The 144,179-nt window shown below is 46.8% G+C and overlaps 1 protein-coding gene and 1 long non-coding RNA gene across 5 annotated transcripts; one reads left to right on the top strand and one right to left on the bottom strand.

Annotated features, from left to right (window-relative positions):
- Positions 1-45,860: 45,860 nt before the first annotated feature.
- Positions 45,861-68,399, bottom strand: LOC144158263 (uncharacterized). 2 transcript variants are annotated; one of them, XR_013320002.1, is made up of 4 exons: positions 68,258-68,399; positions 65,908-66,163; positions 53,347-53,616; positions 45,861-46,213 (listed from the first exon to the last, which is right to left on the bottom strand). It is a non-coding gene; the product is annotated as an uncharacterized LOC144158263 (long non-coding RNA). The 2 variants fall into 2 exon arrangements; XR_013320001.1 differs by lacking the exon at positions 65,908-66,163.
- Positions 68,400-71,831: 3,432 nt separating this feature from the next.
- LOC144158262 (zinc finger and BTB domain-containing protein 8A.1-B-like) lies at positions 71,832-111,467 on the top strand. Of its 3 annotated transcripts, none has more exons than XM_077689023.1 (4): positions 71,832-72,063; positions 73,338-73,384; positions 75,829-75,951; positions 106,517-111,467. In XM_077689023.1, the coding sequence occupies exons 3-4, from the start codon at positions 75,915-75,917 to the stop codon at positions 106,906-106,908; spliced, it is 429 nt and encodes a 142-aa protein (XP_077545149.1). In that variant the 5' UTR covers positions 71,832-72,063; positions 73,338-73,384; positions 75,829-75,914; the 3' UTR covers positions 106,909-111,467. The 3 variants fall into 3 exon arrangements, with proteins under 3 accessions (XP_077545149.1, XP_077545151.1, XP_077545150.1); XM_077689025.1 differs by lacking the exon at positions 106,517-111,467 and adding an exon at positions 76,357-76,562; XM_077689024.1 differs by lacking the exons at positions 71,832-72,063; positions 73,338-73,384; positions 75,829-75,951 and adding an exon at positions 99,073-100,349.
- The last annotated feature ends 32,712 nt before the right edge of the window (positions 111,468-144,179 follow it).

The following is a 144,179-nucleotide window of genomic DNA, read 5'->3' as shown; positions in this document are numbered from 1 at the left end:
AAGTGCTCTTCGAAAGTTTCAGAAAACACCACCACGTCGTCTAGATAGACAAGGCACGTCTGCCATTTGAGGCCGGATAAAACAGCGTCCATCATTCTCTGGAACGTGGCAGGAGCGGTACACAAGCCGAATGGGAGCACTTTAAATTCGTAGAGCCCGTCTGGAGTAATGAATGCGGTTTTCTCGCGGTCTCGTTCGTCAACCTCGATTTGCCAATATCCACTGCGTAAGGCAATCGATGAGAAGAACGTAGCATGGCGGAGGCGATCTAAAGAGTCGTCGATACGCGGGAGAGGGTACACATCCTTTTTTGTCACCTTGTTCAGTTTCCTGTAATCTACACAGAAACGGAGCGTACCGTCTTTCTTTTCTACGAGGACCACAGGTGATGCCCACGGACTCGTTCATGGTTGTATGACGTCGTCGGCGAGCATTTCTTTCACCTGCCGGCGAATAGCATCCTGTTGTTTTGCCGAAACTCGGTAAGGCCGCTGGTGTATGGGTCGCTCGTTTTCGTCGGTTATGATACGATGTTTTGTTATGCTGGTCTGTCGTACTTTTGATGACGTAGCAAAGCAATCGCTAAAAGAGTCTACAATCTCGAGAAGCTGCCGCTGTTGTTGTGCTGTCAGGTTGGGGTTCACGTCAATCTTTGTAGTTCTTGAGACATGAGTTGAGGTGGATGACTCCGCTAAACTGTGCAGCTTGGGACCGTCGCTGCCTTCTTCGAAGTAGGCGACGGCTGTAAGGAATGGCAGATGCTGGTGTTCTGCGCTGAAATTCGTCAAGAGAATTTCGGTTCGCCCGTTAATAAGGTCAGCCAGGCCACGGGCGGCGCAAACTTGCCGAGCGAGGAGAAGCGAAACGTTTTGCTCCACGATGCCACAATTTGCCGGTGCTCGCTGGCATTCAACGGTGACAAACATGCTGGCTTGAGGTGACAGCGTCACGTTGTCTTCGCAGATGCAGAGTGCCGATCTTGACTGAGCCTTCTCGTCGTACCGTGTTTGTGGGACGGAAAATGTGACGACCAGCTCCCGTAGGTTTATTATTGCGCCGTACTCGCGAAGGAAGTCCAGGCCGAGTATAAGCTGCTTTGAGCATTCATGCAGCACAACACACAACCGTTAAAGGTCACACCGCGAATTTCGATCCTCGCAGTACACATGCCAATGGGCACCACGAGGTGACCGCCCGCTGTACGGATTGGCGAGCCATTTCAGGGTGTTGTAACCTTCCGAAGCTTTGCTGCGAGGGAGCCATTTATGACGGAATATTCGGCACCAGTATCGACTAGAGTGGTTACTGGGTGATTATCGACGAGTACTGGAATGTCGGCGGAAATTATTTCGTTTTCATCAAAGTTCGTTATCTGGGTCGGGTGAGCTAAAGGAGTTCGTCGCGTCGATGGAGGCTCTGGACCTTGATACGCAGCGGCCTTGCCCCCGGAGGTCTCAGGCTTCAGTTTCCCCGACGTGGGCTCGGGGACCTGTTCCGAGTCTGGTCAGAACTGAGGGGACGGCCAGGAGAGGAGTAGCGTCGGGGTGAGGGAGACCTGGATTGGTGCACTACTCGAGGTGTTGAGGGTGGCTCGTTCGCGGCCAGGTATCCTGAATTTCCCGTGGTCGTTCCCCATAGCGCGGTCGCGCCGCATCCGGCGAAAACGCACGGAGCCCCATTCGGTGATAAGGGCAGTGGCGGATTACATGACCGTCTTCTCCACAATGGTAGCACAGGGGCCGGTTGTCAGAAGTGCGCCGCAAGGCCGCTTTACGTTCCAGGTGTCTTAGTTCGTAGCGGGTCGCAGGGTTCAAGACGCACTCAAATGGCTGTGGGGCAGCAGGCCGAAACACAGGCGCTACAGGAGCAGGAGTGCGGACCACATCAGTATAAGCTGACACTGGACGTGTCACGGGAGCTGCGGTGCGCAGCACATCCGTGTAAGTTGAAACCGACCGTTCGACTTCAGATGTTGGTGGTTCCACCGCTCGGCGCATTTCTTCACGGATAACATCGGCAATGGTAGCGACGGTTGGCTGGTTGCCTCCTCCCTGTAGCAGCTGCAGTTCTTCACGCAGAACGCTACGCACAAGTTACCGGAGGGATGTCATGTCGTCAAATGGTGATCCGCAAGCGGCAATATTCACTTGACATCCATACTGCGTGGCGCGTTGCCGCAGCGAGCGTTCCATTGTGGACGCCTCTCGTACGAATTCGGCTACTGTCGGCTTCGAGCAAGTCCAGCGAAGAGCTGTTCCTTGACACCACGCATGAGGTGGCGCACCTTCACTGCTTCACTCATTTCGGGGTCGGCGCGCCTAAATAAAAACGACATGTCTTCCACAATAATGGCCACGCTCTCATTTGGCTTCTGAGCCCGGGACTGAAGAGCCTGCTCTGCCTTCTCTTTCCGCTCCTCGCTGCCGTAGGTCTTCAGCAACCTACGCCGAAACTCTGGCCAGCTGGTCATCTTGCGCTCATTATTTACGAACCATATTCGAGCGGACTCTTCCAGCGAAAAGTAAACGTGGCGGAGCTTGCGATTGTCGTCACAGTCGTTAAACTCGGCTACACGATTGAAATCGTCCAGCCAGTCCTCCACGTCCTCATAGGGTTCTCCGTGAAATGGCCGTGGTGTGCAAAAAAACACCGGCGAGGTGGAACCGCTGCACTGGGTGGTTTGGCTGGCAGTGCTGGTCATGACGGCCCTTGTTCGAGTTGTAAGACAGCCGAACTCGGGTTCAAGGCCTCGCAGGCGGCGGCTCACCTTGTGGACGGGTGTTGTGTCCACTCCGCTTGGTTTGAAGGCGACGGTTTCTTCGGGGTCGAAGTGCATGGGTTGGTACCCCGCACCTCCACCAAAAATGTCACGGGAAAAATAAAACAGGAGAGTTTAATGGTGTAGACACACCGGGAGAAAACACACTAGGCCGCGATGCAGTAGCACTGGCAAAACAGGTAGAACGCGTCTCGATCCTCTTCCTCGTCTTCCTTTCAGTCCTTTCATACAGGCGCTATGACGCATACCCCGATGGGGGGATTGCACTGCGGCAATATGAATCCCTAATGCTGCTACTACAGTTGACTCACTAGAAAGTTTAACTGTTCTTGTGTTTTGGCTCTAGTGCTACTAGTAGCCACGCATGCGGAAGCGTTATGCGCAACGCACATTCTGCCTTTTTATGGCTTGCAGTCATTGGCTGTCATTAGGCAGCATGATGTCGTGTTCGTAGTGTCCCAGTTACCTGTAATAACAATTGTCATTGTGCTTGGGCCCTGTCTAATGCATTTGTATACCTTTTCTTTCTTTGCCGTTGCAAGGAAGGCCAGTACTTCTGCTTAGTGAAACAGGAAGCTGGGGTACCTCAAGCATTGCCGGCGGTAGGTCACCAGCATATAGCTGCCACAGGTAAAAAGTGGCTCAACCATGCCAGATGATGCAAGGAAGCGCGTTTTATAAGTGGGAACCTGTAAGACTGACAAGACCTTTCTTTCTCTGGCCTCCATAATCTTTACTGGGTGCATTATTTACACTTCCAGGGCTTCTTTTAAGCATCGCATCCAAAGCACCATTATGGGCTCAATACAGGTAAGACTCCTTGTCACCGTCTCCTTAATAGGGTGCACTGTTAGAAGATATGGGGAGTCGACTCAAGAGAGCCAACAAACCCCACCGAATCCACAGGGCACAGGTGACAAAGGGGGTGGCCATCTGATGTGCGGCTTTCGCCGACCAGAGCGGCAAGAATGAGCAAGAGCCTTGAACGAAAACAGCGCAGACTTATATTTAGACAGGCAAAATACTGCACAAACACGGGGCAACGAAACGATAATGACAGACAACTTAGATCGAATTCAAATGCAAGAAACAGTTCAAAATTAAACAAAATGATACCAACAGGAGCGTTAACAAATGGATATTACGAAGTGGAGTAGTTAACAAAAAAAACGAACAGTTCGATGCATATGAGAGACAGAGTCCCACAATATTCACCGACCGGGCCGGAGGATGCACCGCTGTCGGAGGCGATTCGGCTACCTGGGAAGCGTGGCTTCGTTGTAGGCCAGGCCGTCCGAGACGATCACGGTGATTCGAGGCCCGGAAGTACGTTGGAGTCCTCCAGAGCGCGGGTCGCCGATGGTGTGATGCACAAACTGGCAGGTGCCGTTGTCATATCCCGACTTCCAAACGTAGCTGGTTTGCTTGGGCGCGGCTTCTCTTTTTATAACCGCAAAGGCGCGGAGAGAGAGAGGGCACAACACACAACGCGCCCGCCGCCATCAGTGAATAACTTCCCTCTTTCTCCTTTCTAGAATCATCGGAGCGCTTTAGCACTGGCAAGGCAACGCGTGCCTCCTCGAGAGTGCTCGAAGCTTCGGTGTAAGCTGAGCGGGGGAGCTTTTATTTTGGTATTTTCTTGCCCGCGAGCCGGCGAGTGGTCGTGTTACTGCCTCTTCGTTCGAGGAAGTTCCAGCATTATCTCGGGGTGAATAGAAGCGAACTGAATGAATCGGATGACTTTACCACGAATTAGGCGCTGTGCAAAGAAAATGAAAAAAATTATACGGTATTTTTAGACGTCGTACGCTCGAGTTTGTGACACTCCTGCTGAAAGAGCAAGGAATTGCAAAGAAGCTTGAGAAAGGTGTGCCTATCAGCACTCCTACAGAATACAGAGCACAGCTTGTCGCACAGCATTAGGCGCGACTTCAACCATTTCTTTCCGAACGGTACCATCCTAATGGCGCAACTAGTGTGCCCATATGGGTGAAAACTATGAAGATGAAAGATTAGCCAGTTGTATGAGCAGCAGGGAAAGCAATAGAAAACGTTTCAACGAGGAACATTTTGAAGAAACTGTAAAATAAATGGGTCTGGTATTCTGTGCATGACTCTACGCATAGTACTGAGAACATTTAGCTTACTAATTTCTTGCTTTACAAAACTCTGCCTGTAGCTCAGTGCAGGGTTGTGAATTAATTTAGACCACCTAAGAATAATTACCTTGCACAAAAATCTGTATGTACGGGCATTTTAGGGGGGTTCTCGGCCTTCAATAGAGAGACTGCCACTGCTGATGGGATATCGTGTTTTTTATTGTAAAGAACCCCTTATATTTACTTGCTTCCTCAGGCAAATGCATGCGGGCTCGGCTGCGAGTTCCTGTGCTGTTCACACGATTGTTTCTTCCCTGCAGTTGCATGCTAGATGTCTCCAATTATCTGTCCTATACTCTTCTGAGTGCAAGTCGGCATTCAGTATTTACGTTGTCTGAAGGGACTGGTCAATAAACGACGCATGCTTGCATGGGAAATTCATGCCTTACAGTAGGCAAGCGAGTTTTCTATAAACTCCAGTGTTGTGGTCCCAACCTGACATTTAGGTTTCCCTTATGTCGAACCGAGTCGTAGAGGCTAATGCACTCAGTAGAGTGAGAGAATGTGTGATTGTGGAGAGCTTGTTGGAATCGCCACGCGGAAGTTTACTGCTTTTTAACTTGTACATATTTCTTTCCTATTGGCATCGACCGAATGGCACAAATTTCATAATTAGTTCCATACCACAGTCCATTTTATGATGACAATAACAGTGTTAATATTTGTTTTAAGTGAACAATTTCCGATGTGCCCTTCTCGAGTATAATCGTTCTAGCTATACTTACGCTTTTGTGCCCTGTTCACTGACTCTTGGTTATTTTCAGCATGTTCCCAGGTTGGTGAATGGAAAGCCATGCAGCACCCTCACCACTTTCATTCTAAAGAAAGTTGGACCACACGGAACTTTGGTAATGGGCCCCACTCTGTGTATTTCTGCTACTCCAAATAAACAAGTTTTACCTGTATGTCTTACCTCAGGCTGTCTCTGCTACCTTTGTGAAATGTTAGGCAGGTTGGGAAACAAGAACAGCAAGCACAGCCAGCAAGCAGTATCACCTGTCGGTACCCCACTTGTTAATTCTACCGGTAGTGTTTTGTGCAGCACTGCAAGGAGAAGCCAACCGAACGAAAGGCTTAAGGGGAACAATGCGGGTTTGGCAAATACAACTTCCATGCCCCAATTCAGGCTATTTTTTGTGGTGCTTTAAATTGTACGCTGCACTGTATTTCAACAGCAAACTATACTCGATTAAAGGTGCTTATGAACTGGAATTAGTGCTCAGCAAATTGTATTGGTGCATGTGGCTTGTCATTCATTTTCAGTTACAATGACTAATATTTGTGCATCATCAGACTTTGTTCTAGTATTGTATTAGGTAGCTATGCTTTGAACCTCGAGTAGTGTGTCCGGGGTACAATATGCTTCGCCCGTACTACCTGCCAAGTGATTTCATGAGCCGTCCACAGCTAACAGAGGGACCGTTCAATTCGCTTGCAGCACGTGAACTAGTTAAGGTAGTGCAGCACTTAGCCATTTGTTTTATTGCAGATTGTGGCACCCTAACAGCACCATTAAATTCACTGGCTGTGCAGAAGAATGAAAGCCAAGTTAATAGCTGTGTCTGCACTCCCAGACAAGGATGTGCAGAAACTTACCAAGAGTGCGAGTCTAGTTCCACTCCTTATGGAGGATTTTTTGCAATGAACTGATTCAGGTGCAGGCTGAATCAAACGAAATAAGAGTGCTTCAGAGTGCTTTAGTTCCACTCTTACGGAGGATTTTTTTGCAATGAACTGATTCAGGTGAAGGCTGAATCAAACAAACGAAGAGTGCTTCAAGTGGTGTTCGTGCAAATTCAGGAACAAATTTAACAGTCTGGGAGCAAATATATGCACAAATGAACAAAGAGCGATTCAGAGTTCAGGTCGCCAATGACAGTAACTGATAAGATTAGTTGGAAAGACCAGCCATGCAGGAAAGAAACAATATCAAGGACAGACTCACAACAACGTTTTGATTAATATATGCACAGATCTATAGCGGTATCCTAATTGCCAGGGTCAAATATTTTTCTCATGATAGACTTGTAGACAGAAAACTAATAAATAAAAACCTATCACGATATTGCTTGCTTTACAGGTCAAATTTCACACAACGCAGAACATGCTTTCATTCAGTTTTTTTTCTGCCTGCATTCACATTTCCTATATTTCGTGGCAGTACACAAAAAAAACATTGGCACAACTTCTGTCATTTTCTGCTCCTTCCAGGCGCAGTGAAAAAAAGTTACGAGCCGTTACTAGTATTCTACTATACACATACGAGCGCGTCCTTTGTTACCTCCGCGTTCAGTGTGCGAAGGTCTACGCTTCAGAACGGCGCTTCAAACACGCATCCGCAGAGTCGAGGTAGCGGGCAGTACCTTGAACCTAAGAACCACGCCGCGCTAAAGCTACATCATCAGGGAAAGATATTCCGCGGACACGCAAACGTTGCGGGCACATATCATCGTCTGCCAGCCCTGATACGTCCTCGAAAGCAAACTGTGCCCGTGCTAGAAATCACAACAAGCGGAATCGAAACTCACACAATTTCAGCAGGACATCACCGAATAAAACACCGTACAATGAAAATTTTCCAGACAAAGTCGACACGTGCGCCCGAACGTTCGCCAACACAACTCCGCCATAATGGATCTGAACTTTAAAAAAATAAAAATGTCATTTAACGTCACATCCTGTTTTTTGCTCTGTGACGTCCTTTTAGCCCGCCAATCAGAGTGCCGCTCCTTCTTGCCCGATATGCTTGTGTTTTTTGAGGCGGAGTTTCGCAACTGCCTACATCAAAGAGCCCTGTAATAAGTGACGCCAGCGCACCTTTTTGCGTAATATTGTTGTAAAAAACTAACTTACAAAACAGCGCAAATGACGAGGACTAAGAAAGAAGGCACATGCAAGCGCTGACAAACAACTGAGCGTAAAGTTATTGCAGCTTGCTTATAAATACGCTTGTCACACACAAAATACAATACAACAAAAACAGAAGATTTACACAACCATAAGAAGACGTAATCACATCTTGTCGTATCTACACTCCCCCGTTTACCCATTCAGGTAATTTATCTCTTTTAGTGTTAAAGCCACCGACGGCTTACTGACGCATTTTTTTTTTCTTTATCGCAATTTCGAACGCTTCATGTATCTCCCTTGTAAGGTCCACTTATGAGATTCGCAAACAGTCAAGTCGGAAAGTGAGCTCAGCTTGTGCGCTTTCTTTTCGGCGAAGACCCATTAATACGGATGTCCTCTTCGGTTGATTGTATCGGAAAAGCGGTCGTGGGAACATGAAATGGGCAGGTACCTGCAAAAAGGCTTGTCCCTCATCCCAATAGAAGACCCCTTTCTAGTAAAAAAATTACTCCCACCTCCCCTCGCGGGAACCCCTGCGTAGATGCGACGCATAGGGGGTTCCGTTGTTTCCGTTAGGTTGATTCTCCCATTGCGTGAAACGTGCCGTAAACCCCCTGCCGTGGCTATGACGGAACGTGGCGCGGCTATGACGCAACACAATCCAACACAGTCCACTTTAATCCAATCCAAGCCAAGCCAATCCAATCGAATTTAATCTAATGCCCCTCGCGAGAGAGTGTTCGCTATCGGAGAGGAGAGGGGGTGAGCGGCGGAGAACGCAGCTCGCGCGGCGAGAATGGGGGAGGGGTGTGGACGGACAACGACAACGCCGTATGGAGGGACAAGGCAAGTGAATGAGATGCCGTCGCATCTAAAAGAGCGCCGGCGGTATCTGAATTTTTCGAACAAGAAAATCGGGAAGGCCTAAGCGCCTTTTCGGTGGACGTAAAGGATCTTTATTATTCTATGCCGCAAGCTCTGCTTCTCGCTGTGGTCAAGGAGGGATTTGACGAGGGCGGAACCATTGGGTTCCAGAATTCTGTCGGCATCATCGCGAATGACTTCGTCAGCATGCTGTCATTTTACCTGCAGTCCACGATAGTGAAGTATGAGGGTGAAGTGTTCATTCAAAAGGATGGGGTGTGCATCGGGTCATGCCTGGCACCAGCACTCAGCAACCTCCTGTTGGCCCGCTTTGATAGAAGACTGGAGGAGGCCCCAAGGGAATCTGACGTCGTCAGAGTGTTCCATTTCGTGGATGAATTTTTGGTCGTGTACAACCAGGGTTACGACAGAGCGGCGCAAGGGGAGCGGATATTTGGGATATTTGCTTCAGTTTTGGATGTGTTCACCCTCACGAAGGAACTTGCTGAAGAAGGGCGCCTCAGGTTTTTGGATGTGAGTCTCCTGTTCGCAAAGGACCACGTACGCTGGAGATGCGAACCGTGCTCCCAAAAATGCCTTCTCCCGTTTTCGTCGGCGCACTCAAAACTGGTGAGTGCGCCACGACTGCACTAAGGGGCGCCCTGCTTCGGCCGTGCCCCCACCAAGCTCCAACAAGTTTTTATACCCAGGTGAGGCGTTTGGGGGCGGCAGGTTTTCCGAGTGAATTCCTGACGGCGGTAGCGGAAAGGCTCCTATAGCCGAGTTAACGGGACGAAGGACTCGAAGGCAGGAGGAGCCGGAGCTAGACGAGAAGAAAGTCGCGGTTATACTGTATATTCATGACGTATCCCATCGGCTCAAGAAAGTACGAAACCGGGCGGGCGTAAAGGTTGTGTTCTCAGTAAAAAACAAGTTGAGTAACTTGTGCGGCAAAGTGAATGCTGAGTCGCACAATAAAAAACGAAGAACGTGCACCAGGAATCATGCCACACGCTCCACGGAATGCACCAAAGAAGTTGTTTACGACATTCCACTTCGTTGTGGTCGTTCGTACATCGGGCAAACTGGAAGATGCGTGAATGATCGGCTGCGTGAACACGCCAGCTCGCTGAAGACACGCACGGGAATCAGCCTCGCACTTCGTTGCACATCATGCGGCTGCGTGCCCCGTCTGGATGACTGCGCCATTTTGAAGAGGTACAGAGAGACAGACACGAGGGAAGTAAAAATGGATGTGGTTCGTTTCCCCGAAGTCCGGTGTCGATCAGGAACCCAATTGCCCGGGCTCCGGTTGATTTGGCAGGAGGCTGGCAGGGCGATGGTGTTGAAGTTCTTGGAGACGGCGGTCGAATTGACGAACTCGAGGCGTTGGGGTTGATTAAGTGAAACGAAGAATTTATATACAGCTATTTACATTAGGAAGAGAGAGAGAATCAACTTTTACTGAGCCCTTTAAAAAGGTGTGTGCGCGCAGGCAGCAGATGGGGTGGTTCCCTAGTCACGGGACCCATATGTGTCCAGCAACTCCTGGCCCCTGGCCACCAGTCCGTACTGAGTAGCGAGGTCGGGGCTTGACAGCAAGGTCTCCCATCGCTCGAGGGGGTTGGGGATAGAGGTGGGGGGAAGGGAAGGTGGGGGGGTCTTGAGTTTCGTGCACTCCCCTATGATGTGCGCGAGAGTGCCTCTCTTCTCCTTGCAGAACGGGAAACTGGGTACATGAGTAGAAAAAGGAAAAACTTCAAACTTCAGCTAGACGCTAGCTCCGAGTGCGCACAAATCACTCGAGCTCCTCAACTTCGTCTAGCATCTCTTATCTTCGGAGCGTACACAAACCCCTCAAGAAACGACGGCCGAGACTCCGTCTCGCCGCAAGATCCGTCTAGTTGCCCGGTACGGCGCTGCACCCTAAACCTCCGACGCGATCTTAACCTCTGCCTAGGGGCTCACAAATCCCAACCTAGCTTCAACGGTCGAGACTCCTTGTCCCGCCGGGAACTGCCCAGCTCGGCGCTCAGACAAGAACGATTTCCAACGGCCAAGTTCGGCCTTATAAAACATCGAGATCACCCTTTCTCGGGAACGCCCCTGCAGCGTTCGTACACGCGTAAGGGAGTGCCCAAATTCACGTAGACAGCTGTCACTCAGCATGCCACGGAATATTCAATGAGGCGCCGCCATCTTTGTGTCAACGGCACGCTCGCAAACGAGCAGGTGCGCACGACCCCGCGGGGTGAGAGCGAACGGCGGCGACAGTGCACTTTGCCGGCCGGGGCGCGTTAACAATGGTGTCTTGCGCGGCGCGCGCTTCGACGCCGGTAATCCCACCACCTCCGCGCGTCACGCGGACCGTTCCCGATCCGACGGCGCCGTCTGCTTTCTCAATGGGGGATTATCCCTGTGGTATGCGGTGGGCCAGATAATCTGTCTCCCGTGCGCGCCGTGACGAATTGGCGACGGCTGCAGCGTAGAGTCTACAGTGCTGGGCCACCCGACGGAGTGGCGTGTTCTCACGCGCAGCCCGGGCGCCTGGCCGCTAATCTCATAAGTGGACCTTACAAGGGAGATACATGAAGCGTTCGAAATTGCGATAAAGAAAGAAAAATGCGTCAGTAAGCCGTCGGTGGCTTAAACACTAAAAGAGATAAATTACCTGAATGGGTAAACGGGGGAGTGTAGATACGACAAGATGTGATTACGTCTTCTCATGGTTGTGTAAATCTTCTGTTTTTGTTGTATTGTATTTTGTGTGTGACAAGCGTATTTATAAGCAAGCTGCAATAACTTTACGCTGAGTTGTTTGTCAGCGCTTGTCTGTGCCTTTGTTCTTAGTCCTCGTCATTTGCGCTGTTTTGTGAGTTCAGAATGAACCAACTGGCCCCACTCGAAACGCTAATTCAGTTGTAAAAAAGCACGTTCTTTTATTGAAATGTTTAGTATAGTCTACTAGTGGTAAAGATGATTGTTTATTTTTGAAATCACGTTATGTTTGTAATAATAGTGGTAATATTATTTACGAAACTTGCGGCTTGCGTTTCTCAACATTTCCGCTTTTAAGTTGTCATCTGTGTAGGTTAGCCCTGCGCCGTACCAATTCTGCTTCCTTTAGAAGTCCAATTAGACTGCTTCGTGACCTGTCTATCAAGTTGTCCGCGAATTGGAGCGCAGCCTATGTTGCGTTCGGGACCGCTGCGCCGTTCCAGTTCTTGTTCCTTTAGAAGTCTAGTTAGACTGCTTCGTAGGCTGTCTACCAAGCTGTCCGCGAACTGTAACGCAGCCTCAGATTCTTCTAGTACACTAGTCCCGCCGACGCGCCCGCCGTGGTGAGCACGGGGAACGCTGGGTAATAGCGCCCTATCGTCGCGCCACCTACACTGTGCTCCGTGAGTGAAAAGCGCCCTCCGCCTCCCCCGCCGCGTTGGGAGTTTCTTGTGCCGCACGCCGCGAAAGAACCGTTGGCTGGTAGAGGTAGAAAGCTTTGCTTTAAAATGTGGTTGAACCCTCTCTCATGGGCATCGGTAAAGCACGAAAGTGAAATCTGCCTTCACAGGAGCAGTTCAATGTTTATTGTTTGCGTTGCGTTGCGACATTCGCGTTGCGACGAGCTCAACTTGTGCAACGCGAGAGGCAGACTTCATAGCTTTGACCGTGAACGCGTGAACACGTTCCGCTTCCCGCTGGCGTGCTCTCGTCGCACTGAAGTAGTCAGGAGAGCGGAATTTGCCAGTCGGCATCGCTGCCTTTCTGCCTTAAGCGTGGAAGTGGCTTTCAATGCAAACTTTTTTTGTTTTTTGGGGGGTTAGAGCAATAAAATTTGGTAGGCGCAGTGGAAATGGCACTAATTAGATAAATATGAAGTTTCACCAAGATATATTGAGTTTTTTTTTTATTTCTACAAAGGTTTACATGTTGCTTGCTTATGACAAGCCTAGCATGGCAAAGCGACATGGTAGAAAGCTGCGATTACTTTACATGTTTACCTCAAGATATGGTTTATGTTGTGACAGTCCCAAAATTATTTTTGATAGCTTCGTTTATTTTTTACGCAGCATCATATATTCACTGTTCCAGATTTCACTACAACTGCTGCCGGACCATTTGCCTTGGCAATAAATATTATGAGCATAAATGAACAATCTAAGACTGTCACGACACCAGGCACACTCCAAGGATCGAAGTAACACAAACGGGGTAAAAATGTGCCAGGTCATTCCCGCGCTACCTTTGTCAAGAACACAGCAGGTGGCTCAAAATATGCTTTCGAGAAAACGGCTCCTAAAGTTGGTTGAGCCGTTTACGTTTCTCAAAGTGGATGAGCAATATTGTATTAGCTGCCCTTGACTGCAGGTGACCTTTGCGGTATTTGCCCTTTGATGTGGTGCACATGGGATGCGGTATTGGTTTTCTGAAGATCCCTTTGGGCAGGCTTCTAGACAACAGGGGCCCCAGGTTATGCCCAATGCAAAACGATTTTTACTGTAGGATAGCTGGTCACCCGCACTGCTATTGGCAACTATGCAGACTTTTAAGAAGGGCAAGGAGTGAAGCATTTCTTTTTCTTTATTATAAAGACTAAAACTTCCTTTTCTTTTCTTTTATAACCTTGAATGCAGCAGCGACTTGTACTCGTACATGCACGTGTTCAGCGGTTTATATTCAAGGCATCATAAGGATACAAATAAGCTACTTGAAAGCTTGGTATACTATTCAGCATACCTCCAACTTCAATGCGTGCACATTTTTTAAAACACTCTTCCAATTCAAGCCAGCCAATTTATTGCCCAGCGCAGCCAATATGCACATACGTATGAATTGACATTATTGTTTTTTTAATCTGCAAAGTGCTGCGGGTACGGCACATTTTTCAGGCCGACAACAGCTACTCATTTGCAATTTTGACTAATTCGCATTATCGCAAAAAGACCTATGGCAAACATCCAACTCTCGTGCTTCGCGCACAGCCCTATATTCGCGGCGCACATGTATCACAACGTATTGTGATTTGAAATACCGTAGTATACATCGCGAAGTCGGTATTAACATCAGATCTGAAGTCGCGGGTATCAATTATAACTACTCGCGCTCAATCGTAACCGGTACCACAATCAGCCCATGCCCCACGCGCCGCGGCGATGCCGTGCGCGCCGCAGAATTTGACGCATCGAACGTTTCTTTCTAACGGCTACCAAGCCTACTGTCAAACATAGCAATAACAAAGCCTGTACGCATCGCAAATAAAACTAAAAGTTCAGTTTGCGAACCGCTGTCACAACCGCGTACACCGCGTTTCACCCTCCGGGGTAAAGTCACGAGCACCACGAAGCGTTCGATGACTTCCGCCTTTCGAGCAACGCAACTTCCCGAAATCTGGCTCATAATCTGAAGCATTCCCATCGCGATAACGTCCGTTTTGAATAACACAGCAGATACAATGATTGAACAGAAACTTGGCTGAGCGAAACAGCGAAAATGAACTCAGACACGCGTACTCCGCAGTTCAGGCGGCCGCTATCTTGCGCTGCCGCATTTCTGTCTTCGTTTGTGTGTCTTTTTTTTCTTGCATTCGTGCATTTGCGAATGAACAGAGATAAAAGAGACAACTGGAACCAGAAAGAGGGACGCTTGGCCGATCTAACGATGCCAAAATGGCCATGCCCGGTGGCACCAATGCAGAAATACAGCGCTCCGAAAATTGCCGTTTTTTCGCCCTTTTACGCTGATATTTTGTTACCTCGGCTGGCAAAAACATTTGTTTATTCCACTTCGCGATGGTTTTCGGCGTAAAAACTTAAAAACTTTGCAATCGCACAGAATGGAAAACATAAAAGCCGAATATGTGGCTTTTAAAAACGATGTTTTGGCGATTTTACCGAAGTTTAACGCCGCGTCCCCCCTTAACGGCACACTTTTCTTACACGGGGCCCCGCTGGAATAAGTTGTCCCTCCACCGTGCACGGGTTCATCACACCCGCTGCATAGGCGGCGGATGAACGCCGCAGCTTACGCAGGCCGATGTCACTGTTTCTAGTTTCCGTTGGTACAGTCAAATACGATTATAGCGAACCCGGATAGAGCGAATTACGCTATATATCGAACAAACCCAAAGCTGTTACGAAAATGCATGCGAAGCATATTTGTTCTAACCAAGTTCACATCGGATATATCGAACTCGGCGCGCCTACAATTGCCACCAAAATGCGTTGTCTCGGAGTGGCGATTGAGTTGCTGATTGCAATGATTGAGATGCTGTGCCTAGCATAGGACGACGTGACGCCCGACACCTTCTGTGACTGTTTCCGACGCACGGTATTCACGACGGAGCACATCCAATCAGCGAGTCCGTACGAAGACGGCATCATCGGCGAACTGCGCGAAGAGCTCGCCAACGTTCCAGATGCTGTGCCGAAAGGAGTGTCCCCAGATGATTTCCTGAGTGTTGAAGATGATATTGCCGTCACTGCGAACCCCTCGAGCGCACACACCGTCGCCGATGTCATGGCAGCTGGTGCTGCTGAAAGCACTGAAGAGAGTGAGGATGTCACAACGTAAAGCCGTCCGACGCTTTATGAAGCGCTTTTTTCAGCCGATGTTCTCCGCCAATTTTGCTTCGATATTGAAAAACACGGACTGGTGCAAACGATTTCTCCTGTAGAGAATGCGGTGCTAGTTGGTGCCACCAAAACGGAAGTGAAAACAAATATCACCCCTTTCTGGCGAAGTGGGCAGTTAATGCGGAAAGTAGCTTTATTGCATGCAATAAATGGATGTTTTGCGTAAGGTAATGTCATACTTTATGTGTGCGTTTAGTTATGTTGGATGTCAGGGAGGGGGGGGGGGGTTCCGCGTATTAAGAACTCGTAACAAAAAAGTTCGTTATAGACGGGTTCGGCTATATCGAATTATTGGATATATCGAACTAATCGCGCCGCATATTACAGTTCGCTATTACTGTATTACTGCGCTCCTAAAGTAGCAGGCCTGGGGAAACACTCCTCCTCTCTTGTTTTTCCCCTCCACTTCTCCCCGGCCTTACAGGTGGCACGCATGCGCGAAAACGGTCACCGCTGCTGCCGCTGCCGCACGGCGAGACCGACGCGCATCTCCTGGTTGGGAGATTTCTCGTGTGGGCTCTCTGGGACATTACCGTGCTGAAAAAGGTGCGCCAAAAACACCAGAACGAATCGCAACAAGAAATATTTGTGAGTGCTGTTAGCAAAAGGTGCGCACCTCGTTCGAATGCCGTGAAGCTGAGCTGAGGGATAGGACTTGTGCGTGTGCTGTGCTTGATGACCGACAACCTTGTCTGTGTTGTATTGCGCATCAGTATTTCTCGCCGCACGTCGCGTTCACGCACGCAACGCGAATGAAGTGTTACTTATCGGAAGCCTTATCGGAAGCAGTGTACGAAAGGTTGGCTTGAATGGAAATAGATGAAATAGCAGCCCATAGCTTAGGAAGTGACCATAAACGGATAACTTTGAAATTTGGAAGAATGAAAGATCAAAACCCGAAAGGGCGGTTTACGACTTGGAATTAAAGGTCAGAAAATTGCAAATATTGCAATTACAATATTGCAAGTACAAAAACTTGCACAGCAAAAACTAAAACGAGAAAGTGAGCGATGAGACTGGAATATACGAACAGACCGACAGACAATGAACTTTATTGAAGGTCCTGAGGAGCACCGCCACCGTTCAGGGCGGCACCGCTGCGGGACGCTCCCACGTGGGGACGGGGAGGCCGAGCCTCACCGCCGCGTCGTGGGCCCTCTGGACGGCCCTTAGCTGGTGTGGTAGATCGGGGCTCTCCAAGTCGGAGCGCCACTCTCCTCGGTTATGCGTTGAGGGCCCCGAAGTGGGGGACACCGCCAGAGCATGTGATCCAAATTGCTACGTTCGCCACAATCCGGGCAGTCCGGTTCAAAAGTGTCCGTGTAGAAGCTGAGAGTGGATAGACTAGGATAAGTGCAACATTGGGAGCGCGGCTGCCTGCGGCCTGAAGAGTTTCTCTTGCGGAAGAGGAAACGTTCGCCTGCCCAGCTGAATAATCTCGTTGAACGTGAATAAATGTCTCTGAAGACCTCCCAACCAATCCCCGAGGAACCGCCTCCGCCCGACCCGGCGCGGTGGGTTATCTCGCGCGCCGCGCGCGCGGGTGTGGGCGACCTCGTTGAGGTTAGTTAAACAGGAAAAGTGCGACCCTAGGTGAGCGGGAAACCAGGTGATGGTGTGAGGAAATGACCTTATTTCCCAGGATGCGAGCTACCTCGGCCGAAACGGAACGGAACGAAACGGCGCGCGGGAATCGGTGTAAATTCGATGCCGGCTCTCGTCAAGTAAAGGAAGAGCCACCACGGCCTGCTCGGCTCTAGCCGGTGTGGTGTTCCTGAAAGACGCAGAATTGAGAACTGTGCCACTGTGATCCACCATAACTGCCGAGAAGTTTGCCGATCGGCCGTACTGCGCGGCGTCCACAAAGCACGCGGAGTGCGGGTCGTCGCGAACTTGTTTTAATAGGGCCTCGCCTCTAGCCCTTCGCCTGCCTGCGTTGTGCTGCAGGTGCACGTTGCGGGAAACGGGGAGACAGTTATAGCAGCTCTCTGCTCCTTAGTAAGGCCAAACTTGCGCTCCTCCTCTAGGGATGAATTACAGCCCAGAACCGCCAGAATCTCCCTCCCAGCAGGCGAAGACAACTACCTGGCAGTCTGCTTCGTGTACTGCGCTTCGATGATTTCCTCTAAAGTGTTGTGCACCCTGAGCTGCATAAGCCTCTCTGTGCTGGCATTCATCGGGATACCCAGCACGCGGTTGATGCTTTTACGAATTAGTGAATTGAGCTTAGCCTTTTTGCGATTCTGCCAGCAGTGCATGGCCGCCACGCACGTGATGTGGCTCATCAAGAATGCATGGAAGAGCCTCAAGAGATTGTCTTCCTTGATACCTCTTCGACTATTCGAGACCAGAGTAATTAAGCGTATCATGCTATCCGTCTGAGCGGTGATTTTGGCGATGATTTGCCTGTTACAACCGTTCGACTCGATGAGCATGCCGAGAACCCGGATAACCTTAACTCTGGGAATGGGATGTCCTTCGCTCGTGCGGAGCGCAAGGTTAACCTCTGACAGTGGGACCCAACCGTTGGGCTCAATCCCCCTCCTACTAGGTCTGTACAATAGGAGCTCCGACTTGCTCGAGGAGAGGCGAGGCCCCGTCCCAGCGGGGAAAGCCTCTGTGCGATCTAGCGAGTGCTTCCTATACCCTACCCTCGCAGCCTCCGACGCACCATACGGTAATGTCGTCAGCGTAGAGTGTGTGGTTGATGCGACCTCCGAGAGTCTCTGAGACAATTTACACATGGAAATGTTAAATAGGAGCGGGGATACTACCGAACCCTGCGGCGTCACCCTTGTGCCCAGCTCGATGGGCACGAGGGGTCTCCAATCTGAGGTCCTGAGGTCCCCAATCTTGAGGTCCCCAATCTTTAGCGTGGCCTTTCTATGTATGAGAAACGAGCTGATAAACGCGTGAAAGTTCTGGCCAAGGCCCAGCTCTGAGATGAAATCGAGTATGTGGGCGTGCGAGACGGTATCAAAGGCTTTCTCTAGATCTAAGCCTAGGATGGCTCTAACGTCCCTCGTGTCCCTATCGATGATCTGATACTTGATCAGCTTCATGGCGCCCTGAGTCGAAAAAGACGGTCGAAAGCCGATCATGTTATACGGAAACAGACCGCGGTCTTCGATGTGCTTGGGGATACGGTTGGTAATAGTAACATGTTCCGCCACTTTGCCTATGCAGAATGTGAGCAAGATCGGTCTGAGATTAGTCATGGCTGGAGCGCGCTCCGACTTCGGGATCAGGACGACCGACGCCAGCTTCCACGACTTCGGAACCTCGCCCCGTTCCCAGATGCGATTTATCTCCTCCGTAAGAAATGTGATCGACTCGTCATCAAAGTTGCGAAGAAGTCTGAAAGAAGAAGTCTGAAATTCTGTCCGGACCCGGAGCAGAACGTCCATCGAGGGCCGCGAGGGCCTCCCTTGCCTCGGGGACGCTAAAGGGCTCGTCCAGAGCAGCCATTGGAGGATTTCTGTAAGCGGGGTAGTCCGCATCATCCGAAGTGTCTATAGGTAGGTATATATCTGTTGGATAGCGACTATAGTAGTTCCGAATCGGAATTGGCCTGGCGGGCTGCGTGTAGTATCTTTTCAGTAGCGCGCCTCTGATTAGACCGGGAATTGTATTTGTGGGACAATCTGCTACACCCGCACGTGTAGCATAGTGAAGAGATTAAAGCTCTCACGCCCCGCGCCTCGCGCCATGACCTTGACGTCATGCGCGTGGGGCCGGGCAGGCATTCCTTCCAACATGGTGTCAGAAGTGGGATGTGCTGACCGCTGCTCTCCGCCTGAACGACACGTCAGCACACCCAACCAACCCTCGTTCTGAAGCCGCTTCTGCCTCGTCTACGGGCCTTCCCTCGACTACAGACCTGCGTGCGACCTTCGCGAGCGACTCACCCTCGATGGCCAACAAGAACGGCAGCGCGGCCTCGTTCCAGATCACGGCACCTGACCCGTTCACCTTCTCACCGTCAGACTGGCCTCAATGGAAGAGACGTTTCCTCCGCTACCGGGCTGCTTCAGGGCTCAGCGATCGACCCAAAGAATGCCAGGTGGATGCACTGGTCTACCTCATGGGACCCCAGGCAGAGGACATCTTCAATACCTTCAAGCTGACTACTGACGAACAGAAGAACTTCGACGCAGTGCTTAACTCTTTCGGGACCGCTCCATAGGCCTTCGATCACATATGATCGATGGTTTCGCGAGCCTGCAGAATAGAAATTTTCGCTCGATGGAACACCTAGCGACATCTAGGAGATAGTTTGAAAACTGGAGTTTTCTCTTTTGTGAAGTTTCTTTTTTTATCGCCAGGCGGCAACGCGTCAGATATTTTATTCTGACGGGCAGTGGTTTCAAATGTAAACAAACATGGCGTCTTACTCGCGCGAGCGCGATAAAAAATCCGCCTCGTCTCGTCTCGCATATCTTCGCCTTCTACTGTGAATTTTAACGATAAGTGAGGCAGTGAAGAGTCGGAATGTTGCTTTAGAGATTGGATTTCAGCTCGAGTGAGGATTCGGGTGTCGATCAGCCTGGAACATCAAATCGCGCTCAAAGGTGGGTGTTGGTTTCGGTTTCAATTGGCTCTGGAGTAAATATGTGCGCTCGAAATATGTTCTGGCTGGTTTATATTTGTTCGCTAGGGTGTTAACTACCTATGGTGGTGATCTCGTGCCACCAGTGCAGAAACGGATGAAGTTTTCGCCGAGACGAGAGCCCGGCGTGTACCTGGGCGACGACGTAGCCATGGCCTTAGTGACAAAAAGATCACGCACAAAACAAAAAACCAGTTACACCTAGCCGCATCAACCTTTTGCGATGAAGAAACAAAGCATTGTGTTAGATTTTGTATATCCTGAAATAATTTTATTATGTTTTAATATTTTTATATTTACGCTTTTTTCTATCTTTTTCTGTAGTTTTTTTACGAAGTTCTTACTTTCAGATTTTTTCATGGTTCTATCGTCAGTGTTGAAGTAAAACTTGGTATTGTATGTCAAAGAGCATATAATTAGCTGCATTTTGGTATATGCTAACGCAGGATGGTGCCTTTGCTTTATGTAATAAAAAATTTGTACCGCGACCTCCCTTTTTCATCACTTTTTCCGGCGGTCCCGAAAGAGTTAAGGGCTTCGAGGACTACTTCATACCTCGGCGAAACATCATCTACGAGCGGGCGAAATTCAACACCCGAGTCCAGCTGGATGGTGAGTCAGTCGAAGATTTCGCAACAGCCCTACACGCACTAGCAGATTCTTGTAACTACGGGGAGCTCCGCGAAGAGTTAATTCGAGACAGACTAGTCGTGGGCCTAAGAACCATAAACTGTCGCAAACTCTGCAGCTTGACCCCAGCTTAGACCTAATGAAGGCGCTAACCATCGCTCGTCAGAATGAAGCAGTCCAACAGCAGCAGGCAGAACTCTTATCGGGCACGCCAAAGGAAGCTGTCAACCTCGACGCTCTGAAAGTACGGCGTAGTAGACCCGTTAAAGACCTAGTTGCAACGCCACCCCCAACCACACACCACCCGAGGCGTTTCAAGAAATCATGCGGCTGGTGTGGCAAAGAGCGTCACGTGAGGGCCATCTGTCCTGCCAAAGACTGCGTCTGCCAGAAGTGCGGGAAAAAGGGCCATTTCCAAACCGTCTGCCGCTCAACAAATGCTCTTCGGAACATCGAGCAGGAGCCAGGTTTCCTGGGCCTCATGGCGACGACGGCTTCATCCAGGTGGGAAGTCTCTCCCCTCGTCGAGTCCCAGACCCTGGTATTCAAAATCGACACGGGAGCGGATGAGACTGTTATCCCGGAGCGACAATTCCGACAGCTCTTCAAGCACGTCGTTCTGACTTCCCCCGACCGGGTGCTTCAGGGTCCAGATGGAAAGACTCTGCGCATCTCGGGACTGGCAAGGCTTCGTTTCAAGCTCAATGGCCGAGAAAGCGTAGAAAACGTCTACATCTTACCCGGTCTGCGCACAGCGCTACTTGGCAAACCAGCCATCACCAACCTTGGCTTGTTCCCGTTTGTGAACACTGTTTTGGATTTAAACATAGAAAGAGATTTTCCCGACGTTTTCCAAGGGCTCGGAAAGCTGCAACAGGAGTATGACATCGTGCTCGAACCTGACGCAACTCCGTTTGCCCTGACGTCTCCACGACGGGTACCACTTCCCCTCTACGAAAAAACCAGGGCAGAGCTACAACGAATGAAGGAAGTTGGCGTAATTACTCCTGTCACGCAACCCACAGCATGGTGCACGCCAATGGTCGTCGTACTCAAGCCTTCGGGGGCACTCCGAATTTGTGTAGACTACACGGAACTAAACAAGTCTGTACTCCTCGAGTGGCATCCCATCCCAGCTGTTGAACACACCCTTGGCATGCTTCGAGGAGCCGCATGGTTCTCGAAAATCGACGCAACCTCGGGTTTTTGGCAGATCCCGCTGACTGAGAGAAGCAAATTGATCACGACCTTTATAACGCCCTTTGGTCGTTTTTGCTTCAATCGTCTACCCTTCGGCATTTGCTCTGCTCCTGAACACTTCCAACGACGCATGAGTGACATTCTGCAAGGCCGGGAGACGAGCGAGCCGTGGTACAATTTCGCCAACAGGGATGAATCGCTGCTCGAACCTTCGGTCTCCTGGCTGCCTGACGGTGAGTTCTTTCGAACCACCAGCGCGCTAGAGCGGCCACCCCCGGCGGATACGGAGACGATGCTTGAAAACAGTGAAGAGGCCCGTGCCGCCGTGCGAGGAGCATCCATAGCGCAGCAGCACAGACCATCAGAGCAGCAGCACAGACAATCGCGTATGAGGCAGTTTTCAGACTACACCCCGAGCAACGAGTCGCTGTCCGCATCGACCGAGGTTCTCCTGCCGGACCCCACAGCGACGGTCAAGAAGCAGAAGCGAGGGGACGCTCGCAGAAAAAGCAACGACGACGCGAGCGGAGGCGACAGCTTTCACCAGGGGACGAAAAGCGGAATTGACCACAAGTCCATACCATCGCTGCGGTAGATCCGACCGAGCTGGAACCGTACAGCGGCGAGCCGGTCCAGAGAGGCGGCTCCATCGGACTACAAGCTGTAACCTTCCTTGAAAGGGGAGGATGTGGGACAATCTGCTACACCCGCACGTGTGGCATAGTGAAGAGAATAAAGCTCTCACGCCCCGCGCCTCGCGCCATGACCTTGACGTCATGCGCGTGGGGCCGGGCAGGCATTCCTTCCAACAGTATTTACTTAGCAACTGCTTGAGAAGGTTCCACTTTCCACCTGATCTCATCTGCCCGTCAATCGAGTTACACACCTCGTCCCATTGCTGCTTGGAGAGCGTCTGACAGTGTAGCTCTATTGTGCGATTTAGTTCCGCAATCTTTTTTCGGAGTTTGCGGTTCAGCCGCTGGCCCTTCCATCTATCGACGAGGGCTCTTTTCGCCTCCAAAAGGTTTGCCAATCGGCTGCTCATCCTATCCACATTTAGGTCGGTGACAACGGACTTGGTGGCGGACGCTACATCCTCCTTATGCTGCGCTACACAACTATCTAGGGACGTAGGTGTTTCGGTTTCCCTCTCTTCCCTGATTTTACGAAAAAATATTCCAATCCGTCATCCTAAACTCCTTCGGTGGCCTCTTGCGCACCACTAACGACGTGGCCAGCACACAGTGATCGCTACCCAAGTCATTGAGGTTGCACCATACAGCGGTCAAAACGTTCGCCACGATCGTAAGGTCCAGCGCGGTGTCCCTGGCGCACGAGTTTCCCGTCCTAGTTGAAAAGGACGGGTCCATAATCAGGGTGAGACCGTAGACGGACGCCGCCCGCTAGAGGTACGCCCCCTTTGCCGTGACGCGGTGATATCCCCACGCTTGATGCGGAGAGTTGAAGGCTCCAGCAACTACGGGCGGAGATCCTGCCGCCTTTCTAACCGCCTTGGAAATGAGAGAAGTAAAACACTGCCTCACGTCTCGCGGAGAGCTGTAAATGTGAAGCATGAAAAGGCTATCCTTGAGCTGGCCACTCGGAATGATCTCGATTAGCGAGTGCTCTGTTTCACTGTGATTCATTAAGACATTGTGAACAGTGAAAGTGAACTTTTTCGAGACGAGAGTCCTCTCTTGCCTTCTCCGTATACCGTATAAGATTCAAATACAGAAAGGGAGACAGACTGAGCCAATGTTTCTTGTAGTAAAATGACATGCGTTTTTTAGGATGGGATCTGACGAACTGCTGTAGGACTGCCTTTTTACGTTGGGAGCCGCAGCAGTTTGGCAGTCATTTAAATGACTGCCAAATCTCGCTATCGTGTCCCGCCATGGTTGCGATCCTCGATTATCCTGTCGTGCGAAATGCTGCGCGCAGGCCGCCATGACCCTGATCGTGACCGGCCGCCGTGCAGGGCCGCCATGACTCAAGAGCTATCTGTCAATGGAGATGCGTCTGGCGCGAAGGAACGAGGCAGGTTAGCCGTTATCCTCGCGTTATATTCGACCGAATCGACTCTTGTTCAGGGCAGAGGCCGCTTCGCTGAGGGCTTCGAGCGTGGTCCTCAATTCGGACTGGAATTCTCTTAACTCGGCTCTAAGCTCGTTGAAACCATCGTCTTGTATCGGTTTAGACCTCTTTCTGGCGGGTTACCCGATGACGGGCGCCTCGGGTTCCATTAGCCACCTTCTCGGTTTAGGGTGGTAAAGGCCGTTACCCGGTAGGGCCTTTCCTGCCCTTTTCAACTCGGCTATTTAAGCCTTCAGCTGCTCGAAAGCGTTCCTCAGCGAAGCGTTCTCGCGTTCTAGCTGTACAATCCTAGCCGCGCCATGATCTGGCGGTGTTGACGAAACCGCCATTACCCTTGGTGTAAGTCCCTTGACTCGATCGACCCACGTGGTCTGTTCAGCCTCGGGTGGCTCCTGGATGCGCACGTCTGGTGGCCCCTTGGAGCGAGAACGTCTTCTGGATCGCGAACGTTCCGTGGAACGGGAGTGTCCGGTTTTGGAACAAGAACGTGGCGCCTCCAAGCGTCCCCTCGACGGTGACCTGCTCCGGTCACGTTTTCTGCCTGGCGACACAGGTGACTTGGCTCGCTGGCGCTATCTTCTTCTGCGAAAGACGTACGGTAGTTGAAACCGCTGCTTACACATCTTGTCCGCCGTGGGATGAGGGCCCCCACATAGGGCGCATTTTGGCGTACAAACGTGGTCCTCGGGCGGGATGCAATGCCGCACCCCCTGCAGATCGTCTTTGCGGGCGTCAGGCAAACGTCGGCCCGGTGCCCCAACCTACCGCAGGCGTAGCAAACGTCCGTTTGTCTGCGGTAGAGCGTGCAGCGAAGCATGCTTTGTCCACACATCACGTAATTTGGTACCTTTAGGCCATCAGAAAGAACGACGACCGTAATGGTGTTTTTGATGCGCTTGACTTCCAGGGCACTGGGATTCTTACGCTGCACAATCATGTCTTTGAGCTGTCCTGCGCCGAAGTCAAGGTCGACGCCCCTGGCGACCCCCTTGCATGTGTTGTCCGGCGCGGCCAAGTATAGACCGTTCCATCGGGCGAGGGGGAAACGTACTCTCGAACTCAGCGGCTGCGGCGCGCCGGCCGCCCTTCCCCCTCTCTGAGTGTGCGCGCCGATCACGGCGGGCCTGGCGCGGCTGCTCCTTTGCCTTGACTACGCTCTGTAGGCAACGCGCGTGCGTGTTTACAACTAATTTACGCATTATTTCAATGAAATGTTGGTAATAAATGATCCACACTAGCAGCTTGTGAGTTGCTCACGTTAAAATTTTTGGCAATTTTGCTCTACTGAGCTCTTTTGGTACACCTACTTTGGAGTACTGGCAGAAAATTCTACTTTCTTTCCAAACTAAAATGGGTCACTGAAACTTGCTCGTGCCGCAGATGGTATTGGTTCCATCTCCACCGTTGCTGCGGCCACATTGCGGCATACCCGGCTCCAAGTATTACGTGGGCTGGCGTTAGTGATTTTCAGTGACTACTACCTCCCTAAGTTGTCCCTTTCCACAGCCAATCTGGAGAGGGTGGGGGGATACTGAAGGGGATTCCACCTCTCTTGTTCCCCCATTCCCGACTCGGACAAAATAAAGTTGTTCACTCACTCACTCCAAGAGTTCAGGCTTTTTTTCCCAAATGTGATGTATCTGTCGGCAACATCAAACTAAGCAACGAAAAAGCGAACGCTTGTCTGGTTTCCCAACGGCGGACGCGTAATATGTCCTTACATGACGCTTTCCAGGAGCCGTGTTGTTTATTTTATTGATGTTTACATTAGTTGCACAGCTAATTTGTGCTGCAGAGCCGATTGAAATGCTAGAGAGAGGAAGTTTTGTTAATTGTTGGCGGCAGTGGTGGCTGAGGGTGAGGTGTTGATATATTGATAAGATATATATAAACTATGTAATGGGCCTAATACTAAGTTCACCCAAAACTACCTGTATTAAACCCTGCAGGGATATGAAGCCAGAATTCTGTTACACCGACCCGCGCCTGTTTGTTGCCCATGAGCGCCGAGCGTATCACGTTTAGTCGTTTTAACAAACATCAGTTTTTGCATTAAAACGATCAAAATACCCGCTATACGCTATCCCCGACGCACACACACAAACAAAAAAAATGTGACGAAGTATTGCAAACATGCTCGACACGGCATCGTTTACCTACCGTGGACCACGCTACCTCGAGGCGAATTTCAGCCCCACCGCGGCCCAAAAAGCCGCCAATTTAAGCCAGATCGCTTAAACTCGTCCTATGCAAGAACTTTCCCATTTAAAGTATACTGCGGAAAAGAACGTACAACGCGCTACAACGAAAAACTCACAGAGCTGCCGCAGGCGCCTATGCACCGCGGAGCAAACGCCCAAGCCAGCAAATCAGCCAGCTACGAGAGGGCACTGCGCACGCAAGATGGCGGCGCCCTCGTTGGAATGGTCTTATAGAGCTGACCTCGTAGCTTGCCACTCCAAAAGTGATTGACTCCACTCTTGAGTATGCCCATGCGTTCTTATGCGTCGGCGTACTCACGACAAAAATGTTTTGCATGACGTTGGAACAGACGATATTGTCGGCGATCTCGGCAGGAGCGAGCTGCGCCGCTAACGCGAGAGCTTGGGCCACCTTGCTTTGACTCACGTTATTGAAGTTTAGGCCTCCCCTGGAACCTAACGATGATTCTGTAGTGCTCCATCGGCAGGTGGGGGAGCCTCGACGCTGAGACGATACGCTTCTTGACTTCGGCGGGAGTGCGGGCCCCGCCGGTGCCGCCACCACGTTGTGCTGAACTTCTCTTCCCGCCCGGCGCGGGTGACCCTTGCATTATGCGCTTTGAAAACGCCGTATTCCAACCGGACTCCAGGCACTCTTCGGGGGTGATATCATCCCCCTCCATGATCACTTGCATGGGCATCTTGAGAATAACAGACACACTAGCGCGGGGAGACGCTCCCCCGACGCGCCTTCGACGTAGAAGTACACCTAGCCGGTTAGGCCTGGCGGCCCAGCGGCATGGTCCGGTCGAAAGGTCTTGAAAAATCAACTAAGGAACCACTCACCGACGAATATTTGGTATCGGCGTGATCCTCGTGACCTTACGCATGATATCACAGAAAACAGCAACTGGCAGTACAATATTTGGACCGAAATCATTTAAAGAAGCAGGAGCTAATGTTTGCTCGTTCGTACTAATCGGCGCCCCCTGGCGGCCTCCATATACGAACAAAGGAAAGAAATTGGCTCCAATCCACGCTGTAAAGGTGTTTGGAAAGCAAAGCTTTAAACGACATTGACAGCAATTGCCGATGCGACGTCGCTTGAATTCACACATGTGGCTCTACAAAGAGTGAAACCAGAGATTCTGCCAGCCGTTACCTGGGGTTTACGGGGCGGCGTCCCGAACGCAGCAGCAGCGTCGGCCACGGCAGGGCTAGAGCGGCGGACGCCGCCGCTGTAGCCCGAGCTTGCGTCGACAGAGAGAAAACGGAGACGAGCGTCTTTTGAAGGGTGAGACTGCGGAACCTACCATCCTGATGTGCTATCTCGGGGCTACACCACCGCGCGACACAAGCGAAGATACTGAAACAATTCGGCATGTGAGCTCAGTGATTTCCATTTATGCCGATTAAAACTAGTTAGTTTAGTAAGTTTGAGTATTGCGAGAAAGATGAGGAAACTTTTATAATCGCTATTTATCAGAACCAGTTGCTCCTTTCGCCTTCTGTAATACCTCTTAAAACGCAACCGAATTGGTATGCACCAATTTAGAAAACGGAGTCCTATTCGTGGCAAGCAGTGTGCAAAAGGTAGTGGCGCAGTTGGGCCAAAACAGGCCCAAAACAACCGTTGCGACAAAGCAGACGACAAAGCCGTCCTGCCGACGCGGCCGCCGCTCTAAGCAGGCACCTTCGCGCGGGGAATGCTTGGTGGTTTCGTCGCGCCATCTACAGTGCGCTCCGTGAGTGAAACCCTCCTCCCCATCATCCTTCCCTCCGCGGCCGCCTCCGCCGCGTTGGGATTGTTGTCCCGCACCTCGCGAAAGAACCGTTGGCTGGTAGAGGTAGAAAGCTTTGCTTAAAAAAGAGAGAAAAACACAAGATTTAAAAAAAGTGGGTCCTGTGGATATAATTTTGGAATTTTCCCGTGTCCCCTGAAGCCCCCACCGGCGCCTCAAGAGCGCTGCCTGTCAGACAGAGTGTTGTCAGCTGTGGCGTCACCATTAGTGCGACTAGCAGCCTCGCATGCTAACCAGAGCGCGCTCAACTCCGGCTAGCACTGAAACCGGCCGACAGCGCATTCTTCGTCCAGACATCGCCCGGCCATCGGGAAAGATCCGCGACCCCGACCTGTGGAGCCCCATCCGCGGGCAAGGCCACCTGGGCCCACAGGGACCCACCGGCGAGCGGTCCGACGCGCAGCCCCTCACGGGGACCGAATGCGGACCTGACGCCTAGCATTCCCGAACTGACGTTCCTGTTGCCTGGGACGGGTGCCAGGAGCGTTTTATATGCAACAGGGTTACTGCGGGGGAGAGGCCGTGAGGTCTGTGCACCGGAGCTTGAGTGGGAAGGCAGGCCTGGGGTCAGAGCACCAGAGAATGCGAACCGATTTCATGCTCCGACTGTCGTATTCGTGGCAGCGCGAAATAACAGAGCACTTTTCTCTGTTGATACATACAGCAAACGATGTTCACTGAAACGAGCCATGCGTGCCAAGTACATTGATGATGATGAATAAACAATGTCTTCTGCCTTTCAAAATTCTTCGTCTGTTTCAATGCCGCATTCCCCCGTTTGATTTCCGAGGCATTCATGACTGTCAACCCTCATTTCTCTCTCGAGAACGACGGAGGGGGGCCAACCCCTTCCCCCCCCCCTCCCCGTTGGGAAGATGTAGACTTTCGGCATATGACGTGCGCGTATGAGACGATTTTGTCTTTATTCTGGGCCTCTCCCTCCAAGGCCACTAAGTTAGTTTGTATGAAACACTTTATTATAACAAGTTTCGCAATGCTTTCTCTCCGTTTTCCATCATTCATAGCGACCACGCAACAACACGTTTGGTGAGGATCCTTGCTCACCGCGAAGTGCCTTACAAAAACACTTATTTTCGTTTTGCACGTTTCTAACGTGAGGTGCAACACGGCATGTCTATTTGCGTTGCTTATCACTTTACTTGCTGTGGATAAGAAGCCAGCATAGCGGTCGAGTTCTGATCATCATTATCATACACACAAAAAGAATGCTGAGAGTCTTTTAGGGGGCATTGGCCAAGAAGACGCCAAGGAGAACGGAAGACGCTCTTTGCCGGTGCCATCACGATTCTTCAATTAAGGTCATTGCGTCGCCAATCGAAGCACTGCCCGAAGAAATCTGCCTCAGCCAGAGTGTGCCGCACCCGAGTCTAAGTGCGTATCCCATATGCTCCTGGCAACCACACCAAATGCCAACTGCCCACCCATGCTGCGAGATGTGCCACTTCGGCCGCCACAGAGGCGTCATCGAGTTCTTTAGCCGAGCCGTTTCTCAATTAACCGGAGCCAATGCATCGCTATCTCGCTTCTACGGCCACAGCCTCCTCGGAGAGTGCGGCGGCGCCCTTGAAGACGCCAACATCGCCGCCAGCTCGGAGCCCCGGCAGCCGAAGGGCCGTTTCAGTGACGTCGCGTAAGCCCTGGGGACATTTTACGAAAACGATGGAGTGGGACCCAGCCAACAAGGACGCCTGACGCCATTTGCGGGAAGTACGCGTCTGCCGAATCGTGGACTGGGTTCGCCCGGGATCGTACAACGCGGGCCCTGGAGAGCGAGCACGACGAAAGAGAGCGGCTATTCAAACGCCCCGTGGCCAGTTTTAAAGCAGGCTGTACATAGAAACGGCGAGAAGCAACCTGTGTTGTTTCCAGTCGGTATGGGTGAGGGACATGCGGCTTGCAATGACCAAGAACATTCTTATACGCTTGTTAAAAACATACCAGGAGTGGCCGTCAATAGTATTATCCTTCACGATATTCGCTGCGCCTTCGTGCTTGGGCTCGTAGTCCAAAACGAGATATTTTTTGTGTTCTCAAGCGTGGAAATATGTTCAGGCAAAAATCATAGAAAAATCAATTTTATCTTTATTAGCCCGAATGACGACACGGCCTGACACTCATAAATGAGCCATTATGGTTTGATTTTAACTATTGGGATGGAAATGCACCATTGCCATTTTATAGTTGACCAGATGTGTATGACACTGAGGTGTGCACCGACTGAACGGCTAATGGGCAACACGCCCCTCCTTCCCCCCCGCCTCCACATCCTTCTGTAATCTAGCTTTCTGCTTTAGAATATGGGCCGCAATTGGGACTGTAAACTGAAGACCACTTTTTCCATTGTTGGACAACACTTTGCGTATGGGGCGTCGTGCGCTTTGGCAATAAATGACATGCTGCACAGACATAAGAACCTTTGCCCACTGTTTAGACACCATGTTGGAGCTCACTTATACATTATTAGTGAGTGCAAAAAGGCCCGGAGCTCGAAAAAAGGCCCGCACAGGAAGGGCTCTCGGCACGTGTATACATACAGGCCAGAAGAGGCAATTGACACCAGGATCATCACGCTGACGCGGCACGAGGGACAAAGACTATCTTAACTTTTCTGTCTGACACGGGACTAACCGATGTTCTTTAAACTTTGGATCCTCAGATTTTCTCTCCTAGTGCTGTAAATTTTTTTCTACGTTCCGAACTGATTTTATTTTCTTCTCCCTCTTATTCATTGTTGGTGCGCACTTCCCCTCTTCTTTTTTTCTCACCTCACTATGTTCACCCCCATCTGAAGTAGCAAGCCCCGCTGTGTGTGGGGCTAACCTCTTCAGTATTCATTGAAGTTTTCTCTCTCTCTCTCTCTCTCCTATCATGCCTTTTCTTTCTGCTCCTCTGTGGTTTTTGCACTGCCAAATTGTCGAGGTTCAGTGGCCCAAACAAGTTTTAAATACCGTAATGGAGACGGGGAGATCTACACAAAAAATGAAGGAAGCTCACATTAACGACTATGACTTGAAGGTAGCGAAGCTGTACGCAATCTTCACTACCATCACGAAGGTTTAAGTTCACGATTGCAGCCGATTTGCTTCTTCTTCGCGGCCGCAATGACCTTCACTCTGTCATTGTTGCTATAAGTGTGACCTTCTTTCATTTCATCGGAAGTGATACTCATTGGTCATTACCTTGGAGGGGCGTACGCTATGACGTATTATTCTCGTCCCGAGCAAAGTTCCCACGATTACGACGAATGCTCGAGCAACGCTGGAGCAATGCTGGAGCGAATGCTGGAAGAACGAGCAACACTTGTTCCGAGCAAGTGTTGCCGCGATTACGGCGAACGCTGGAGCTTTTTCTGGCCAATCTTGGTCAATCTCCTTAAGTGGGTAGGCTTGGCTTGACAAACGTGCACCGGGAGGCTGGGCGGTCGCTTCGAGCCACGCACACAGGGGGGCTCGGCATATTATTGTTATTCTAACTGCCGGGATGTCGCCGAAATCTTAACCAACCTCCCTAAGTGGATATGCTAGGCTAGATAAACGTGCGCAGGAGACGCCAGGCGGTCGTCACGAGGCACTCACACACGAGTGGTAGACATTTCTTGGTTTTGCTAACTGGAGGGCAGTCAGCGCGAGACCCGTGCCCACGTGCGCGCGCTGGGTAATTTCTTGTATTTTTAACTGTGGACACCAAAAATTACGACTTTATTGCTAGACAGCTTCGTTGTTAAAAGCCGCTTCACATCGTTCAGACATGTTTCTTTAAACAAAAAACTTCATACATTGCTGCCGGTGGGATTGATCTCATGTAATTCAATCTTCTCTATTTTTTTGCGGCTTGGTTGTCTCACCAATACTTTTCAATATAGCGCTCATGGGACTCCCGACAGTACTTGAACAAATCCCCCATGTGTCGCATGCCTTATATGCAGACGACCTCACCATATGGTCCAACACAGGCTCTCCTGGACAACAAGACAATCTTCAACAGGCAATTGACTCTACGCTCCCAATATCTCCAAACCTGTGGTCTCTTCTGCGCCCCATCAAAATCCACCTTACTCGTCCTCCGAGTACGAACCCGGGGCCGCCCAACAAACCCTACCCCGACCCGTCACTCACTTTCAACGGGCAAGCAATCCCCACCGTCAAGACCCTCCGCATTCTAGGAGTCCACTACCACCACGACGGCTCTGGGGCCACGTACCTCCCCAAACTTATAGTCTCCCAACTTACGCACCTAATTCAACGAATATGCTCTCGCCGACACGGACTCAAGGAAACATAACTGCCGCGTCATACAAGCAATGCTGATCAGCCGCATCACCTACGGGGCACCCTATCTTATTTTAAAACCACAAGAGCACGCCAAGATTGATGTCCTAATACGAAAATCTTATGACAGCCCTCGGCCTGCCTACCTTGACTTCTACTGACTGCTTATTGAAACTGGGTCTACATAGCACCCTCTTGGAGAATATTGAAGCCCATATCCAAAACCAACTACAGCGCCTACAACTCACCCGCCGGTCGTCATCTGCTCAAAACGCTAGGTCGGAAGGTGGTGCAAACTCCAGGCTCGCCACAACGCAAATTTCCATCAATGCGACGCAACATCCATGTCCTCCACATTACACGTCATATGCACCCTACATACAAGCCGGCCGTCGTCAGCATCGTACATGCCTCCTCATCAGAAAATACGACAGCGACCCAACTACCCTCTATACAGACGCCTCTCCCTACCCTCAACGACCCGCTCACATCGTTACTATTGCCCGCTTCGACAATCCCTTCCTCACCTTGGCAACTGTCTGCATAGCCTCTACTACTACGACCGAAGAAGCAGCCATTGCCCTCGCAGTGACCCAAGCTACGGGTCCCAGTATAACAATTCTGTCGAACTCACAAGCTGCCTGCCATCGCTTAGCACTAGGACGAGTCTCGGCTCTTACCCTGGCCATCCTTTCTCAATGCCCCACCCTCCCTCATGCCCGCATAGTGTGGACACCCAGCCACACTGCCCTCCCTGGGAACGAGGTGGCACACGCCACCGCCCGAGCTCTCCTTCACCGGGCATTCGCAGAAGAGGCAAACAACGCAGCCATTGCAAACTCACTTGCGCCCCTCTCCCAAACCTACACTGACATCCTCTACCACTACAGAGCAACTCGACGCACCTATCCCCCTCCCACCCTTCCCTTTCTACCACTGACGCCCGCATGTGGCGCCGACTTCAAACCAACACGTATTACAATCACCTCCATCTCCACCACATATCTCCTTCTAACTACCCACTTAACTGCCCCCAATGCGATGAGCCTAACACCACAGCCAATCTCGTCTGGACGTGCCCCACCAACCCTCCACCACCCAGATCCCTTACTCTTGAGTAGTGGGAGTGCGCGTTGCGGAGCTGCCAGCTCGAAGACCAGGAGGCCCTGATGTCTCGGGTGAGAAATGGCAGCCGCAGCATGCTGCCTACCGGAATAGGATAGGATGGCTGCCCATGCACAGCTCCTAACTCTTTTTCTCCCCTACCCCGTCCCTGTTGTTTTAATAAACGTTTTCTCTTTCTCTCACATTTTAAATTGCCTTTCTTGGTCTAAACTGGCCAGCCCTCACACAAGCATCTCTGGCTCAAGTACGGCACATATTCCAATGTAAACATGCTGGAATAAATGCCTTCAATACAGTAGACTCTCAATAAGACGAATTCGTTTATGAGAAAATTTATGGTTAAGACGAACACTTTTGTGTTATCGTAATGTTCACAGTTAAAAAAACGTCAGCGCACAATCACCTGCAGTGGCAATGGATTTCTTGCAATGTCTGCACCATTCACAGATCTCAGTCTCTGCGGATTACACTGGACTTGCCTAGCAATGAGAGACACGAATATTTAAGTTCGGATAATACGAATTTCCAAGGTCCTTTCGAGTTCATATTAATGGAAGTTTACTGCATCATCTCTAGAATTACCCAAGTGTGAGTGCATTGAAGACTACTTACTGAGATTTGGATGGACATCTTCAGACGCATTAAAAGGTGCTCTGTGGGCCCATATTTCATTTTTGGCATAAAAAAAACACAATCAGAAAACGCTAGGGCAGGTGAGGGAGCACTGTTTTCAGAAGTAAAGAAGAGCCGAAAAACAGGTGAAACGTGGGTGAAGCCACAGTTATGATTAGTTATGGTACAGAAGCCAGTTGTACCCCTATATGTGCAGGTTTGTGTCAAATGCTGGTCTTTAGCTAGTTATATCTCACAGTAAAATTTGCCTTTGATGGTTCCTCTAAACATGGAGGGGAATCATATCAGTTCAAAAGAAAACTGAAAGAAAAAGGTGACTTCCAACATGATGTGCCCTTAATTGTATGCCTGCTGCTTTCTTTAATTTAACGTGTGGGTACGAGTGAGTTGGTAATCCATTATAACTTTGTTGAGCGCAGTAAAGAACAACACATCTGTCGTCCTGTGTTGTTCTTTACTGCGCTCAACAAAGTTATAATGGATTGACAACCCGTTTGTACCCACACGTTGTTAAACTACATTTCCAAGCCAACGAGCACTTTTGCGTGTCCTTCTGTTCAACCTTCTTATAACGCTCATCACCATCGCTGCTTGCAAGTAGCGCTCGTCCTTGTATCCCTCGTCCTGTGTTGTTCTTTACTGTGCTCAACAAAGTTATAATGGATTACCAACTCGCTCGTACCCACACGTTGTTAAACTATATTTCCGAGTCAACGAGCCCTTCTGCGTGTTCTGTTCAACCTACTTTTCTTATAACGCTCATCGCCATCGTTGTTTGCAAGTAGCGCTTGTCCTTGTATCCCTCGTCCTGTTCTTTACTGCGCTCAATAAAGTTATAATGGCTTTCTTTAAGGATCATAATCATACAACTTATTTATTATAAATAATGGAGATGAAGGCTGGCCGTTTTGAACTTGTCTCTGCACTTGGCATGCTACAGCAATAAAATGAAGAAACTGCTGTGCATGGCTGAACCACTTCGGTAAAAATTTGCCAGGCACGACTCAGAACTGTTCCTTAAGCCAATCCTAAGCTATCTCATACATTCTTGAGTTTGTCTGCAATATCTCAAGATAGCCTAAGGAGCTCGTGCTATAGCTTCTGTGCTTGTTAACAGTCGTCAAAGCCTGATCGCCCTCAATGGACATGCAGCAGTCTTCGCTCCATCTCGCTTTGGCCAATGGCATTAACCCCAAACGCTTCCTGCTGTACCATATGATGGGTATGATGAGCAGTGTTGTTAAGCATGAGAGTAAAGCTGATGCATATTCATTCATCCGTAAAGTCTGCTATAGCAGTCGAAAATAAGTGCCAAATATGCGAAACAAACACGAAAATTCAGTTACCGGCATGCCTTCTCAGCTACAGGGCTGCAGGCACATTCATACACAAGGCACACTACTCGCACATGTAAGGAAGAAGCCTAATAGACCCAGATGGCACACTGCTTAAATAACACAAACTTTTGTGTAGTGCTCGATTGTGACAATTGAGCACTACACAAAAGTTTGTGCTATAAATTGCAAGCCCAATTCTTTGTTTCGTTGAACTGTTATTACGCACATCAAATTTCGCCATTTTTACAACACGGGCAACAAAGTGAATGACTATCAGCAAGTTAAATTTCACAAGATTTCATACCACTTTTAATAAATGATTTGGAAAGAAAACTTACGATACTCAAATGCCTTAAGGTTGCCAAGAAAATTACCATGAAAGCTTTCGTCAATACGCAAGGGCAAACCACGATGGCAGTGACAACAAAAGGAACTTTGGAATGCTCGAAACTTTATTTTACAAAAGCACATGTGTGTTTCCATGTCAAGCTATCAAAGAGCAATTAGTGTCCCCCTGTTGGCCTAAGAAACATGAATGGCGAACAGACAACTTCCCAGGAAGGTTTAGGAACCAGCCGGAACTGAACTGGAACTTCACACCTGAGCTCAAACCTGGACAGCATACATAAACTGCTGCTGCAATGACACCCCAATGAACTGTAACCCTGTAACCAGTTTCGGGAAAGCAATGCCTCTTAATCGATAACCCAACAAGTAAATGAGAAATATCGACCTCCAAAGCGATGTAAAAAATAGATGTCAAGCCAAGCTATGTTTTTGCATAAAACTAAAATTCTGTTCTATAAAGAACTTCAGTAGTTGTTGCAGTCATTCAATCATGGCCACAGCTTTTCCGATGCCTGCTGCAACCTATTCAAGTCTTATTTGATGCATTAGAGCACGTCTCTTGTGGTGTCTTTTTTGCTACACAGTCAGTGTGGTATGCCTTTTCATCGATTCATAGTTGGTAAACTGCAGTTGCATGATGAGCAACTTTTCAAACATCGCATTTGTACGTAGTGTACCATCACGAATTGTTTCCAGGTTCTTTTGAGTGTTTCATATTGTTAAGGATGACATAACAAGCTACCATCTCTCCAGCAAGCTACTGCGTTAGTGTGACTAGGATGCTTGTTTAAAATAACTGTCATATTTACAGTGGCACTTGTATAAGAAAGTTCTCAACGTGCAGTGAAACTTCAGTAACTACTTTTATTTGTGAAAACGGTTTATTTGTTAAAAATGTACAGCTAAAAATGATCATTCATCTTATTGCACTGGTTCAGACCTGTTGGCAGATTTGCCACTGATTTCTGCCCGTGCGACCCTTTGAGAACAAAAACATGAACGATATGTTTTTTCACCTTTGAGTGAGGATGCAAATGGCCGATTTTCGAATGTAAAATGTTCAAGTGTAGAGGTTATGCATGCAATCATTTGCCAGTGTGGGTATGCATATGATTTCGCAAATCTGACTTTTGAATAAATTTCCGTAAGCATATGCTACACTGGAAGGGCCGCTCACCTGAATGACAGCGCATGTGACGAACTAAAGTCCCCTTCTGCGAAAATCGAGATAAACAAATATGGCATTTGTATGGCCTCTCGCCTGTGTGGGTGCGGATGTGCACAACAAGTAACGACTCTGAGATAGCAGTGTAGTTACATATAGTACAACGGTGCTGCCGCTTTGAACTCCCGGCGGTGGCAGTGCTCCCGAAATTCTGGCTAGTGTTGTGGCAGGCATCAAAAAAGGAATTTGCAGATGAGCTGTTGTCACTTCCCTGCAGTCCGGTTGAAACAGGTACGGAGTAATTTACTGTGTGATGCGAATCTGAACTCCATGCTTCTTCTATTCTGAAGTTCTCTTCATTTGAGGATGTGACTGAAAGAGAAAGACATAGCAAAGATATTGTTATAGTACAACAGCAGAAAAGACGTACACAGATTTTCTTAAAGGGACACTGAAGTGATATGTAAACATTGCGGGATTACTAGCGCAAATTGTAGCCCGGAGTCCCCAGGCCATGTTTCGACCACTCTGGGCACGTTTACGCGATTTTATTTAGTAGAAAAATTAATTCGAAGATGCTGTCCTCCTCTCTTTACGCTCGCCCATTTTCTGTGGCGTTTTCGTGTGACGTCAGGAGGTGCCGAGCTCGCAATTGGCTGCGCTACTGCACGGCTCCCCGGCCTTCAGACAGTCAGTCGGCCAGCGGCCGACGGGTCGCCGCAATTCGTTCGTTCAGTTGAAACGAAGCCAGGACACGTTTGTGAATGAAAGAATGTGCCTTTCTTTACTTGGTTAGTTTGTACACTGTATCTAGCTCCAAGTCAAGGTCGCTTCACACAAGCGCTGCACAAGCGCACATGCAACGCTTAGCTGACTGGTACGCCAGTAGGAAAATATAAGGCCTCTTGAAGGCGGGAGAAGAGTCAGCGAAGTCAATATAGGTACTAAGGAAATAAAATCAACTGATATTTTTACTGTACAGCGTAAAACTACGGTGCGGGAAGCACTTTTTTGCACTGGGCGAACAACCACAGCGGTCAGCAGCACGACTACGCATCTGCGAACGCTGTTCCGTCTACGAAATGCAATTGCTAGACGTGAGCTATTGTGGAAACTCGGGGTACGATTACTACACGAGCGCAATACAACAAATAGTCACCTAAGCTGCTTGAAATGCCGAAACTAAATAAATGTGTAAACGTGTTGTACAATATATACCTTATATTACCAAGGTCGGCTGAGCCGGTTTTGTGGCCTAGTGGTCTGGGGCGGTAGGTGTGTTGACGCAAGTGGTTTGCAAGCCACGAGTTCGAGTCCCCACGGGTACGTGGTTTTTTTTTGTAAGTTAACTTTTTTGTTTTCTGCCGATGTTTTCTACATAGAGTTCACCTTTTTTTGGAAGCCGCAACGTTCATGGCTCCACGAACTAGTTTACAGAACGCACGCAGGCTGGCACTGGCGCGCTAGCGAGTTCTCGTTGGCGTGCTGTTGCCATAAGCACCGACTGCTTGCGGGCAGTGGGCACAGGCCAGAATGAACAGACCCTTGGCCTGGTGCGAACACGCTTTTTACAGTACAGGCATGAGTGAGGCAAGCTCCAAATATGGGGGAAAAGCGCATGGCATTTGGGCGTCTGCGGGTACGCGGAGGGCGTCCATGCACTGCGTAGGCCTTGGCTAGTGAATGCTTCGATTCCAAGCCATCCTGGGAGGCTTATCTTCATGCATTTTCACAGCTGACAACATGGCAGAAGCGCGGTACGATGATTACTGAGTTATTGAGAATGCCCATCCAACAACGCCACCAGTTGTGTTTTACAGAACCGAAACCGAAACCGAAACTTGTTTGGTTGCTCACCTTGGGCATCGTCCAATCACGGTGCCCGCTCCTCCTAATGTCACAGCTTTAGTTGGTGCGGCCGCCGGAAACCGTGCATGGTAGTTTTTCTTCTTTCGCGCTTTCTAAAATAATTACCGATTTGTCAACCGGATAAACGATGAAAAGTGTGCTAATTTGAGCCAGTCTACGCAGTCCAAGCAAAAACGGGAGCTTGACAAATTCACTTCAGTGTCCCTTTAAAGTGCAAACCTGGACTTAAAACTGACAATGCAGAGCTGCACACTGACAACTTTCTTTTTGTTACGTCACTGATATAGACTTAAAAATTAAAATCTTTTAGCGAAAAGTCCTTTTGCTCTATTTGGCAAAATATTTTTTTGGAGCTGGATATAGAATGAGTGAGTTCTCAAAGAAATTTTCTCCAAAGTAAACCAAGTTGTATCATCTCCATTGCTTGAGATCTCAAAATACTGTTCAAGGTGGCCCAAATTATTATGTATGCAAGTGTGCGTGGACATTCTTGGGTGCAGACCTTGAAAAAGATTTTTTTTCTTGCTGAAACTAGGCTTAAATTCTGACGCCACAGTTTCGGAAGCAGCAATTATATCCAAAGAGATAGGCTTTGTCCCGCCTGGCTTGAACAATCGCCAACAACTCCGCGGCTAAAACAACTGTTCTTTTAAAAGCAGCACTATAATGGCACCACTTGTTTGGTGCCATTGCGCTGTCAAAACCATACGCCACACCGCACGCAGGCCACTATCCGCACAGTTCAAAATGGCGGCATCGCCCCCAGCCATGGCCCCTTAAGTGGCTACTGGCTCATCTAGTAATGGCTACAATACTTTCTTTTCTTGGTGGCGCTAGCTGCACGCCACTTCCTTCAATTTCATTTGGAAATTGGCGCGTTTCAAAATCCACGAATCCAAGCTGACCCTGGAGTTTCATATATCAGTATTTCAAAAAAACTATTAGCTTAGATTCGAATAAATACACTATCGTCAAGATTGTTTAACAGCCCCCTACAATTCCACTGGATAATACTTTCAGCAGCCATAAATACCAAGAGGAGAGAAATACAGATCATGAGATGTTCTTTTCCATTTGAAGATTAGTGAAGGAGTTTTGTTTCTGGGGCCCTTTGAATAGTTTACCTAGGTCGCCGAGTTAGCTCCTAGTGTAGTGATCTTGGACGACTTCGACTTGTTTGATTTACCACGACCAGCAGAACTGCGGCACTCCTGTTGTGTTTCAGGAACACGTGTACTTGGAGAGACATCCATGGCCTCATCCAAGGTTTCTGAAGGAGGTGTCAGTGGATACACTGTTTGTGCTAGAGGCCGCAGCCAGAGCAATGGACATTGCTGCAACATCAGTGATTGCAAGAGCAGCCTTCTGCTGTTTTGCAGATGCCCGGGATGGAGCCAGATCATCACTCATATGGACTGAGCTCGTGCTTGAGGCCTTAGGCACAGCACCAGAGCTGGTGCCGGAAGCCTTAGGCGCAGCACTGGAGCTCGTGCTAGAGGTTTTAGTCACAGCACTGGAGCTCGCGCTGGAGGCCTCACCATACTTATGCCATTCTAACGCGCACTTTTTTTCTGAAAAATTAGGTCAAAAAATCACACGCGCGTTAGAATCGGATACGAAACCGAAACTGCCGAAACAGTGGAAATTTCGTCCCACCCATCGCCATCTCAAGATGGCGCCAAAGCTTTTACCAACAATTTTTCAGACGCAGGAAGCATAGGCGCCTAGACTTTTCTATTGGCGTTCACACAAATTGTCAAATCGTTCCACTTACGCGCTTGATAACAGCAATGGCAGCAGCGGCTCTCTCGCGTTCAAAACGAGCGGTCAGCTGAAGTGTGCGCCTCTGGAGAAGCTTACAGGATGGGCGTGCGAGGCGTGGGCCACGATCCTATCGACCATGGTTCAACATTCGTTCAGAAGTGTGGCATCGCGAATGCGCTTGACGGCACCGAGGACGAGATGTTGTGGTCAGTGGAGAGCGACGAGTGAGATGACTACGGGAAATAAATCGTTCGTTTCTCTCACATTCGTTTTTCTTGCTCACAAAGTTCCGTGCGGGTTGCAATCGGAGGTACAAGTTTTTTCGTTTTTTTTGCCAGGAAAATCGGGGCGTGTCAGAATCGGGTAATTACAGTAGGCACAGCACTGGAGGAGGGTGTAGCAGCAGAAGCCATGGGAGCAACTTTCTGCTGCTGAGCGGGGGGCTGTGGTGGGACCAGGTTGCACTGGGTGCCTGCATCCACCAGATGACGCTCCCCCCCCGGCGAGCTGCGTCTGCATTACTTTTGCCTGAAAGCAGGGCATGCTTCAGGCGTGCTTGTGCAAAGGTGAGGTTTTCAGTGACTTTGAGTTGAATTATTTCTTTTTCCTTTTTGAATGCAGGACATGCACGTGAGTACGCAGTGTGGTTCACCACAGTTTGGACATTTCACTTGTTCTTTTTTGCAGTCATCACTGGTGTAGTCAGCACGTGCGCAGTGTGCACGGTGGGTCGGCCATGACAAGACCAAGTTCCGCAGCCACAGTTCTGGGACTCAAACACCTTCGAGGACTAGGTATGTAAGGGTGTACTGGACAAGATATGAAGGCAGCATGGACGGATTCAGGAAGCGTTGGAGGGTTGAAGGTCAGAACAATATGCTTAGTTCGAATTTCCTCACCTGCCCAACACATGGTGATCCGTTGCACAGCCGTGACGCCCTGGTCCCTCAGTCCTTCAAGCAAATCCTCATGTCTCATGAAGCAGTTCTCTCTCAGTGATCGTGCCTTGCGTTGTATTCAGGCTACGATGCGGTGTGACCGTTACTTTGAGTTCAGTCAGGGTGTCCTGTTTTAGTAGATTCTGACTTTGGTTCTTTTGTTGCCCTTCTACCAACAGATCACCAGAGGCTAGTTTCTTTGCTTGGTAATCCTGGCTGACAACGCTTTCAAGGCACTTTGCAATGAGGAAGACAGATTGTTTAGCAAGTCGTGCATTTTCTTCTTCGGAGCGGATTACAAGGTATTTTGTGAAGGTTTCAGCTTGGGAGACTGGTTTCAGTTGAGTTACCTCGGTGCACCCCTTTTAGAAGGCCGATCAGTTTTTTTTGGGGGGGGGGAGGGATAGAAAAAGCTATATGAACACGGAATCAATTCGGCGGCAGAGCCAGTCGCCTACCACCGAGCCCAACAAAGGAACGTGATGATAAAGTACACACTAACCGTTACCCTGCCGCTATAACCCTATACTTGGTACCAAGGTTGATATCCTTGCACAGGGTTAACCCTCGCGGCCAGGAAAAATGTAGAAATGAGGAAGACAAGAGATGACAGGACAGGGGTAGGGGAGGAGATAAGAAAGTGAAAGAATGGAGAGGAAGAAAGGAAAAGGTGACTGGCTGATTCCCCCTGGGAGGATCAGACCGGGGGTACCGTCTGCGAGAAGCGGGGGCCGAAGTGGTGTGTTGCCACTGCTGGGGGGCCGCAAAGGTCCAAGACAACTCAAACTTTGGCTCAGCCACCAGGTTCCCCTTTTCTCCGGACATAGAAAAGCCGCGCACAGCCGGGACGTGGGTGGGTCCAACCCACATGTGCTCAAGTCCGTGGTGTTGCAAGACACCAAGTGGCTACGGCAGTAGGCACCCCTGCGGAGCTTGGGGCCGTGGTGGCGCTACACACCAAAACACCTTGAGTGCAGAAGGTGCTCCCTGTGGGGACAACAGAATGATGAACTGGCCTTCATTAACATGTGTGGTGCAGTGTTGAAAGTTTTCTTGAGTTGCTGTCGTCAACACTAGTTGTATGGATGATAAGGTTTACACACAGTGATCTGGAATTTGCATTGAGTCCAGGGTGGCCCCTGTGCTAAGCGACATTTTCTTGAGCAGTATGAACAGGGCTTTGAGTGCTGATTTGGATGGAATGGTCCTGAGAGTATTCCGTTACGTAGATGAGCATGTGATTTTGTTGAAAAGAAGTGATTTCATGAGAGAGATGATTGATATCTTGAAATGCCTCAGGAAAACCGGACAGGGGTAGGAATTCCCCTGTGAAGTTTCCGTGAACGAGAAAATTCAATTTCTTTATTTGTCCCTGTCGTTCAAACACGATCACGTGTGCTGGGAGTTTGCTCCCTTATAAAAGAAACTTTTGCTTAGTTTCTCTTCCGGTCATTCCAAAACTGTAAAGTCAGGCACTGCAGTCAACATACTTTTTTCTGCAATATCCAAGTCGTGTGCACAAGATGGCTTCCAGCTTTGAATGTCAAGTCGAATGTCTCAAAAACGCAGGCCTTCCCAATGATGCCCTTGTTCCCGCCTCACAAAAAGTTCTCAACAGGTTGATGCACGAGAAAGAACCCCATAGAGAAAATGATGGGAAGCATATGAGGCTGGTGGTCACTGCACCTCCATGGCATCTCCCATTGCATTAAGAGGATTGCAAATAAATATAATGTTGATGTCATCTTCTCGGCCAAGAATAAGCTGCAAAACCTTTGTGCTAGAATTGACAAGTCAGGAGGGTCAGCCTTGTGTGCACTGTAAAACACCACCACCAGTTTGTTCTGTGTAAACGCAATGTGGTGTACTCCATTCAGCTGTCATGCGGCAAAGTGTATGTGGGGCAAACGGGGCGCTGCCTCAATGTTCGTCAGGGTGAGCACAAAAGCTTATTAAAAAGTAGTGCCTTGTACACATTTGTTGGACCATTGCTCCACGTGTGGCTGCAGTCCACAATTCGGTCGCACGACCGTCAATTTTGTGCACAAGAGAAATTACCGAAGCTTTTGCAATCCGTAAGCATCTTGACGCATGCGTAAATGTGCCGTCTCTTCACTGCTTGCTTGTGAGTTCCAATTTTTTTAGAGAAAATGATAATGCCTACCGTACTTACCCGATTATAACATGCCCCTGATTCTAATGAGGACCCGATTTTCCAGTCAAAAAAAAAACTTGCACCTCCGATTGTAACCCGCACGGAACTTTGTGATCAAGAAAAACAAATGCGAGAGAAACGGGTGACTTATTTCCCAAAGTAATCTCACTCATCTCATTCCTCGTCGCTCTCCGAGAGCTCCTTGTCACCTTCCGCTGACCGCAACACCTCGCCCTCGGTGGCGTTATGGGTGTTTGCGATGCCACACTTCTGAACGAACATTCAACCATGATCAATGGTATCGTGGCTCACGCCTCGCATGTCCATCCCGCCAGCGTCTCCAGAGCCGCACAGTTCAGCCAACCGCTTGTTGTGAACGTGTGGGAGCCGCTTAAAAGCCACTCGTGGAAGCAGCGCACCCTCGTTGCCGCTGCTGCCATTGCTATTAGCAAGCGCACAAGTAGGAACGATTTGACGATTTCAGTGAATGCCTATAGAACAAAGCCTAGGCGCCTAAGCTTCCTGCGTCTGAAAAGTCCTTGTTAAAAGCTTTGGCGCGATCTTGAGATGGCAATGGCAATGGGTGGGACGAAATTACTGCTGCTCCAGCAGTTTCGGTTTCCTACCGCTTCTAATGCACATGCGCTTTTCAGCCAATTTTTCCAGAAAAGAAGTGCGCGTTAGAATTGGTTAAGTATGGTACTTTCCAATTTCTTATTTCCATTTTTCTTTAAATGTGTTTATGGCGCGCGTGCATCTCTGTGCATTTTCTGTTTTTCTGTCCTAATAAACATTCAGTAGCAGTAGCTAGGCAGCGCTCGTCCCGTGTCTTTCTGCTCCTCGTCTCGCTCCCTGCGCTGTAACATATATCAGGCATTGTTTTACTCACTTTCAAGTGGGGCAGCATATGAGTCAGAGCCGGCGGACTCGCAAATCGTCTTGACTGGGCCAGTCATTGACAGTCCGGTAACATCTGGTGCACCTGCGATTGAAAATACATGTTGGAGGTGAACACATGGCCTGATAACCACAACACGAGTTGAAAGAACCGAAAGCACTAGCTCATGTGGTCGGAGCTCAAGTCAAAAACAACCACCCTACTTGGTTACCTACAGCATGTACAATTTTCGAAGCTACAGTACATAATGCTTTGTTACAAGGAGTGTCTACACAACAGTATTATTTTATAAAAAATGCACTTGCACTGATGCGCATTTCGAGTAATATTTTTACTACTGAAAATGTTACAAGTGAAGAACACTGCCAAGTTTTTTTGCAACAATTAGCTTGTCTTCTTCTCAGTCGAGTAAACAGTAATGACTAGTCTGCAATCTGACTATAAACAGCACATCTTTAGAAAAAATTTTGGATTAGTTGATGTGTTAAATGATTGTTTGACGCACGTTTAGGATTTCCAAGGTATCTGATACTGCTCCTGAATACTTCTGATCTGAATACTTCCTTAAGGCAAATCTGAAACTGCTCTCTATTCATTGGGTGGGTGATGGCTAATAAAAAGAGTTTGGCAAATGAGTTGCTTCCGAATAATGGGGAGCCTTTATTGTGATAATGAAAGGATTGAAGTAAAAAAAGACTGCAATATTAAACATCTTCGTGCAGTTTATGAGCCCTCTTTCCACAAGCATAAAGGTGTTCACTTCAGCAAAAAAAAAGTGGCGACTAAGGTTTAGCAGAGAAACAGTTACTCAAAAGTTAAGAAAAAAAAGATTTAAGAAACTGCAAGGTATAGTGCAAGGTTATATTGCCCAAATTTCTCCCTGCAATACATATGTGGTACAGGCTGGGAACCTCTTTCCCTCTCACACTGACTCACTCACTCACCCAAATTTCTTTATGTATACACCCTAAGGTCTTTATTTACACTTAAAATGTGCCCTAAAAATTTAGAACCCTGAAACAGAGACTGTTTTTACGAAAACATTAATGATTAAATATCGGTGATGGTTGGATTTTTTTGGTGCATGCCCAGTTGGGGCAAAGAGCACCAAACAAAACATTGAATATCAGACTACAATGCAAATAATGATGGCTGCTGTCACAGAGACTATTATTTCCCAAATTATTCACCCACATACAAAATAATTTCAGCAAAGGCCAGTTAATCTGCATGGAGACAATAATGGCATGTGTTGGGGGGCTGACATCTACCATGCTTATTGAACCAGTAGAACACGAAGGCACCACTTCATAACATATGAATCAAAGAATGTCATAAAGAATGACTATTCAATTACGAAGGAAAATGTCGATACACTGACTTTTTAAACACGAAACAGTGCAGATTTTACTATAAAAACCACAAGTCTGAGCTGCATCAGAGCAATGACACAATGTGAGCATTGTGCAATGACCTTAGACAACCATTGATAAAATTGAGCTCAAAAAGTTGACTCACTACCAATCAGCACCTCTTTCCCAAATTAGTTCAGTTCGTGTGGGACCCAGGTCGAATTCTTTCTTTAAATAGGCTGAACACACAAAAAACCTGGCAAAACTTTCTTTGGACAAGTACACAACAATGTAAATTACAAAACACAATCTAACGTGAATTACTTTGCAGAAACCTTCATTGCAAATCCCAAAAAAGAAATAAAAAATACAAGGATGCACCAACTTTAAAGTAACTCCGCTCAGAAAAACATTGCAAGCCCCGTTCTTCCGAAAAGAACAAAAGCCATTTCAAGTTTTTCTCTCTTCCCTCATGTGGCAGACACTTTTATCTTCAAGGGGTCGACATAAAGCCTTGCAGTTCCTGGAAGAAAATGAGACACCCATTAGAATGTATTTCTGCAAACACAGCAAACAAAGACCTTTAGTACCTAAGCGATAATTGCCTCAAAGACCCCGAAAAGTGCAAGCATAGCCAGCATGTTTGCAATGAGCCATCTGTAACAATCCTCATCATCTAAAAAAGGCCAGTGTCTCTTAAGAAATGGCACTGCCATTTATTGAGACGCTGACTGCTACTGACAGGCATGTCATTTTCAAGAACCACTAGGATGGGGAGTTTATTCTTTTCGTCATTTGTTCGAGAAGCAAGCATTATTTTAGGAAGTGTACAAGCACTGAATGGTCCATTTCAACTGTAAAGAAATTGCTTTTATTTCCGTGCATTTCCACTTCAAAAACACAGGTCCGAAATTAGAACCACGCACTCGTAGCCCTCTCACCAGGGCATAAAAAAGATGGGGCGAACATCAGTCCACTGAATGGTTGCCATCTTTAAGACTTGGACACACAAAATAGCATATGGCTGCATTCCAAGAGACAGATGAGGAGTCTGGAATGTTTTGAAGTGGAGACAGAAAAATATTGGTACAATATTTGTAGTTCCAGCATTATTGAGTGGACAGTGCATCCGAAACTTGTGCTGTCTACTGAATTAGTGCTGAAGGCCACACAAATTGAGAAAAGGCAAGAACCTTATGATGCAAACAGCACTCTAGTTTCGTGTACCACAGTCACTACAAGCCAACTACACCTCTTTCCACATATGGAAGAAAGGAAAGCAGGTGCTTTTTTAAGCTATACTATAGACAAACGCTTGACGCAGAGGGACACAGATGTGATTGCCTTCACACATGAGCCACATCCAATGGTCACTGCGTCCTCCACCAAGAAATTTAGAGTACACTATACTACAAAGCATTCTTGGGCAGCAACTAGTTACACTGAAACCTCGTTATAACTAAGTTGAAGGGGACCTGCATTTATTTCATTACATCCATAATTTTGTTATATCAATTGAGACAGTTTCCCCCAGTGCATGCTCAGTTGGGTGCATATTGAAAAGCATGCAAAGAAGGAAACCGCCTCGCGGCCCACTGTAGCTGCTAGGTGACCACACATGCTTCGGAAATCGAATAGAAGACAAATATCTTGCTCGCCTAATGCGCCCACTTCCTATTTTATTGTCCGCTACACATAGCTAGAAAAAAGTCTGCGATGCTCCTTTGTTTCAGACATCGCAAGTGAAAGACTTCCTTTTAAGTGGTGGCCACTGCGCTGATGCCATTTTCGCCGTCGCCATGGGCGCCGAAGAAAAGACGTAGAAAGTCAACCATATCGAGTGCCTCCTACGACGTTGGCACGTCGACCGTGTCTGCATGGGAGACCACAGCATCTTCGTCATCGCTTGCATCGGTTTGTCCGGTACCATCAGCGACAATAGCATCGTCGGTTGGCTGTGAGGTCGACGCGGTAATTTTAAAACAACCGTGCCGAACAAGTGTCGAGCTCTGCAGACTACTACACGCACCATGGTCGGGTTCTTTTTTTGGGGAGGGGAGGAGACTAATATTAGTTCGTTATACCCATTGACAGGTCAAGTTACTTCGTTACAATGAAGCTTGAAATGCATGGTTCTCTAAGATTTCTAGAAAAATTTCATTTACTTCGTTAGATCCATTATTTCGTTATATCCCGTTATGTTGTTACGAGGTTCGAGTGTGCTAGTAATGTTACCAGTAACTAGTTACTTTATTCAGCATCTTGCAACTGTAACTAGTGACTTTTAAGTTAGAGGAACTTATAGCTGTAACTGATTTTTTCACGTAGTGACTGTAAAGGCCCAACCACATGCAGCGTATTTTCGGCGTCGCGCCAGCGTCAGCGTCGTTCGGCGTCGACGAGCGTCAGCGCGCGCGCCAAAATGCATGGCGACGCGGGCTGACGCTCGGGTGACGCCGATATCTACGCTGGCCAGATATCGGCGCGAGCGGCAGAAGCGACGCTGGTGCCAGTTTTCGGTTGTGCCAGTCCGACTCGCTGTTTTAATGGTGGCCGGCATGCCGAACATCGACTCTGGGGCATTAATAACTGCAGTCGCAGCCCGTCCCGCTCTATGGCAGGCTAAACACAAAGATAACAAGAACAAACCCCGCAAACAGACGTTGTGGCATTGTGGGATGAAGTGGCAGCAGCCGTGGCGCCTGGTGTTGCGGACGGAGGTAAGGCACTTGTCACTTGCGCTGCAGCCTGTGCGCATAGTTATTGTAACAAGTCGTCATTGTTTTCGTGTGTTTGTGCCGTAGAAACCGTGCAGAAAAAATGGAAGTCCCTGCGCGACAAATACCGGCGACTGTTCTCGTGCTGGACGCCGAAAGAAGCGTTGAGCGCGCACGCCGGCGCGTGATTTCGCCGGTCCCATGCGGTTACTCGCCCTCTCCTGCGGGCCCGCGCGTTGACGCCGAACGACGCTGACGCTCGCGCGACGCCGAAAATACGCTGCATGTGGTTGGGCCTTAACAGAATACACCATTACATAATGTTAGATCCTTTTAATGGAGAACTACTAATAGCAACACTCGTTAAAGGCCAGCATAGAGTTCGCACTTTCGTCTTTCTACTTTTTTAGGGGCGAAGCTCCTAAAGCCATGGGTCTGTCCATCCCTTGTGTCTCGTGGTACGTGACCACCGCATGCTTTCGGAGATGTCGCAAAGTGGGCCGCGTTGCACGCGCAAGAACCGGCTGCAACCGGCAGCGCAAACTCGGCACCGGGAGCGCGAGCTTGTCTGTGTTCGCCAACGGAGGCGCAAGCGCATGTGCACTGCGAGGGGGAGATCATGCAAGAGATCACGCCACGAACGCAGGCAGTCGTTCTCGGAGATCGAATGAGACGCAAGGACCTTTGCTCGTTTCCTCTCGTCTTGTTCTGGCACAAGTTCGCCCTAAATAAAAGTTCTTTCTTTACCGTTGTGTCTCATCCTACGTGACAAATTGTGGTGGAGGTGCGGGGTAGTCCTCGATGGCGCGGGGTCTTTCACGAGGTCTGGGCCTGGGAGCATTGACTCCGAAAATAAAAGTTGATTTGTACAATGTACGCACACAGTCTTATGTCTTTCTTAATGATGTAATGGGCGAACTTTCACGGGAGAGTTACGGTTACTGATGATCTCCCCCTCTCGAGCTTCGCCCCACTTATCATCATTCATTCCGTGGATATGGCGTGATTTTTTTGTCTCCACCTTTTACCTTTCCACAACACGGCTCCCCTCACAGTATAGGAGAGCAGATCAGTAAAAGAATGGATTATCTTTCCTGCAGAAGACCAAGGTTGGAGGTCAGCCTTAGAGGTAATGTATAAAACAATTCCTTTAAATTGAGTGAGCAGAAACAAGAAAAAAAGCAAACTGGAAATTAGACCTCCAAAAAGAGGGAAGCTCTCAGATGCCAACTTTGAGAAAGAACTCACCCTAAGTTACACTGAGTTTTGCAAATAATTTCCCTGAGACCAAGGGTGCATCCACAAAAAAGTTGATGCAACAAATTGAGGCATACACTACGATTGTTGATGTTGAGCTTGAACGTGCCCCCTTATGCACTCCCTTCGTCTAGGGTTTTACCATGTGCAGATTAGACTACCCGCATGACTTTGTAAGTAAATAGTAAATAAACTCTATCACAGCAATGGAAAAATATTGATGTTACATTTTCAGTCACTGCAATAAGTTACTTTTAAAAGTTCTGTAACTGCAACTGTAACAGAGTTACTTTCCTAGCTTCGATAACAGTAACACTGTTACTTTTTACTGGTAATGCGCCCATGACTGCTAGAGAGTGGTCGACTTGCACAACCAAGTTGGAGGAAGAGAGAGCCTGGCGGGCTTGAGCATGAAGGCCACCTAGAGCTGCGTGGAAGGAGGAGGCTCTCAGCCTCCCCTCTATCCGCTTTTCCCCTTCCCTTTCCATCTGAAATAAAGTATGCTGTCCCTCTTCTGAGAGAATAAGGTATGGTAGCAACTCATATGTCCCACAAGTATCACTGCTGGTTGTTACTGGAAAGGAATTACCCCCCGGTCACCAGTTCTCGTGCTGCTCCTAACAGGATGGAAAGACGAGTAGGTACAAATCAAAGTGCACATAAAGTTTTTAAAGACAAGAGTCTTTCTTGGGCTACTTAAAACCAAGAAATTTGCTGTCTGCTTGTCCCTCGATTCAGCTGCTTCACCAATAGTTGAGAAAATACTTGCACGAGAGGTTTAATGGCAAAACGTTTTCAAAACACTAAATCTGCCACCACACTTCATATTTCGCAACACTCTTCTCGAGTCCTTCCGTTATGCCGTTGATGTAACATAAGAACAAAACAGGGCTCAGAACAGTCCTGTGGTACGCCTGAAGTTACAGGCAGTATTTCTGATCTTTCTGATTTGAATTCCAAAAATTGCTTTCTATAGAGTGATAGGCTTTAACCCATATCACCATGTCATTACAAACGCCACACTTGAATAATTTCGTCAGGAGTTGTGAGTGTGAGACGCAGTCGAAAGCTTTTGATAGGTCTAGACATACGGCGTCTATTTTGGATCGTTCGTCTATTGCCACAGCCAGATCGTGAAGTGTTTATGCGAGTTGGGTGACCGTAGACAGACGCTTTCTAAATCCATGCTGAGACGGGGTTAAAATTTTTAAGCTTTCGAAATATTCAAACAAACTCCTAGATAGAATGTGCTCCAGAATTTCACAGCACGTACAGGTGATCGAAACAGGCCTGTAGTTTTCGACCCTATGTTTGTCGCCAGGTTTATGGATAGGTACCACTCTTGCAATTAACCAATCTTGAGGCAGGCTATGCTGCTCTAGCGATGCTATAAATATAATTAGAAAATATTCCGAGTCTCATTCTGCCTAGCGTCTTAAAAATTCATTAGGGATGCCATCCGGACCAGCTGACTTTTTGGTGTCTACATTGAGCACAAGTGACAGTATCTCTTCCTCTGTTATAAATATGTCATTCATTGCACTGGGTGCACTATTGCTCGGGCTCTCGATATCTTCATCCCCTTGTGATGCAGCAAACTCAGTGAAAAAATTTGTTGTACTTGTTAGCAACTTGTGAAGGGTCAGCAATTACTTCTCCATAGTAGAGTCAACTATGCAGTTCGTATCTTCGTTAAATGTAGCTAGGCGACGTCAAAATCGCTGTGCAGACTCTTTTATGAATCCAGATAATGTATGGGAGCAATACTTTTCCTTTGCAGCCTTTAGTGAATCTCGTAATATCTGCGAGAGGTGCGAGATCTCAGATTGATTTCTATTTCTTTTCTTTCTTTTGCATTTCAGCTGTCGTTTCAAATGGATGATGTCTCGGTTCACCCATGGATTTTGTTTCTTCACAGTTTTCTGGCGTTTAGGCACAAATTTACTCAGGCTGTCATGCACAATGGATTTAAATTGGTTCCACAGAGTGTGGCTCCATCACAACGACATTTCAAGGTAATCTAAAATACTCACATCATCAGCTCTGGAAAAGTCATTACATGGACAGTTTGTCTTTGTTCTTTGCAGGCAGGACATTTTTCACACAAAACAAAACGAGTTTGCGGTCACTCAACCTGCCATGAACAGAAATTTCATAATCACTGATCTTACTATTTATAAAAACAAAGAATTTATAAAAACAAAGATTCCCTAGTTGTGCCAATTCTTGGGACTTCATTTAGTACTTGCATAAGATCATTACTAAAAGCAATATGCAATAACACTTTGCAATCTTTGCAATACTTAGTAGAGACATTGCCTGTTTTCAGTTCATCCCACTGAATACCCGGAAGATTAAAATCGCCTGCAATAATTAAACGCACGTTAGGCGGGACATTATTGGATGGAAAGTCTTGCATGGATTCTAGGAACCCTATGGGGGCATTTGGCGGTCTGTAAACTGCTTCTAGAATATATGGTGCACCACCCAACGTTGCTTTACACCATATGATCTCGTTTTCGGGGGTACTTTTTATTTCCACCATTTCAATGCCCTTCTTAAAGATAATGGCGATGCCTCCGCCGCAGGTGCTCCTATCTTTGCAATTGATGTTGTAAGTAGGCGGTATTAACTTGGAATCCCCAATCTCAGGTTGTAGCCACGTCTCAGTTACTATAACTACGTCCAGGCAGTATTACAAAAGAAGGTGCCCTAACTCCAGTGTTTTATTAGCTAGGCTACGAACATTACCGTTAACTATGGTGAAGTCTCGAATACTACTGTGGCATCGTCAATCGGAATTGTGTTGGCTTGAATCCCGTGACCCTGTTGGCTTGAATCCCGTGGCTTGAATCGCTGCACAGGTCTTGCCTAGTTTTGTTCTGCATGCTTTGATGTCATCCCAGACATATGTTTCTTTGTCAATCACTAGCTTATCATATACTAGCCGAACTTGCAATCTCACATCTTTCTCGTTTCACACTCTCTCACAATTTCTTTCGTTTTGCCAAAGTGGGCATAGAAAAGTCATCCGACACCTATATCTTGGTGCCCTTAGTTCTTTGCAGTTTTTCATTACCTCAGTCTTTTCTTTGTACTCGAAAAACCTCATGATTATCGGCCGCATTTTCTCGTGTTTTCTGCCAAGCCTGTGAATTCTTTCTACAGTGTTTACCTTAACTCCGAGTTTTTGTTCGAAGACATCGGTGAGCACTTTCCGCTTAATTTCGTCGCTCGTTTCTTTCTCGGTTTCGGGAATCCCTAAGACTATTAGGTTATTTCGTTGATTACAATCTTCCAGATCTGCCATTTTCTGTTGCTGTGACCGGAAAGTGGTACTAATGTCTCTGAGCTTGACAGTAAGTTCACCTGTTTTTCCATCGTGTTCCTCAACTTTTTTTAGGGTACATTCAACATCTGAGTTTTAGCCATATCATCTACCTGCCTTGATAAGGGTATTTGAGAGTTCTCGATTTCTTTAATGTCCTCACGCATTTCTTTTTGTCTGGATAGAAGTTCTTTGAGCAATTTTTCGGTTTATTGCCCAGGGTTAAGTTATACGACACCCGCTAGAATAAGCAGCAAGGACATGCATTCTACGGCAATTTGTAGGCACACTGGGGTACGGCAGAACAACAAGAAACCTATCATCGCTTCGATAGCATTTTCCAAACCTACTAACTTGCAAAACCAGAATATACAGTTGTAGCACTGCCATTCGCGATGTTCTGCCGTGCCCACGGAGCGACTCAATGAAGGCTGGCCTTTTATAGCTGTTGCTGTCGGTAGGCGTTTCCACTGAAGTTCCTGTTGCCGGTCCATGTGCATGCTCCAGAATGTTGAAGATACGCAGCCGCCGCGCTGATTCTGTTGTGCGATGGTCCATGAAGTTGTAGATATCAAGCTCCGCTCTTGACATATGAAGTGGTAGTGGCGCACAGTTCAGCAGAGCCTGCAAAAACAAGATATACGGTTGTAGCGCTGCCATTCACAATGTGTTGCCGTGCCCGTGACCAGAACAGCACAGACTTATGGGCTTTGTGCTGTGGACCTTGGAGTGACCCTGCATGATAGCACCTTGCCACATCAACCAAATCTGCTGACTGGCCCCGCAGCTCCCTGCACATGTTTTAGGGGTTTCAACAATTATAAATACCATAAATACTGCTGAACACCATATATACTGCTAAATCTGGTGCAGCTAAATATGCTACTGCTAAACACCATAAATACTGCTTCATCACTATAGCACCAAAATCGTTTCTTAGTAATTTCCAACCATTCCAGTATTGGTTCCACAAGTTCGATTCCCGGACTCTTTAGCATCCCACTATCCAGGATTCGATCTTATATTATTCCGTCCTCCTGACCATCCCCAGTGAGGAGTGCTGGCAAACCACCCTGCATTACCCGAACCCTGAAGTACAGTAAGACCTAGCCCACTTAAATGATGGCATAGGACCCACCCTCATAAGGGCCTCTGCTGGTAGAACGTAATGAAGACGGTGCCAGCCAAATCATCCCAGCTATGGCCAAATAAAATTATTCTGTGTGTCTGTGCATCTCCTAATTCGCAATAGACAGCATGTTCTTCACATGGCTCAATTGCTGCGTTATGGGGAATAATAAATTATGAAGTGATAAAAGTCACCCATTATGCCTCATGAATCCACTCAAGCATTATGTGGTTTTGCAGAAGGCATTTGAACCATTCGAAACGGGCCATCAACACTAATTGAAGCTCATATTAAGAGATATGCAATAAAATATGCACTAGTCATAGCATGTTTTTATGTACCTTCCAACACAATCTTGAAACATGAAATCTAAGGCTCTCGCCTTAAAAATTAAACAGAATTTTTTAAAGGCCAATTGACTAGTGGGAGGGGGTACTCCAAGAGCTCACTTTTTTTTTAGAATCACCAGATTGGTAGATTCCACTGCTGTGCCTGCTGCTGCTCTGATTTTTTAACACGGTGTGTTGGCACAAGATCAACTGCTGATGTCCGTCCGTGGCTGCAATGGAGGCCACAGAGTTCTGCACCAAGCTAACATTCACAGGCTTGAGTACGAGCTTCGAAATGCCATGCCAGAACGACTAGTCCGCTAGCAGTGGACTCAACAAGGAGTAGACCGAAACGGCTTCCCAACTTGGGGCACGCATATGACAGCACCAAGTAGACACATCCAAATAAACCAAGGGAGAAAAAAACACAAGAAACAACAAAATTAAGCATACACAAATGAATTAAACACATGCTGGAACAGAATGTTAATTGATCGCATTAAACCAGCGATAAAGAAGCATTACTACGCGGTAAACGACAAAACGATGCGCTTATCCACATAACTCAAAAGATTTTCTAGAGGATTAGCATTGATTAAAAACAGGACAAAGTTCACCATGTGACACAGGGATTTCACAAAGGGCTTATTAAAGTGCTCTCTCCACACTGCCTTTAAATCGTGCAAGTGACCACCATAAGGGAAACGTAGACAGTTACATACAAAAATGATGAATGCTACGCTTGGCCGCCACCAGTGTAGCTTTGTGTCGCGAGATAAGCATTATTTACCACAGCGTTGGTCCAAATGTGTTTCCTCAGTTTAGCGCTGTTAAAGCTGAGCCAACAGCCTTCAGTATGGCTTGCTGGGTGGTGTACAGGCAATGTTATCGCTCTGGGGTAGTAAGGGCATAAATTTTGCCACCTGTTTTTTTCTACACTTCCACCACAGGTTGTTTGTTGCACTTTTAATACCCTATTTCTGTTCCCTATATTTTTCACACATTGAAGAACATCACTGCACAGGTGCTGATGCGCGCCCCAATGATTGATGCCCAGTACCACAATACTTCCGCTCATTTGCAAGCTGCAATCTGCACAGCCCCTAACGACCGGCACAGGCAGTTTCATTCAGATGCCTCACCATCTTGAGTTAGGAAGCTGAATGTGTGCTGAAGATTGAAATATTGTTTCTTCACGCCAAGACTACATAAGCAAATTTGCTAAGAGCAGCCGAGTGCCTCTACTATATATGTTGAATTGGTCGAAGTTTCTTTGGCTTTGAAGTCATGTTATAAATAGGGTTTCAGGCAACGTGACATGAAATTCCCCCAAAACGTGCCCCAGCATTTAATGCATTCACAATCTTCCCAGGATGGGGGTAAAACATGGAAGCAGAAAAACCTGTCACAGTACCATGGTCGCAAGATAGAAAAACAATGAACAGCCAAACAAAGAAGCACCTGCTGAAAGAAAGCATGGCCAGACAGCAGTTTCAAAGCGACTCGGATAAGTGTAAACACTACGGCCACCGCGCAAACCTCACGCACATTATGTGGTCCAAAGAAAACCTTGAAGCAAGACCCCCCTGCCCTGCATAGATATAAAACACCTAGAGCACTGGGAAACACTGCTGTGCAGCTGCAATCCCCAAATGCAGCTACGCCTTGTCCAGATGGCCAAAGAAGCCGCCGAAGAACAAGATCTCCTGGTTGACTTACGCGGCAAAGAGGAGCCCAGGCTCTCTACTTCTGGGCAAATAAAGTTCTTTCTCTCTCTCTCTCTCTCAAAGCAACTGAAGTGCACTGCATCACTTTTAAAAGAAAAAAAAGAAACATAATGGAAACGAAACTTGGAAATGACTTGTTCTAACCACATCGTATGACTTATACCCGTGCCACATATACACAAAAACTGACATTAAGTGTTTAAAGAAAACATGAAGACGAAACAACAGTTTGTTTTATTCAAAAGATTAGGTGTTTCATAGTACCCCGAGCGCTTTCCCGGAAGCAAACGATGCTTTATTCACTGAGAAATAAGGTAATTTAAGCCAAATGTTTAAATCTGCCACTAAATTTTACCTTTCGTGACGTGAACATTGGCGTCATATAAGCCGGTACGTGAAACAGATACTTAGTATGTCGACTCCATATAGCTTCCACATGCGGGAATCAAACAGGAACCGTAACTCGTGCCGAAACCGGGACGGCGGCCATTTTGAAAATACTAGTAAAACCTAGTACACCCGCAGCCCTCGTCATGGAATCGCCTGATCCGGACAACAAAGCTCTCGCCGAGGACCTTGATCTTGCATTTAACAACCTCGCACCACTTGAACGCTCAATGCTTCTAAGTGCACGAGCGGCAGGAGTTGTGGGATACACAGATGGACCAAAAGCGTCCATTCCGTGATACCCACAACTGATGAAAGCCAAGCCATCCGCTCTGCTGCCTCGTTAGCCCCATCGCGACGGACGAATCCAGACTGGTAAGTATGTGCCATATTTTTATTACGGTTAATAATAGTTCAATTTCAGTAGCAGTATCGCTTATGCCAGCTGGCCGGTGTCGTGTATGGAAAGCCGTTAGCACAAGCTCTCTGCCCCGACCAGAAAGATTGGTGTGTACGGTATTCTTTTTTTCCGAGCTCATAATGCTTTGACGGCAATTTGACGAACTCGGGGACAAGCACCGGCATGTCCCAGGAGTGAGCTAACGCAAGGGTCCCTTCCGTAATCACTTCGTCGGAAATGAAGCGAGCACACTCGTACTTCCTTCAGCTCCCTTTCTCCTCCGTTTGCTAAGTTCACAAAACGTAGCCACTTGCTTCGCCGAGGTTCATCGTTGAGCAGCGCATGAAAGGAGATCTCTTTACCGGCGGGGATGTCGCACTCCTTCGACAATTTGCATGCGGATTTCAGGACGCAGCAACGAAACTTCATTGTAAAGTACTCCAACAAACTGAAGTTTTCAGTGGTTGTAAACTGAAAACGAGCTCGTAACAACAGCAGCAAGCCAACACCATTCCAAAACTTCTGTGACGAGCGGCACTATCCCGTCGCTGCTTGCTGTTCCTTACACCCCTCGTTTCTATTTTTACCTTTGCTGGTTAGCGATATGACGCCAACTTCCTGTCAAGGGATTAAGATACCAAGCAAGGTCCCAGCTGTGCGTGCTAGAACTGTTCATTGGCCCTGAAGAGCCTCGAACCTGAAAATTTGTCTGCGCGATGGCGAGATGTACAGCTCGGCCGGCGGTAGTTTCGTACGTATTAGCGTACATGTTTGCGTGTTCGTTCGGAACTTTAACCGTTTATTCCACCGTTCTTAGTGTCATAAAAGGAATGTACAGTATGTTTCACGAGCATATAGCTCACTATGCAAACTTGTAAGCCCTGTCAAACTTGCGTTTGCTTTTGCCAGCCTCCACCAATCGCAGAGCATTATAGTATGACATCATAGATTCTGTTGTGGGAAATGAGCTAGTGGGTCACATGGTCATTCCCTTTTTTTCTAATTATGTAGCTTATTTGAGAAAAGTTTGCGTTAAAAGTGGTGTCAGTATGGTTCTAATGAGGCAATCTTTCGAATGAACCAAACTTATGTTTTCTCTTCATGGCTCCTGTCGGGCGCTTCGACGCACGAACTGGCGCGGGCCGTGGGACGAGCAGCGGACAAATGAAACGCACGTGTCGCGCGCCGCCTTGAAACGCCGTGCATTCCGTGGAAGGTCGCGCCTGCTCACACCGGATGCGCTAATGGCCAGCACATGGGGTTGGACCCCCACGAAGGACTCGCTCTTCCCCCTTCCCCGGCCCCAGCGACAAGACGAGGGGATGAAGACAAGAGAGACGCGGCCCGGGCGCAGGAGAGCTCGGCCCGTCGTCTTGGGGCTCCGCGCGAGTACTGTTTTTTAATCGCCCGCCGGGCTGTAATAAATGTACAGTTTGTATCGGAGGCTGAGTTTGTCGGTTGAGGATACCCGGGGTGAGATCCTCAGCGCTACTGCGGCTTGGAGGAGAAGCCCCGGGGAAAAGAACATCACGAAGATAACTGGCGCAGTCGACAGGATCTTCAACAGCGACGACTCAGCCGGCCGGCGGGCGAGACAGGCCCTCGACGGACGGAGCAGGCGGAGAAATCGCGGTCTGCTGAGCGAGATCGGCGGGAGCAGCGAGCTCGCCAGCCTGGTGGAGAAGCGCTCGACCGGCGCTCAACGGACTTCTCCACGGAGAGCAGCAGCCTGCTGAACGAGGACGGCTGGAGCAATGAGCAAGCTGGCCACGGCAGAAGGCGGTGACTTCTAGTGCCGCGTGCGGACGCCTCATCGGAAGGAGCCGGATCACCCCTACAGCCCCGAGAAGGAGAACGCGGCCGGCGCCGCGTGGATACGGATCACCACCTCGACGGATCCAGCCCATCATCACAAGCACCGAACTATGCAGGTCAGTGCCTCACTTGATCCTGGGTGCGTGGCTCACCATGACATGTAGGGGGTGCTGCATGAGCAGCCCTGAGATAATGGGGGGCGGTTAGATATGGTGAGATGGAGCTGAGTGTAAGGGCTGACGAGGCAGCGAGCGTCAGAATCAGGTCAGCCATGTCTTTCGCTGACGAGATGGCCCTACTGCAGGCTAAATTGAAGATCGCTGAGGTGGAGTTAGCAGCAGAGCGCCTAAGGAGTGAGCGTTGGAGAAGCGCTAACAACACCACCGCCCCACCGATCGGGCAGCAAGCACAAGGGTGCAGCGAGATGGATGGGAGATTAGATTGCATGAGCATGCTGCAAGGGGTGCTCGTAGATATGCCCTCCCAGGAAGCGCTTGTGCTTGATTGGTTCGTTGATGCCGAGGCCAGGCTAGACTCCTACTGTGTTCCGCAAAAATGGCGAGCAGGGGTAGTTCTTCCCTACTTGAGCGTGAGGGCTAGAGGGTGCCTGGCTGGACTCTCGGGGGAGCAGCGCAAGAGCTACGCAGTTCTTAAGGCAGCAGTACTGAAGGGGCTGAGGCTGGCTTCAGTTGAGCGTGAGCCCGTCGTCGCACCGTGCGGCGACGGAGAACATTCTGGGAGCGTGGCCGAGCGGCCCGTTGCTTTGCAGAATGCAGCAGAACGGGAATCGCGCGAGGATGCAGTTGGTGTCGTGCACACTGCATCTTGTGTTTCTGGAGGTCCCCAAATGTCGAGTCCCGAAAATGTGATTGCCGCGGGGAGCTCCAGCGAATTGAGCGCGGAAAGTGTAAATCAGGCATCGGCCGCTCAAGCAATGCAGCCCCAGGCAGGTGCAGTAAGGGATGCAGGAGTGGCTGCAGAGATAGCCTCTCCAGCATTGCATGTCAGTGGTGATGTGGCCGCTAAGCAGCCCTCTGCTGCTAACGCTAACCAACGCCTTGTCGTGGAGAACGGCGTTTCGAGCGCAGAAGCAGCCGAGCCCGAGGGTTCGCCTAGAAAGAGGCGCAAACGTCGGTCAGCTTCACCTCAGTGCAGCGTGGCGGCAACGCATGCTCACAAGCCAGCAGCGGTCCCTTCTCGAGCGAGAAAGCGAGGAGGAGAGGGGCCCCGGATACCGTTGTGTGACGAGGTGCGCCGCGTGGCAAGGGTGTTTTCGGACGACGACGGCCGGTGCGTACCTTCTAAAGGCCGCTCGCTCTGAATGAGATATGTGAGGATTGTGGCTACTTTGTCATGGTGATCTGCAGCCAGGGTCAAGGGGTACTGGCCGTGCTGGTTGTTGTGTCGCCAATTGAATGAACGATGGAGCACGCGCGAAAAGTGTGTGTGGTGTGTGAGTTTCGTGTGTGAAACATCCCTGAAGTTATGTTTCACAGTGGCGGTGGAGGTGTCGGGCGCTTCGACGCACGAACTGGCGCGGGCCGTGGGACGAGCAGCGGACAAATGAAACGCACGTGTCGCGCGCCGCCTTGAAACGCCGTGCATTCCGTGGAAGGTCGCGCCTGCTCACACCGGATGCGCTAATGGCCAGCACATGGGGTTGGACCCCCACGAAGGACTCGCTCTTCCCCCTTCCCCGGCCCCAGCGACAAGACGAGGGGATGAAGACAAGAGAGACGCGGCCCGGGCGCAGGAGAGCTCGGCCCGTCGTCTTGGGGCTCCGCGCGAGTACTGTTTTTTAATCGCCCGCCGGGCTGTAATAAATGTACAGTTTGTATCGGAGGCTGAGTTTGTCGGTTGAGGATACCCGGGGTGAGATCCTCAGCGCTACTGCGGCTTGGAGGAGAAGCCCCGGGGAAAAGAACATCACGAAGATAACTGCTCCTTTAGGCCTTAAGATACCGAATGACATTAAATGGGCGAGCTGTGCTACACGCGAAAACGCAAAGGCATTAAATGTGTTAGGCATGATGGTAATCATGACCACAAAGAGAAATTCAGTGATATTTTACAAGTACATTAACGTAGAGGAAAACGTCTTACACCCGTGCCACAAGTACACGAAAAATGACATTAATTGTTTTAGGCCTTTATTTATTTTTATTTGCATACCTACTTCGCCCGTTGAGCATTATAGTAGGGGGGGCAAATAATCGATATAAAATACAACATTGCACGCTCTTTGAAAGGTTGAAGAAAAAAAAAAACAATTGTAAGAAAACATACAAGGTTTGCGTTAGTAAGCCACACACTGCAGACCATGAGTACAATACTAATCACACGTGGTACATTCTGAGGGAGCACATGAGACAGCACTAAAAACAAGTATCGGCCAGGTAACAAGATACATTCACTTACACAGCACGCTGGCTAACATTGCAAAGCATAAATATCAAAGAAAGTTTCAAATGGCGAGTACATTTTTATCTATAAATATATTCTTGAAGGACAGTGGGGAACGTCACATCAGAAGCAACTTCGATTAGTTCAGGAGGCAGCAGGTTCCATTCGCATATTGTACGGGGAAAAAAGGAGTTTTGGTATGTGGTTGTGCGCGCGCACATTTATCTTAAGTGGTCGCGGCGCCCGGATGTGTATGTTGGTGATTGTAGATAAGTCTCTTTGTTTAGTGGTGTGCGATTGAAGACGGCATCTCAAAGGAAAGAGAGGCGGGAAACAACACGGCGCAGTGAAAGATCTTCGAAACATATGTGCCGTTTTATTTCTGTGACACTGCTTGGGAATGAGTAAATGCCGGTTATGAATCCGGCTGGCACGTTTCTGTATCGCTTCCAAGCTATTGACAAGAATTTGTGTGTGCGGGTCCCACACAACGGACGCGTATTCCAGAATCGGGCGAACGTTGCTTAGGTAAAGTGTTCTCTTGACATCTATTGGCGCGTGCTTAAAGTTCCGTTTAATGAAATTTAGTACTCGTCTTGCTTCTAAAGTGATGCTTTGAACATGACGATTCCATGTCAGATCAGCAGAAAACGTGACACCTAGGTATTTTGCTTCGCTTGTTTCTGATAATGGGGAGCCGTGCAAGCAGTACTGTGTACCGATTGGTTGACACTTGCGCGTGAAGCAAATATGCTTGCATTTTGAGATGTTCAGGGACATAAGCCATCTGTCACACCATGAAGAAATTTTATTTAGGTCTGTCTGTAATGCTACTCGGTCAGAATCGTTATTAATTTCTCTGTAAAGGACGCAATCGTCTGCGTACAGCCGGATTTTCGAAGTGATTACTGTGCCAATGTCATTTATATATATAAGAAATAAAAGCGGACCTAAGACGGAACCCTGCGGAACGCCAGAAGATACGCATGCATATTCTGATTCTGCGCCATTAATTACTACTCTTTGTAAACGACCTGTCAAATAGTTTTTGGGCCAAAAAAGGATGTTATCTGGTAAACCAAGAAGTGAAAGCTTATGAAGTAAGATAACATGGGACACTTTGTCAAACGCTTTCTGGAAATCTAATAGTATGCAGTCTGTTCGTAAACCTTTATCAAATGATGTAAATATGTCATGGGTAAATTCCACTAACTAAGTTACGCATGAATGACCAGCTCTAAACCCGTGTTGGTAAGGAACAAAGAAACTGTTGTTTTGAAGGTGGGTAAAGATGTTAGTGTAAATTATGTGCCCCAGGGTTTTGCAGCACACAGATGTTAAAGATATGGGTCTATAGTTCATGACACTGTCACGGGGCCTACTTTTATGAATCGGAACAATGTCGCCCATCTTCCAGTCTTCAGGTAATTCTGAGGTTTCAAGAGATTTGTGATACAGTACTTCTAAATACTTTGAGATGACATGTGCGCAGGATTTCAAAACAAGATTGGGTATCCTATCTGGACCTGGTGCCGAGTGTGGTTTTAATTTTTGGAGAAGGTTGACTATTCCAGAGTAGTGATAGCAATATCCGGCATATCATCAAGTGCGTTGCTCAAGAAGACTGGAAGATGTTGAGGTACTAGCGTGGAATACACTGAGACAAAGTAATCATTAAAACAGCTTGATTTATCTCTATCATTGGTAACAGCTGCACTATTGTGGATTAACGGAGGGATACCAACATCGTCTTTGCTGTTAGATTTCACCAATTTCAAGAGTTCCTTTGGATTTTCTTTAATTCTAGAACCAAGAGAGTCAAAATACCGCTTTTTTCCTTCTGTGATTTTGACCTTGATTTCGGAAGAAAGCTGTCGAAGCTTAGAAAATTGCAGTGGATCGGGATTTTTGCTATACCGTTTGAATATACGATTCCTCTTATTAAGTAGAACCTTTATGGGTTTATCAAACCAAGGTTTATTTTTTCGGTGTTTCGCCGAAAGAAGCTTAGAGGGGATATGCAAGTCAATGAGCTTTAAAAGTTGCTCTTTAAACAGCAGCCATAACTCAGAGACAGATACTGTGCTGCTTTGTTCTGAGAAACTATCAAAGCTTGACTCAAGCGCTTCAGAAATACGAGAGTAATTTCCACTATCAAAGAAATAAACTTTCCTGGGTTTCGGAGGCGGTATGTACGGCTTGGAAGCAACGAGACGGGCAACCACTGCATCATGGTCGCTTATTCCGAGAACTATGGAAACAGATTGAAGCAACGAAGGAGAGTTTGATATCAGAAGATCTAAGGTGGAAGCGGCATTGCCATGGCGCCGTGTTGGTCCCTCCATGAATTGATAAAGACCATGTGTTGCAAAAAGATCATAAAAAGCCGACGACAGGGATGAGCGCGAAGGAAGTACTGGAAGTTTGTTAATCCACTGCGCATCCGGCATATTAAAGTCACCACCGACGAGAAAGTAATCAGTTTAAACCATAAGTAATATTTCAGAGAGGGTATTAAAGGTGTGGCTGCTGTTGTCATTACCGTATAATGCGGAATATAGGTCGAGATTTTTTACAGAAAAATTTGCCAAAAAGTCACCCCTCGACCTATATTGCAGTCACTGGCAATTGTTATCTGGCGACCGGGCAGCCCATCGAGCCCATCCAAACCCCTAAGGCACCATCGCCACCACCATCAATCGGACGCGACGCCATCTTTGTTTTGTTGCTTCTCTCGCTGTCGACGAATGTGTGCGTGCTATTTGCTCAAAATGAGTTTAGGAACTTGGTGCCAGTTTACAGCAGCATTTAAAAGAAAAGTTGGGGGTTTTCCAAAACCAATGACGTGTCCGCCTTGCGCCCGTTCGGTATCACCAAAAGAAGTGTGGCTAGCGGCGTTAGCTGAAGGGCCAGCTCTCGGTATGCAACGCTCGGAAGGCCTTGTTTCATGGGCGCTGCTCTGTGCACCTGTGCTGCTGTACAAAGGGACAAATTTTGTCCGCTAGCGTCGTGCGATGTCTCTACGAATGGATACCCCAAGATGTTTGCTGACCGCCTGCACAGACTGGCTGTCGCTCCGGTCTGCACACGAGTGTCCCATGCTTTGCGCTCGCTTCACGATGACATGGTCTCGCGAGTGTTTAAGAAGTGCTGCATAAGCAATTCCCTGGACTGCACCGAGGACGACCTGCTGTGTGGGCGACAGCGAGCCAGAAGCAGTCGTCCGACGATACTTCAGACAGTTTTAAATGAGTAATCTGAGACGAAACAAGTTATAGTCTCAATAAAACAATGGTTGGTACCTAATTATTTTTTTTGCATTTTTCGGCTACAAGGTAAGGGGGTCGACCTATATCCCGGCTCGACCTATATTCCGCATTATACGGTAGGCGGACGGTAAAATGCTCTAACTGTAAACTGTTTGTTGTTCGAGAACAACTTTACACCAAACAGATTCACAGCTGTTAGCCTCAAAGTTATATACGAAACTTGGCAAGCTGTGCTTGACCAGAACAAAAACGCCTCCACTGTGCGTATTGCGGTCTTTGCGATAGGCCACATATTCCGCAGGAAATACTTCAGAGCTGGAAATCGATTCATCCAACCAAGATTCAGACCCGATAACAATGTCAGGGCTAAAAGATGATACGAGCCCTGTTAACTAGTCGGTTTTGTTCTTGACGCTTCGGCAATTGATAAGCATAATGTTTACCAGTGAAGGACGGCATGGCTCATACTCAATAAGGCTGCATCGAGGAACGCTGACGGAATCGTTAACTGCGGTAACAGGAATTGCTCGACTCCGTTTCAAGTTCACTTTTTTTGCAGCACGACATCATCCGTATCAGCGTCGTAAATGAAGTCTCGTCCGTCCATACGAAGCTTATCATGCCTTAATTTATAGGAGGTAGAGCGAGCCTTTGCAAATTCGGTAAGTTTCCTGCGGGCTAAGCGCACTGAACGAGAGAAGTCTTCCCTGATGGAAATGTCACTGGACTTCAGCTTCGGACCCGCCCCCAACACCGCATCTTTATCTTTGAATCTAACAAAGCGAACTATGATGGGGCGGTTTTTATCTTCCCTGTAAGAGCCCTGTCTATGCGCTCGATCAATATTAAGTGGGTCAAGCGATACACCTAGCTTAGTATAGCAGAACACAACAACAGTTTCTCCGGCTTGCTTCCAGGTTTCGGACGGGTTATCCTCAAAACCAAAAAAGAGAAGGTTGTTCCTTCGTAGCCTATTTTCGAAAGCAGCTTTCAAAGCAACTATTTCTGCAGACGGGGCTTTGTAATCGGCCGAAGAGTTACTGGACTGAGAGCGAGCTTGTTCTAGCAGATCGACACGTTCAGTTAAGCTCTTCACTTTTTCGTCAGTGGCGATTTGTCTAGTCCGTATGTCCGCTAAATCTACCAAAATTTTTTCTTGACCTGACGCGAGCATGGCAAGCATCTGCATGACAGCAGAGATATCTCCGGTGTCTAACTGCGTACTAGATTCCTGAATGCTACCAGGGCCTGGGTTCGACTCCACGTCGCCTGATAGAGCTAGCAGCAATTGTGACAATGCAACATGGCACACCGCGGACGTACAACGGTTAACACACCAAAATAGCCAGTCTCTGGTGTCACTGCGGCACAACCAGTTAAAGTCGTAGGGGCACGACACCGCCACAAGAAAACGATTGCCGCTCCTAAATTCTTTAGAAAGTTTGGAATAACCAACCTGAAATGTCAGGAGCGGCGTCAACATACTGCGGAATGCGGCATCGTGCCCCGGAATTCGGGGAGGCTGATGTCACGGAGCTCGGAAGCCATGCGGGGCTGGTCAGCGGAGGCAGGTGCACGGGTGTAGGTGGCGAGGTGCTGCGTTTCCGAGCGTCGACAGGCAACCGCAGGGAAAGGAGGCGCTCGGCAGGGGCGAGCACGAACGGCGCAGGTTGGAGTGCGGGCATGCCCGCGGGCAGCCAGCACGCCAGGACCTGAAATGTCAGGAGCGGCGTCAACATACTGCGGAATGCGGCGTCGTGCCCCTTAAGATACCGAATGACATTATTTTGGCGGGCTGTGCTACACGCGAAAACGCAAAGTGACCAAAAAGAGAAATGCACTCATATTTCAGATGCTTTTAATGTAGAGAAGAACGTCTTGCAAGGGTTAAAAATGTTTTTGTGATAGAAAATATTATGAGAAATATTGTTTTCTAGAAATGGTGAGAGCCGTTTCTAACAGTAGCTTCACCAGCAGCTGTCGCCGGCCAGTGGTATGCAAATCCGCAAAATTCAAAACGACGAGTAACATATTTTGCCTTTTGCTGCTGTTTTAGTGAACTTCATCTTCTTAAGAACTTCGCCACGACTGCACAAAAAATTGTCTTATTTTGAAGTTTAGCTACGTTTCCGCCTCAACACTCTGATGCTGAGAGTTTCGTAGGTTTCATTCGGTGCTCATCCGTTCGAGAGTAGGCAGATTTAAGGCGTTCATGAAGGCGAAGAGTTGTGTGGAACTCCTCCAACCAGAAATGAAATTAGATCCAATGGCATTAGACTTTTGCAGCAATTAATGGCATTAAAATTAAGGCATTAAGCACTTTATGGAATTTTTGGTGTACATGTGGCACGGGTAATACAAGTGTTAAAAATGTTTTCTGTGAAAGAAAACATTATGACAAATAGTGTTTACGTAATATAGTGAGAGCCGCTTCAGCAGCTGCCATCACTTGCCAGCGGTAGCCAAAACTGAAAAAACCAAACACGACGGTTACACGACGTTTTGCCTTTTGCCGCTGTTTTAGTGAACTCTGTCTTCTTGAAAACTTCGCCACCAAGAGTGCACAAAAAATAGTCTTATTCTGAAGTTTAGCTACGTTTCCGCGTCAGCACTCTGGTGCTGAGAGTTTCATTGGTTTCATTTGGTGCACATCGCTTTCGAGAGTAGCCAGATTTAAGGCGTTCGTGAAGGTGAATGAGCTGTGTGAAACCCCTTAAACCAAAAATGACATTAGAGTGAATGGCATTGGGTTTTTGCGTGTAGCAGCGAATTATTGGCATTAAAACTGAAGGCATTAAGCACTTCATGTCACTTTTCGTGTACGTGTGGCATAGGTATTAGTCATCCCTCTGTGAGTAGTCAAAGTGCTGAGAAATTTCACCTTTATTCAGTAGCTCTCCACGAACAAAGCATCAAATTTTCCTTAATCACACGAAATTCAGTAGTTTTGCCCAATTACAGCCAAACACAAGCTACCTGGATCGCTGTTGATGGCTATGTGCAAAACAGTTTCTGCGTTACGCTGTCGTCCGGGCTCTCGGACCAAACAACCTTTAAAAAACTGTCCTCCGCATTTCCTTCAGCCTGAACATCTGCTGCAAGCGTGAACAGGCTGCCAACCTGTGAGAACAGGAAGGTGCGCGCACGTAATTATTCTCGCTGATTAGTCATATCTACACGCCCGAGATATTTTAGCCACTTCATCGCCTCGTACCGCGGCGAAACGCTGCCATGCTACAGTTACGGTCGGCACTCGTACAATGCTGCGAAAGGATAAGCCATCTGTAGGCTAAAAATACGGCTTTTGACGCAGCCGATATGATCAGCTCTTGATCAGCACTTGCCACTCGTCTCCTCTTATCGCCCGATCGTCGACACTGCCGCTATCTCCATTTCTTACGGGGACTGTACGAAAGGCTGATTCCGAAAAACGTCGACACTGCCGCTATCTCCATTTCTTACGGGGACTGTACGAAAGGCTGATTCCGAAAAAACCTCTACGAACCTCAACGAGGAAACCGTACGAGCAATTGTTACAGTAACCGAGATAACGCCGGCGTGTAAATTGAACGCTTTCGCTAGAATAGAAGGCCAGTATGCAGGAGTCGTACCGTCAGTCCGAAGCTGGCTTAAGACTAGGCAGGAATACGAGAACGCTGTCACAACTGAATTTATATATAACAAAAAGAAAGACGCCAACATTCACGAGCCACGCACGTCGACGCGGGGTTGCATAGACGCGGCTCGTGAAAGACGCGGCGGCGGTTAGCGGTAGAACTCCTACGCGCGCGACAAACCAAACTCACCTTGCTTCATTCATGGTGCCCGGTTTTGCCGGTCGACTCCGGTCCCTCAAGCTCAACTGTTTAACGTCGCAAGCACAGAATGTAGGAAAGTATTCAAGGGACATACAAACAGCTTGCTCATATCCTCCGGTATTCGGTTATTCAGGAGTTGTTGTAACCACGACGTCGTGGAACACGCCAAAAACAACAAAAGCATTATTTTAGTCAGTGCATTAAGTCCATGCATAGAGCTTTTCGAGGAGAAATGCATTATAACTTCACCGCATGTGGCAGCACAAGTGTTCGACGCTGCTCAGATCAGCAGACGACAAAAGTAGAGTGTACTAGAAGTTTTAGAGTGGCCCGACCGGCCGCCCGGAGAGGTGCTCGTTTCGCGCAGAAAATAGCGGCGGCGCTGTAGTCAACGACAACTGAAAGCGAACGCGGCGGCTGGCCGCGCGCGGCCAGGAAACGCTGCAGCTTTACGCGCGGAGCGCTCGTAATTTCTTCTGCGGGTCGTCCAATTGCTTAAATATACTGTAGGTACAGTGGACTGTGGGTAACGAAATGAAAAGCCAACGCTTCAGCTCATTTTGCGTTAGTTTTGCCTTTCCCGCTCGACAAGGAAAGTTACGGATTTTCCTTTGCAGCATTCGTAGCGGATTGTAAATAAAGTAATTGCAGCGACATTTTCGCTTTTTCAATTTCTCATAAAAAAGTATTTTGCGTGAAATTGCCTGGTATGATCCAGTTCATGATTGCTTTATGATTGTGTCCTTATTGTGCTGCTTGATGGACATAGTTGGTCGACACAAATGACATCAAAAAATATATGACGACTGGGATGATAGCTTCTCAGATAAATTTTTTATTTATTGTCTTGCAATTTACGCTCGGACTGCAGTTATGTGGGTTAATATCATAAGCTGCGCTTGTTTTTTATTGTGTGAGTTGTTATTATAGCAGTATTTAAGCAGTGGCCCGCTTGGGATAATTACGGGTCACCGTGGTGGCCGATCAGAAAATGACGCGCGCCAGCGAGGTATCCTTTTAACTAAAAAGGGGTTAGACCAGCGGTTAGCTCAGTTGTCCCAATTAATGACCGTCTTTCATAGAACTATTCCCGCAACGCTCTATTAATCGCACCACCTTTCACCTGATTAGGTCAAAAGAGGAGTTGAATCAAATTAACACAAATTTAATTCACAAGTATGCTGATGGTACAATTACACGCACATAAAGCAAATGCAAAACATAGATCAGAAAATATATTGACCGCGACAACAATGAAATATACCACGTCTACTATAGAGGTAAAGGTTCAAGAACGCTAACATGGAGGTTCAAATAAACGGAACTGGAACAAAATACACATTTTGTTTTCATTTTCGATAGCCCAGAAAATGAAATGTAACGCGGGAAATCATGCACAAAGTCTACACAGGTAAAGGTTTAGGAATAACGCTAACATGGAGGTTTAAATTGACATTTTTGGCCCACGCATTTGCATAACTCGCCCTCGATCATTAGCGACGGCTAAGTTTAAGGTGTTGCTCCCACCTTCGCATGTAATCACGAAACTTGATTAAACATTTTATATAGAAATGAATCCGTGTCACAATGTATACAGAACCCAACCAAATTCGCCGTCAAGGTCTCACGTGCTGGTCGCAATAAGGGCTGCGGCACATCCATAACGCTGTCATGGTGGAGCTCCTTGTTGCTGAAGCAACTGGTAAAAACGTCCTAGAGATCGCTAATAAACTTTCAAAAATGCACGGAAAAATTCAGAACACCCCCCCCCCTCCTCCTCCCCCCCCCCCCCCCCCCCCCCCCGCCCCGCCCTCTGCCCAAAATTCAAGAGGTAGTAAACACAGCGGCATCTTCCCCTGGCATGCAGGATTGGTCATGCAGACTTGGCACTTCGTTTTCAGTACACACTTCCTTACCAAGTGCCTGCAATATGCGACATAGCAGGTTAATAAAATAAGAAAGCCCACTAACGACAGTACAAGCATCAACGGCAGGGGTAGCCCAGAAGAAGGCTCTTGGTATTTTCGTTCCAAATGAGGACGTAAAAAAACAAACTTTTTGCAGCCTATATAGAATGTGCGCCACCGCTTTTGCTTCATGCGCAGAGTCAAGAAAGGGAAGCGAAAAACATTCCTGGTGCCTGTCCGTCAAATTAATCCCTCGTTAACTCGAACTCTGCTATCTCAAAATATTTTCTCGAAACTTTTTCTCACAGTGTGTTTACCTCCCATAGGCGCTAAGCATTAGCCCGCTTTATCTCTAAACCTTTTTTCGGAGGACCACGGATGTCTCGAAATACTGGCAGAGAGGACAAAAGGCAAAGTCCGCTGCAGGCAGCTAAGGTCCCCGTTCGAATGATCAAGTGCAAGTTTACGCGGACTACGCGTCCCCGTTAGCGGAATGCTGTCTGGCGCGTACATCATTGCTGTGGACGACGCAGCTGATCATGCGGACGAGGAGGAGCCTCCAGAAGTGCATGCGTACAACGGCAGAAACAACATACATGCTGTGTCTGCTTTGTAACAAGGTAAAATGTAGCAGTGGCGAGCACAATTCATGCGATGCATTGAGAAGCTCGGGTACGCTTTTCTGGGGTGCAGATGCGAACGCGAAACAGCCGAGCGCAACACACTTCTTTCTTCTTCTTCTGCAATAATAAACGTTTCTTTTTCCTGCAAATTATTTTGCCTTCATTACGAAATCTCCCCTGTGCAATAGTGCTTTTGTTAGCACCACTAGCTGTTATTTCAGGGACCTGGCTACAAATTGCTACAAATTTTCTGCATTTGACTTAACTTGAAACTCTGCACTTATATATCTCAAAATTTTCAGTTAATTTTACGACTTTGAGTGAACGAGAGGGGACTCTATATCAACAATTCGCGGTTTCAGAAAATGCATAAAAAATGAGAAAGTATCGTTCAAGCGGAGTCATAACGTTTCTGCGTCTACTTTCTAAATCAGCTGACCAAAAGTGCAGGTTCGATTCCCGGCCGCGGCTGGGCCGCTTTTGTGATGGATGATAAAAGCGAAAAACGCCCGTGTCTTCGAGATTTCGGCGCACGTTAAAGATCCCCAGGTGGTTAAAATTAATCCGGAGCCCTCCAGTACCGCTTGCCTCATCGCCTGTGTAGCGCCGGCGCGTTAAACTTCATAATCCAAAATAAATCAGCTTCGCAAGCGCAAAACACCGCAGCGAGCAACGCAAATATTGCCGCGCGCAGGCTGGGAGCCAGTGCCGGGGAGCGCCGGCTGTTCAGTTGTTGACTACAGCAGCGCCGCCGCTATACCGGTTTTATTTTCTGCGCGAAAGTCGACCCGGCGGAGCAATGGGAGAGGCCGCCGCTCGGGCCACTCTAAAACTTCTAGTACACTCTAACAAAAGTGACCAAAGCGACCACCATTTAGAATCATGCAACAATTATTATGTTTGCGGATCCTGATTACGTTACAAAGCGTTTTTTTTTACCTTTCTCTAACCTAAAATAATAGATGCCGATACTTTTAGTTTTGTTTAGCTAATAACTCAGCCACAACCATCCACCAAAAGCCAATAAACGGATTCACTGTAACGAACGCGAAGAACGCGGCCAGCTGGCTGTTGGTGTTTGAATGTTGTTATCGGCATTGTTCGAGCCAACCTGACTGTTTTGATTGTTTGCGCTGAGACGTAACAAACCGCAGTGACTTTCAACTGAGTGTGTATGCTTCGCTGGAAGTGGTTACCAGTGTTAAATATAGAGCTACGGTGATTCGGCACGCGTGAAAAAGTTGGGTCTGGTCTTCATGCAGGAGTGAGTGAACGTGTTTTTCTGTCTGCTGGCAGTGTTCACTAGTGTGCCGAGTGCGCTGCGCGTCCATCCGTTTCTTCCCAAGGTTTAACGCATCTCGGCAGCGGTGGGTTTAAGCCCGAGGCCGTGGCTTTGCGCGTTCGCCGTTGGTTGGTCACGGTAGCTGCGGTGTTGAAAAAAACGGCGCCTCTCAAGTTCCGCTTGTGCGCGTGTGTGTGTGTGTTTCGCTGGTTTCGCTGCCTGACCGTGTCCTGCCCTCTCTCTTCGCCGGCCCGGCCAAGAGAGGGTGGCTCGGATGTGTTCTGTGAATGGCTCGTGTTGGGCGCTTAGACATGCCCGTGGCAATACGATGCGCGGCCAACCAGCGTCTGTTTTATCACTGGCAGTGATTATGCCGCTGTGATTGTCGAGACACGGCATGCAAGCGCGAAGCATCTGCTTGCCGAAGAGAGCCAGTCGTCGAGCTGCTCTCTAGGAGACGAGAGATCCCTCGTCTATTCCGACAGTCGATAATCTTCACTTGCCAACACCTAGCCTGGAGGACGTAATTTGCGCCCGCTATCTGCGTCCGCTATCTGCCGTAGTAATACATTCCCAACACCGGCATGTGATAACAGCACAGTGATCTCTCTCACTCTCTATCTCTTCCGCCACACCATGGGCACCGATCTTTGTATTGTGTTCCCTCTTCTTTTTTTCAGGCAGGAATCATTGCTTGCTTGCATGAAGACGGGTAAGGAAAAAAGCTCCGGTAAAAACAGTGTTGAGAAAGTTGGTGATTACTTGTGCTAAAAATTAGAGCTCGATAAGCTAAGTGACCCAGAAGAAGCAGGGCAACAAGCGCTCGTCCCGGCTTGCTTTGTCTGTGTCATTGTGTTTATCTAACTCTAAGTTCTAGAACAACAGCGAAAGGAGTGTACAGCGACATGCAGTTGTGCTAGCCTAACGACCAACAAAGGGTGGTGGGAACTTGCAACGACTTCTCTTCATAAATTTGACAGCTTCCTCACAGTGGTGTTAGTGCCACCTTCTGACACATGCTTGTGTCAGAAGGTGGCTCCGATTTGCTCAGTTTTCTCTTTGCCTAATTATGTTACCATGTATCTACAGTGCGCCCTGGTATATCAGTTTCGAAAGTTGTTTGCATTTATATGCATTGTGGTCACACATGCAGTGTATTTTTTCACCAGTGCAGTTCATGCGAGCTTAAATAGTCCATCCTTGAAGGTCGGGGAGAAGAGATGTCACTTTCTCTCCTGTCTCTTTCTTGATCGCAGTGGGTGCTGTTGGTCCAAAGGTTCGATCACCGAAACGTGGGGATCTGGTAAGTCGGTTTTCACGTGGAAACTCAAAACACATTCGTTTGGTTATGCAGAAACATGAGTGCATTTTTTGTCTTTTGGCATCCTGGTGGTATGGTTTTTTAGTTCCTTGTTCTTTGTATTTCTGTCAATTAGCTTACCATAGTTTCTTGAGAATGTTTGCGTTATTCTAGACCTTTTGCAGGTATGGCGCAGAATCGATAAACGTGCATCAAGTTTGAAACATTAGAAATGCTTGCCAGTGTGTGCAAATCCTCTACATGGCAGGAGCCGTATTAGTTACTTGCATGTAAATGAAGGAACAGTTAAGGCAAGCATCAGATTTATTTTTCACCAGCATGCTGGAAGTATTTTTGCAAGGGTTAATCAATTTCTTGCTAGCCGTGTTGCGGACTGCCGGTTCGAGATGGCCCAGTGCGCTAGGCTTTTCTTTGCTTTGTTTTCAAGTAGCTGGATTTCCAAATTAACAGAACACGAACGTTGCCACAGCGGAAAGCTTATTTGTGGCCAGAAAGAATAATGAAGCGTATTTCATACGCGTCATCCGGGTAGCTACATGGCTTTGCAGGTGACCTAAGTCGTGCTAATATCCCACCAGTTGAGTGGGCTGCACACTTCTCTACAACATAGCGTTTTGAGCTTCGGTTGCCTTCAGTTGCCTTCGGTTGCCTTCGGAATTCGGTTGCCTTCAGTTGAATGTAAAGATCCCTACTGCACCACTGTTAAGTCTGAGCCAACTACTTCGATCTCCAACTCTTGTTTGGGAGTTTGTGTTACGGTTTCAAATATAGAACAAAGGACAACACACTCGCTAGGGAGTGTGTTGTCCTTTTTTTGACCTGTGTCTTCATGTTTTTTCGCTGGTTTTTCCAAAACGTCAGCGTACTAATGGCTAAGTATTGTACAGTCGGACCTCGTTATAAGGAAGCAGTATCGGAGTAGTAAATTAGTTCGTTAAATCCGATATTCGTTGCCACCGTAGAGGTAAAAAGCGGCTCTGATAAATCGGCAATCTGGCTCGCGCAACCATCCTGGATAAAAAATAAGTTGTTCTAGGCTTTGAACCCACCATAAATGAGGTAGTCCTTATCTCTCCCATTGTGGCTTTTCAAAATAAACAGACTGGAACGTAAGAATGTGAAATTACAACAGAACAAAGTTCATTCGGCGAAAGAGGCCGGCCTTCTTATTTACTTGGAGGATGTGGCCTTCGTCTAGTAGCTTTCCACAGTCTGTGTGGAATGGTTGTTTTGTCTCACTTTTTTTTTTAATTTTGCAAAATTATGCTAGCTGTTGGGTTTTGAGCCTCGCGGGAACCAAATATTTCTTTGTTATAGCTGTTATGGTGCGGCTCTCAACTATTCAGTTTCGTTATAACAAGAGGCGTTATTGAAATGAAGCCTGACCAACTAGCTTCGCATTTAGTTCGCTATATCCAATAATTCGCTATATAAGGGTTCGCTATAACAAGGTTCAACTGTAAATGTTTTTGAGCTGTGAAGATTCGGTGGAGTCTAAATCTTGACTGATGTTGCTTCATTTACGCAAAATCTAAAAAGCATCAAAATCGCTATCATCGCTATCGGTGCTACTGGAGCTATCACTGATGTAGTGATCAAGTTAGTGAACAGAAAAAGCATTGAAATTGGCAGAAATTTTTTTTATTGAACATTCAAACAATCAGCATGATGCAGCGTTACTGCACTGCGTTAACGGACGGCCAAAGGGATGGGATGCTCGCGCATTTGTGGGGATTTAACAGGCCTAAATAATGCAGTCGCTGTAGATTAGCTAACGTTACCGGCTTCAGTGCAGTCACTGCACAAGCATTAATAAATGTTTGTTTAGTTTAGCCTTGGGAGACGCTGAAACGAACCAAATCCTATGAAATGCACTATCATCGCTATCGGTGCTACTGGTGCTATCAGTGGTGACAGACAGTTGCATGGATGGCTGAATGGTTTTCTGCATTGGTCACGAGTCAGTCACTGCTGCACATTTTCATGCCCTGCATGCATTACAGACCACTAGTGCAGTGATGCTTCGTTTGGTAGGGCTTAGCTTTGCGCGTCCTTCATGCTCAGGGCTTCTTGTGTCCATTGCCCAGCTGACTCTTAGTATCTAGGCTGAGTCCTGCAGTTGACACTCCCCTTTTTTTTGTCTGTATACTAGGAATTCTGAACTTGTAGCAATAAAATGCTGATGCTGTGAGAGGCTTGTGACACCTAACAAGTGAATAATTTACAGAACAGTAAAGTAAATGCAATAGTATACTAATTTATTGTATCTTCTGACAACGAAAAAAATTTTGACCCTCACTTTAGATGTTTGAGACCTTCACTTGGCTGATCATACCTGAGACAGAAAGCTTTGTTGAGTGTCTTAGGCCTTAACTTGTGGATGGATGTAGCGGGATGCCTTCACTTATATTGTCCTTATGCTGCAGGTAATGCAGATGTTGCCTCCACCAGTCTGAAGCATGTGACAAGCAGGTAGTCATGTCCAGGAGTGACACAGAGATCGGGCTTTGCCATGAGGCTGATGTTCTGCTTGACTTGGAGCTATCAAGGTAAGTGCTGGTGTACAAATGGCTCTGTCCTCCTGACAGGCCTCTTCCATTGCAACGCACAGCAAGGTCTCCAGACAGAGCCACCTGTCATTCCCTAACAATCCCATGGTCACTGCAGGGGTCAGACAGGACAATTCTATTTTCATGCTCCAACTGTTCCAAAAACATGAAAATTGAGAAATGTCTGCAAAACTTCCAAAACAGCCTGAAAAGCAAATATTCTGACAGTTTAAGCAGGGGAAAATTCTGAGCTGTCAACAAAATTTTCTAAGCAGGGCCTAGAGGTGCTGTTTTTAGGGATAAGTTAGAGTTCCTCCATATAGCTCCCGCAAAAATTTAAGACTTGCATGACCCTTTTCCACGTGCTGCAGTGATGACGTCACTATGGCTATCCTTGCTGCGCAGGAAAGCTGCTACGGCCGCACTGCAGCCGCCGACACAGGCGGTACCGCGCTCTGCCGGGGAGCAGCAGCAGCATGATCGACAGTGCAGGAATCCAGCGTAGTGATCGCAAGGTGGGGCCGACCGAAGCACCCCCACCATGCTACCGCTGCTTTCGGAAGCGTGGCGACGGGCGGCTTTCCCGCAGCAATCCGGAAGGGGAGATGTTTGGCGGTCATGCAACTCTTAGTTCCCTGCGGGTGCTATATAGAGGAACTCTTGGGGATGTGGGGGGGGGGGGGTTAGGCAGCGGAGAATGACCAAAAGATCATTTTTTTAAAGTAATATTTTTGGATTGCTCGTTTGATATGCTATGCATTTCCGTAGTGTCGCCACCATAGCTAGCGCGAAGTACCATGAAAAAAATTGCTGCCAGCTGAGGTGACAAAATATTTGTATTGGTTGGTAAAAAAAACGCAATTTTCGGTCTTTATCTCTGAAACAACACCAATTAGAGCTGCTATCTTGCTGTTTGTAGATCGTGGAGCCCTGGTTTTCTGCTTTATGGTCGCCTCTTTTATCGTTGCTCACAGGCATATGCACGGGGGGTGAAAAAAATACAGTGAACCAGGGAAACCGATAGCTTATAATGCCCTATTGGTTCTATGGTCAGGTTTACTGAAATGGCCTTCCTGATTCAGCAATAAAAAACATAGAAATGAAGCAGCTACTGCATAGTTTGGGCGCTTAGTGCACCTCGCCAATCTTTTCCCTGATTGAGGTTGCACAGACGACTGGGTTCTTGCTTAGTCATTGTATTTGTTCTAATACTGAACAGTGACATCAACACTGGGCTAATCGTTGAGATCATGTGCGAAATTATGGGACATCACGCAGCTCGAAAGAGCGAGGTCATCGAAAACGACGTTTTCGTGGGAAACACTGTGCACACGCCCATATTCGGGTTTGTGAGTGAACTTTTGGACTCATTGCAGTGTAATGTAAATGCTGAGTTATTGCTCTGTTTGAGAGCGAGCCTGAGGAGTGAAATGATCAACTCAAAAGTTGCAGCATGGGCTGCAGCACTGTGACTTTGCTATTGCATGCGAGTAATAATAATTAATGTATTTGAAGTGAAATTTAATGCCAAAGGGGAGGTGGCTAAACATTAACAGCAGCGTTACTTAAACTATGTGGTGAAAGGGTGCCTCAGAGATTGAAAGGGGATAGCGGGTGGGCAGCGACGAGCCATCACCTTGCCTTGTGCAACTTTTGCTGTGGCTCTACATCCGCTCGTACATCGCAGTCTGGGATTACAAAATATTGCTTTCAGTGTCTGAATCATAAAAAGAACTTGTGATTGAAGAGTTCCTAAATTTGATATTTTAACGGCCCTTTACCTTCTCGGTGCAAACAGCCTCAATACAATTTAATTAAGAAGCTCGTAAGAAGGTAGTGCGGTTCATATCTTGGGACATTCTCTAGGAAAACTTTACAAAAGCTGTTTTAGCATTGCGCGTATTCCAAGCGTATAAAAAGGGCACTTGTCTCCCTGGGTTGGTACATATTTTGTTTTTTGGGCTTTTAAGACGAAGTAATAGATGTACCTGCTCCAAATCAAAGTTCTTGTGCGGTAAAAGTGAGATTCTGCTGCTACGAAAATTGTTTCCAGTTCTGTTTCAGCCGTCCCACCCATGACAGCTTAAATGCTCAAGGCCTGCAACTAGCCCCAAACATTGCTCTGGAGCGCCCTACCCCCTTGTCGCTGTCATGTTCTGCAGCGTCAGGACAGCACTCCTGTGTGTATGTGGGAGCCATTTATGCCGTGTGGGTTAGGCGGCTACCCTGAGCTATTCTTCAACAAGTTAGGTGGGCTGGAAGGTAAAGTGCAAGGGGGGTGCCTGGCAACCTGGCCAATGGTGGCTTTTCTCACGGCTTGGCTCAGTGCAGTCGTCACTCACATTGATGTGGCGAGGATGTCACCAATGAGAAGGCTGAGACTATCCCCTGCAGTTGATTGACCATAAGCCAGACAAATAAAGTATAGCATAGGATTAGGATTAGGAAAAACTTTATTTTAAAAGTATAGCATACCTCTCCTTCCCACTTCATACCAGCTACTTTCCCACGATGGCAAGCCGCACTGGTAGGGTTGCAAGCCTCCACATCCATGTGCTTGTAGCCTGCTGTGTGTAAACCTGTACACGGGCCCTGTATGCACGAGGCTCAGTTTAAAGCACTGAAGCAACACCGACAGTTCGGCTCGTTGGTATATAATGGAAGTGGAAGTTTCAAATGCACAAGTAGCAGGGGAGGGAGAAAAAGGACACAAGGAAGCGCTTAAATAGAAGTGCCGATTTATTGAAATACGAAATTCATACATGCAAACCATAGATTAGAGAAGCATAGTGCCATTTAGTGTGCACTGTTTCTCATGTAGAGTGATGTTTTGCTAACACCATAGGTATCAACTGATATGAAAGGCCACTACGAGCTCCCTAACAGTTTTGGCTATATGCTGGTACAAAACCACACCTTCAAACGCTGATAACAGCCACACTTCCTGCAATGTGCAGGAAGGTTGACACTCCCGGAATTTGTTATTGTGCCAACATGTTCCCACAAACAAATGTTGACACCATCGAGCTTGGCCCCCGTACACAAACTTGCATGACAAAGGGATTCGATAGACAACGCTTATCGCACAACGAACTAAAAGCTCTGCATAGTTCATGCCTCACTTGTTCCTCCCTTTCCTCGGATGATCTTTATGGTTGGCAATGCGGCAATGATTGCTGACTTTTGTTTTAGGAGAAAATGACACTTCACACCATACCGGCACCCCATGTTTTTCAACACGTGTGCTATTTGAACATACAGCATTGCAGCCACTTCCTTGCATGCCTGTCCTTCCCTTCCTCTGTTTTGCAGCCCTTAATCTGGTGCACCAGGCTTGCACGCACTGATGTCAACAGCCAGTTGTTCTAAAGTGGGTAACCTGTTCTAAAAAAGTGTCTCCTGTCAATGCTCGCACAACTTATTTACAGCCTATTCAAGACATGATATAGCGATTCCTCTTTTCACAATTTTGGAATGTCCAAACAAGTAGACAAGGAGAGGCTTTTCACAGTGGGGTGATAATGCCAACTAGACTGATGCTTCGAGAGGTCAAGCTTGAAATAAAAAAACTATAGGCAGCCTCCAACTGGTTGCTCGAATGTGAATTTGAGGCCTATTTTATATTTTTTGAAAACATTCAAGAGATCTTGCAAGTTCAACTTCAACTCGTCACCACGCACAATGACCATGTAATCTGTATCTATAGGCACAGCACATGCGCCAAGCTATATAACCGGTAGCGAAGCTTCCATAGAAGCTTATACGTTCAGAAAATGGCGGCTCTTAAGCTGCTCATGGGACTTAGCATCATCTGTGTGAGGAGGGAACACTTCCGGCGGAGTCACAAATAGGCAGGATGTGACACAAGATCCGATCAAAAAGTGACGTCATTTTGGTGGCACTAGCGCGAAAATTTGACTTCAAGATAGCTTTAGCAGGTCACTGATCACTGAGAGCTAATGTCATTGCCATCCGACGCAAGTTGGCGAGCACATGGCGAGTGTGCTTCAGATCAGCGCAGCTGATAACTAGTACAGACTTGTGGCGAGAGGAACGTACTTAAGCATATACTGTCGTATGATTCGCCTCGGTGTTGATAAAAATATCTTGCATTTTCTCTGAAACTTTATTCTGTATTTGTCTTCCACTGCTATATAAAAGCAAGCAGTTGTTTACCTTGATTGCAGTGGGTGGTAGGAACTGGGCACGTACCTCCCCCCACCCCCTTCACCCGAAATTTTTTTCTGCCATACAGAGCACAAAAATGGCACCCGATCACACTTGTCCACGGCCCGCCTCCCTTTTCATATCAAAAACGTGTCGCCCCCTCCCCCCGATACAAATTTCTGTCTATGCAACGGCTTGGTTGTTTAATTGCGTCGCACATACGCAGCGTGCGCGCGTGCCTTAAGCAGAGATCAAGGGTTATATAATGCTTTCGCAGTTTGTGTGCTGCAGTTCTAGAAAAGAAATAACGCAGAGACATGCCATAATCATGACATTTCAATATTACTCCAGGATAAACATAAAACAACTTTATTACACTCTACAAAATCAGCACGTATGAGAATACCGTAATTACCCGATTCTAACGCGCCCCTGATTCTAACGCGCACCCTAATTTCCAGGCAAAAAAAAAACGAAAAAACTTGCACCTCCGATTGTAACGCGCACGGTACTTTGTGAGCAAGAAAAACGAATGCGAGAGAAACGGGCGATTTATTTCTCGAAGTAATCTCACTCCTCCTCGCTCTTTGCTGACCACAACATCTCATCCTTGGTACCGCCCAGCGCGTTCGCGATGCCAAACTTCATAACGGACGTTCAACCATGGTCGATGGGATCGTGGCCCAAGCCTCGCACGCCCATCCTGCGAGCTTCTCCAGAGGCGCACGCTTCAGCCGACCGCTCCTTTTGAACGCGTGAGAGGCGCTGCTGCCATTTCTGTTATCAAGTGCGCAAGTGGAACGATTTGACGGTTTGTGTGAACGCCGATAGAAAAGCCCTGGTGCCTATGCTTCCTGCGTCCGAAAAATCGTTGCTAAAGGCTTGGCGCCATTTGAGATGGCGATGGGCGGGACGAAATTTTCGTTGTTTCGGCAGTTTCGGTTTCGTATCCGATTCTAACATCTAACGATTCTAACAATAAGGCGCACATCTAAAAAACGAAAACTGACCCTTTCCTTGTGTAAGTGTGGCAAATATGTACAATATTAACATTTTTTACCAGCAGGTAGGTATGTATAAATCTTTGTAGTTAACATTAATAATGGTCAACTTTTTTACTTTTAATATGGTCAGATTTACATGCTTCCCAAAGAAAGCACGCGGGCTTCAAACATCTTGTAAGTCTATTATACCGCCTTTGTCTCAGGGTCACAGGAAAAGAAGCAAGCTAACGTGCCAGCACAACTTTGCTAATAGAATGTGGTGCATACAGCGCGATCTAAAGTGCATGTAAATATTTTGCAATAAGGCATGACGAAAATGCTGGTGTACATTGTCCCAAAAGGCAGAAAAGCAAGTCCCGATGAAATAAGTAGCATAGGGTCGTCACAATTAGCATATATGTTACCCATTCTTTTTTTGCCCCATTAATGACATTTGTGCCGTATAAAAACGGAATGCATGAAGCGTGATGCGTGTTATGCTGTGGTTTTGCGCGCCCTCACGAGCGCAAGAAAGAAAAGGGTGAGACGCCATGGCGACACTCACCGACAAAGGCATTCAAGAATAAATGCAAAAATTATGATGTCATGCAATGCATGCATACACGATCGAATCCTTCTTTCTGAGACGCTTTAAAAAAAGAGCATATGGTCCGGGCACTTTGTAAACCTTACAACATAGCCATGACACTCCCACTCCCTGCTGCAAATGATCGACTGTGGACCCTAGAAGAGCACAATACTACATAGAAAATTATACATACGCAGAGAGTTGCCAATCAGTTACAACTCACTAGCAGCTCTGGAGTAAGGGACACCATTACCCGCCTCATTTCGCCTGTTGTAACAGTGCAAGGCCTCCAAAATACCCCCGCATGACGTACGCTCCCACATCAATCAACCAATCAATCATCACAAAAACCCATTCTCCCGGCTCACGAACACGGTCGGCACGCACTTCAAGCTGAATAATTATCAAAAACGTGGGATCGCCAGTCAAGTGCTTTCTCGTTAATAGTGCAGGACCACGTCTGGATCCACAGCTGCAGCCTTGGCTGCAATTTGCATTCTTAACGGCCAGGAGATAGGAACAGCCTCAATCATATTCGGAGTGGATGCAATGGTAAAAGAAGAAGCAATCACTCTTGCCATCTCCACTAACTCTGAAGCTTGCATCCTCACAAATTCGCTGGAGGCCTGTCGAAACTACATACATTGTGGCATTTGCCAACAGGCTCTCCAAATTGTGAGCTCTCCTTTTCCCTCCCCGAAGATTTTGAGGACCATGTCCATGGTTCCTACAATCAGGCACTCGCCGCAGCGAATATCGCAGCGTATAAGCTGGCCAGCGAATCACTTCCTCGTGTCGACCCTTTAGGTACGGCAACCACCTCTTCCACCCAACCCCCCTCCTAAACCCCCCCCCCCCGCGGCATCAACTACATACCATGACGCCACCCTCTCGGTGGTACAGGGGCTATGGTGCTTGGCGGCTTACCCGCTTAGATAAAGCTTAAAAAAAATAAACTCAATTGCTGAGCCTTTGTGCTCGCTGCATAGCTTGACGTTTAACTTGTGCACATTGAATCTCAGCATTTTTTTCCCGTGCAAACCAATGCAGCCCGACTCGAGCGAAGAGATGAAACAAGGCGTCATAAACGTCGTCATTACAAACGGTGAGTGTTTTTTGGACCTCCTCGCGAAGATGCCTACACAGCGTATCCCTTACTCTGTTCGTAGACAAAAGGCTTCCAATGGCCTTTTCGAAGGCATTTTCGCAGCCTTCAACAAAAGACACGAAAGGAGGGGAAGGCACTGAGAGACTTCCGAAGTCCGTTTTTGCAGCACCTTTTGCACTCAAATAAAGGAGAACTTAATTGCCCTCGGTAAACTCTGCATCTTCGACCCTAAGAATGCATTTTTGGGCTTTTCCGATGCACGAATGTGAAAATTTTGCCGCTAGCCAACGCGCAAAATAAAGTAGCGATGCTATTTTTTCCATACTAAGAGCCGGACACAGCTCCGGAAGGTGAGTGGGGAGGGTTGCCAAGATCGATGTCATGTCCTCGGTGCAATTAGAGTTTTCAGACACCTAGAACAGGTTACTGACCAAAAGATGCCTGAAAGGGGCCTGAAACTGACGAGCTGTGGTGTTGACGTTCGTTCCTGATTTAGTCCTTATAATTGAGAAGGTGTTTTCAAGCGAGTCCTGATTTATCCTCCGAGTCATAGGCAAATCCATAATGGACGGTGAGATGGTCACAAAGCATTAAAATAGACTGCATTGTCAAACAAAACCCCTGCACACAAGGCGGCTGCCTCCGGCACCCAACTACTTGCATGTTCTCAAACATCCCAATGCACTTATTCGAAAATTTTCTAAGGACAGAGCCATTGCACATTACAGATGCGTAAAGGGTTTTTGCCACTCTTTGGGAACTATTGAGGCAGTCAAACAAGCAGTCTACTCTTTTGACGAACCGTGCAGTATGGATTGCTTCGGCAGGTAGCTACTGAAAAGTTACCAACGCGTACATTGCAGCTGCACGGTGGTTGCTAAAAACCTGTGCGGCCAACCTTAGAGACATTTTTAAAGCAATTGTCAGGTTACAATGTCTGTCGCTCAGTCTTGGGATGGAACGTATCTCATGCTTGCGGTCCATTTTGTAAGCCCGTCTGACATATTCGCTCTTCACTAGATGATCTCCTATTGTGAAATCATACCTACACAGCATGGTCCGCAGGCACTTAAGTAAGTGAGGAGCATCGAAAATGAAAAAAGAGCCTCCTTCCATCGATATCCACATACGGCTGTTCGGTCGACACAAGGTTTGCAAAAAGGGACACGTTCTGGCTTCCCTGGTCACAGACAACAGCCTCTGGTTCTAAGCCAGCATCCCCAAGGGACTTGCAGCATTGAAAAAGCAGTTCCTTCAAAGCACTCGCAGGTGTTCCTCGATGGGCAAAAAAATAGCCAAGGGGTTGCTTCCAAGCCGTTCTGATACCTTTTGCCATAAAGACAGGAGCCTTGTTGCAAAGATTATTGCCTTGCACACCATCATATTCTTCTAGGAATTCAAACCTGTCATGTGATGGGTTCTACGAAAGCTCTTTTTTGATGTGCATTTCATCAAAAACAATGCAACAGGCTCTGTCACTCATGGAAAAGGTAGCCGCTCTTCTCTTCACAAGGTCGAAAATTTGGGGGAAGAACCCAACCCTTAAAGGCACCCGCTTGAGCCATAGCTGCAAAGATTGCACTGACGGCAGCCTCAGGAGTTGCCTGCAGTACCTATAACCCTTTGGGCTATGGAAGTAGAGCCCTAAAGCAAAGGACTCGTTTTGGCTCGCCCAACGGCGACAAAAGCGGCTCACATTGTTCATCCGCAGCTGAGCCTCCGCGAGTTCAGCAACAGCTGGAGATACGTGTGAGCGGACGCTCTGGACGACTTCCTGAACTGTTAGGGCTTGACGCTCCCTCTGCAATCTTGCTTGGAGCCTCCGGTTTAAGTCCCGTTGTTTCCGCAGCTTCACCTTTAGCTCCTCGGTTTTTCTCCACACGTCACGGTGACTCGAACAAGGCACTGTGGGAGATGCTGTTTTTTAAGGGGTGCGCTTTGTAAATGTTGAATGTATATTTATGATATTGACCACTCTTCGTGACATTGTTCTGAGCTTCAGAAATAAACGTCAATATATTTTAAAGAAGCCATGCAAATGCAAAGCATTGTGATTCCGCATATTCCATTGTGAACAATTTTTCTATGGAAAAGGATCATTCAGCCACAATACAGCCCGTGTTCTATTACCTTACACATTAGAGAAAGAATACTTCTAGAACATGTGTGGTTATACTTTGCCTATTCGGACAAAAGAACGTCAATGCAGCGTAACCGTGCAGGTGACTTACGTGGAAAGCACTTTGAAAGCATTTAAGTGACTGCATCAGAAACCAAGTCGTGAAGAATTTCGACGTCAGAGATGTATTATAGATGATTACGAGACCGAATGTGTTGAACTTTTTCAACAAGGGTGAAGCAGATAGGTATTTGGATAGCTTTTTTGGATAGGTATTTGTGCAACATTAAGGCATATGTTGCATACTGTACTCTTGCTGCCTTTCATATCGCTGACTGGCATAGAGGGAACATCTCTGCGTATTTTAGGGATCGCTCTACATCTCTTGTTGTACGAGATTGCATTCAACGCATTGAGGTTAAATAAAATAAATGTTCGCAGATACAGAAAACTTAATGACGCATTGAAATATAGGCTTAGGCTTAATTGAAGGGTCACTCTTTGTGGTGCGCACGTCGATATACGTACAAAGAATCACAGAAATTGCTTTTCTGTTTTTCTGTCTTTGGCAGTACATAAATCTTTGCAAGTATAGTTATTTTTCTGAAAGACTAATTTTTCTTATCATTAACGTCTGCCTGGGCAGCAAATGATATTTTAGTCGCGATATTTTAACACCTCGCGACAATAATAATTTCGGGACCTCTAGACAGATAACCAACCGCAGGACACCGCATAAACAGGTGTCTTATATTCTAATGGACCTCTCCCTGTATGTAAACACCGTGATGTCACGAAGCGCACGTGCACGACGGCTGACGCCTGCTGGCGGCCGCAAAGTGCGGTGGTGGTTGGCAGAACGCGCCTGCGCCGTTGGCCCAGCCTGGACTCACGGCGCCCGAAACGAACGTTATGCCGTTGATTCGGGCCGTCACTGGCCGCCTACGTTGCAGGTGGGAGTCTAGCTATCCTAGCTGTGGCCGTCACACCTCCATGTAGCTTTCCGCATCTACAACCTCCGCAACACTTTCGTTTACCGTAAGGTCAACTGAAGGGCGACGCTTTCGGATAATCAATGCGCGACAGAAGCCTTAACGACTCATTCTGAAGGTTGATGCTGTTGTGACGCATTCCAAGGATGTTTTTTAAGATTCTTTGTGTTCGGACACATACCAAGGAAAGCTCATTCATTGTTGCTTTCGAGGTCCGCTTAAGCTAAGCGCGGTGCCTCAGGCAGGATATACGCTCCCTGTCCTTGGTCCCTTTGCGTCACCCGGAGACAGTGACGTACACACAATTTTATGTCGAGGGGGAAAAGGAAAGGTAAAGCTTGAAAGAAATAAAAAGTAAAATAAACAGCAACGAAACAAAAATATGAAGAGCAAAAGCCAAAAATTATTCTAATAAAAATATCGCGATGATGTCATTCTCTACGTGATTGACCGATTGTATTGTTACCTTTTTCCCCAGTGAAATCGCGAAATGGTTCATCGTCATTGTGAGAGTAACATAGCAGCCACATATGGTTAGTGCGTATAGCTTAGGACAGCGAACTGAAATAATTTTCGGTAGTCAGTATTTCATTATAGTTAAAGTTAGTGTCCTTGTACGCCTGCTGCATACGCCAGCGTCGGGAGGCCGCAACAAAAGAATACATTCACTGAGTTTGTTCGCTTAGGGCAAACTTTTTTCGAGTCGCGCCGAAGGCACGATGCTACATATGAGCACAGCAAACATCTCTGTTTTGCTGCATCCTCAAGGCAGAATATAATTGATCAAGACAAAAATTTATTGCACTTACAAGCAATGAATTCCGTTCGTCTTGAACAAATCCCCCCCATAAGACCAAACTTGTCGATCTGGCGGCAGGCGGCTATCGCAGATCCCTTGTCAAAACATTTATTTCGCGTCACCTAAGAAGGTTAGGCATTCATTGTGTTTTTAATACACTACTCTACCTCCCCAAAACATGACAATATTTCGCAGCAAGAAAATTTCCCTCTGCCCCCCACCCCCGGCACTATTTCACTTCACCAAATTTCTGCTGGTGCTGCATGATAGCAGATGGTTGGTAAACAGCATCGTTTCATGGCACGAATCAGCACGAACTGCCAATGTAGACAATATGAGTGTGGTTTGGAGAACAGCAGACGTTCGAGAATGGGAAATCTTGCTATGAGTAAGAGCAGACCATGTCGCTGCTTTGGCTGCCAGCCTCTTCGGCACATTGCGCACATCCACAATACACGCCGAATTTACCTCTTTGATGACTCCTAAAAGTCTGATGCCACTGATTCTGCTCGCAAGATTTTCGTAGCCAAGAGCACAGCAGCCCACCGGCATCAGAAAAGCGAACGCATAAATAAAAACTCCAGTTTAGCGCGTGTCTCATGCAGCCTCACTGCATACGCACCGCGCGCCGGTCCGAATGTTTTGCCAACCACCCTCCTGGCCACACCCAGCACGTGCGCTTTCCGTGACGTCACGGCCTCCACGTGACGTACCCTGGGAGAGGTCCATTAGTGATGTAATCATTTTGAGAACGTACTTTTGTAATATAAATTGATGAGAGTTTTTACCTTATTAGAACGTACTTTTGTACTGGTGAGAAAATTTTTGCTGTAGTTATGGCTTTCATTCTTTCGTAAAATAAGATAGCCCGTTGACGTTCGAAATGACGTGCAATATGTAATTAAGCTCACATTGGCTTGAAACTTCAGCAGCTACACCAGGGACAGAGTTGACTCTTGGAGTTTGTGCAGCCGACGGAGCCTGTGGAGCTGCATCAGCTCTGGCATCTTGTGGAAGAACAGCGTTGTCCACGGGCGAGTTGTCCCGGTGTTCTGCGAATTAGGGAGATAACATGGTGCAGTATAGCACGTTGAACGAGGAACAGAAGAAAAATGAAGGAGTGACGAGAGCGGCGCAGAGATTGCACCGGCCAGGAGATACCTGGGACTTCCTGGGGAGGAGCTACGCATACATTTGATGGACGGGCATATGTGTGATCACAGTGATCCCTCATTGCACAGCACCCTGCAGTTTTTTTAGCTTGAATCTATTGTTTGAGAACAGTGGTGTTTTCGCTGTATTTACGTTGGTTAATTAAGCTTCGAGAGGCAAGGTTACCTTCTACTCCAGAGAATTCTGCCTTGGAGGCGCTACGTTGAGGTAGTCGGATGGATGTCGGCTGGAGAAGCCATGGAGCCTGTGGAGCCGCGTTACCTCTGGCCTCTTGTGGAGGAACGGCGTCCACGGTCGAGTTGTGCAGGTGTTCTGCGAATTAGGGAGATAAACATGGTGCAATATAGCCCGTCAAACGAGGAACACAAGAAAAATAAATGAAGAAGTGACGAGAGCGGCACAGAGAGTACATCGCCCAGGAGATACCTGGGGCTCCTTGGGGAGGGGCTACGCATCCATGTGATTGACGTGCGTATGTGTGGTCACAGTGATCCCTCATTGCACTGCATCCTGCAGTTTCTTTATTGGCGGGGTGGGGGAGGGTAGCTTATTGTAGGGTAGCAGTAGTGTTTTCGCTTTGTATATGTTGCCTTCATTTCAAAAAGCAAAAACTTTCTACACTGGATACTTTGCGCACGGTCTCATCCGGCAGTTGGCAGCCCATGGACAAGGCATTACATGGGACATACGAGCTCACGCGGCCTGGCAAACCCGACTCTGCAGACACAATGCAAAAGATTTCTTTGACTCCACGTGTATCTATGTGAAAAGCTGAAACCAAACTCACCTTCAGTTTTCGAAGGGTGGACATGATTATGGCCACGGTCACCACACGTGTCGTCATGGGAATTAGATCCAGTGCTTGCTAGAAAGATGTAGTATGCACGTATTGCATCTTTACTTAGGAATGAATTCTTAAGATTCTGTTCAGGCTGTTGTTTTCATCAATTATATCGATGTATCAACCCTGCTATATTAAATATAAACACACTATTTTTCGTGCACGCATGCCAATTGTAGCGAGAAAAACGGCTCGGTGATCTACTCACCGATAACTGGAACTATGGTAGGCACTGCATCTTGATGCAGAAAACCGGGCCGCAGGAATGCAGATTCACGAAAGTGCAGCGAGCACACCACTCTGAATCACAGCTGTCCCGGCATCTTATCAAGTAGACATGGGTTTCTGCAGAAGTTCACCCAGGACTCACGCCTGCAATTTCATGGTTGCATTGGTTAGGCAAGTGTCGCAACAGATAAGTAAAAAGAGAATGAAAAAGTATTAATGCAAAAGAAAGCGACGTCAGTAAGTAAAAACACGTAGTGGGAAAGATGGGGTAGCAGCACAGCACAGAGCAGAACAACACAATACTGCGATGGAAAGATTGCTTGCGCATGCAAGCGCAAGGAGCAATGATCACTACAAGCGTTGCAATGCTATAGAGGAGGCACTGAGATAGACAATTAAAGCATCTCGTTTGAACCTGAGTGGCGCACAATACTTGTGCTATTGGAATACGCTGAGAAGTCGTAGAGTATTTGACACCACTTGCTCCGACCCAAACCTGAGGGGAAATAAAGCGATAACTCTGACATAACATAAAGCTTTAGGCCCTTTCTTTTTTCAAAGCACAACGATGTCCCCTTACACAATCCCCCGCGCACGAATTAACAGTACTGTAGGTTTTCCTTACCTTGTGGAAATGCGAGGAAAACGGTTCAGTGAAATGCCAGGCGTACGGGAGCTGCTGTTGCAACCTTGTACAGCACATCGTTTTCGTGAGTACCGAGAAAAGCGCTCCGTGCCAACCGTTGTCAGCATCGCCCTGCCAGACGCCGTGACCATCAGGCACGGTACTAAGCATGTTCACCCGCAACACAACGCACCTCGCAACTTCACACACAGCAATAATTAAGTTCACATCAAATTAATAAGTAAAAAGGTAAATATGTAAATAAGTAAATAATAAAAAATAAGTAAAAAAAAAATAAGTAAATATGTGAATGCGCAACACCAAAACACGTGAGGGGCGTTTCCTAGCAGATGAACTTTACGCGCGCCTTTCCGAACACTACAAGGACTGCATCACAGAGCAATGGCATGTTGTGGCATGTGCCATTCTTCAGAGGGCACTAGAAAAAACAGGTTTTTGAGAATGAATAACATTTTCATTAATTCTTTGCACACTATGCCTAAATAAATTTGATTCAAAAGTAAATATGGTTTGTAAAATAGAAATATTGTTTTATTGTTGAATAAAGCTTGGTTTTTTGTTATTAGTGTTTTCTCCTCACCTAGTACCGCGCTTCAATCACCACTCCCATAACCCCCCATGTTGATGTCGCTGGCAATAGGTTCTGAACCGCTTTTGGGCCGAAGCTGCGCTACCATTTATATTTACCTCTCATGTGCTTTTGAAGGCACTACTTCATCATCATCAGCAGCCTATCTACGCCCACTGCAGGGCAAAGGCCTCTCCCATAGATCTCTAATAATCCCAGTCCTGTGCTAACTGCGACCAATTTATACCTGCAAACTTGATCTCATATGCCCATCTAACCCAGACACCCCCTGCTATGCTTGCCTTCTCTAGGTATCCACTCTGTTACCTTTAGTGACCAATGGTTATCTTGCCTTCGCATTACCCACACCCATTTGATCCTCTTAATTCTTACTAATATGTCCTTAACACTCATTTGTTGCCTGATCCATTGCACTCCCTTCCTGTCCCTTAATGTTACACCTATCATCTTCCGTTCCAATGCACTGAGTCCCCAATTTAAGTTGAACCCTCTTAGTGAGCCTCCAAGATTCTGCCCCTTGGTGAGTACCGGTAAGATGCAGCTGTCGTACACTTTCTGAAGGCAGTTATTAAGCCTTATTATTACTAGCTTGTTGGAACAGGTTACCCGTCTAAAACAGCCGAGTTCCCCCCGCCTGTGTTGTGGGCGGTGTGTGCAGGCCTGGTTAAGGGCAACAAAACAAAAGGAGGAAAGAACGGGTGTGACGAGGGAGTTGCTGGAATCCCATATGTTATTCGTAAAATTGCGCATGGATTGAAAAACTTGGGGTCGTCGTGTTTATTTTATTTATTTATTTATTTATGGGTACTGCAATCCCCTGGAGGGTTTTTAGCAGGTGGGTACAAAACACGAAAATATTACCATATAACACCAGGCAAACAGATGGAACAGTCACTCACATTTCACATAGTAGGCAGCCGTATAACACAAGGCAAACAACGAACCATCACTTGCGGTTTACAAATGTAAACAAACGTAACAAAATCATACAGATGAAACATCACTCTCATTTTACGAAAAGAAAACAAAGCTAGCACACAAGTAAAATTATTTTCTCTTCTATTCTAGACCAGCGGCAAAGGATGCTAAACATTGTTTTGTGACTTGATGGTTATTTAAGCTATTCCAATCCTGCACAGTTCTAGGGAAAAAGAATATTTGAAGCAGTTATGGCGGGTACGGAACGGAGTTATTGTATGATCATGGCGTTGTCTAGTGGCGTAAGCTGAAAAAAATGAAATAATTTTTCCAATATCTATCCTGTAATGCCCATTAATTAATTGATATAGATATTTTAATCGGGATATGCGGTTTCTTTCTGAAAGTGATGGTAACTTAGCACTGACTTACAGTTCAGTTACCGAGGTTCGTCGATAACTGTTATATATGAAACGAACTGCTCTTTGTATTTTTTCTACTTCATGAATGTTAATTTGAGTAAGTGGATCCCAGATCACCACTGCATAATCAAGTATGGGCAGGACTATCGATTTGTATGCAAGGATACGGACGGATGGAGGTGTAAGTTTCAAAGTCCTTCGTAAAAAGAATAGTTTCTGATTAGCCTTGGAAGTTACTATGTCAATGTGTTTTGTCCAGTTAAGATCGCTTGTTATCCACAACCCAAGATATTTGTAGGATTGAACCTCGGAAAGAATGGCATTGTTTTTTTTTGGTATGAAGGTGTTGTTTTCCGCCAAAACAAAAGTCATCTATCTTTGCCGCATTGTCAAAGATAAAGATCATTCAAGGAAAGGAAAGAACAAGTGCAGCGTGAATCATGCGCAGCCTTTACTTTGTTGTCGATACGGTTTTCTGTTGAATCCCTTTGTCATGCAAGTTTGTGTACATGGGCCAGACTGTATGCTGTTTAAACAGTCATTTGCGAGAACATTATTCTCCGGGAACAAATTTTATGAGTGCCAACCTTCCTGCCAATTTCAAAAAGCATGGCTGCCATCCTTTGTTCAAAGGTGTGATTTCGTTCTGGCATAATGACCGAACTGTTGGTGAACAGATAGAGGCCTTTTAATCAACTTACATGATACCAAGTGTGTTAGCAAAGCATCAGTCACTTTACAGAGGAACAGCGTGCGCCAATTGGCACGCTCCAAAAGTATACAGACTACCCATTTCGAGGAGGCAGAGCTCACAGCTTCCCCTTGACACTCCTACTTCTGGCCCCACTATGCTTCCGTGCTCTCATTCCAAGACGAACAGTTTTTCAATGCTAGTGCAAGCATGGTGCATAATGCTTATACAAGCATGTCTAAAGGCCAATTATTGGGAAAATTTTGACCTCTTGAAAACTCAATGCGAAGAAGCACCAGTGTTTGAATTTAAAAAATCGAACAGTGAAGGCAGGAGTACCTCAGCTTCTTGAACAATCCCCTGCATTGGTATGTGCCGTGAAAGAAAGGACACATGAAGCGACGGAGGAGCTAAATTGGTGGAAGTTTGGGGTGGGCTCGGAAAAAGCAAAGTTTACCCACTGACAGCACCCATGCTACCATGCTGGGACGTCGCCAGCTATCCCTCAGGTCACTGGGGTCCGCACTGTACCTCTGGTCACCTGTATCTGTCACTGTGCCTTGCCTTTGTGCTTTGCGCCAGGTCGCCTATTCGTCGGGCCATCGAGGCAGGGGCCACCACCTCTTCGAGCAAACCACTTGTCTGGGCCACTGCGCCTAACTGTGCCTGCCGCTCCTGATATCCTGATGTACCTGGCAAGATGTGCTTGCTTGCTGGTCCGAGCTGCCTCCTGTTCCTGCCAGGCTGCGCAGAAAGGCTTATGTGCTAGGCTGATTGCTGTTCCAGTCAATGTATGGAGCTGGCCTAGCATAACCGACAAGACTGGGACAGCTTACTACCTGCTATAATGGACTGCAATAATGTGAGCCCGTCTTGGTTTTTGATGTTTGTGATAGTTTGTACCGAACCATCACTTAACTGGAACTTGTCCTAGACCAAGTTCCAGGACTTTTCCTTGTTCTATCGTATTTTTCATTTTTTTCTTTAAATATTCACATTTTCCACTCGTGCTCATACATGCCTCTACACGCAGCACTCGTGTCGTCACTCTGGCTTCAATAATCCCGTTTACAAGTCTTGTGTAACACATCATGCTATAATGTCACACGCTATTTCTGTATGGGCTGACTAAAATAACTGAATTTTAAATTTAACATTTTAAATGTGCTAATTGACACTGCAAGTGACCAGGGAACAGAGATTTCGATTCTGAAATTGAGAAAAGTGCAACCATTATGGCCAGGCAAAAGTGATGTTAAGTCAAGCAAACAAGCTGGCGGGGAGTCTGCGCGGGTGAAAGCTTGAGTGCTATTTCTGCGTGCACAGCTGCCCCAGTAGAAGCTAGCTGGATGTTGCTCAACTGGTTTTCTGGCCGCTTGGCTGGCCAGCGAGGCATCTGCTGTTGAGCTACTTTAAAAGCTTGTAATTGACTCATCAGGCATTTGATACGGCTACCAGTTGTGTACTAGTTGCTATTGTGGTACTGCGTGTTGAAAGTAAGATTGGATGAGGGGAAATTTTACGGCTGTTGCCCTTATCGGACCCCTACAACACTTTTTTACAGGTGCTTTTCGGGCCCTGTGTCTGTTCTTTGTGTCATTAAGAGAAGAATTATCAGGATCGGTACAGAAATAAGAAAGTTGTTGAAGGCTTACGTGTAGAAATGCAAGCAAATGCGGCCCTGCCTACATCACACCTGACACATCCTGATATGATGTTGCAACACAGGAACCCTGTGCACCCTACAAATGGCTCAGCTTTCATTGTATTGACAAAATGGGCTTATATAATGATGAAGTCCTATTTTTTCCTTAAAGGTAGTGGAAAACTTCACAGCAGATACAGTCTACGCCCGTTACAACGGACCCTCTGAATCCGGAAAAAAACGTCCGCTGTAGCCGAAGTATGCAGTATCCGACAAGGGGGGGGGGAGTATGGGTCCTAAAGTGGGTACTTTGACCGATTTTGCATATTCATAGTACATGCACTTTGTTCTTTCTACACGCCTGCAGCACCTCTGCACAGTGTTTGCGCGAGGGCAAAAAATCACGTAAACACCGTTTCCAAAGCTTAGAACCGGCACTTGGAAAAGGCCTAGCGCTTGCGGTCAAGCGTGTAAAGACTCATGATGAGCTGAGCAAATAAAGCAAGAATATAACTAGGCGCAATTATTAACCAGCTATAAAACATCAGTCGTGGCCATCAGCATTAACTAGGCTCTTTTAAATCCCCTCACGACGAGGCAGGTTTTCCCGAAACCATTCGTCAAACAAATCGGGTCGCTGCCGGACCTTCCCTCAAGGCAGCTACCAGATTTTTAGTGATTTTAGTCTGGTCATTGAAACAGCTGTGATGAAATAATCTTATGACGGACAGCTTTAAAATCAAAAGTTAGACCAGTTGGACTGCGCACGGTTACCGGCAGATTGCACACAATGGATGGGGAACAACCCCCCTACTTGAGGCATTTCTTACCTTTTTCACCGAACGGAATGGGAACGATGCATGCGTGGGAATAATAAAAGCCGAACTTCACTTAACCCGAGTTTTTTTATTACATAAAAAAACTGACAAGGGCAGACTCGCCTCCGAGTGCACCACTTTTTTCAATCTCACCGGAGTCGCGTTTATCGGCACCGGCCTTGTTCTTGACGGTAGAGCGGACCGTCTGCTTAGACAGGCCTATACATTTGGCGATGTCGGCCTGTTTTTCCCCATGTTCGACGGCGTTAATTACACTTAATTTTTCGGACAGTGAAATCAGCTACCCTGCCGCTCATGCCGCTGGTCGCACACACACAAAAAAAGCCACTAGCACTGGCTTGGCTTGGGTGCGCCAACGTCCCGGCTGCCAGCAAAGTTGCCAGACATAACAGTTTTCTTGCCAAAATAAACAAAGAAAAAGCACATTGGATGCCGGCCCCGCGGAAGTCCGCTATAAACATTCAGTCGAAACAATTTTCACACAAAATTTAGTCTGTTGTAGCCGATAGTCTGCTCTAGCCAGGTCTGTTATAAGCGGAGTGGACTCCATTTAAAATGCATGGGGACCAGACAAACCAACAGAAATGGTCTGTTGTAACCGAAGTCCGTTGTTGCCGGATCCGCTGTAACCAGCGTAGACTGTAGTAACAGAGGGCAGACCCTACAGCCTGTTTCGAGTGCTTGTGTGCCTTTTCAAACTGTGTTACGTTGAATTGCGCTCTCAGCGTCACCCGGCGTCTGCACACTTTTCTAAAATCCTTGCCAAATCACCTGTCTGCGTGCCATATAACAAGGTCTATCTTTGGCAGATATTACCGTTAATGCCAGAAGTGGTGTAGGCAGCGAGCATTGCAAAGTGGACTGCAGCTTCGGTGTTTTCAATCCACCTTGAGCGTCTCGATGTTTGCAGACATGTTTTCCCACTAAGAAGCACCTTTTCGTTCACTGAAAAACAATCACACATTTTTTCTCTAGCAGCAATCGGCTACCATGAAGCAAATTCAACCAAGCCAATTTTGTTAGAAAACTGTTCCCAAAGGCAACTGTATTATTAGCAGTGCATTCTTTCTGTGACTAACTTTGCCTGCGTCAGTGAGAGCGTGACTGTGCCCACTGAGCTAATGAGGTAAATGAGGGAGCTGCGACTAAATTTCTTGTAATATTAGCATGACGAGGCCGATCTGCAAGATCGGTTTGGCATGAACAAATGCGATCACTGCAAGAATTTTTGAAAGATGACACAAACTACACATCTAGAGAGGTATTCGTTGACGTCCAGGCATTTTATGCAAGCTTATGCATGAAGTGACGTTGCTGGAAATGCCAAACGGTTAATGAACGAAAATATTGTTTTGAAGGTTGGTAGTTGACTTCGTGGAGGCCACTTTTTTTTTTGGTGGGAGCATCTCACAAATTCATTTTTTTAGAAGGATATGCAACTGTTTCTTGCCTTCTATGAACCTACTAGTCGAGTTCACGTCAACCCAGCAGTAGCAAATCAGCCCACACACTTCACACTATATATCGCCTAGGGCATAACTCCAAGATAAGTCTTGTTATGAGTAGCCACACTGTTAACCAAAGTACTTTTAAGAGTATGGTAGAGTTCATAAAAATAGGCGTGGCAACACATCTATGTAGCTACGGGCCGGTAACTTGTCCTCGCCTTCACGAAACTACAAGGCGGCGACATGCGTCCCCGCCTTGTCTCACTTGGCACTGTAGCAGCGGAGTTGGTGCAGTGTCACCGAATGACACCATCAAGAAGTGTGGAAAGGAGCTTCCCAGGTCAGACAACCGTGGGTTTAAAACTTCCGGAATGTAGCATATTTCGCTGCTGTGATTGGTCTCGTGATACCATGTGATCGGGGATAATACAAAGTGAACAGCATTAACCTGATTTTCAAGAGAGAAAGCAATGTTCAATTTGTTTGTATTTCTAAAAGGACAGACAACCGATTTTTGTCGAGTATATATTCTCTATCCCAAATGAAAGGGCATCACTTAAAGCACCTTGACGAGAAACAGTTTTGCTAGAACTTTGTAAATTGAAAATTTTCGATCTACGAGCCGTATGTGTCCCTCCTAAAAATAATGCTGGCAACCATGACATGGAGTAGCTCGGCAACATGCTTTTGTCTGTATGGGAAATGAAAAAGGACATTTGAAAACTTGTCCCCAGCTAGAAAAGTTTCAATCATAGGCTTTCCTGTTCCTTTATGTGTTTTTTTAATGCTACGGTCTATTTTGCATGAATGTGCTTCTGTTGGGATAGACGATAGGTAGAATCTGGCTTCACGTTGTGGAGCTGGGAAGTCCAATTCTCCCCGGGCACGTTTTTTTTTAAGCTGCTGTTGGCGTATTTAGAAACTGAAATCAAATATTTTGGCAGAACAAACAGCCCTGACTCAGGCAGAATCGTCAAAGCTCCTTCACTGGGTCTGTTTACTGAACGCTGCCATTGATTCTGGGCATAGAGGCTCAGTTAGCCACACTGAGAGCCACCCAGCGACGGCGGGTGGCGTCTTTAAAATTATCAAAATAATGTTTAGAAATACATATATTTAACCTTGTACAAATACTTGTGTTGAAAGGTTTTCAATACGTAAATAAACGTTTCAGCAGTTACAGTAGCTGCTAGGTTTGCAGGTCACGTGACAGGGACCCATATTGTAGTGTCAAGTTCCGACCCTGAACCGCCACCCTCCTGATTTCAGGAAGTTTGCTGCCAAATTAAAATTGTTTCCACCAATTTGTTTAGAAATTGCTTGTGGTTACCGGGCTATGTAAAGCGCTGGCTTTCATATGTGCTAGAGAACATATACGCGATAAAAAACGGTTGTCCGTCCCTTTAAATTTAAAAATTCAATAGCTGTTTAGTGTCTACAGTAATCTTCATAATTCTTTTTGTGTCTGTCTCTGCATGACATGAAGAACAGACGCAAAGACCGAAACGTACGTGAAAGAAAAGCATTGCAGGGGTCCTTTGAGCTGGGTACACAGCCATGTTTTACTTATTGCAGAATACGTTACGCTTTGTAATGGATGCATGAACAAGGGTTAAGAAATTAACACTTCTTCCTGCAAGTAACTTGATGTTCTTATAGCAAATTTTTCATGGGTCCCACACATCGTGTCTGTATGCACTAAAGCATCATGTTCGCTAAGCTACCAATGCTACAACTTGTGAAATTTCTTCCTACTAACATTCCAAAACTTGGCGTCTAATCCTTCATTTTGGCACAATTGGAGTTTGTTTCGTCAATTTGGTGCCCTTAGCAATAATACTCAATCAACACTACTAATTCTTAGTCTTTGCAATTTGTAAAGTAGTTTATAGTGCGGAACCTTGTGGAATGCCTTTGAAAAGTCTATACATACGTTTACCTGTTTTGTTTGCATTCATCTACAGCCTCGCAAAGATCTTGGACAGTTTTGAATAATTGCGTGACCGTCGAAAGGCCAGATCTGAAGCCGTGCTGAAATGGACATAGCAAATCATTTTTGTAAAACGTTAAGGCTGTGTTTGGGTATCATATGCTCTAATACTTTATAGCACACAGATGTTAGCAAGATGGGTCTATAGTTTGTCACAGGCAGTTTATTTCCAGCTTTATATGTCGGAGCAACATTCGCGTCGTGCTAGTCCTGAGGTACTGAGTTATCCCTTATGATTTTTGAAACAAAAGCTGCATGTATTATGACATCCACTCACAGTAACTATGAAGGAATGCTGTCCGTATTTTGTCTGGGCCACATGATTTCTTTGGGTCCAACATTAGCAAATGCTCAGACACACCCTCCCTCCTCCATTCCATTGGGTACTGTATTGAACAGACTAAGCTTTTGCTCTAATTGTCACCTCTATTCTAGTTATTCTATACTAGTCTATTTTACACTACTTATTCTCTATACTAACTAGTATTCTATACTACTACTATACTAGATATTCTATACTAGTCACCTGTATACTGTTATATTAGTTTAAATCCGGTAAGGTTTAGCAGCATTAGCCAATTTTCACATCAATGCACAATTTTGTTTAGATCTGACAGTAGTAAATCCTTATTATGCTCTCCTATTTCTGGATTTCACCATACTCAACTAAAACTGCCGATAGCTGGTGACTAATTGTAACACTTTCACCTTGTTCTCCTAACGAAGGGCTGATAGGGTAGGGTGTCCAATTCCCTCCTTCTACTAAAAATTCACAGATGTGTCCTGCAGTAATATGTTAAAGTAATTTCACACACGAACTTGTAATTGAAATCAGGCTGTAGTTTAAACTTGAAAATTATCTCCCGTCTATTAGCAGTACTACCCAGGCAAACAGACGCCATATAGAACTTTGCCGGACGTTAGTGAAGTTAGTGAACAGAAATGAGAATTGCAAAATTTGGGGGGTTATATATACACTAAACTCTCATTGAAATATTCATCGTATGTCTTGAAATATTGGTTAAGCCGAAAGCTTTTGCTGCCATTTACCTTTTATGGGTGCTATGTATTTTCCACCCTTTATTTCAAACATTTTTTCACGGATATCTTGAAATGTTGACTGAGAGGACACAATCCAAAGTTCACAACAGGTAGCTGATAAAATCTCCCTGCGAATGCTTAGCTCCCACTGCGCGCCAAATGCGGTGGTGAGCGGGAACATCGAAATTCCCGCCGCCACGCTCATTTTCTAACCAACGTGGCAAGCAACTGTGGGAATGATAACTTGTGCCACTGTGGTGCACCTAGGTGTTGATTTTTGCTCGTGGGTCTCTGGTTCTTTATTGGTAAGTCGGACCACGACCGTACCCATCCTCTGCAAGTGCACAAAGGAGGTTGTTCAGACAGTTCTTTCTGCAGTGGAGCTTTTGTAACCAGCACTAGCGCTTATTTCAGTGGCCTGGCCAAAACGTTTTGGCGTTTTGCTTAACTCGAACCTCCGCTTATCTTGAAAATTTTGCGACTTTGGGCTTTGAGGTATTATGTTTTTTAGCAATGTTTTTTTTTAATTGACAACACATTAAAAATTCTGCTTTAAACTGCCAGGATGTTGGTAGGGTTGGTTGCATTATCTTCTAAGATACCTTATTTTATACCGGTTACCTTCAGTAATTTATTTTTTGGTTTTTACCATTCCTGTACAGTTCCGTACAGTACAGTATATCACTGTTTCCTTAAAGGGCATGCCCAATGTATTCAAACCTTTTTTTGATTTGTTATGTAGTTGTTCGTTTAAATATCAACTGGCTGTGTCTCAGTTTATCAGCCTGCTGCTAATAATTACTATACCTTGAGGTAATTTACACCCAGAGGGCCTGTTTGTGAAACCGAGTAACTGGTAAGATGAATAAAAGACATAGTGCATATATTGTAAAGCTATGTGGTGAAAAAATACATATTTCTGTATAGTTTTTGCCTCATCTGTTACATCAAAGCTTGCCTGCTGTCATCTGCCAATAACCAACCTAGCAGATGCAAGCATGTCTGCTACCTAATCTGTTTAAATATTTGGTTGGCTATCATAACAGCTAGTGTTCTTTCTTTTCCAGCTTTTGCACTTTTGTGGGTTTTTTTAAGAAACCAAGTTGCCAAGCAAACAAGTCACCTTTCGAAACATGGCGCTGTGCCTGAGCTGTCGAGGTGGTTTCATCGGTGATTGATTTTGTGGCTACAGCACTTTATCACCTGTTTGTCTCGTCACCGAATATGCAAATAGTTTGTTGTGAGCTTAGAGATTTTTGGCTACCTAGGAACTATAAGCACCCATCTCTCTTGTAGAATGTTTTTCTGCTTATTTTCATTTCATTTTGGCATGTAACCTTATATATACTTTAACAAAGGAATACTGACATGAATTTCTCGTGTTACGTTTTTCGCTGTTATTGGTGTCTACATGTCCCAGTAATCATAGAATGGCCTATTAGACAATTGGTGGCAGCGTAAATAATTTTTAAAGCCTCGTTTATTTGTGCCAGTTTCTGTTTCGCAGAACGAACACCGAGGCAGCCGTCATGTGTGGAGGGCACTCATGATGTCACCGTTCTCGTCACACCGCTGCCGCTGTGCAAGCACGTGCGGAGTGCTTGCGCGCGCCCCGACTGGCCATGCTTTCCACCATCACCATGCGCCCAGGCAGCATTATGTCCGCCCCAAAACCCGTGACGCAATTAATACACATGCTGGAGCAGATGTGTCAACCGCCACAGGGGCCCTCACGTCAGCAGTTTGAGGCCAGGAGGAGCAGATGGTGTGATGTTGATGCCGATTGTGAAAGGGTCTCTGTTCTGAGCTCTCTCGTGCGCAAAAAGGTTTAAAATATGTTATACTGAACAGTTACTGTTTAAACTTTCTGGGAGATATCCACATATACAAAGGGAAGCCTTTAACATAGCTGTCTCAGCTTTGAAATTTCGTGTCATTACACCTTTAAAAGGTAACTAAGTTGATTTCAAAACTAAGAGGATGCAGGCAGCTGGCACAGTTTAGCTGCACAAGGGCTGCCACTTTTGAAAAGTCGGTAGTGCAAGAAAGTCTTTCTGCAACCCCCTGCAGGATAAAAGCAAGCTATCTGTTGTTAGTAATGTCTTCAAGTTTTTCGCCTGGCATAGCAGTATCACCTTTCAATGAATCACCTGTTGCATTATGTACCAGGAACGCGTTCAGCATTCCAGCAAAACCACGCAACCGTCATGCAAGCCAATTCAACACTTGTAGAATAGTTGCTCACAGATATATTACCTTTGATTGTAGCAAAACACAAAGAGAATTCAAATGAATGCTTGTGTGCGGGTACAGAAATCTTGAAATACTTTGTAGAGTCCAATCTTCTATGGCTATGTAGAATACAAATGGGCAACTTGTTTGGTCAAAAGCTCTTGTAGCTTTTGAACCTTATTCGGGTTCTAAATACCACAAAATTGTGCACCCAAGAAACTTGATACAGACATTTTTATAGAAGAAAGACCAGGATACTGACCGCGAGTTTTTTCGTGTTTAAAAGGAAATTAACATTTTGGCTTCGAAACTCAGAAGTCTTGGTCACAATAAAATCCTGAACGGAAATAATCGCCTTAAGTACATTTCACAACGCTGTGCAGACAACTTGCGTAGATTGATGGCAGATTTCCAGCATTCCTATTCAGTGTGTGTTCCGTCGTCTGTATGTGAAGCGATTCCAGTAGAAGGCGTGAGGTAGCATTCCTTTCTTTTGCTAGGACACATGCAGCAGACCAGTTGATTGTGTGCGATGTGGTACCGCAGTGCTTGGCATGGGCGCTTGTCGACACGTGGTCTTTGTTTACATCATTTCGATTTTGCTGCAGGTGCTTCGCAAAGTTTCCTGATTTGCCAATATAGACGTAATTGCAATCTGCAGAATGAATGACGTAGACAACTCCTGGATACCTCTCGGCAGTTTGTCCTTTACGTTCACAAGTTCATGCCTTAGTTTGCAAGACAGCACATGCACAGTTTGCACGTTGTATGAGCGGAGTATGCGTGACAGAGCCTCGCTGATGCCAGGCATGTACGGAATTTCTACCCGCTTTGGAGGTCTGACGTCGGGAGCATGCGCAGGGTGAGGACGCTGCCGCTGAACAGAATCTATGAATCCCTCAGGGTGACTGCACGATGAAAGTTCGTAGCGAACTCGCACATTGTCTGCCACACGGTCCTCTGGCTTCCTGCAGATCTCGTCCGCTCTGCAGAAAAGGGAGGAGACCACAGACTGCTTCTGTGCTGCCGGATGCACCGAATTAAAGTGTAGGTACCAGCCGGTGTGAGTCTTTTTTCTGAACACCGCAAAGGATAGCCCCACACCATGCTTCACCAGGACGTCTAAAAATGCCAGATGCCCGTCGGCCTTTTCCTCAGTCGCAAATTGGATGACCGGTTCCATTTCATTGAGGTGAGCAGTGAAAGACTGTAGAGAGTCTTGGCAGCACACAAAAGTCATCGTAGTAGCGCAGGAACGCCTTCGGTTGCGGTGCAAAAGAGGCGAGGGCATGCTCTTCGAGTGCCTCCATTGTCAGGTTGCCGACTCACGAAAATCGATGCGCCCACTGCCGCTCCATGAACTTGCTTGAAGAATTTCTCATTAAATGTGAAGTATGTGCTGGACAAACAAAAATGAAGTAGCCAACCTAGGTCGTGTGCCTTTGTGGGGCTTCTCTCTGGTAGCCTGGGATCACTACTCAGTGCGGAGGTGCAGATCTCCACAGCCAAATCAATGGGAAGGCTCGTAAACAGTGAGACTACGTCAAACGACACCATGGTATCGGAGACGTCGAGCTGAAGGTTTTGAACCTTTTCAATGAAGTCCTCATTGTTGCGGAGATGGGCTGGGCTGCTTCCGACGAGTGGGGAGACGACGCGATGCAGGAAGCCGGAGAGCCTGTGTAGCGGTGAACGGGTAAAGTTCACTATTGGCCGCAAAGGAAGACCTGGCTTGTGCAGCTTGGGTAGACCATATATTGCTTGAGCGGATCCGTTGTGGCAGAGGAGCTTGTGTTGAGGCGGTACAGCGTGGTGTTCAGAAAGAAGACTCAGCGGTGTTCAGAAAGAAGACGCATTGGCCGGTACCTACACTTTAATTCGGTGCATCCGGCAGCACAGAAGTGGTCTGTGGTCTCCTCCCTTTTCTGCAGAGCGGACAGGATCTGCAGCAAGCCAGAGGACCGAGTGGTGCGCAATGCGCCAGTTCGCTACGAGCTTTCATCATGTGGTTACCCTGAGGGCTTCATCGACTCTGTTCAGCGGCAGCGATTTAGCCCTGCGCATGCTGCCGACGTCGGACCTCAAAAGCGGGTGGCAATTCCATACATGCCTGGCATCAGCGACGCTCTGTCACGCATACTCCGCTCATACAACGTGCAAACTGCGCATGTGCCGTCTCGCAAACTAAGGCATGAACTTGTGAATGTGAAGGACAAACTGCCGAGAGGTATCCAGGAGTTGTCTACGTCATTCCTTGTGCAAATTGCCATTACGTCTATATTGGCGAATCAGGAAACTTTGCGAAGCGCCTGCAGCAACATCGAAATGATGTAAACATGAACCACGTGTCGACAAGCGCCCTTGCCGAGCACTGCGGTACCACATCGCACACAATCAACTGGTCTGCTGCCTCGTGTCCTAGCAAAAGAAAGAAATGCTACCTCACGCCTGCTACTGGAATCGCTTCACATACAGACGACGGAACACACGCTGAATAGGAACGCTGGAAATCTGCCATCAATCTACGCAAGTTCTCTGCGCAGCGTTGTGAAACCTAATTAAGGCGATTATTTCCATTCAAGATACTTCCGTGTGGAAGTCGAAACGTTAATTTTCTTTTATTTATTTATTCAAAATGCCTTACAGGCCCAGCAGGGCATTGGGTAAGGGGGGCAAAAAGAGCAGATAAACAAAAAATAACAAGAGAAGTTATACAAAAACTAGATATATAATACAGCAACGCGTCAGTGAAACAAGAGAAAAAGAACATGATAACAGCTAGCAAGAGTGGCAAGAAAATTAGAACAATTAATAATAACATCTAGTGTGGTAGCCGCAACCGCAAAAAAAAAAGAAAGAAAAGGGAAAACATCATGGTGCTAACAGAAAGGAACACCAGCGTTCCTGTTTGGTGGTTTTACATGGAAAAATGCTTGTGCAGGTGATTGCGGAATGTTTCTGGGCTAGTCAGCGATACGATATTATCAGGCAGATCGTTCCACAACCGGATAGCACGTGGGAGAGCAGATGAATTGAAAGAGTTTGTGGTGCCATAGATTCTGGTGAAGCTGTGTTGATTAAATAATCTGCGTGATGTGGAAAGAGGGGTTACAGTGGGTGATGGGGACTGTCTGGCACGATTAATGTATTTGTAAAACATGCATAGAAGCGCGATTTGCCGTCGGATATGCAATGGTTCTAGTGAAAGATTGTTTTATTTTTGTTATGCTTGAACTGAAGTCATATGATTTGGATATAAACCGAGCTGCGCGATTTTGTACGGCTTCTAGTTTGTCAACTAAATAATTTTGATGGGACCGAACTGAGGACGTGAATTCTAGTTGTGGTAATACAAATGTTTTATAGGCTAGTTGACGAATGTTAGACGGAGAAGCATGCAAATTTCGGCGTAAGTATCCTAATGATCGTGAGGCTTTAGCACACATGGCGTTAATGTGGTTGGACCATGAAAGATTTGCCGTTAGGAGCACGCCTAGGTATTTATATGTTAGTGCCTCAGAAACTAAGTGGTTGTTCGAAAGAACTCGAAAGAACTGGTTGTTCGAACTCGAAAGAACTCGTGGTCGGCGTCCTGGTCTTTCTTCTTCAAAATGCATCCCAACCAGACGGGCTTCCGTCATACCCTTGACTTCAGACATTTTTATAGTTTGATTTTTTCAGGCATACAGACTGGTCAGGTGTTGTGGACCCTATCCTAATGTAAGTCAAATTCGTGCCGCCTGCTAAATTCACCGAAACAAACATTATACTCAGCGGCATTGGGTTCTTGCTAAGTTTTCCGCCATGGTCCTGTATTAGATGATGACCTAAAAAGATAAAAAAAGCTTTTCTGCTGTATTGTTTTTCTGCATTTTTTTGTGCTGTGGTCATGACTTCGTATAGTGGGTGCATTGTCTTCAGTTATTCAGTAATGCCTACAGTGCTGGTATAGGCTACAGTTTGTATCTTATCATTGACCATGTGGTATATGAGCATCTATACAGTGTAGTATTGAACTGTTTTTCTAATTGTTGTAATGCTTTTTCGTAGTTAAATATGTTCATTTTTTGCGAGCTGATCTTCCATGTGAAATGGCTGGGTGGAGCCCAGAAAACTCATGTTTTTGTGTTTACATATATGTTCCACCGAAAAGGTTGGCTAGGGAAGGTGCCACATTGCAAGTTAGCAGAGTAGACTGCTCTTTCATTGTTGATTTAATACCACCAGGAGCTTCAAGTAACCAAACCGAAACATTCACATGTTTTTTGTGACATATTTTCTCGCCCGATGACGATTCACTGTCATGTGTCATGATGCCTGCAAAACTCAAATACTGTCATGAGCTGGTGTCAGTTATTTATTATATATTTTGCATTAAGGGTTTTGCAGAGCAGTAGAGTAGGATTGTGATCTCTCTAAAGGGAGTCAGTAACCATTATTAGTCCAGAGGAATGAAAAGAATTGTGGTTTCTTCACTGAGAGACAATGCCATATCAACTGTGCTGTGAAAAGTTGTGTATACATGTGTGTGTGTGTGTTTTTACAAACATCACTTGTTCGATGTCTATGTTTTATCGTTCCTTCATGAGAGGAACCTGGCTTCTGGGAATATTGGTTCATGCTTACGTGTTTGCTTCCAGAGTTTCTCCACGACAACTTTCGTACTTTGTTTATTCAATCTAAGGTGTAGTGGGAAAAGCGAAAGTGTATGCTGCAAATATTCAAGTGATTACTTCGTGAATAGGAACTGCTGATTCTTGATGTGTTCAGTTTTTGTTTTCAAGGGTCTGAATATTCCTAGTAAAAATTAATAATGAACTACTGTACAGTTTATTAAAATGTGCCATAGTAGTGCATGCCGTTGTCCATCCTAAGGAATTGTGATTCTGCCTTGCATTTCAGTGTATAACACATCACTGTCGCTGCGAAGCAGACAGATCTTGATCTACCTGTCACCGGCACTTCACTAACACAATACCATATTGAGGATGAAGGCATTGTGTTTGTGTGCTTATAAATACACTGCCACTTTATTCATTCGGCATTTGAAGTACATGTGAAATAGAAATCAACCTTCAATTTTTCTCTTTTCTTTGTATTCCCAGATGTAGCAGACCAAGAAGACATCAACCTGATCCCAGAGATTCATTTCATATCCCTCAAAGTGGAACCCATCGATCCGACCGAAGACCCCTATGAGGTGCAAGCAATAGAAGTGGAGGAAGAAAGTGGTGATGAATGCCCCGAAGAGTCTTGCAGTGAACGTTACAGCATAGTGCACCGAATGGTGGGCGGCCCTCTTAGGGTCGGCAGGCAGTACCGGTGCCGCGTGTGCTCGCGCACGTTCATGAAAAAGAGTGACATAGTCAACCACAACCGAGTGCACACGGGTGAACGACCGTTCAAGTGCAGAATCTGCTCCCGGGGGTTTTCTGTAAGGTCAAGCCTAGTCCGCCATCTGGTACAGGTGCACAAGGCTTCAAAAGATGGCTCGTAGTGATGGTTTACCCCTGGGTTTAAAGAGGCCTACCACACAATTTAAGTGTGCTTCATTAAAAGTACTGCTTTATCTTGATAACAAGGACAGCAATTTTATTGCAAAGTTTGAAAGTAATCGAAATATGAAAGAAAGCAGATAAAGCAGTGGCAATGTCTCTAAGATGTCACAGAATCTTGCTTGTGCAAATGGTAGCCATTTACTTAAGCCACTGCCAACAAGCATGACTGGGATTGTGGTACGGTCTCTTGTTCAGTTTGATTGTATCACTTCAATGCAAATGTCTAGTTAGCAAACTGATAACTGTTTTAGATTAACGTGACAGTTCGGGCACGGCCTTTGCGATCGGCAGCCGGCGGCTCCAACCGTCCCATTCAGCCAGAGGGAGCGCCATTTTGAAGAGGCCGTTTTGCCGGTTTCCGCCGCACCATGGTGCACGGAGCCGATGGTTGAAAGCAACAGGCATCCGTGCTGCGGCGGTCCGCAAAATGGCTTTTTACGGCTTTTGCGCTTGTTATGACAAAAATAAATAGCCATAGCTGCTCTAAGGAATGGAAAGTAATATTACACAGAGTTCGCACAGACCCTTGAAATCCTTGAATATCCTTGAACTTGATAACATTAATTCAAGGCCCCTTGAAACTCCTTAAATATAATTGAGCTCCTTGTAATCCTTGAAAATTTAGTGGACTTTGTTTCAATAAAGCAAATGAACAACGTATGTCTGTAAGTTGTACTGATTTCAAAAACGCATTTACTGAGGAATGACCGGGAAAACAAGTAGCCTTGACAGAAGAGCAATAGCAGCAAGTTTCGGTTTCGAAACCGGCAGCGCCTGCGTCGTCTGGCAACAAATGCGAGCCAGAAATCCAATCCAATCCAACGCAAGCTGTATCAACGGTCGGTCGGTACTCGGTCCGAATTTACTTTGACAGGATGCCAGGCGGAAAGTGCAAGTTTCAGTCCAAAAATAATACGGAGCACGGGAGTTACGGGAGTTATGGGCTGTGATGAAACTTCTCCTCCTGAGCCATGGGCAGGCCTCAGTGGAAAGAGGCTTCAACATCAACAAGCAGGTTGCGGTCGAGAATTTGGCAGAGCTGTCGTATATTTCTCAACGAGTTATCTACGCGGCTGTGAAAAACCATGGCGGCCTGCTGAACGTTCCAATTCCAAAAGAGTTACAGGCGTCAGTGCGCCAAGACCGGCATAGGTATGCTGCATACCTAGACAAACAAAAGAAACAAGCACTGTCACGGCAGGCAACTTCAAAGAGAAAAGAGCTCGAGCAAGAGCTCGATAAGATGCAAGGGAGGAAGTCAAAGCTTCAAAAAACTCTCAAGTGCCTGCTGGAATCCGCGGACCGTTTTTCGGAAGAAGCTGAAGCGAAAAACAACCTCACCTATTTAGTCAAGGCAAACAGCTTCTGTGGAAAAAGAAATCCATGCGAAAACTGCACTGCTTTCCTAAGTCTTGTAAGCAAATAATATTTTGCTAACACTCCTTGAATTTTGCCCATTTTCATCCTTGAAAAGTCCTTGAATTTTCAGTCAAATATTCTGTACGAACCCTGATTACAGCTCCTGGGGATGCATTTGTGTCAGCTACGATGGTGGCCAGGCGGGTTTATTTCACATGCGCTGTCATGCACTACGCTCCACGGAACCGACTGTCTTTCCGATAATACCGCCATTGCGAAATTTCCCGCGTTTGAATGATGTTCAACACATAAACAGGTATTCTTATTTCTTATGCGGCCGTATGGTCTTAATTCAGTTTTGTACAGCCAAGGCTATTAAGTTGACACAGCGGGTGGCCGCTTTTTTTCTGGCATTCGAATCAACTTTTATTGGACGTAATAGTGGTTTAGACTGAAAAACGCTGGAAGTGAATTATGTTGAGTGATTCCTGAGCAAGATTGTAATCTCCGTGGCACATCTGCATTATGCTATTACGTTTTCGGTTTCAGTTGCAACAAACAAAAAAGTTTAACTTAGAGAAATGCTCCATTTTTATTTCGTTCTTAAAGGTATTTTGGTGCCTTCTGTGAAGCATAATAATCACTGTGATTGGTATGAATACCTAAAATACAAGAACTTTTCATTACTAATTTCAGGTCCCATCTGAGAAGTAACTTGGCTTTTATGTTTTGTTTGAATGTTAGCCATTTCTGTGCACCCTGAACAGTTACCTACCACAAGTGCACAGCAGAGTCCAGCAGCCGCATGACTTATTTACATAATCACTGCGGGATCATTATATACTCTATTACGCAGAAATCTGGAGTTCGGGGTCAGCACGAGCGAGGTGTGGTTCCAAAAATTGCAGGCTGCGCAAAGACAATAAAATAGAAAAACACACGGTGGATTTGGATCATGAAATTGAATTTGGGGGCGGTGGATAGCCATCTGTCAAACCTGCTTCGCCTAAAAAATAGCCAGTGAATGCGCTGTTTCCTTATAGACTGGTACTGAGGTCCACAGTTCTCAGCGGGAGCTGTGAAACGTGGGCGACCAAAGGAGGGGGGCATCGCAAGAAGATGCAAGGGAACAAAAAAAATGATGCAAGGCTTACAAAGACGCAAGTTCTCGCTATAGCTGGAACCACTCCTAATCGGCACCTCCTCAACCGTTACGACCCGTAGATTACACGCCAGACATATCCCTTTGAAGACGAAGACATTGTCGAAATAGAAGGTGACAACCACGATGGACCTACATCGAGGATCGCATAGCTTAAAATAAAATGCATTCATATTCCTGCAAATAAGCAGTGTCTCTGTGGACGTTTTAGAGGTGAAGTGTTACAGGCTAGGTTACAATCAATAGCTGCGAGCGTCGACAGGGTGCGTAGAAAAAAAGTCGCATTGACAGCATATATCTTGCGGTAAAGCCAACTTTCTGGTGTTTGCTTTGTATATGTTGATCTAATCTCCGTCATAAAAAAATCACAAAGAAATTCGTCACCAGGGCGGTTCCATCATTATGCTTTGCTTCATTTAATTGTCATAATTAGTTTACAGTGACGTTATAAACCAGGGTGTCTAGCGACCGGGAGAACCGGGAAAAGTCAGGGAATTTTGCGCCACCGGGAAAAGTCAGGAAATTGTCAGGGAATTTTTCAATCAAGTAGTACCAGTCAGGGAAAACCACTTCGGGGCCTGCCCACAGTTTCAGAATAGGGGAAACCAGTGTTGGGGGGGGCCCCCAAGAAGTTACCGAACGCAACACGTTCGCGCGCGACGAAAGCGTGAACCGCATGAAACGTTTTCTGGTTTTTCTGCAAGCAAAAACGCGCCGCGCACGGGGCGCGCTGACGCCGCCGCGAAAACCACCTGCACGGTGCGTGCCGAGCAGCAGGCGCCGGCAACATGGCCGCTGCACCGGCCGCGGAGTAGTGCGGTAGCTCCAACGACCGCTTCTAACCGCTCTTTAAAATGCTACTCAAGGCACAAACGCACTTCCTTGTGCAGGAAAGTAGCCACCGCAGGCACGAAATCGTCGACGCGGCCGTGAAAATACCGCGCACGAATCGCGTGCCGAAACTCGCCGTGCGGCTCATGCAGCTCGCAGCTGGCTTAGGTTGCTGGTTGCACTTGCGCAGAGGGTCGATGTAGGTGGTGCCCAAATCGCACGCACAACGCGCTTTTTTTTCCAGCGAATTTTAAAAGTAAGCGCTTTTTTTGGAGCTAATCTTGATAGAACTTCTTTCTTATGACATCAGGAGCCAGAATTACCTAATCAAAAAGGAACATGACATGGTTTAGCGTGAACCGCGTGGGGCGTTTTCTGCTCGCGAAAATGCGCCGCGCATGTCCCAGACGTTCTGACGCTGCCGCAGAACCGCCTGCACGCTGCGCGCGGTGCTGCCGGCAGCGGAAACATGGCGGCGGCTTCGACCGCGAACTGGTGACGGGAGCTCGAACGACCACATCTAAGCGCTCTCTAAAATGCCACACAAGGCACGCACGAAGTTGCTTGTGAGGTAAAGAAGCTTATAATGTGGGCGGAAAACATAATCCGCGCCGCTAGTGAAAGCGCCCATGCAATACCTGCCAGGGTGGTAAGCCTAAACATTTCGAGAGCTTCGAAACTGCCGCCATGAGGCGTGCGGCTCTCCATTGGCGCAAGTCGGCAGGCTCCTCCCACTGCCTCGCGCGACGCGCGTCATTTTCTGAGCGAGGCCGAAGCTGCCGCGCGCGCGAATCGTCGACGCGGGCGTCAAAAAATCGCACGCGCAACGCCGACGCGCCCGAATCGCGTGCAAAAACGCACCATGCGGTTCCCGTTGCATGTCGAGCCAGGACAATAAAAAACAAAAACAAAAGGTGCTTGCTGAAGCGCACTTGAAGCTTCTATCCCGCAAGATGAAATAAACTCTCTGAAGCCGTAACAGAAGGCAAGCAAACCTCAAACTGAAGTTAATGTGTTTTGTATATGCTTTTTATATGCTTCACGGACCATTTACACAAAATGGCGCCTGTTGTACAGGTCAGGGAATTTCGTTTAAAATGGTCATGGAAAACATGGAAGAGTCAGGGAAATTGAATTAGGCAATTTGCTAGACACCCTGTAAACATCGCGGAATTCCAGTCTGCTCTACATGGCCCAGTGGGGAGTATATATCTTGCGGCAAAGCCAACTTTCTGGTGTTTGCTCTGTATATGTTGATCTAATCTCGGTCATAAAAGAATCACAAAGAAATTGGTCACCAGGGCAGGGCGGTTCCATCATTACACTTTGCTTCATTTAATTGTAATAATTAGTTTACAGCGACGTTATAAACATCGCGGAATTCCAGTCTGTTCTACATGGCCCCGTGGGGAGTATATAAATACAAAAACGGGCTGTAACTTTTGTTTTATGAAAACTTTCGCGAAACAAATCTGGCAATTAGCAGCGGAAACAACTCAAACATTATGCGAGGTTTTACCTGCTTTTCACCATACGTAGTTCACAGCTGAAGTTGGAAGTCCCGTCTTCTGTCAATATATCTACATGAGGAAAATGGACAGCTCCATGGTTGTCCGCTACAATAAACATTAGTCCCTCCAAGTGTCATTAAGCCAATTAACTAAGGAGTATACGTTCCATCACAAATTACAAACAACGTGCTTCTTTCATGCACTTCGATTGCACCCTGCTGGTCCGCTGGTCAGCCTTCACAGAGGGGAGCTGCAGTAAACTTTTTTTTCAATACACCCAGTACTTTTATTCACCAATTTAGATCTCAAAGCGTGCGCCTGCCACAAACAGAACATTTCAGTGCGGTGAAAAATTTCATATATATGCCTATAATTTCAATTTGCGTTGCAGTCGCCTGGATGCTAAAGTTTCTTGCGCGATGGGGCCTGGTCGGTGACCGTTGCAACAATATGTCATGGCAACCTCAAACTGGTTAATCACTCTCTAAATTACCACCGAGGAAGTATTGGGCGCCATTCCGTATGCTCGCTCCTCGGTTGAAACATGGTCAACCTTTTGTTGAATGCTGACACACCTTTGCTTCATTTAGATAAGTTTCTCTGAACAGCTGAAACAAGCCGACTTCATAAAATCATTGTCAAGTCTCTTATTTCATCAAAATTAACGCCCGCAGGGGAGTTAAGAGGAATTACGACAGCGAAGACACCCAGCCACACAATCTCCAACAACCCATTCGTAGGTGTCGGTGCGAGCGGCCGGACCATCGGCTAACACCGCCACCTCGTAGCACGTTGCGGAGTGAGCCACATAACATTTTTTTTGCTGCGGGATGTGCCGAATGGGACGGCCGAAGCAACGGCGCGCTGCCGGCAGCTGATCGCGGAGGCCGTAGTTTTGGCGAGTTGAATCTCCTCTGAATTATTGCTTACAGCACATACACCAAATGAAGGGCAAAGGGAGTGGCTATGTATTTTTGCCCATGTAGCCGTTCTCTTCATTCTTAGTCTTGTTCGCACTGTAAGCAATAATGCAGTGTTTTAGCACATAATTTGAACATTTTTCAATATTGCTGACATTTTTTTGCTAAAAACTGTCTTTCGTGGCTGGTATGAAGCTGAGTGCATTACCATTACCTGCTACTTGCAAATTTAACAAAATTTTATTTTGTCTTAAGGTCACTTTAAAAAAAATTCCATTTTTGAAATCTCTAAGTTGTAAGACTTTGGTGTCGTTATGATGCCCAAAAATATCTTTTCCAGGTCCAAACAAAATGGGAATCAGAGGTGTGGGAAATGAGTTATCGTAGCCTGTGCTTCACAGCACAGAAGCACTGCCTAGCATGTTTTCATGGTGTTGTCTTGTCACCTGAACCCATTTCATAGTCAAAGTCCAAATTTCTCATTGAGGCAAATGTGTTTTCTTTGTCATCAATATCTGGTCTGGGAAATTGCTGCCAGCTATTTTGTTGAGGCCTACCACCATTTTGAGCTGGCCATTGTGAGTTTATGTTCATGCCAAAGTAAAATGGTTTTTAAAAGACCATTGCTATTTGCAGTTGTAAAGAACACAATTTATTAAATTGAGGGAAAGCAGTGAAGTAGTGGGATGAATTAGTATCGTGTAATTTCCAGTATTGGTGGAACCTGGCATTTTTGAAGTCTGTTAGGCTTAATATTTGCAAGTTTTAATATGTACAGTGATCAGTTGATCTTTTTTGTCGCCCTTTGGAGGAAGAGTTGGCAGAGGTGCCAGTGAACACGCCGTGACAAAATTGTCTTGAGAAGTGGTCTTTTCGTGCTGTATGATTCAAGATAAAAGGGGTCAATGATTGGGCAGTCTGAATTATTATTGGACAAAAGAACTGGCTGCGTACTTGTATCTGAAATAGATGAAACGCTGTACTTGTATCTGGAATTGATAAAGTCTACATTTCTGTTACGTGACAGTGTTTTTCTTTCCAGTTTCCTTATTCTTACACTTTGAGCTCTTAAGTTGTTTCAGAGAGGTTTCAAATCAAGTGCAGCTGCATTCCAAGGAGTGCAAGGTTGATTATGCACATTCCATTTTGGCAAAAACTGAGGCCTAATTTGCCATTATCTGGTGGTTGTTAAAAAAGAAAGGCCAGAGGCGAGTGTAAAAATGTTGCAGAAAACTTTGCAGAAATATTTTCTGTAGAAATTCCGTGATGGACAGAAAAGCGCAGCATTCCTGAAGCAGTTTGCTGGTAAGAATGATTATGTAAACTTTTTCAAAAATGACCATGGCTAACCAGAAATCATGCTTAGGAGCAAGCGGTAAGACGTGGGTTTCTTTTGTGTGGAAACTAGGGGGATTTTACTTTTGTACATGTGTGTGCATCATGCAGGGCACCTAATCAATATTGTGCTGCTTCTTGGACACCTATCACAGGTACAACTATGAGAACAACTGAATCTACACTCATCCCTTAGTGTGCTTCATTACTGACATCTTGTTTGCTGGAAATATCAGCACTTGCTTTTTCGTACTGCTTGATTCTTTTGAATATGAGTGCTAGATGAAAAACACCAATGACAAAAAAGCAACAATGTTTCAGGAGGATGCATCTTTATTAAGGAGATGGTGTGATTACTTTGCAGTTCAGACTTTTTCAATACCATTCAAAGGCAGTGCATGTTTTGGGCTTTGTATTTTTGTTGTTTCCACACGAAATTCTGTTCCTGCGATTTTCAAAACTGTGTGTTAGTGATGTCATTACCCTTTCTTGAAAAAAATATGTATGTAATACAGGTGGACTGATGGCATTTAATGTCTAAACAAGGTTAGAGTCATGGTATTTGTGCAGTACATTATAAAAAACAGTCACTGACGATTACGACGCTTCTAAATTCAAAATTGGAGCACAGCTATTTATTGGGTCAAACAATTCAAGAGCCTTGCATGTGTGCACAGTTGCAGACGACTTTTTGTAATTTAATTCAGAGAATGTGCTATGGCAGTGTGGCTGGCATGGACTGTAAACTGCGTGGCTCTTACAAACTGAGCAGAGTGACACAAGCGCCTTGCTAATTGGAATATTGTAGGAGGGATTGTATTAATGATGTGAAGGTGCATTTCAGAGTACTGCAGATAGACCTACAGCTATTTCTTTGGTAGATTGTCGCTGTGGCCGATGTCTAATATGGAAGCCTTCTTGCTCGTAACTTTTGTACAATGGTCTGCTCCTCGACTTTTCTTCTCATGATGCCAAGAATAACTATAAAATGCTTTTTGAGATCATGCATTACACTTACCGGCAAAAAATTGAGATGTACATTGTGACCAGTTTGTTTGCCCTATGAAGGCTCATAAATGTTTGTCAGAAGATGCGTGATCTATATGCTGGCAATCTGAAGAAAAACATTGAAAATTTGGACAACAACTGGCCATTGTTTGCATATCTGTCAATGAAAACTTTAGCAAGAGGAGGGTCACACAGTCGACATCCTAAGTGCTCCCATTTTATTGTGAGATTTGTTTAGAGCTCGCTACAGGAGGAAAAAACGCATTCAAAACATATAGTATTGGTAGGCCCTATTTATATTGGTTCTTTGTGTCGTCTGTCACTCAACGTCTTCGAGTGTGAAGGCATATTTGATTCTGTGAATAACGCACCCTTCTCAAAAACAGCTATATTTAGTGCTTTATCGGTGTACAACTTCAAACCGAAAATTGAACTAGTTTTAAGGGCTATGAGGCAAAAAGGAGTTTATCAGCACTCGTAGATTTCAATCCAACTGGAAATGGCGGGAAAAGCAAATGCGGGTGCTACCACTTATTCATACCCACATGTGATGCCTAATGACGGAGTTTCCCAGAAGTTCTAGGCCAATCACATCCAAACTATTTAGTCAACCAGTGTCTAGGGAGAAACTTGTCTCAACCCATAGCCACATACACATGCATTGCAGATGCCTGCACTGACTGAGTTTATCGATTCATGTAAAAGTGAAAGGCCGAGTACTTGCAGCATTGCAGACTTGTTTACTTGCCAGCTTGCTTACCGAGAAGCTTAATTTTTGCATTTCTTGGATTATCCGGGATTCTCGCATTTCTTGAAGATACTTGACATCTTTACAAAAACCGATGGTGCATTTCTTGTAACTGGTTTTGTGCCTGGGGAAAAGACCATAAGTATACTACCAAATGCACTTTTTGTTGCTTTATCCACAAGTTGTACGTCTTGCCAGAAGCTTCTCCACTTAGGTAAACTGGTTTTGTGCCTGGGGAAAAGACCATAAGTATACTTGTACCAAATGCACTTTTTGTTGCTTTATCCACAAGTTGTACGTCTTGCCAGAAGCTTCTTTACTTAGGTAACAATAATTGTTTTTGTAACAGCCGTACAATAGCAGAAACTTCCTGAAACAATGTTTGTCTAGGAATTGTTTTCTAATTGGTCCAATCGAAAAGCATGAAAATATTTTAAGCAATGCAATATCGACTGTAGTGGGACCAAACATTTGTGCCTACATTGAAGCTTCCTTGTAAACAGTTGATTTAGTTCTCCTGTCTAGTTTCAATCTTTATTTTTCAATGTCCAGCAGAGTTCGAGCACTGCTTGTTAATAATATTTTTGCTCATGGAATAAGTATGTTCGCTTTTTTTCAGCTGACAGAAACTCGCGGTATCAAACAAGCCAAGGGCTGGAACGTCCTGGTCCACCGCATGCAAGCCAACTGGATGCTGACAATCCCAATTGGAAAAACAATAGCATTGACGAAACTGTGGTCATCAGACCTCCTGCATGCATGCTACCTAAGGGTAACCAAAAGCACCGGCTCTCCCGTGACTTCTGCCCATACACCACCGATTTAAAAACCAGCCTGACGCGGCACATACGCATCCATACAGGAGAAAAACCATATAAGTGCGCCATCTGTTCCCGGGCCTTTACACAGAAGCAGCATGTTGTGGTGCACATGCGCAGTCACACGGGCGAGAAGCCGTTTAAGTGCAACTTCTGTGGCCGTGCATTTAGTTTTAAGTCGAGCATGCGAAATCACATTGCCAACATGCACCAGTACTGAAGAGCACAACTCAGACTTGGTTTCACTCAATTTCAAGTTCTTTTTTACCTAAATGGCCAGTGCAGCTTCACACGGATGGCCTACAGGGGGGGATAGTAATTCAAAATTTGCACTCACAGTGAAAGACCGTTCAAGGGAAACATCTGAAAACGTGCATTCAATTTCAACATGCTGCATCACATTGCAAACCTGCAGCACTCCTCAACAGTGTGCCCCCGGCTTTGGTTCACTCGTGCTCATTATATTTTGTTTCGCCAAAGTGGCCAGTGCTGCTTCTCATGGAACACATACACATTTGTGCATTAAAAATTTAAGTGTAACGTTTGCGCTCACATATTCCAACACCATTAAAGTGAAATTTCTGCGAATGTGTGTTCAGTTTCGAGTTGGACAACCTCAGTCACTTCGCCACCATGTGGCGTTAAATGATGAGTACCTCAATTGTGCATCCCTGGGTTGGTCTTGTGTGCTTTGAGTTTCTTGCAGTGTTGCTTTTACTACTTGCTGGATGAGCATAAAAATAAACTTTGCTTATATTTCGTTTGCTTTGATTTCACGAGAAACTTACTGGGATGTACTGATTTCACCTGACTGCGCTTCAACGTCATGTTATAATAAGAACATCAGGAGTATCTGTAGGGCAGTTAAAAGATAAATTTTCAAACGTTGATGTGGATGAGGCAATATTTGATTCATGATGTCAAACCTACTTGAAAGCAAGAAATGCCTCACTGAAACACATGCAAAATAATGAGTTCCAGCAAATTAAGGCGGGTTAGGCTCCACATGTAGTGCAGTTTAAAGCTTACAGTGGCTGCTGGTGCTCCAGCTTCTGTCTTTACCATAATTCACCAGGGGCATTAATCTGGAGTGAAAAAGGAAAGTGCTTTCAGAGCACCCTTTATCTTCGTGGCATTGCGCCGACTCAATCCTTGTGCTTCTGCTGCCGAAGCGTCCCTGGTGAACATTGCCTAGGCAAGATGGCCCAGCTGGGCACTGCAGTTGTTGCTAGATTTTTTTCTCTTGTGGGTATGAACCCGCCTCCTCCTGTACGCATCCCGTGTTATATCGAAAAGTTTTATTGTTTTCAGCAGCTGCTAGAAGACCCCGCTGTTCAGTTTGAGTGAGTGGCCTAGCCGTAGAATAGCGGGTTTTGGCACGAATGACTTGTGTGCGACTCCCGGCAGTGGAAAATTGTGTTCAACACCCGAGATTTTTTACTGTAAAATGTCTTGGTTTTATTTTACGCATTTTTTCGGTTATAAAAGGGGTTTGGTATCTCTTAGATCAGTCTACAGGTGGGGCACGCATAAATCCGTTTAATTAGCTACTGTAACCCGCCGGAAGTGCTTTGCTGCATGGTACCTATCTCGGAATAGAATATTGTGCTGCTGTGTGCAGTTTTGTTTCAAATTATGTGCAACATTGACATTTTTATAAAGATAATGATTTTTATACATTAAAATAAGAAGGCATTAATGAAATAATTAAAATATTGCTCAATAATTGAAGTTAATAATAATAATAATAATAATTACAAATATTATCTAGTTAATTATTAATACTTGCACTATTAGCTCAATTTTTCGTTTGTAAGCTCATAGAGTACCAGGCTTAAAAAACAGCAAATGAAATTATGGTTCAAACAAAAATTCCAGCGATATATGGGTTAAGTGCCCTCTCGTGTTTCAAAATAACTAGTCAACAAAGCGGATTTATTTACACAAATAAAAAACAACCTTAACATATATCCAAAACATTACTCGCTGCCAAAACCCAGAAAGAGCACCTAGGGCCGTTAAATTGACTAATTTTGGTTTGGCGTAGAGAATTGCTAAAGAATGTAAAGATGCCCTCAGATTTTAATGTTAAAGCATAAAATTATCCATTGAGCATAAAATTGTGAGCCTAGTGCACGTAGAGTTTCCTAAACTACTTTTCACTGCGATGCGCTATTGTGTCGTGTGTATGTATATTGCTTTTAAGTGCAAATGCACTTTATAAGGGACCCTGAATTCCGTTGACCGCCGTCCGTCCACATAGCAACAGCTGCGGGTGCGCGCGCTCCTCGTCTTCCTTGGCAACGGGGGAGATGGGCGCGCGCTGCCTGGCCGCTGACATGGCACATACCCACGTGGGGGATTGGCCAGGAATCGGGCGTGGGAAGGGCTAATGCACCTGCTTAAAGGAGTACTGACACGAAATTTCAAAGCTGAGATCCGCTCTAGCAATCAAGTACAACGACAACACAAATAGGTGTCTGTGCATGGCACATACCCACGTGGGGGATTGGCCAGGAATCGGGCGTGAGAAGGGCTAATGCACCCGCTTAAAGGAGTACTGACACGAAATTTCAAAGCTGAGATCCGCTCTAGCAATCAAGTACAACGACAACACAAATAGGTGTCTGTGCATAAATGCATCTTTCTTTCTTTGTAGTTGTGTGTGTGTGTGTGTGATCTCTCTTTCGCGAACATTACCGAACCGCGCGAATTCAACTCCTGCATTCGCACTTTCACATTCTTCCCCTCGGGGAAATGCGGGGAAATTTTTTAAACAACCATTCCTTGTGAGGTGCTCTACTGCATAGGCTATAGATACAAAGTAAGGCGGGCCGTGAGCAAGTGAAAAAAAGAACTGTGGTCGATCCCTCTGTCATAGGAATTCGTAAAACACGAAATTGAAAAGTGCAGCGAAATTTGCAGCTCAGCGTGATTTGCGGGTAGGTGCCTGTCTTGTGGGTGTGCTTGTCGAGCGACGTCCTGCTGGCGGGTCGCTTTGGCAAAGGTGTACTGGCATCATTTCCGCGACGTATATGACGTCAGTGAAATATTGGAGTATTGAGGTATAAAACAATTTCGTGTTAAAGGGACCCTGCAACACTCTGAGAAGTGCAAGTAAACATGCGCGACATTTAGATTACACTGCCAGGAATACCTAAGCCAAATATTACACGTGCACGTGAAGCGGTGAGCCCGCAAATTGCTGTGGAAAAGGCGGAAAAACCAACCGCGCTCCCTTCAATTTTCCTCGTTATGCACACCTGACATGGCCTAAATGACGTCATTGAGGCAATGGCTGCCTACTGGCTGTCGCTAGTGAGCTTCGTGGATTTCTCGCATTTCCTGTGACGATCCCCCGTTGTCGGCGCTGTGTACCAACCTCTTCTATGCCTGAGCCTGTACGCACAGTTTTGACGTTTATTTGGTGTTTTGAGTGCCAGGGAGTTTGAGTGACGAACTTAAACTCCGCTTTCAGCCAGACCACATGACAACAAACGTTTATTGCTTCAAAAATGCCCTACAGCCCTGAGGGCGCGCTTGCAAGCAGGCAGCCGTGCCTGCTTTTTTGTGGCAGTTAACCGGAAATAGGCCCCTCCACGTTTCGGAGACAAGGGGAAAACTCCCCGGCCTGTCATATATCGAAGGCCGCCGGAGAAGACTCCACGAGCCGCCCCCTCTCCAGGAGAGCGCGCGAAGCTTTCGTCGTGTTGTTCGTGGTCGAGTTGAGAGGGAACAATTGTGCGTGATTTCCCATCGCACGTAGTTTCGATGAAAGTGAACAGATTATTTATAATTCTTGTGGGAAGAGATCGCTGGGGCAATGGACTTTACCTTAAAATATATTCCGAGTAGTCGATGGTAAGTGTTGCAGGGTACCTTTAAAGTATAGAACCCGAAAACGAAGAACCCTAAATATAACGAACTCTCTGGTACTGAAGGTTGCTTCCACGCAAGAAGACGCTGTGTGCAGGGGTGCACCCTTTACAGGCCGCTTGCTTAGTTGTCCAAGCATCACTTCCGTGACGGATATGACCTCAGCGAAATCTTCGTGTAGCCGGCAACAAAACACTTTCGTGTTAAAAGCAGAGAATGTTTTCCGTTAAACTGGTCATATTTCAGCACATGGTGCTCCGCGCTTTGTCTGCACCACAGCGCCCTGCCCCATTCAATTGGACAGACAATGGCGTCCAATTGCGCATAGGAGCTTTCGCACTCGCAGCTCCGGTTTCAAAGCGAAGCTCTATGTGGCTCTGCTAAAGGAAATGCGGTGTTTCTATGTACACAAAAAACCCCTCGTGCGCAATCTGATGCTCGTGTGAATAAACCACGTTGGAGAGGACTGTAAGGTAAGAGGAGGGAGGGTTCCGGGCTTAGTCCGCCGCAGAGCATGTGCCTACAAGATACTGCTTGAAGCACAGATGAAGTGGCAACAGTGGGATAAACCCAGAGCGGCTTAATTTTACGCATTTTTTCTTTAATAATGGTGGTTTGGTATCGCTTAGATCGGTTTAGGGGCGGGGAGTGGCATACCAACACATTTAACTAACTTTGTCCATCGCGCTTGGAGTGCCGGGCTTTTACCTATCTTGGAACAAAATATTGCTATATACATTTGTGGGAGATTGGCAAGGAATTAAGGCTCCACACACCATGCTAGGAAGGCTGGCCAATGTGAGCTGTTTCATCATTAACTGTTTGAATATATTACTGTCTGCTTTTGAGACATTCATATTAGAGACCAACGGGTATTGGGAGTGTTGAGAACATTCACCCAGGCGGACACAATCGCACACTGTTGTCGGTGTCAGCTGTGGGTGTGTCTGTGGATATGTATGTGGCGAAGAGTGACAGTGTAATTTGTCTATACATCAGGTAAATACGCACACTTGGCAGCATTGTTCTATGTTCTGTCAACCATTCGGGAGTTGACAGTTTCTAGTATTTCTGTAGAGCTTTATGTATAGTGATATAAAGTTTATATAGTGTCGTGTATAAAGTTTATGTAGAGTTTCTATAAAGCTTGGCTGGCCTCCACCTTGACGGTTTTGAAAAGCCCCACAATATTCGTTCACACTTGTAGCATCGGCACATGCCTCCGCATTTGGGAAAAGGCACTTTTTTTCCTTCCAGATAAACCTGTGAGGCGCTGAAATGTTCGTATCCGCGGTCTGGTGGATTCCAATAGTCCGCGATATACTGTACAAGCACTGCAGAATGCTCGGTAGTTATGCGGAATTTGGCTGACACAGACCGGCCTGTCGACGGGAGCAGCGAGCATTTGCAGCACACTGAACATGACGTGAGCGGCGCGCGTTCTCAGCCCACGGACAACCCCATCGAAGGAAGATGTGAATTCACCTGTTGCCTGTGCCCATACGCCATCAGCATACACGCAGGCTTTACTCGTCATGGTCGCAGGCATGGCCTCTATACATGCGCAGCTAGAAAAGTACGTCAAGAAGGTGGTCAAGGCAGCCACTGATCCCGTCACAAGCGGCAGCTGCGAGGGATCAGAAGCTGTCACTTATACCCTACACCACATGCGAAAGGGGTGAAGTGATTCCGAAGGTATGCACCTATGCGGGTAAAGGGGGTCCAAGCTCTCATGCACAGCCCTCTCTGCAAGTGCCTGCACTCCCCATTCTCTACCTTCCCCACGCGCACACCCTTGGAACAGGCCCTGCGAAGCTAGACCCTGGAGACTCGGACTAGCGTTGTGTTCGGAGCCAAACAGGTCTCGGGGGGCCAGAGGGCTCCCGCATCCACCTCCCCCTTACCAATTCTTCGAATCAAGGAAACGAGCGGACGCAGAAATGCACCGTTACTCACTTGTAAAGCAGTTGCAGTGCTCTCTTGGCGCCAAAATGGCGACTTACGCAGAGAATGTGGAAAGCCAGGTTCAGTCACAGTGCAAACTGGGCTTTCGTTAAGCGTCGTGATACGGATGAATTTAAGCCTGGCTCTTGCTTACATTGGAGCAGGTCTTGATATCGTGGCAGGGGTTGCATCGCATAACTGAGAAAGTAGTTTTTCTCTCAAAGTGCTTATTTATTTATTTTTCTCCCACCCCTGTAACATCCCGCAAGGGTTAACAGTATTGGAAATAAACAAACTGCTTGCTTGCTTGCTTCATTGATTGATAAGTGCCTTTTCTGGTAATAATAAGCCTAGGCCTATTGTGGTGAAGTTCCAGGGCGAGGAGTTACTCCTTGGTACAGGGAAGTGTATTTGCGATCGAAATGTCAGCTAAAATCAGGTAAGAAATGAGAAACAGTCATCCAGTGGTCGACTTGTGAACATTACTCGGAATAAAAGCTGCATGATCCGTTTTTTTTGTTGTTGCTTTTGTCGCCAGTAGAAGCAGCAAATAACCTATACTGGGAAAGGATGGACCACTGGTCACAATGGAAGAAAGGTACGGGAGGGAGAAAAAGGGAAATAAAGCGCAGGGTGTTTTCATGGTGCACGAAATAAAATAACACAATAAAACTCCACTGGGCCTTAGCTATACTGGAGAACTTTTTCGTCCTCTCTCTCCTGGTTGGAACTCGGCCAAACTATCGTTCAGCCTTGAAAAAGGATGAAAGTTACACTTTGATTAAATGAGCTGTGCCTTCTACAACGACGCACAAAAACCGTACAAAACGAGTGTGTGGAAAGCTGCGGAGTGTGCAGCTCTGTGACACATGGCAGTATCCTGGCTAAGGGCGAAGTGGATCAGGGAAGAAACGCGTAGGTAATGGTCCCCGGAAAACAAAGAGGGGTACGAGCACATTTTGCTCCGTATCACCGTATAAACCGTGATTGAAGGACTGTGTAAGGGCGTTAAAAATAACCATAGCAGTAAGAGGCACACTTTAAGGCTACTTTATACTCGCACGTAGTGAGGCAGTGTGGGAAACGTTTGTCACGTAGCACTGGTGCGAAAACTGTTCCATGTAACTGCACCATGTTCTTAGTGGCGGGACGCACCGCATCTCCTTGGCGCATGCGGGCGTTAGACGGAGCTACGATTGTCTCAGTGATACATAACCCCCAGCTAACGGTAACCACGGAAAAGGAATACCACGGCTGCAACCTGAAAGAGGCCTACAAGCGCGGGACATTACGTACAATGAGGTCAGCGTCGCTGGCGCAGAATGCATCATGCCGCATCTCTTGCCTGCCGGGACGCGCCGACGGACGCCAGCGGCGACGTGACCAGACAAGAGCCTGGTCACGTCTGGCCTGGCCAGGGTATTGAGTCTGGTCTGCTCACGTCAGATGCCCTTTCGCGAACGTGGCGCCAACGTGGCGAGCATGGTCGCACGTCGACACAACGGCGGACTGTAAACTGCCTTTAGGAAGTGTTCAAAAGGACGCGTTGCTTACAAGGTTGCCCAAACAATGAAAAGCTGCTCCTATTTTCTTGATTTAGGTACAGAGACCTGTGGGGTTCCTCCTTGCTAGCTCGTTCGCTGTCACGATGTCTAGCCACCGCCGCAATCAGGCGGAGTAGCGACATAAGGGACCCAAACAGAGGCCCAGGATGTAACGGCGTAACACAGAAGCTCCGAAAAACAAGTGGTTCATATAGTCACTACCTTTCGAAACTCATTGAACCACTGGCACTTGTCATATATCTCCCCATTTTTTTAGGAAAAAAAAACTGCGGGTACATTTTAGGCCAAATCGTGTAATTAACCTGCAGCCCCGGGTTCATTTAGTTAGGAACGCTCGTTAGGGGGTTTTCCCATAGTAAGCAAAAAAAAAGGGGGGCCGCCGCGGAAGGCACGCGTTCAAAACTGCACAGTGAGGCACCGGCACGTGTGAAATGCAAGCAAGCACAAAAAGAACAGAACTCGCCGCTCGTGCTGTTCCAGGCAGGGAGCACGCTAGCACTTCGAAGGCGGTGAATTTGAATAGCTTTGGACAAACCTCTGTTCAATTCATCAACAGAGGAGTGAGACAGCTAGGGAGGGGCAGAGCGTGAGCGTGGTAGCAATTGTATCTATACTCTCCCATTCAGTCTCCCTACTCAGTGGTGACCATGAGTACCTTTTGGCTGCCTTCATCGAGCACCCCTAAAAGTAGGGATTTGTTTGGACTCATAAAACGTACAGTGCAATTATTCTAATCACGTAGCAGATTTCATGTTTTGTTTGCCTTGTCACTAGAGTTGACAGCCCACCATTACGACGCACATTCCCACCTACAAAAAAATCATGTGCTTTTCACTGATAAACCCGTGGAAAGCACAATTATAAAACATAAAGCATCGATTTCATCCGTTCTCGCTCCGTACTCAGCTTGCACTATCAATGGGCGTTAGGTGGGCTGGGATAAGCTTTTTTCTATTGAGCAATATAGTGGCCTTGTCATTTCTTTGGAATCACTGCATGGGCTAGGAATGTGCGAATAGTAATTTTTGGTTTCGAAGCGAATACAAAGCGAATAAGGATTTTGTTGGAATAGTTGCAAATCAAAGCAAGTATTTTGAAATTGCAAAAAAAATATTTAGCCATTTGCAATAAGGCAAATCAAATTAACAATTTTTCAAACATTCTTCAGTAACTATAGCATGTAGAAAAATGGCTGCGGTTACTCCGCTAACCTTGGATATGCAATGCAAAAGCTTGGCTTAGTCTGGTTGAGTCTTGGTTTCGCTTGGTTAATTTTTTATTTAGCTGTATTGCCGATCACGTGTCAAAGCCGTTCGGTTTCATGTAATGCTTACAGAAGGAGGCCGGGAGAACGCGGCGTTCGCCGGGGTGAACGCGGCATTCATTCATAGCGTACGCACCGTTCTCTGTGCCGGGCGCGAGACGAGTCACGTTGCCCGAAACGACCAAGCGCCGCGTGCATGGGAGGCTGCGGGGCTGGTTGGCTGCCTCAGCCGCAGTGGCGGCGGCGACCACTATCGGCGCCCACAGGCGCCAACAGCGGGCTCGGCAAATCACGCGATGCGCTTCGAGGGATGTGTCGCCAGAGGGGCGTCTCCGGTCAAGAGGTCATTTGCACATCTTCCAAGAAATCACTGGATGAAAGTAGTGAAGCGTTGCTTTAAAACAAAAACAAAAGGCTTGCCTAAAATGGTTTGCAAAATTTTCTAGGGCATAATTAAAACAAACATACAGAAGCTGTCCTGTAGCTTTTCACGCTTTATTTATGGTACAGTGGAACCCAGATAATACAACTTTCAAGGGACCGCGAGAAAGCGTCGTATGACCGGGGTGTCGTACAACCGGGGTGGAGGTAAATTCCGGCCCAGTAGACGGTCTCACGAGACATCTAGGCTAAGACCTTACTTTAACTATTATATTTAGCGCGTTCTCGCGTTATTCGTGAACCTTTAGCTGAAATCCCAATTAAAAAACGCAACTCCTATGTTGTGCCCTCCTCTTTTTTATGGCGTCCAGCTAGCCCGCCAGCCAAGCGCTGCGTGCTAAGCGATATAAAGCCGACGTGGTTGAGCAAATTGAGAGAAAAAAGCTAGGCGAGTGTGAAACTACTGAGGCCAAGCGCAATGAAGGATAGTACAAGGCGGAGATGAACAAAAAACGGCACTGCAGCACGTGGAGACCGTGGAGTCATATGCTCAACACCAGCTGTTTTCGTTTGCCACAAGACCCAGCAACGCGAAATAGATCATTCAACCTTCGCGAGTAAACCGTTTTGCGGCGACAATTATAGCGCGGTCTTGCTACAGTGACTTGCTGCGGTGGCAGCGAGTGGCAATGCCAACGGGTGTCTTCATCCATCGCCTCCCCTATTTTGCTCCACCATTGCGGAGGAGAGAGAGGAAAACTTAATTGAGCAGTTATATGCGTGGGGATGGCTTCTTAGTCCAGAAGTCCAAGCGTCGTCTTCGCACGTTCCGCCCTCTCCGTCAGCATGACCTGGTCGGCGAGGTGTGCGCTGGACAGCGCTGTCTCCCACTGCTCGAGGTTGGGGCTAGGGAAAGGGGCTGGCAAGTCCGGGTTTTGGCTACATTCCCAGACTACGTGATATAGGGAGCCTGATTTTCCACAGAACTTGCATTCAGGTGGATGCTGATTGGGGAATTGCATATGGAGCCGGACTGGGTGAGGGTACGTGTTTGTTTGAAGTAAGCGAAGTGTCGAGCCTTGTTTTTTACTTAATTGTGGGTGAGGTGGTGGATAGACTCTACGTTCTAGCCGGTAATGCTGGGTAATGTTACGGTAAGTCACAACAGGGGTGGGGTCAGGTTCTCCTTCCAGGGCCTGGTGGGCGAATGCGCAGGCCGTCGCGTGGGCGAATTCGTTGCCCGCGAGGGAGGAGTGTGCCGGCGCCCAGACTATCGTGACGTGCCGTTTCGTGGGGTTTGTGCTCAGGATGCGGTATGCTGCAGGGGTCACCGATCCAAAAGTAAATCTTCTGCAGGCCTGCTGCGAGTCAGAAATTATCGTCCTTGCCTTGGTCTGGGTTATGGCAAGCGCTATGGCCACTTCTGCTTCTTGAGGGGTAGTTAGTTTTGGGGATGGTTGCGCTGGTGAGGCATTTGTCTCTCGATGTTACTACTGCCACCATTGCTCCCTTATGGTTACTGCTTGCTGCGTCGGTGTAAACCGTCCCAACGTCTTTACCGTAAATTTTCTCTAGAGCTTCGGCCCTGGCCTGTCTCCTGCCTGCATGATGTTCCGGGTGCATATTGCGGGGAATTGGTTTAATGTGTATGTGCTTCCTCACACCTGGCTCAAGAGGTCGGGGTTGTAGCTGCCCTTGAGGCGTCCATTGAAGTTTCGTCAAGAGCTTTCTGCCTGCAAGTGTGAGTTCGAGTCTTAATTGTTGGCTGGAGAGGTGTCCTTCGATTAATTCTGATGCGGTGCTGTGAATGCCTAATTTGAGTAGTCGAGCAATCGAAGCGTTCGTGGGGATACCCAGTGCTTGTTTGTAGGCTTTCCGTATATAATGACGTTGAGCTGCTCCTCCTCAATTTTGGTCAGAGTTACATACGGGTCCACGTAGATAATGCGCGATAGAATGAAGGCCTGGACCAATCTGGTCGTGTCCTCCTCTTTCATCCCTCTTTGTCTGTTCTGCACCCTGCGTAACATCTGGGTGACCTGTTAGGCGGTAGTCTTTAGTTTCTAAATCAGTCCGTTGTTCCTTGTGTCCGCCTGGATATCAAGTCCAAGTATTCGTATCGCCTTTGTAGGCCTGATGGGATGACCTTCCAGTGTGACTTGGATGTCGTCTTTGTCTTTTTTGTGCGTCGTCTGCGTACGACCAGAAGTTCAGATTTTTGCGGAGCGCATATTAGTCCGCACTCTTTGGCATACTGATTGACGGTATCAGTTGCCTGTTGGAGTGTGTCTTGGAGGCCGCCGATCGAATCTGTGCCCGTCCAGATAGTAATATCGTCGGCGTAAAGGCCATGCTTTATGTTGGGGATCTTCTCTAGTCGTTTCGGCAGCTCTATCAGCGCTATATTGAAAAGCATGGGGGATAGAACAGACCCCTGAGGAGTTCCCCTGTCCCCAAGAGTAATTGGATCAGAGGAGACATCCCCTATCTTTATGACAGCTTGGCGGTTGGAGAGGAAATCGGCAATGTAGTTGTACGTCCTCTCTCCGCAGCCTGTTCTTGCCAGGTTATTGAGGATTGCGTTGTGCGCCACGTTATCAAACGCTGCCTTTAGGTCAAGGGTCAGTATGGCCCGGGGGCAGTGTCTCGTGGCCGGAACGAGTATGTCCTCCTTGATTTGAATCAGGATGTCTTGGGTGCTCAGGTGCTTTCTGAATCCAAACATTGAGTTGGGAATTTGCTGGGTTTCATCGAGGTATTGCTGAAGTCGTAGAAAAATTACCCTCTCCATGATTTTCCCCACGCAGGATGTTAACGAAATCGGCCGAAGATTATCTATATGTGGTGATTTGCCTGGTTTCGGGATCAGTCGCACCTCGGCTGTCTTCCAGGAGATGGGAAGCTTGCCTGTGCGCCAGAAGACGTTGAAATGCTCTGTGAGGTCTTCTATAGCCCTGTCATCCAAGTTAGCCAACGCTTTGTTGGTGATGTGGTCTTGCCCAGGTGAGCCGGAGCGCTTGCAGGCTGCAATGGCGGCTCGGACCTCGTAGACTTCAATGTCTCTTTCTAGCCCGAGATTGGGTGGACCTTCATAAGGGGGAGGAGCACCTCCTTTTCCCGGACGTAGGTATTTGTTCTTCAAGTCATGAATGAGGGCATCCGTGGTTCCCTGGTACAAGTGCATAGTGCGTGCTAGGCTTCTACTGGTCTCTCCCTTGTTCTTGAGGGGGTCGATAAGGTGTTGAAGCAGGTGCCACGTTTTGCGAGTAGATAGTGTTCCCTGGAGGCCATCGCATAACGTAAGCCAATTCTCCTTGCACAGGTGGGCCGCGTACTCCGCCGCCTGCTTAGTTATGCTATACGTTTCTTAAGTCGGCGGTTGTGCCTCTGCTTCTTCCAGCGTCTGGTCAGGCTGTGTCTGGCTTCCCAGATGTGCAGGAGTTTGGAATCGACATGCGGTGTTTGGTATGTTGTGGCTATTGTTTTTGTGTTGGCCTTTACATCTCGTATAACACTCTCCGCCCACTGGTCGTAAGATTGTCCCTTCGAATGATCACGATATTTCCTTTCTTTTCTGAATTTGTCCCAATCAGTTAATTTGGCTGTACCAATGTATGACCTGTAGCTCAAGCCTTTGATGAGGACTTGTATGATATCATGATCGGATCCCAAATTCTCCATGGTGTTGGTCCACGTGATGTCGAGTGAGCCTCGGAGTAGGGATAAGTCTGGGCTTGTGTCTCGAGAAACGCTGTTCCCTGTGCGAGTTGGGGTGTGCGGATCGTTTAGGAGCGTGAGGTTGTACGATTCTATAACACTGAGCAGATCTTTACCCCTCTTACTGTTGTATGTGTATCCCCAAAGTTTGTGCGCTGCATTAAGGTCCCCCAAAATGAGGAGAGGAGAGCTACCAGCGAGTTGGAGGGCGTCGCACACAGTATCTTCTATACCTGGTCGTTTTTTCGAGGGTCGGCAGTAGACGTTGAGGATAAAGATGCTCTCTTTGCATTTCGCTGTCCGAGGAATGAGTTCCACTAGAGTGTGCTCACATTCCCTTTGGGGGGTAAGGTGCTGCATTGCTACTACGTTGCTCTTGATCAAGGTTGCCGTAGATCGTCCAGAAGGATCCGTGTAAGTAACGTATCCTGGGAGCTTGGTTGGACCATTCGTCTCTTGGACTGCAATGATATCAGGTGGGGGAGAGAGTGTGCCGAGATACTGTTGTAGAGCTGCTGACTTGGCTTTGATTCCGCGGCAATTCCACTGGAGCAATGTGGTGGAGTCCTGCCTATTTGGTAGCATACTCATCGGGGAATGAAACCAAATCCTTGCTTTCGGATACTGGAGGGCGGGAATACGGAGCTTGCCTCCTGCGAAGACTGTTGCTTTCAACCGTCTCCATTGTGCCTTCTAGCCGGTCGATGCGAGTTCCGAGTTGGTCGACCCGACCTACGACTTGATTGATTTCGACGCCGTTCTGGGCTACCTGAGCGGATAGCGCCTGTATTTGTCGGTTAATTTGGTCAGTTTGGGTCTGTATCTGGGTCTGGAGCGCCTTGAGTAGGTCTTCGAGGGAGGTTGTGCCTCCTTGAGACTGGGTTTGTTGCGAGAAGGGGTCTAAATCCCATGTTCCCAAACAGCTAAGCCTATGGACATCCCTGGGACTTCCGCGCTGGGAGAGTCCTAAAAATGTCCAAGAATGGCTGTGATTAGGATGTACGCTGAAGCGCATGCGTGCTTTTATGTTGATTAGGTCAGCCCAATGTTTTATTTTTAGGTATAGAAGAATAAAACGCATAGGCGCGCATAATGCGCGTGAAGGAGGTACAGCCGTACAGCAAATGTCTCGCGCGTCGACCTATAAAATAAAGGACACCCGTAGGTAGCGCGTGATTGTTACAGGATGTGTTTCAGAGAAAGGCTATTGCACTGATTAAACCAACTGAAAACGCTGCTTTTGCGCAGCGCGACTTTCTAAGGAAGGAAAGAACCGGCCCGCTCAGATGGCCTGCTGCTTGGTTGGCTTGGTCACAGCTCGGTCTGCCCGTCTGCTTAGTTGCTATTTTATTTCGTATTTATGTACAACATTTAAAACTATAAGTTAAAAATTAAATTTTTTTATTTTATTTTAATTATACCTCAATACATTTTAAAGCTTATTAGAGACGTTGTGTACTTTCTACGAAACTGATTCAGCCGATTCAGCCATCGCAGTTTTATAAACATGGCCGCCCGCGGATGGCAAATGTCTCGCCGTCGCGCCGTGCTGCTGGAACGACATTTCACAAGGTAACTATTGCAAGTTGTTTATATGTACCACTCAGTGTGTAAACCTTTCCAATGCCCTTCTTGTGTTTTATGCATGATTTCTTGCTCTGTGGTCGAAAGTGGGTACGCACTGCGGAAACGGTCGAAAGGTTTCTCCGGCCTGGCGGGAAAAGTTGCAACGTTTGATGCACTTTTTCGCGTCGCTCAACTTGTTTTGTACCTCTAGCTGTTGATTATTTTTACATTACTTTATAATACAACTAGTGTAGAAGGGGCATCACTGCAACAGATAAAAAAAAAACGCCGCAGGTTCCGGAAAGCTGAGAAAGGACAACTCTAGACAAAGAGACACTAAATAAAACTTCTAGCGTAGCTTAGTTCTTGGTTCTAGGCCTCAATCATCAGTCCCGCGCTACCCGGAACGAAATCACTCATTTCTCGCATGTATTTAGAAGGAACCCCGTCTCGGGTTTTGTCAACACGGTCGACAGTCCAGTGACAGTCCTCGGTACTGACTGCGTTTTTCTTTTTTTTCTTTTTTGCAGCAATTAGAGCGGCATAGCGCAGGCATTACGCGTTATAATTTACGCGTTTAACAGTTTTCACTGAGTAGCATGTCAGTGTGTGATGTGCTCAATTTACTCAGCTCGCGTGATCGCCTGCCCGTGTATGTGCTAATGACTGTGCTGCAATCTAATACCCATGCTACACTAGCGTCCGAATGTCATTTGAACCAAATACCATTTGACTCGCATGCCAAGTTGTGCTGCTACACTAGGTTTTGAAATTCCATCGGCTCAAATGACATTCGAGCCAAATGAGCACCGAGAGAGACATTTGGGATTTCAAATGCCATTTCTGGCACACTCGCACGCAGCGTGTTCAATCGGCAATGAAAAATATAATACTTCCGTACGTAAAACAAACAAAATATTTTTGTTTGTGGAACTTTGTTCACTGTTCATTTAGTTAAAATATGTAATCAACATATTCAATTTTCGTACTCTCGAAACCAGTGGGTCAGTTGCAGAAAAAAAAACTGAAACTTCGCAAACAGCCACCACATTAGTCACAACTGGCGTCTCTTCTAATTTGATATCATTTTACTGCATTAGACTGCTCCTAAATTTGATTGTTGTGTTATTGAACGAAAATACAACGGGGCGACAACAAACAGTGCCACTACCATAGAGTTTCATACTAATTGTGATGACTCGCATCTCCCGGCCGCAACAACGCGCAAGCAGACGACGGAAATAAGCCGACGGTGGAAGAGAAGAGGACGACGAGCGGGTCCACGCGGGGCGCGGAGCACGAGAAGGGAGTGTGCCGGCAGTGACCGCGGACGGGACAGCGCAAGGATTCCTCTCGGGAGGCGGTTCGAGGGCAGGCCAGGAGCGTTCGCGCGCCGTGCTCCGAGAATCGTCCCGGGAGCTGTTCCGGGACTCCTCTGCTGCAACGAGGGGTGCCTGTTCCCGCTGGCGAGATCCCGAGGCGTGATCCGGGCCGAGGTTCGGGGCGAGGCCTGGAGTGGCCAGGCACGAGCGCGGGCATCGGTGTTCCGACCAGGGGCCTCTGAGTCTTAAAAGGCGGCACCGAGAAAGTGTACCGCCACGTCTCCGGACCACCGGCACCCTATACGGGGAGCGCTCAACACGTACTACCGACGTCATTCCGCCCAGCGTCGAATAGACTAGACGTGAGCGTATCGCCTCCTTTGTTTTCCCCTCCGCTCGAACTTTGGTTCGGACGTCAGTGTTATTCGCCCCGAGCGCGAACACAGTCGGCCCCTGGTGGCGGCGGGACGAACCGCTCCTAGTGTGGATGGCGCTCTCGCGTCGTCTGCTTTTTCACGTTGCGTGCGGCGCAAGACGCGTGCTGCACACGACAAAACAACCAATATGTGTGTTCGTTTGGCAGTAAGCAATGACATAGTTACCTCTGCTTGCGCATTTCCTCTAGAAACGCAATAATCAGCGGCCGTTGCGGGTTAATACGCTGGTTTAATTCCACGAAACATCTTCGCCCTGGTCACCGCTTGAGTGTGAAACGTGTTATAAACATTGCTTCCACACATTGCACTTTTCTTATTGTTGAGTGCAGTCGTCTGCCGTTTCGGGAACGTCGAAGGGTGCTTTTTGAAGGTGGCGTGGCGATTATTTAAAGGATGAAAGTTTAGTACGCGAAACGGGTAAGAAGCGACAAGACCTGTACATACGCGTGCAAATTCCACGCCCTTGTAAAATTGTGCTATGTCCTTATAGAAAGAAGAAACAAACAAAAACATTTACACTGCACACGACCCGTGCGCTATCGCCCATACATTACCGGACACGTATTTTACACCCGCAATCATCTGTGTGATCGTGTCCTTCCCGTACCTTTTCTAAAATAAATACCATTTTTGGACAGTCGTTGGTTATACTCAGGAGGAGGAATAAACATTTATTCAACTGTATCGAGTTGCTAATTTTATATTGTTTAAAATACGTTTCTATGGATGCGCAAGAGTATTTAGGGGGAATGTTTCGGTAAAATTAAGCAGTTGTGAGTTTGCGTCAGTCATGTGGCATTTTGTGTCATTTTCATAAATATAATTTTCAAATCCGACATGAATCACCTTGTCCAGAAACGTGGTCTCACTCAGCATAACCGAATGCCTAATTTGTTCACGTCAAAGAGAATAAAACGCGTTATATATAATGCACGTTGTTGCCCACATGTGTGTGGGGTGTGTGCCATGACTCGCTGTTTTTTTTTTAATTTTTTCCCACAATACTTGCTTTCAATACAATTTTGAAAAAGGCGTCCCACAATTCCTGGACAATCATTTTGGAAAATACGTGTACTGCTTTTTCACCGCTACAGACACGACGCTTAGTGTAGTTTCGATTGTAAATAATACTGATAACCATAGTTTGGCTTTACGCGCGCGTTACATGCGTTCTCTTCTCCCTGCTCTTGCAACGTTGGCAGGACCCCCCCCCCCCCTCCCCCTCCCCGAAAAAGAATGAAATGCGCAGAATTTCATTTTTTAACCAATCCTCAAGAATTAAATGCCAAGACAAAGGCGATATTCAGTTTACAAAACAAAGTAGTTACCGGGAACCCGTTACGCTGATTTGCAACGAGGAATAAAAGGGAAATGTTTTACTACATCTGCAACAGCGCAACTTCATTTATTGCCGCCTTTAGGGTTCGTAAGCGACCTTTATGCAAGAATGCAAACACATCTCGCTGTTGCAGGCACCTGTTAGATTTTAAAAGGAACGCAAATCGTCAACAGAGCAGCCGTCACAGAACATTTGTGCTCACTGTGAGGTCCCAGAAGCTTGGTTTGCACACTGTAAGCCTGCTTGTCACTTTGCGAAAACCTAGCTAAACATGAGATGTTGATTGTACTGCGTGCGTTGACAATCCCATTCGCAAGTTCACTTGCGACGAAAGCCGTAAGTAAGTGATCCGAAACCGTTATTCATGAAACCTTCCTTCAGAGTCGCTAAAATTTCATTTAAAAGACCCGTTACAGCGGTTACATTTATATCTCTGCGCTGATCAAAATTCAGTAATTTTATGTTGCCTTTTGAACACACAAAAAATATCGTAAGCTCTTAGAAGGAATTTCGGGGCAGTTAAGTATAGTGTTACGTACCATTTCAGAACATCCCACAAATGCAAGGATGCGTCATGCTACCAGTGAAAGCGACTGAGATTGCCGTTGTAAACTGAATTTCAGAAATCGAGGCTTCCTGATTTGTTTCTATTTATGCTTTTTATTGAAGGCTCAAAGCCATAGTCTGGAAAGATCGAGCTTGCTACGAGCCACAGCGTACAAGTTCATTGTCAATATTACGGCCATTCTGAGATTCCCGATGAGTCGTCACGTTTTTTGGCGTAATAATGAAAACTGACTGCCGCTTCCATGCTATACATTGAACGTTGAGTAACCGAACTACAGCATACCACTCTTGTTTGCACCTGTCGTACGCACATACGGCGAGAAAAAGGCACGAAGCCCGCCCACAGTGTGCATTCTTACGGGCCGCTCAGCGGAGCATCCACACTAGCAGCGCGACGCTGTCGCCACCTACATGTCGAGCTCGCGGCGAATAGCCATTCCTCCGCGTGGCGCGTGTGCGGCTTTTTGTTGCCAATCAGGTCGCCAGTTCTTTTCCCCAGTGTTTGTGTGTCCTCAGAAGAATATGGCAAAGGCTGCTGCACACCAGGGATCCTTTCCCCCGGGGTGCTCCAGCCTCGCCCGATCGGGGCTGGCTGGAGCGCCCCACGGAAGTGACGTCACATGTTTTTTGTTATTATTTCTCGGATTTGGTCGTCGTTGTTGATCGCCGAAACTAGTACGAAGTACCATGCCGGCCGTGCAAAGCGGCCGTGCCAGCACTCATGTTTAGGTCGGCTGTGCTTTTCATTATTTACGATGAAAAGCACGCGCTTTTTGTACGTGCCGTAAGCGCAGGCTAATAACTCTCCTCCTTGGTACATCGGCTGTCGTTCGGTGTTGTATTATCTACGGCGCACCTGCGGGCAAGGCAAAACCACTCCGAGTGGAGGATTCGGAGGATTGTGTTGCACGTTTAAATTCGCCGGCTTTTGTAACCGCACTTCTTTCTTTCTTTTTATTTTGGAAGGTGTGTGCGCGCCCCATATCACGCCATCAGGTTTGATCTGCTGTGGCTCAATAGGGAAGAATGGGTCTGTGTCCTCGAACGTGGGCACTGGCTGAAGACTCTGCCGGCAAAGGTCTAAATAGTACTGTTGCACGAAGGCTGCTTGCGCTCCCATTTAGATCATAGAATCTGCGGTTTTTGTGGGGAGAAGAATAGGCCGAAGGAATACCTTTGAAGGCCCTCACTTGACAAGAGTTATCTTGGGTCTAGATTACTGGTGCCCAGTGCACTTGATATTCCACTCTGGTGCACTGTAGTACGCGCCGCTGAACACCAGCGTTTTTGTCCGTATAGTTTTAGCGCAGCAGCCTGAAATGTTTTGAAACCTCACCATACTTTCTGTGCATAAAAAGACCAGCAGGTGCCTTATTTTGGGGAGTGAAATCAGCACAGCTGGGACAAAAGAGGCCTGCATTATATTAGATGTGACAAAAAGATGTTTGGAGTAAACGCGTGTTAATATGCCTCTTTTCGTCGTGCCTACAACTCTGTATATTTGGTCATGTTGTACCAACTTTTCCGAGCTTCCAAAGTTACAAGGTACACTGCAGTGCACAAGTACTGATCACTATTAAAGTGTCAAAAAATTTGGCTTCTGGCTCAAGCACAACTTTGCCACCCTTGTTAGTGATGGCCTGGAAAGAATCACGCCGAAGCAGGAAGCACCGACCAATCCAGGAGATACACTGTACTTCATTTCACCAACTTCACACACCGTTGTAAAAATTGTGCTGGTAACTAATAAACAGCGAGAGCACAGCGCTGTACCACACGCTGGTAAGGGCAGCAAATGTAGCGCCAATATAGTCTCCCACATAAACTGTGCCCACAGCTCCTGTCAACACCAAATTGATAAAAGCGTTGTTGCACATAATTTGTATACAAACGTCATGTAAGTAGTGCGCATGTTGCTTCTGGTCATAGCAGCAGCTGTCCAACAGCCTACCACTGCAAGTGATGAAGAACCGGCCAACCATGTGACGTTTGTTGTCCAAAAAGAAAGAAGCATACAGGCCTTCGTTTTCTGACAAGCAGACTGGATGCTCATCACGCTGAAGTTCCCCAGCAGTCAAAGCTATGTGTGCGCATCCGTTTACGCGTATACGTGCTGCCACGTGCACCTGCAGCTGGCAGCACGTGGCAGCAAGGTTCCATTCTGCCAAGGTGCCGGTTTAGCGCCGTAGTGAGAGGATTTGGCTGCTGCTCTGGCGAAATGAGTTCAAGTACACCAGTCCATACAGCGGTGGCCCCGCCGATGCCACGTATATGTACGGTCAGTTTTCGCGTTTGATGTTACACCTTCGTCTTTAAAACTGGCGAAACTTGCACTAAGTGACGCAAGGCGAGCTGGAGGATTTCTTTTTAGATCATCCTGAAGCACTGAATGACACACCACCACGTATTGCGAAATTTGTTTATTTATGTGTTCCGTCGTCGCTTCTCACTGTGGCAGTAGTAGTCATCGTCATATAAGGTCCCTAAAATTATCGTCATATCCATCTTCCGCATGCATGACTGGCTGACCCGGATTGCTTTGTCCGCAGGCTTTCCCATTCCTCCTAAAGTGAAATGCGTTGGCACGCGCCGGCTTCGCGAGGTGGGCGTCTGCGAGGCGTCTTGTGCTCATCCTCGCAGACGTACGTGACTGTTTTCCTGGTATTTTTCCGGGCACCACGGGCAAGCCAGGTTGATGCCGCACGCTCATCGCAAAACGCGTGCACACGTGCGCGGTAAACGGCGGGAGTAACTATGACTAGACGTTGTCTGATGGCGCCAGCAACGGCCAGATACGGCCAGCAACGTAGGACGGCTGATCGTAATTGTTATTCATTTTATAATGGGCACAATAGCAGTATTGTCGTAAAAAAGAACTGCAGCTAAATTATAAATCCTAATTGTTGTATGCTAGGGACATGTTGCAAGAAAATCGGAAATGTAATAGTTATATCCCTTCGCTCACCAGCTGTACAAGTTGTACCTGCCCCATGAACCTTCAAATGCTGATTAGTCTCATGGCCAACACATGAGCCATACATGCTCAACTGTTCCCAAAAGGACTAAGCAAACACACAACCTCCAAGAAAACACATCCGGCATTGGGAAGAAACATTTAAAATTGGCTCACTTTATTTGACCAACAACCAGTACATTTTGCTTTTATAGCCCACAAAAGACCATCGCCAGCACTGCATTATGGCTGAAGAACTTTTCTGCAGTTGGCTTTGGCAACAAGCAGAATGCACCATTATGAACTGGAAACACATATGACAAGCCACAGCTTTTACCAGCCCATTGGTTGCACTGGGTGTCAAGAGATAAAAAGGAAGAACCAGCAAAAATGCTTTAATGTATTTAATGTATGCACAATGATCAAACATTAATTCAGAGTGTAGAAAAACATTCCTTCCAGCATGTTCGGCTGATCAACCCATTTGTGACAGCCTTATCGAAGTGAAGGCAAGAACGAGTCCGTGGCAGGATTTCGATGTGGGCATTAAGAACTGTAGGCTGTCTGCAGTCATAATTACTATTGTGCGCCAAACACCCTAGTACACTGAGTGCAGTGAACTTTAGCAATGAAAGTAGTCATAAGAAATTTTTATCGTATGGTGACTGTTGCGAATCCTAGTAAACCGTTACAAGCACCTGGCATGCTGGCAAGAGAGAGGTAGAGATAGTAAAAGATTTTTGAAAGGAGAAGAGGCCGGCCTGAGAAACTGAACTTGGGCCTGCTACTTAAATCCCACTGGGGCAAGGAAGGTACTGAATACTGAGGGTATGAGAAATGACAGTGAAATCAACCAATGAACTTTGTACACTTAAAGCATGTATGGGGCGCAGAAACAGACTACTCACTGCATAATTCGCATAACTTATTACCAACCATAAAAAAAAGTTTCGCAGTTTGAAAATTTTCACCACATAGACCCAAGAGTCCTGACAGGACAAGCAGCGATTTGACAGCTCGATCTTGCTTCTTCATGTCAGCCCACGTGCCAAAAATCTTTCGTTCAGACAGAGGGTAAGCATTCAAGCGTAGTAAGGCTGCTTCAAGGTCTTTTCACTCACTATATGTATACCTTGGTCAAAAACTATGCAAATGATCAATTGTCTCTGTACAGCCTTACACAGAAGCAGTCTGGGCTGTCCTCGGGTTCGATTGTGTGCAGATACTTTCAGGTCAATGCTACTTTAAGCCGCAGCCTGTGTAACAAGGTTTCATTGACTTCTGTGAAGTTGAGGGGCATGAGCGAGCCAGAACCTTTGCTCGGGACCAGTCCTGGGGAGCTGTTCCTGTCAATTCTGTGGGTCAGACCAATGCAAGGCAGCAGCTTGTGCACGGGCTCTGTAGAGTGTTGCATTGCTATCTTGTCTTATGATGTGTGTAGCCAAAACAGTGTATAGCCTTTAGCCGGCACAAGGCAGCATTTCCTTCACAGAAAATTAGTTCTATAATTGTAATTACACTAGCTAGTTTCGAATAATTTTTTCAAACAAAGAGCACGACTACAAAGTGTAACAAAGGGAACGGACAGCAACGACTTCCAGCTAGTGCCTTGTTTGAAACGTACGACCCATATAAATACCATGCACTTTATAACATCAACATAGCAAAAACAGCACGACGCCAAGCTGCAACTTTTCTGCTACGACCCCCATGAGCACTGCCAGCTTTCATGTCTGCAACCTCGTTAAACTCGGTTTCCCATTGAGAACATGATTTTAGTGCTAAAGATGACAGACACACTTTACTGGTGCTTGCATCTATCAATCAAACACCAGCAAACGTCAGTTAATTTGAAATGATACGGGGTAAACTTGGAAGCTGGCACAACTAGGTGGGATGGGCGTGGCAACAAAAATCTGCGCACAATACAGCCCTGTTGTGGCATTTTTCAGCACGGCGACAGTGGTCACACCGCCCTTGTTATCCTATATTCGAATCTCCTGATACTATGGAGAGACTTGCTGCATTGGTGGCACACTGGAATTACCACTGTGTTGAACCATGGAGCCTGCCAGTTGCCATTCGAGTATGCGAGTCTGCCGATGGAAATTTTTTCTGGCGACTGTTGCACTGCCCTGCAGTGCTTCATGAATTATTTCCTGCTGGCACAGCCATTCCATTCCACGCAGACAAACAAAATGCGCACAGGCCGCATGCAACAGGCATGTGTTTGTGTTGTTGTGTGGGAAGCAGGTTTGCCAACGGGTACCAGTCGGCTGCGCAGTAGCACCCAATGTATGCTTAGATGCAGATATACCTAGCGGGTCCACCTTGGTTCATTCCACGGAGGCAAAAGCAACGCTTTCTCATGTTTCTCTGATGGTGCTTTTCAATGGCCTCAACTTTGCATTGTATTAAACAACGAGACAGAGAAATATTTTATGGATTTGCGAGCAGAAGGATGTTAGGGCTTCCACCCTGTGAGAGCCGTTCTTAGTCCAAATGCACTGAAACCCACAAGCGCCGTCAAAGTCGCCCACCCCGGGCTTTCACTACCGCCTTCACCATCGCTACAGTTATATCTGGATTTTTTTAATTAATAGTAACGATTAATTATTAACAGTGACTCTGCATGGCTAGTCAGTGAGTGGAAGTGTTATGGTTTGTTGGGTAAAAATCAGAACAGACTGCTTTCACCATATGTTGTGAAGTGGGCGTGACAGTGACCCTGGCTCGTCAGTGAGCAGAAGTGGTTTTGCCGGTTGGGTAAAAATCAAGCATGACTGCGTCGAGGGGCAGATGAAGAGTGTGGAGCACGTCAGACATACTTTTAGCCTGTGCGATTCGAGTATGTGCTTTGTGCCATTGAGAAATTTAGCAGGTATATCCCGTGTATTACGTTTTTTGCAAGTTTGTCCAACATATCTGTAGACGCAGCGTTAAATCATCAATTCCTTTTAAAAGCAACACGAAGCCAGCAGGTGAGAAAGAAAGAGGTATGCTAGTAATAGTAAAGGAAATTCAGGCTATTAGCAATGGTTCAGAACGACATGCAAACAATCTTTGCTAGCATGCACAGTAGTTGACGAAATACTGCAGGGTAACAGTAGCACATGCACACGTGATTACAAAGAGGGTTATGGCATGTACAGGTAAGTGTGTAAGGTTGATTTAGTGCTAATATGCTGCGTGCACACGTAAATAAAAATACCCTGCAAAAAAGATGAACAAGGCAAATGAGGTTAGAGCAAATAGAAACAGCAACTACGCAGAGTCACCTAGATGGTATGCTTAGAATGTAGATATAACAGTTCAACACACCACGTAGCACCTGTTATTGCTGAAGCCACTGACGCATCACCTAGCCTGTCATAAATGGGCACGATCACGTACGTTTGGCGACATCGTAAATTTTGGAGCACACGAACACAACACACACGGAAAATGCCACAGTAACTCACGACAGATATCCGGCGCATTTTTTGGCCACGCTTGTAACGACAGGGATCACGGCAAGTTGAACCGAACGAACGAAAACTGTCACTGCGACGCACCATTGCTAGCTGATGGGGCTCTAGATTATTCACGTATACACTCCTGCAGCGACACGAATCTGGACACTTGCAAGTCGAGTGCGGAGCAGTATCAAAGTATTTGCCTCGCGTGTGATACCGACACAACACCGTGTATAACAATGACTGTGATGATAGCATCGATGACTGCGGCGCCAGCAGCTTCACACAAACAAACCTCTGGAAAACTATGACGCACCACACACATCGGTCACGTTTTGAAGGCAACACGGTGCTTCGTACTTTACTGCATATTTTGGGGCAACATTTGGTTCTGATACGTACGTATTTGATATGAAAACATTGCGCTCTGGGCAAGCGCTGACCAGCACTTCGCGTTGCTGCCACGAATAGTCATCGGACTTTGAAGACTGTGAATTACTGCAGAAGATACAAGCGCGGTGACACAGGCTTTGAGCTGAACACCTCATATGAAACGAAAACACAGCGCAGCACCGCACCACTCGTGAGCGACTCCACACAACGCCGACGCTCGTAACATTCTTGCTTGCCTCGGCACCGCGCGAAGCCGGAATATCTGAAATAGGCCAACGGAACAAACCCGGAACAGACGAGCCCGTACTAGAGTGAACTGTACCCGTACGTATGCCAATACGGGGCCAAAATTCGCTCTTCGATGGAATTCGGGCTCTTCTCCATGCCGCTCGTCCGTAGGTCATCCGTAAAACCCGTGGTAAATCTATAAAAAGTGCTTTGTTTACACAACTTCTTCTACGCGAGTGTCAAAAACAACAACAAACTCGAGTTTCGCAGAGAAAAATATAATGCAAACATCCACAAAGCATGCCCATGACGTCACGGTGACTAGGTGACGTCATATTAAAAGACAATAAACTCAGGCTAAAAATAAATCTTGATACTGTAATATTAGTGTGTCACTGCCAAAAATATATGCAATACTATTGAAGTAATTGCAATGTAATGCAATTACGCAATTTTTTTTGTTGACGTACGTCACTTCCGTGGGGCGCAGCAGCCAGTTCGAGGGGAATCGGCTCGGAAGCCCCGGGTTGCAGCAGACGCAGCCGAAGAATATATGTTTTTTTAGTTGTTCTCGACCCATGGCGTCACCCGTCGTTGATCCTCCTCCGCGAGCCACACGCCCGCCTGCTTAACACGCGGCCTCACACTAATATGTTTAGTATGAAACTCTATGGCCACTACAGCACGGCGAGCAATTGTGAAAGCTTTCAAATGCCATCGGGATTGTAGTGTAGCATGGTGGATTCTGAATGGCATTCGAAGCACCCCATTTGAGTCAAATGACATTAGGACCCTATTGTAGCCGGTGTATAAATGTGGCTTGCTGCTGCAACTTTGTGGCCGTTTGTGGACGGGCATGTTGGTGACTACGCAACCTCCTCAGCAAAGAGAATTCCGGCAAACTATGCAACAAATGGCAACGCGATCTGGGCCGCTTTGAATACTCAGATCTGGGCTGCTTTGACGACTGTTTTAAAGAATTGGGCACTGTTGGGGTAGTTGTGCATCATGTTTAAAATGCTGCAAGGCTGGCTTCACGGTGCGGTTACTCTTAAAAAGCCATAACAATTTTTCATGAGCATTAAAACAACCTTTCACTCATTTTGTTTGTAATCTTTCTCAAATTGCACGATATGCTCTGAATATAGGTATTGCAGTCAATCTTTAACTGCCAAGCAATTTTTTTTGCCAGTTTCCTGTAGTCTCTTGTCGGCAAGCAGAGACTCAGAGATGCAGTTAGAAGTTTTTACAGGTAGCTTTAAACTTGGTGGGCATTACCGGAAAACTGCGACTCCCATGTCTAGTGTCGCCCTTGTTACTGTTACTCTGTTATATTCCATTGTGCTTTGCACCATTGGATCCCAGGGAAGACTAATGTAATGGCGCATTTGACAAATATTTAATGGTAAATGGCTGCAGTAGCTCGCGTGTGTCTGATGCGGAGTGCCAACAAGCGTGATTGTAAGAGCCAGTTCAAAATCTCTTGACTGAAAATTATATAGGAATACGTTCATTTCCACCTCAAGCAGGTGAAATGTTTGAGCAATCATGGGATGTAAAGGTCATGTCGATAAAACAGAACTAAAGTGATCGTTCACAAATCCAAATAGCAAAATTTCTATCACACATCAAGTCTCTGCGCAAAACAACCCGCAAGCTCCTCAAGGTTTCACGTGGCAGCGGGCTGCTGGAGTGTTGTGAGAGTTCTGGCTGCGAGGTTTATTTTGACTAGTGCAATCACGAGAGCGTGAATCAGGACGGGCATTGTGAGAGATCAGCGAAGCTCAGCTTGTACTTGTAAGCATGCCGTTTTACCCATGGTGTGAAATCACCACATTAACATTGTGTTTGTTGTTGCTGTGCCTGCTACATGTTCTTAACATTATGGTAAGTAAAGCCTTGCTAAACATTCCTTGTTATCTGTACACTTCGGTTATGCTCGAGTTGTGTTTCCTTACTGGCAGTGTTCAAGCTAGCCGGTGTCTGCACTGTTCATTGAATTCATTACAAGTTGTTTTATAAATTGTGTGCAGGCAGCTTCATGGACCATGGAAAGCCTCCCCAGCCACACGGAACTCCAAAGGATAAGACAGCAACACGGTTCTGACGTGCTGCGGAAAGAGCTGCGGCACACTAGAAAACCCTTGGAGCTGCAATGCTGTCACTGCCGAAGGATGATATGAAAGTCGTTTAATCTCATTTTCTTGATTGCTCATGTATATTTTCCTGACACTAATCTAAACTATGGTTTTTGTGTGTGGGGAAAAAAATGGAATTCAGGGCATCATCCTAGAATAAGGTGCATGGCACCAGTACTCCCTCAGGGTGTGGTTGTCCATTTGGACGTTTGTATGGTCTCTGCTGTATGTCAGTTAGCACCAGATATATGGCTAATGTACTATTACAAAGTGCAGCCTGTCTAGTTTTGAGTGATATCAATATTATTTATCTTATTGCATGAGAGACAAATTCTAATTTCAAACTCTAGAAATCGTATTTTGCTTCACTTGC

Source organism: Haemaphysalis longicornis, unplaced genomic scaffold (genome assembly GCF_048455015.1).
Source record: "Haemaphysalis longicornis isolate Haplotype H1 unplaced genomic scaffold, Haemaphysalis longicornis Haplotype H1 scaffold_10, whole genome shotgun sequence".
In the NCBI taxonomy this organism is placed as follows: domain Eukaryota; kingdom Metazoa; phylum Arthropoda; class Arachnida; order Ixodida; family Ixodidae; genus Haemaphysalis; species Haemaphysalis longicornis.
Note: the sequence above shows the minus strand (reverse complement) of the source record. Positions and strands in the feature narration are given on the sequence as shown.

Bases quoted from the DNA above. Each gene is read 5' to 3' on its own strand.
- LOC144158262 (XM_077689023.1), top strand. From the start codon at position 75,915: ATGAGGCTGATGTTCTGCTTGACTTGGAGCTATCAAG. The intron at 75,952-106,516 runs GTAAGTGCTGGT...TTGTATTCCCAG, and splicing joins CTTGACTTGGAGCTATCAAG to ATGTAGCAGACCAAGAAGAC.